This window comes from Halichoeres trimaculatus, unplaced genomic scaffold (genome assembly GCF_033239565.1).
Source record: "Halichoeres trimaculatus isolate MK-OKI-2021-1 unplaced genomic scaffold, fHalTri1.1 fHalTri1_scaffold_20, whole genome shotgun sequence".
NCBI lineage: Eukaryota > Metazoa > Chordata > Actinopteri > Labriformes > Labridae > Halichoeres > Halichoeres trimaculatus.
Genome location: NW_027437198.1, coordinates 2,134,716 through 2,278,894, shown reverse-complemented (window position 1 = coordinate 2,278,894; position 144,179 = coordinate 2,134,716). Strand labels below are relative to the sequence as shown.

The window sequence follows — 144,179 nt, the reverse complement described above, 5'->3', positions numbered from 1 at the left end:
TGATTGTACAGTTCCCATGAACCTGCAACCTAGAGTCGTGATAAAAGCACAAACTTGCTTTGCTTTTGCGAGAAAAACCTTTTAATGGCATATTATTCAAATCATACTTTCAGCTCTTAAGCCACTCGTTCATGATTGTTTTGCTTCGATTTGAAGGTTTCTAACGTTTTGCGGGTTAAATATTACAGCTTCTGCAGTAAACATTTTAGAGAGGACCGGGAATGCAGAAAGGTGCAATGATCATATAAAGCACAACAAAGATAAAAAATTACGCTGGGTGCCACAGCAGCTCAGAAAAAGCTCAGGACACGTAATGACATGGATTTGTACCTTGAATTGCTCATTTCAGTTAAAGGTGTCACAAAAGCATGGTGATTCCACAGTCTTACTTGTACCTGCATCAGAGCGTCATGGTAATGAACCAAAACGCTATGCAGAGCGAGAAACACCAAAAAGACACAACAACATGCTGTATGACAAACCAACACCGAAAAGGCTCAGTACACGAGATATCTAACCCTAAACTTCTGATTTCAGTGAGTGTGTCACAAAAGAATTGTTGATTGCACAGTTCCCATTAACCTGCATCATAGAGTCGTGGTAAAGCACAAACTCGCATTGCTTTTGCGAGAAAAACCTTTCAATGGCATATTTTGCAAAATCATACCTTTCAGCTCTCAAGCCCCTCACTCGTGATTGTTTGCTTTGATTTTGAAAGTTTCTAATGTTTTGCGGGTTAAATATTACAGCTTTTGCAGGAAACAGCTAAAGAGGACTGTGAATGCAGAAAGGTGCAATGATCATGTAAAGCACAACAAAACCACGCTGGGTGCCAAAACAGCTCAGAAAAAGCACAGGACACGGAGTTACATGGATCTTTACTCTGAATTGCTCATTTCAGTAATAGTGTCACAAAAGCATAGTGAATCCACAGTCTTCCCCATGTGGCTTCCACTCCGGTAAAAAAAAACATTTGCCCAGCCAGGTGCATGCTGGTCCCGACCGTAAGTCTACCGTAAGACAGACATTCTGTCTCTCTTGCATCATTGGTAGGTATTCAGAAGTCCATCTTTTCCAAAAGAGCTCTGACATGTATTGTACTTGCCTCCACCTTTTTCTGATGTGCAGGTCGCTGGGATGAAACAGTCCTCGCGGCATGACTGGCTTGCCTTTTAACGTCAAAATGTGACTGGGGGCGAGTGACTTCAGGTCATCTGGGTCTTCAGAGACCTTTCTGATTGGTCTGTTATTCAATATTGCCTCCGCCTCACAGAAAAGAGTGTGGAGCATCATCGTCCAGAAGTTGCCGTTCGGGAACTGACGTGAGAACGCTCTTCACTGAACGAATCAAGCGCTCCCACACACCACCGTAATGAGAAGCTGCAGCTGTGTTAAAGTTCCACTTGATTCCATCCTGAACCAAAGCTCTCTGAATGTTAACATGATTTAAACCAGCCAGACTTTCTTTCTTTCTTTCTTTCTTTCTTTCTTTCTTTCTTTCTTTCTTTCTTTCTTTCTTTCTTTCTTTCTTTGGCTCCAACAAAGTTTGTGCCGTTGTCAGACCTGATGGCGGAGACTGGGTCTCGTCTGCGGACAGCATTTATACACGAATCCGTATCCAGTGTATGTGCCACCTCCAAATACCAAATCCATACCTTTTAAGAACACTCCTGCCTCTTTTAACGTCAATAGGCCCAAAGTAGTCAACTCCAACATCTGTCAAGGGGGCTCTATCAGGCAACACTCTTTCCTCAGGCAGGTCTGCCATCTTCTGTTCAATCAGCTTCCCTCTGTTGCGCCTGCAACCCACACAGTCAGATATCACTTTCCTTGCAGCAGAACTTTCATTGATGATCCAGTACTTCTGCCGCAGTCTGGACATCACTAGTTTCTTCCTGCATGGCCCAGCTGATTATGAATATGGCGCAAAATCAGTACAGACACATGCAGATCTTTGGACAGAATTACTGGATGTTTAGACTGAGCTGGCATTGCTGGTCGACCCAGCCGACCTCCTACTCTGAGGATTCCATTGTCCATCACAGGATCCAGTCTGAACAGTGGACTCCCCTTAGAAACACTTTTACAGCCACTCTTCAGTGATGCAATTTCAGCTTTAAACTTGTGTTTTTGTATATATGAATGATTGACTGTTCTGCTTTCTCAAGATCCTCAGGGCTCAGACTCTGTCCTTTGAGCGTGGTTTTAAAGCTCTGAATTTTCTTTTCCACTGCTGATCCTTGAGTCTCCAGCTCATCCTTATTGAATTCTGCAGAGGCACACAACTCCTTTCTTTTCGCCTGGTTTCATTATGGATGTATTTGAGTACAGTTGTGCTGTCACTCCAGAAAACTGACTTCTCCAGCTTCAGGTGCAACTCCTTCTGAAGCATTTTATCAACTCTGACGGCAAGAACTGCTGCTGTGAGTTCCAGTCTAGGAATCGTCATCTGCTTCAGTGGAGCAACTCTGGCCTTTCCCAACAGAACAGCAACTTGAACTCTGTCATCCTTTTCCAGTCTCAAATACGACACTATTCCATATTCAACTTGGCTGGCGTCAGAGAAGTGGTGAAGCTGAGCTGTGTCAGGGTCTCCAAAATCTCTGGATTTAATGCATCGATCCACACTTGAACTCAGCCACCTTCTGAAGATCATCCAACCATTCAAACCACTTCTTGGAGAGGGAATGAGGTATGGCTTCATCCCACCCCAAACCTCCCCTGCAAACCTCCTGTAGCAACAGTTTGGCTGGAATAGTGAATGGGGACAAAAATCCTAAGGGGTCATACAGTGAGCTAACCACTGATAAAATGCCTCTTCTGGTGTGTGGCTGTTCCTGTAGTGAGGTCTTAAACTTAAATTTGTCTGTTTGAATGCACCACTTTAGCCCCAATGCTCGCTCCATTGGCAGTTGGTCCACATCCAAATCCAGTTCCTTCACTTACTTTGCTCTGCAGTCTTCAGCAATTGACATCAGCACTGTTCGGCTGTTGCTGATCCATTTGGAAAGATTAAAGCCTCCTTTCTGACAAAGCTCAGTCACATCCTTAACCAAATGGACTGCCTTCTCTTCAGAGGCCACTGATTTCAAGCAGTCATCAACATAAAAAATACGTTTGACTGTGTTTACCACTTCTTCAGGAAAATGTTGGACATTGTCATCTGCAGTTCTCTTCAGTGAATAATTTGCACAGCTTGGTGAAGAGACCGCTCCAAACAGATGTACTTTCATGAGGTACTCCACTGGAGACTGTGAAATGTCTCCACCAGGCCACCAGAGAAAGCGGAGGAAGTTGACGTGTTTTTCAGAAACATGAACTTGATGGTACATTGCTTGTATATCAGCCACCACAAGCAACAGGCTCTTGTCTGAATCGAACGAGGACCCCAATTAAAGAGTTGGTCAAATCAGGGCCCTGCAACAGCTGACAGTTAAGTGACGTCCCTTTGTATGCTGCTCCGCAATCAAAATCAACTCGTAGCTTGCCTTTTCTTGGATGATAAACCCCATGATGAGGAATGTACCACACACTGTCATCACTCTGCTTCAGCTGATCAGAAGGCACAAGCTCAGCATACCCTTAAGTCACCATGTCATTTAAACATGTTATGTATTGTTCTTTGAATTGACTGTTCTTGACAAACTTTCTTTTCAGGCTCTGGAGGCGCTGTTCTGCAACATGGCCACTGTTTGGCAAGAGGGGGTTTTCCTCCCGGAAAGGTAAGTCAATGCAGTCGTGTCCTCCAATCAACTTTGTTGTGTTGTTCATAACATCCATAAACTTCATATCCTCTCTGGACATTTCAAGCTGCTCATCTGATGACCTCTCATTAAAGTCGTGGTTGAATTGTTGTCTAACCAACATTTCCTGCAGATGTTCAACGGAGATCCGGTTGGAAGTTATAGCAGAGCAGTCACTTTTGTTCTTGTTGCTTTCACCACGAAGTGGACCATTGATGACCCAGCCAACTCTAGTTCTGACAGCACAAGGTCCCTCATCCTGGCTGTTGATTATCTCCCAGGGCTCCATCACCTTTGCTGCATCAGTTCCAATAAGCAAATCAACCCCTTCATCGATGTTGTGAAGTTGAACATCCTTGAGATACGACCCAGATCAACATCCTCTTGTCGTGGAATATTGAGTGTGGACACAGGCATATCCTTTTGAGTTAAGGCATCGGGTTGCTCAATGATGTCATTCATATTTATACCAGACACTTCAAGGCCAGACAGCACATGAGCATTTACAATCTTCTTTTGACCCATTGTTCTCAACGAAATGCTTGTCTTTTTGTCCTTTAAGTTCAATTTTCTTGCCAAGCTCTCTGTACAAAATGTTCCTGAACTCCCAGGGTCCAAAAAAGCATATGTCTGGACAGTTTTGTTGTTCTTCTGACTTTTGACTTTGACAGCAACAATAGAAAAAATTGAGGAATCTTCATGACCGGCCCCAATATGACCACAAGTCTGAGACACTGAAGGCGAAGCATTTGAAAGACTCACAGACTGATTGGAGGATGTTCCTTTATCCTGTTGCTCTATGTGAAGGACACTTGGGTGCTTTTGATGGCACACATCACAATCCAACCGACTCCTGCAGTCTTTGCTGACGTGAGCCACTTTCAAACAACCAAAGCAGATTCCTTTTTCTTTAATGAAGTTGATCTTGTCCCTGTGTACTTTCACTTTGAACTGTGAGCATTGATCCAGACAATGATTACCTTGAGAAGAGAACAGGCAATTGAGAGTGGAGGGCTTGGCCTTATTTCCTGTATGTTGACCTATGACTCCTTCCTTGACTGCAGTGACATTGGTGGCAAAACTGCTCCCCTTTTCCATTTGTGTATTCCTTTCATAATAAGAATTCATGCTGTTTGAACGTTTTGAGCCACACTGTGAACTATTTTCCAAGACCTGAAGTTTTGCTTTTGTTTTGCAGTTCCGTTTCAAGCTCAAGGTGCTCCTTTTCCCTCCTTAGTTTTTCCTGTTGCTCTTCTATCTGATGTTTCCTTTTATGCGCAGCAATGCGCTCCTCAAGTGCTGCTTTATCGGCCTCAGCCTTAATGCGCGCGGATGATGTGTGGGAAATCCATGATAGACGAGAGGATGCTTTCTCAGAGTTTTCCTTTACACTTGGAACATTTGAGACACTGTCTTCATCAGCATTGCATTGATCATCAGGCATGTCTTTATTCGGCTCAACAAGATGGATGACTTGCGTCAAAAAGGCAGCCTTTAACCTTCTCCGTGAAATCACAATATTCTGTCATTTTGTCCGTGAAGTATTTGCTTTGTTTTTCAGCTTCATCTTTGGGCAAAGATGCCATAGAAAAGACTTGTGGATTTCAAGTGCGTCTTCATAACACTTTTTGAACACAGAGAACTCATTCTTTACTGAATCGACATTTTCCTTTGATGCCATCAGCGCATTTATGTTTTCCATACATCCTTAGGCTTGTTTGCATTTTGCTCTTCGTTTTTCTTGGAGTGTTATCAGACTATATCCAATACCTTTGACAGACATTTTAACAGCTCCTTTTTGGCCTTTCAGCGTCCTCTGCATCGACATCAGACATTTCCGTTTATTTTATTTATTTCCTTTTTGTCTGCAAACCAATCACAGTTCATGAACACATGAGAGAGCAGGTTGCACCCGTCGGTGCGTCGATTATTGACCAACAGATCCTCTTCATCAAACATACACATAGCGATCAGACCTTTATGAATGAGTGAAGGCGCGTGGCCGTGCGTAAAAGCAGACGTGGGGCAGTTCAACCATTATTCCTTGAATTCCATGCATTGTGAAACACTGTCAAACTCCACTCGTTTGGCCGTTTTCCATTACAGCTCTGAATAGTTAAATCACTAGTTTCCTCAAAAAAGGTTGAACATCTTGTCGATCTGGGCCAGGTTAAAGCTTAATGCGCGCCGCCGCCGCCTAATAAATCCAAAAGGTGATTAAACGCTGTATTCAGTCCATTCATCCACATCCAAGCAATCCAAACAAATCCAGTCAGAAGTTATTCCTTTGAGTCGAAGGGCAGGTTTTTTTTACTTGTATGTGGTGGCCGTTTGTCCACCAAAAAAAAAAAAGACAACAAAAAGTTTCCAATAAACTTTCACAAAAAGACTCAAAAGGACACTCTTGCACCGTGGGTTATGGTGTACAGGGATGGGAAAATAAAAGTAAGGTCCAAAAAGATGTCCAACTTTCACAAAAAACATGGTTTTTTAATCCAAAAGTCAAGCAAATGAAGAACTAAGAAAAACTCTCCATGTGGCTCCCGCTCCGTTAAAAAACCATTTGCCCACCCAGGTGCATGCTGGTCCCTACCGTAAGCCTACCTATGTAGCCTAAAGTGCCACCGTGCCCAACTTAAGCAAGTAATAAACAAAACACCCAAACTAAAGGAATGATAAACTACTGAAATACTAACAAAAATGTAATCATAATTGAATCAAAATTAATTGATTTAAAAAATACTAAAAATCTAAACACTAAACTAAATTCTAAACAAAACAAAACAAAAAACCACTACATAGCTCCTACAACATGCTGTATGACAAAACAACACCGAAGAGGCTCAGTACAAGAGAAATTCACCCTAAACTTCTGATTTCAGTGAGTGGGTCACAAAAGAATTGTTGATTGCACAGTTCCCATGAAACTGCATCATAGAGTCGTGGTAAAGCACAAACTCGCTTTGCTTTTGACAGAAAAAACCTCTGAATGGCACATTGTTCAAACCATACTTTTAGTTCTTAAGCCACTTATTCGCGATTGTTTTCCTTGAATTTAAAAAGTTTCTAACGTTTTGAGGGTTAAATATGAAAGCTTTGGCAGGAAAACGCTTAAGAGGACTGGGAATGCAGTAAGGTGCAAGGAGCACAACAAAATCACGCTGGGTGCCAAAGCAGCTCAGAAAAGGCTCAGGACACGTAAATACATGGATTTGTACTCTGAATTGCTGATTTCAGTAATAGTGTCGCAAAAGCATTGTGATTGCACAGTCTTACTTGTACCTGCATCAGAGGGTCATGGTAATGAACCTAAACAATTTGCAGACCGAGAATCACAAAAAAGACACAACGACAACATGCTGCATGACAAAACAACACCCGAAAAGGCTCAGGACATGAGAAATTCATCCTGAACTACTGATTTCATTGAGTGTGTTTACAAAAGAATTGGGTAGCACTTTAGATTACAGCCCGCGTCTTACAGTGTAGTTTCCCGTCTCTTACAGTGTAGTTTCCTCAACTGTAGGGGTAACTCTCACACATGTACCTTGACATTTTGCGGTACCTAACGAGTAGTTACGCTCTCGTCTTACAGTGTAAGTCCTGGAGTCTTACAGTGTAGTTTCCTCAACTGTAGGGGTAACTCTCACACATGTACCTTGACATTTTGCGGTACCTATCGGGTAGTTACGCTCTCGTCTTACAGTGTAGTTTCCCGTGTCTTACCATGAACTTATCAAAACAGTGTAATTTTCCTGGGCGTATGCTTTTGCTGTTAATGTGCCACTTCCTCTTAACAATCAGTATGGTGAATAAAGTAGACCAATGATGAACTTAAACACTGTAATGTATTGATGAGTATGTGTTTCACACAATAATAAGACTTGCAGATGTAAAAAAAAAAAAAAACAACTTTATTTTTCTAAACACACAGAGACCCCACATAGTAATTCACCTTTTAAGTAACCCGGCCATTAAGTTAACACTTGCATCTGCTCACTGTCTAACTGCCCAGTACTTCCACTGCGACAACCTACTACTTTACCTGTAACTACTGGTCAACAACTGGAACCGGGCTGGATAATAAGGTGCACACTTGTTGGCTTTACTTACTGTGTAACTACCCACTACTTTACCTGTAACTACTGGTCAACAACTGGAACCGGGCTGGATTATAAAGTGCACACTTGTTGGCTTTACTTACTGTGTAACTACCAGCTACTTTACTGTAACTACTGGTCAACAACTGGAACCGGGCTGGATTTTAAAGTGCACACTTGTTGGCTTTACTTACTGTGTAACTACCCACTACTTTACTGTAACTACTGGTCAACAACTGGAACCGGGCTGGATTTTAAAGTGCACACTTGTTGGCTTTACTTACTGTGTAACTACCCACTACTTTACTGTAACTACTGGTCAACAACTGGAACCGGGCTGGATTTTAAAGTGCACACTTGTTGGCTTTACTTACTGTGTAACTACCCTCTACTAGTGTGCATTTTATACTCTAGTCCAGTTCCAGGTGTTGACCAGCAGTTACAGGCAAAGTGCTGGGTTGTTGCAGTGGAACTGTTGAAGCTACTGACATCTATGTTTCTATGATGAATAATGCTTGGACACTTTATTCACACAGATACTCCGGTCAGAGAGTAAAGGCAGATACACAGTTCACAGTTCGGTCTTTTATGTATCCTTTCAGAAACAGCATTACAGCAACGGCTGGATGCATGGAGATTGATTGAACGAAGAGGATGAATAATGTGTGTGACATCAACGTCCAACAGCCACTTATCAGTAGTGCATCTCAACAGGGTTGACAGTGTATGGTATCTGAAACAATAAATAACAGATGGTGAATCAAAGACAGTGTCTACCAGACGTAAATGATGCGCCCACTAGCTATTTAGCATTAGCAGTGCAACGTAAGGGAAATAAGAGCCAAAATTCCTGCCACATAAACAAACTAAATGTTCATTCCTCACTCAACACTCCTTGAAGATAACTTGTAAGCTATTAAAGTACTTACTTCCTCAAGAATGCATCACTGATAACTTATAAGATGTTTTGAAGATGCTTTTAAACAATCGCGGAATCTCCGTTCGGGCTATACAACTTTTAGGACCCCAAGCTGCCCGCATTAAGGCATGAACGCAAATACGCAAAATCCTAAGGACCCCGGTCTGCCCTCTAAGTTGCCTGAATAAAATTATATACAAGATGCTTACAACACATCAACGAAGAACAGAGGCAATTTATAACAGAAAATACTGGATAGTTAGCCAGTAAGCAAAGACAAGTGTGATCTTAATGGATCAGTAACTTAAAAGGAGAATTACAATGTGGGGTCTCTGTGTGTATAAAAAAATAAAGATATTTTATACGTCTGCATACCATTATTATTTATGTGAAACCCATACTCATCAATACATTACAGCTTTTAACTTTATCATTGTTCTACATAACCTTTATCCATGCTGATGAGGAAGTGATACATCAAGGTTTGCATAGTTAGAGCATATGTCCAGGAAAATTACACTGTTTTGATAAGTTCATGGTAAGACACGGGAAACTACACTGTAAGACTCCAGGACTTACACTGTAAGACGCGAGCATAACTACCCGATAGGTACCGCAAAATGTCAAGGTACATGTGTGAGAGTTACCCCTACAGTTGAGGAAACTACACTGTAAGACTCCAGGACTTACACTGTAAGACGAGAGCGTAACTACCCGATAGGTACCGCAAAATGTCAAGGTACATGTGTGAGAGTTACCCCTACAGTTGAGGAAACTACACTGTAAGAGACGGGAAACTACACTGTAAGACGCGGGCTGTAATCTAAAGTGCTACCAAGAATTGTTGATTGCACAGTTCCCATGAACCTGCATCATAGAGTCGTGGTAAAGCACAAACTCGCTTTGCTTTTGTGAGAAAAACATATCAATGACATATCATTCAAAGTCAAACTTTCAGCTCTTAAGCCACTTATTCGCGATTGTTTTCCTTGAATTTGAAAGTTTCTAACGTTTTGAGGGTTAAATATGAAAGCTTTGGCAGGAAAACGCTAGAGAGGACTGGGAATGCAGTAAGGTGCAATGATCATGTAAATCACAACAAAACCACGCTGGGTGCCAAAACAGCTCAGAAAAGGCTCAGGACACGTAATTACATGGATTTGGACTCTGAATTGCTGATTTCAGTAAAAGTGTCGCAAAAGCATAGTGATTGCACAGTCTTTCTTGTACCTGCATCAGAGGGTCATGGTAATGAACCAAAACGTTTTGCAGCGTCAGATCACACCAAAAAGACACAACAGTATCGTAAGTGTTTTTTCTGTAAAACCCCTTTTTTTATCTTTTTTCCAACAGTAGCTATCAGCATTTCTTATTAACATATTAACATCTTACTTCATTTAACAACATGCACACATACCTGCAAATATGGGATACAGACAGTCAGTCATCATTCTTAAATGGCAGCTGGATTGGAGGTTCGCTCCAAAGGAAACAATCACAGGAGGATAAAGCTAACGGTACACACCTCCACGGCGCGTAAGCAGCTAATGCTAATGATGACGATTTTTCATTAAAAACATATAAACAAACGAAGCGGAGGACTCGAACTTTGAATATTAATCATATGACTGCACTGTACTATTAATCATTTAGTTTCAGCACTTTTAACTGTTCCTAACAACTTTTTATGCTAACCATGTGTTGTAGCAACCTCAAACCCAACTTACCCAGACGGAGACATACACAGACTGCACAGGAGCGATGCGCAGCATCGTAGTTGTTAACTTCCGCCCAAGCTTTTCAAAATAAAACAAAACTGAAACTAAAAGCGTCTGCTTCCCAAATTTAACAGGAATTTAAACATGAAATATTTACACTGTTACATACACCCCTTCTAAATTCTGTTTAACTTTGGGTGAATACTGAGCAACATTGTGATGCCCCCTGTAGTGCCACTAGGTTTGGTGATGTCATCCTTGAGGTGTGTCTGACCTGCACTTTCCTTCTGGAGCACACCTGAGCTGAGGTTATTTAAACACTTGCGGTCACTCACTTTCTCTCTCTCTTTTGGCTTCCCACTTCACAGGTACTTTGTGTTCTGTTAGTTCTGGTTGGTTATGATTTCCTAACGTTTTTCCTTTGTTTGCAATTAACAGCATTTACACACACACTTTCCACTCATGCACACCACACGCCACTGATTCTGTTGACCTTTCACATCTCATTCAGTCAATACTTCATTTTGAATTCTAATTTGGTCCTATTTGGTTTAATCTGGTTCAATAAAATATCATTTCAAACAAAGTACATGGTGTTTGTCTCCCTTTTTGTCATAATCTTAGAGCCGGACATCAACCCTTCAAGACAGCGAAGAAAAATCGTGGGCTCATCAAAAGTGAAACCAGAGCTCTGATGCATACACAAGTCAATACTAAAATTCTCCGATAAGGAGTGTGAAAAGAACAGGGTGGTACCAGGCCCCATACTAAACACAGACTCAAAGAAGGTGCCATTTACACCTCTAGGACATCAAAAGTAGCTCCCAATACACAGCTGAAGTGCATTCAAAGCACAAAACAACAAAAATACAGGGTTCACCCAAGCAAGTTTAACCCAGAAAAGGGAAATGCAAAAAGAGACAGAGAGAAAAAAAAATCGTGCTATCTAAACCCCAAGAATCCCTTTAAGGAATGTAATGACAGAACCTGAAGTGGGCAAAGCGTCTTGAACTGTCTGTGTTGACATCTCTGCGATCAACCTACTGGGTGGTCTGGTAAGTCTACCAAATCTAGAAGTGACTGCATCAGTGTGCCCTGTCTGCAAACTCTGGGGTTGTGTGCAAACTACAGTGTCTGTGTCAACATCTTCTCTTGGAGGTAAGTGGGGTGCACTAACTGAGTCTGGGTCAAGCAAATGAGGTGAGAGATCAGGGTCTGAAGCAGGAGTAGAGGCTGTGCCAAAGGCTGTTAGATGATGGGCTTCAACTGAGGTCTTCTGATCCAAGTCAAGGGCAGGAACTGACTTAGATGGCTCTGGATCAGGAGCTGGGTCTAGGGCAACTGGTCCAGAATCAGGGGTAAGTTCCCTACTTTCAGGGACGTGAACAGGGGCAGTGGTGACAGGGTCAACGAGCATTATCCCGACATCCAAGACAGGATCGCTGGTGACATTGTCAGGGAAAGAATGACTTCCAGAATCATCTGATGAACTCTGGTTCTCCCCATCCTCACTGGCAGGGGTCCCACCTTCGGGGGTGTGCATGAGCCAGTCCCTGGTCCGAGAAATGCGATCATCAGTCTCCGCCAAAACTGAGTCCTGTCGACTTCCACAAGCTCCACTGTTCGAGTCTGATCCAGCTAGGGAGACACCATCCACATCCAAGTTTAGGAAGTCGACGGGGAGAAGGAGGTTCCTGTGCACGACTCTCTTTCTGCCAGTTAGAACATCCTTGATCCTGTACACATTTATCCCTGGCCGTATTGACACAACATCATAAGGGGTTGAGTCCCATTTATCAGCGAGCTTCCTCTTGCCTCTTTCACCACGATTGGCCAGGAGCACTCGATCACCCTTAGCTAACAGAGAGCCCTTGACCTTCTGGTTATAGAATCTGGCATGACGAGCTTGTTCTTGGAGGCTGTGCAGTCTAGCAATACGTGAGGCTTCCTGCAGGTCTTGTTTCAGGCAATCAACAAACTCGTTATGGCTGACTACTTTCTCATTCTGGGGGCCATGTTGGAACATGATGTCAATGGGGAGACAATGGGACTCGTCCGAACATCAGGAAGAATGGAGCAAAGCCAGTGGTCTCATGTACTGTGCAGTTGTAGCCGAAGGTAAGAGTCTGCAGCATCTGTGGCCACCTGGCTTTTGCAGTGGGTGGGAGCGCTCTCAACATGTTCCCGAGGGTCCTGTTAAAGCGTTCTCCAATACCATTACCCATTGGGTGGTATGGGGTCGTGTGCGACTTCTCCACTCCGACCATGTCCAGAAGTCTACTTTCAAAATTGGCCCCTTGGTCGGGATGGATCCTCTTTGGAAAACCATACACACAAAAGAAGTTGTCCCACAGCCGACCTAGCAACATGCTTTGCAGACTGACTGCGACAGGGGAAAGCGTGTGCCATTTTGGAAAAATGGTCAGTGACGACCAAGACATCAACTGTTCTGTTGCCACTCAGTTCAGCAGTCCAGAAATCTATGCACACCAATTCCATTGGTTCAGAGGTCTGAATATTTTCAATGGGTGCACGGGCCTCAGGCTCAGGTGTTTTACTAACAACACATCTTTCGCAGCAGCGAACATGGTTCACAACATCTCTTTCCATTCCGGCCCAGAAGAATCTTTCTCTGGCCAGAGAGAGGGTTCGTGCCTGACCTTGGTGGCCAGCGTTGTCGTGGAGGCTGATCAGAATCTGGTGTTTGAGGCTATCTGGCACGATGAATTGGAAGACCCTTTTGTTGCCTCTGTTGTCTTTCATCACTCTGTACAGAACACTGTTATGCACCTTTAGCTTCTTCCAGTGTCTGAGGAGCTTTTTGGTACAGTCTGGCTCAGAGGCTGCTTCCCGTCTGGTGAGTCTCTTCCGTCGTCGGACATAGAACAAGGCCCTGCTGACAATTTGGTCTTGCTCCTGGAGACTCAAAAGGCGGCTCTGAGGGATGACAGTAGAGGGATCTTCTGCAGGCAGCTGTGGCAGTGGTGGACTAGCACTTGGCAGACTAACCAGAACACCATCACCACAGGCACCCAGCGCGGCTGACACCTCTTCAGCACTGGTGGAGCCTTCAGCAGGAGGAGAACCAGCCCCAGACGTGGGATCTGATGGGTCAATCCCTGCCTCATGACCAGTCTGACAGTTGTTTGTGAGTCGAAAGGCATCCTGCACCGTACCTCTGACGATTCCATTCACTTCATCCAACAATGCGACATAGGGCTCTTTCATCACACAGGACTTCACAAACGGCTCGCGGCTCAAAGCATCAGCCACTGTGTTCTTAACCCCTGGGACATATTTGAGATCGAAGTCATATGCTGCAAGCTTGGCCACCCACCGCTGTTCACAGGCATCTAGGCGAGGCTTTGTGAGGATGTAGGACAAGGGGTTGTTGTCCGTCCAGGCAGTGAAGTGTCTCCCTTTAAGCCAGTGACTGAACTTGTCACAGATAGCCCATTTCAGTGCCAGAAATTCTAATCTGTGTGCAGGGTAGTTCATCTGAGACCGGGACAATGTCTTACTGGCGAAGGCGACGGGGCGTGCCACAGTCTCGCCAGGTGGTACTTGGAACAAGACGGCTCCAATCCCATCGAAGGTAACGTCGACTGCCAGAACAAAGGGCTCGTTGAAATCTGGGTAAGCCAGAATGACACCACTAGCCAGGTTAGCCTTCAGAATCTGGAAGGAGGCTTGACACACGGCTGTCCAGTCAGATGGTGCAAGAACTGGGTTCGCTGCAGACTTTTTCTTGAGCTTTCTGCCTCTCACAGCTTTACACTGCACTTTCTGACCTGAGAGGAGCCTGAACAGAGGTTTGGCTATGGCAGAGCAGTCGGCAATGAAATGTTGGTAATAAAATACCATCCCAAGGAAGGACTTAATCTTCCTCCAAGAGGGAGTGGCACCATCACTCTCCATCAGATCAGCTTCAGTGACCTCCGTTATGGTTCGCACTTTGTCAGGATCCCTCCTCACTCCATCTTCAGCGATGATGTGACCAAGAAACTTTACTGTTCTCCTCAACAGGTAACACTTCTTGGGGGCGAGCTTGAGTTTGTGCTGCTGCAGACGAGAGAACACCATCTCAAGACGTTGGAGTGCCAGCAGTTCGCTGGGGGCGAAAACCATCAGGTCATCCAGATAACACAGTATACTGCTGAAGTTTTCGTCCCCAAAGATTGACAACATCATTCTCATAAAAAGTCGCAGGACTGTTGGACAACCCCTGAGGCATCCTGTTGTATTCGTGGAGCCCAAAAGGTGAGGAAAAAGCTGTGTACTTTTTGTGCTCCTCAAAGAGTGGCACATTGTAGAAGCCAGAGGTTAGGTCCATGGTGGAAAAGAAGACATTTCCTCCAAGTGCAGCAAGGGCGTCCGCCTGATGGGGAAGTGGGTGTGCATTAGTGCTGCATGATTTGGGGAAAAGGTGCGATTAGGTGGACAATATTGCGATTGCGATCGTGCTTGCGATTTAATTAAAAAAGTTGTGTCATGATGAGTCGACAGACTTGCTTGGTTATCATGGAGAAAAATCTGAATTGCATGTGCTGACATTGCGATTGCGATAACCTCTTTTGCGATTACATAATTGCATGTGCTGACATTGCGATTGCGATTGCGATTGCGTTTGCGATTGCGATTGCGTGCAGCCCTAGTGTGCATCCTTCACGGTCTTTGCGTTGAGCCATCTGAAGTCAGTACAGATGCACAGGCTGCCATCCTTCTTCCACACCAAGACCAAAGGCGACGCATACTCACTGTGCGACTTCCGTATGATGCCTTTTTCCTCCATCTCATTTAGAGCAGTCTTCAGCTTCTCATACTGACTTGGTGGAACTCTGTGGTATGGAAGGCGAAACGGTTTGTCGTCCAACAGGTGTATCTTATGGACGAAATCCGCAGCCTCACCGCAGTCCATTCTGTCCCTTGAGAAAAACGCTTCGTACTTCTCCACAAGTTGCAGGAGTTTGTCTTTCTACTGGTTGGAGACCTCACAGGCTCCAAGATCCAAATCTTGCAACCCAAGCTGTCTCATAGTGTCTGCCATTTTGGAGATCTTGTGCCAGTGTGTGATCTTGTGGCCTTGTGTGACATTTTGTGTGTTGACATGAACCTTGTCAGGCAGAGATCACTCCTCAACTGCAACACACGGGAAGACATCTGCAATCTTGCAGTTTCTCTTAAGGGTCACTGCCACACTGCTGGGGTTAATCAATTTCAGGGGCACCCATCTGTCTCCCCACAAAGGTGTAACAACGCGACCCACCAAGACAATTCTGGGTCTCGATCTTGACTGTGTTGGCTCAACAATGACCGTGCTCCCAGCTGACATGGGTGCAGAAGCAGGGCTGTGACTTGATGACCACCAGCACCGACTACAACAATGTCATCAGCTGGACTAGCTCGAATGTTGGGGCTGTTTTTTAGAACTCTGCTGGCAGCACCCTCGCTCCGAGAACAGGACATGGAGCCACTGTCAATCACAGCCTTCAACTCAACTCCATCAGCAGCAAGAACATCAGTGTAAAACAAACTGTCAACCTTCTCAACTTTGTGTATTGACTGGAACACAACCTTCTTTCCAGAGGAAAGCAAAGGAATGGAGAGAGTCATACAAAGACTCCAGGTCATCAGTATCGAGGCTGGGAGTTTCACTTTCAGGATCCACACTTTCCCCCCCAAAGAGTGGATCCGCTAGTTTTTCGTCTGCTGTTGAGGTCCAGGCCTTGAGCAGACAGGACAAGCACGTCTTGAATGACCAGGGGAATGGCACTGAAAGCATAGCTTATGGTCACGACAGTGAGTGAAAGCAGAATGAGCAGGGTCGCTGCAGACTGAACAGGGAGTTTCATGCAGACCACTGAGGCTCAGTACACGAGAAATTCATTCTGATCTACTGATTTCATTGAGTGTGTCCAAAAAGAATTGTTGATTCCACAGTTCCCATTAACCTGCATCATAGAGTCGTGATAAAGCACAAACTCACTTTGCTTTTGCGAGAAAAACCTTTTAATGGCATATTATTAAAAATCATACGTTCAGCTCTTAAGCCACTCATTCGCGATTGTTTTCCCTTGAATTTGAAAGTTTCTAACTGTACGGGGGGGTTTAAAAACTGAAAGGTTAACACTATACCTCAAATCTCAGATTTGACCTAGCAAGGGATGTTAAGTGAAAAGGTAAACACAAACATTTATTTTCAACACAGCAAATAGAATGAGTCCACATTTAAATTCAGTTTCCCTGAAAACAAAAATAAAATAAACTTAAATTGTCCCCTCACAGCTGATCGCTGTTTGATATCAAAGTTTGTCCATTCGTTACGTTGTGTGTTTGTGTGTGTGTGTGCTCCCCGGGTAGTGTATTTAAGTGTGTGAATCGCCTGAACGTTCTCTGCGTAGTTCTAGATCTTATCTCGCTCCAGGGGTGAGACACCAGGAACAACTCCAGGAAGATGATAAAGATGAAGAATTTAGAACCTCCCTCGTCCTCGCTCGCATCCGGCAGAGCCCTGGTTGGAATTTGACGCTATCTCCGGACAGAAGATACGTCAAATAAAAAAACCAATCTGCCGTAGCAGAAAATAACATTAACAATCATCACTCCTCAAATACTGTACAGTATAGTGGTTTCTCTTTTCTCTATCTTTCTCTTTGACTCAAGTGTAACTTCCCATACTGAATAAAAAGAATTATGAGTAGTCTCCTGAGACTTAAAACCTCAGACAGCATAAGTGTCTTGTAAACAGTATTAAGAATGATGTTACCAAAATTATAACTCATCTTCTTTTAATTATTATTTCCCTATCATTCACACATCATATATAGCATGAATATACTTCTTTTTAACCAACATACATGAATTTAAACATCTCATTTATGAAATAAAGACATCAGAACGAATATTTATAACGACTCATGAGCTCACGCAAAGCCCATTCTCAACACTGTGAAGTTGAACATGGCGTCCAGAAATGATGCAGCAAAAATTAACATATGTCATAAATGGAATAAAAATGAATTGTAGGACTCATACTGAGTATATTCACTCATCACAACAACTTCGTGAATTCAACACTTGACTCCGATTGGTTTTTGATGCTAAATCAATAGTCTCATATCGTTTCATCACTACTTGACAAAATAAAAACTCCGTCTCATGTCCTATTAGCAACCTAGCATGCTAACTGGCACACTCACCGGAGTCCTCAAAGGTAATTAAACAGGTCAGAAAGCAAATCCTCCGGTCACAACGGTGGTCTGGAACTCTCAGGCAACAATTTCTTCAACATGAAAACTTAAAAACATAACAAAACGTCTTTCTCTAACAAAACGTCTTTTTCTCTGGCACTCGTTCCCGTCAACTTCACTCGTGGCTGTATTGTCGTCTTCACTAACATCAGAGTTCGCATCAGTACCATAATCCCAGCATGCAATGACGCGGTCTACTGAATTTCACTGCATCGTCCATCAAAAAAGAGCCATCTAGTGACGACTTTAAACCACTACGATAAAAAAAAGAAAATATAGCTCTTCTCATCTTAGATGGAGACATTCATGAAATATGGTTTGCCTGAGGTTTTAAACAACAACTAAACTGTTTTCCATAAGGCTAAAAAAAGACGAAATTTTTAACCCAAAGCTGTTCTTTTATGGGGGTTACAAAACGTTTTGAGGGTTAAATGTTACAGCTTTGGCAGGAAAACGCTGAAGAGGACTGGGAGTAGTGCAAGGTGCAAGGTGCAATGATCATATAAAGCACAAAAAATGACGCTGATTGCCAAAACAGCTCAAAAAAAGCTCAGGACACGGAATTGCATGGATTTTGACTCTGACTTGCTCATTTCGGTGATAGTGTCACAATAGCAAAGTGATTCCAAAGTCTTTTTTGTACCTGCATCAGAAGGTCATGGTTATGAACCAAAACGATTTGCAGAGCGAGAAATTCAAAGAAGACACAACGACAACATGCTGCATGACAAAACAACACCGAAAAAGGCTCAGTACACATGAAATTCATTCTAAACTAATCATTCCAGTGAGTGTGTCACAAAAGAATTGTTGATTGCACAGTTCCCATGAACCTGCATCATAGAGTCGTATTAAAGCACAAACTCGCTTGATTTTGAAAGAAACACCTTATAAAATATTCAACATTATACTTTCAGCTCTTTAGCCACTCATTCGTGATTGTTCTCCCTTGAATTTGAAAGTTTCTAAGGTTTTGGGGTCTAAATATCACGTTTGCAGGAAAAAATCAGAATTGGACTGGAAATGCAGAAAGGTGCAATGATCATATAAAGCACAAAAAATGACGCTGAGTGCCAAAAGCAGCTCAGAAAAAGTTCAGGACACGGAATTGCATGGATTTTGACTCTGACTTGCTCATTTCAGTAATAGTGTCACAATAGCATAGTGATTTCACAGTCTTTTTTGTACCTGCATCAGAAGGTCATGGTTATGAACCAAAACGCTTTGCAGAGAAAGAAACTCAAAAAAGACCAAAAAAGACACAACGACAACATGCTGCATGACAAAACACAACGAAAAAGGCCCCGTACACATGAAATTCATTCTAAACTACTCATTCCAGTGAGTGTGTCACAAAAGAATTGTTGATTTTTAACCTAAATCATAGAGTTGTGATAAAGCACAAACTCACTTTGCCTTTGAAAGAAACACCTTTTAATGTTTTAATATTCAACATCATACTTTCAGCTCTTTAGCCACTCATTCGTGATTGTTCTCTCTTGAATTTGAAAGTTTCTAAGGTTTTGGGGTCTAAATATCACGTTTGCAGGAAAAAATCAGAATTGGACTGGAAATGCAGAAAGGTGCAATGATCATATAAAGCACAAAAAATGACGCTGAGTGCCAAAAGCAGCTCAGAAAAAGTTCAGGACACGGAATTGCATGGATTTTGACTCTGACTTGCTCATTTCGGTGATAGTGTCACAATAGCAAAGTGATTCCAAAGTCTTTTTTGTACCTGCATCAGAAGGTCATGGTTATGAACCAAAACGATTTGCAGAGCGAGAAATTCAAAGAAGACACAACGACAACATGCTGCATGACAAAACAACACCGAAAAAGGCTCAGTACACATGAAATTCATTCTAAACTAATCATTCCAGTGAGTGTGTCACAAAAGAATTGTTGATTGCACAGTTCCCATGAACCTGCATCATAGAGTCGTATTAAAGCACAAACTCGCTTGATTTTGAAAGAAACACCTTTTAAAATATTCAACATTATACTTTCAGCTCTTTAGCCACTCATTCGTGATTGTTCTCCCTTGAATTTGAAAGTTTCTAAGGTTTTGGGGTCTAAATATCACGTTTGCAGGAAAAAATCAGAATTGGACTGGAAATGCAGAAAGGTGCAATGATCATATAAAGCACAAAAAATGACGCTGAGTGCCAAAAGCAGCTCAGAAAAAGTTCAGGACACGGAATTGCATGGATTTTGACTCTGACTTGCTCATTTCAGTAATAGTGTCACAATAGCATAGTGATTTCACAGTCTTTTTTGTACCTGCATCAGAAGGTCATGGTTATGAACCAAAACGCTTTGCAGAGAAAGAAACTCAAAAAAGACCAAAAAAGACACAACGACAACATGCTGCATGACAAAACACAACGAAAAAGGCCCCGTACACATGAAATTCATTCTAAACTACTCATTCCAGTGAGTGTGTCACAAAAGAATTGTTGATTTTTAACCTAAATCATAGAGTTGTGATAAAGCACAAACTCACTTTGCCTTTGAAAGAAACACCTTTTAATGTTTTAATATTCAACATCATACTTTCAGCTCTTTAGCCACTCATTCGTGATTGTTCTCTCTTGAATTTGAAAGTTTCTAAGGTTTTGGGGTCTAAATATCACGTTTGCAGGAAAAAATCAGAATTGGACTGGAAATGCAGAAAGGTGCAATGATCATATAAAGCACAAAAAATGACGCTGAGTGCCAAAAGCAGCTCAGAAAAAGTTCAGGACACGGAATTGCATGGATTTTGACTCTGACTTGCTCATTTCAGTAATAGTGTCACAATAGCATAGTGATTTCACAGTCTTTTTTGTACCTGCATCAGAAGGTCATGGTTATGAACCAAAACGCTTTGCAGAGAAAGAAACTCAAAAAAGACCAAAAAAGACACAACGACAACATGCTGCATGACAAAACACAACGAAAAAGGCCCCGTACACATGAAATTCATTCTAAACTACTCATTCCAGTGAGTGTGTCACAAAAGAATTGTTGATTTTTAACCTAAATCATAGAGTTGTGATAAGGCACAAACTCACTTTGCCTTTGAAAGAAACACCTTTTAATGTTTTAATATTCAACATCATACTTTCAGCTCTTTAGCCACTCATTCGTGATTGTTCTCTCTTGAATTTGAAAGTTTCTAAGGTTTTGGGGTCTAAATATCACGTTTGCAGGAAAAAATCAGAATTGGACTGGAAATGCAGAAAGGTGCAATGATCATATAAAGCACAAAAAATGACGCTGAGTGCCAAAAGCAGCTCAGAAAAAGTTCAGGACACGGAATTGCATGGATTTTGACTCTGACTTGCTCATTTCGGTGATAGTGTCACAATAGCAAAGTGATTCCAAAGTCTTTTTTGTACCTGCATCAGAAGGTCATGGTTATGAACCAAAACGCTTTGCAGAGCGAGAAATTCAAAGAAGACACAACGACAACATGCTGCATGACAAAACAACACCGAAAAAGGCTCAGTACACATGAAATTCATTCTAAACTAATCATTCCAGTGAGTGTGTCACAAAAGAATTGTTGATTGCACAGTTCCCATGAACCTGCATCATAGAGTCGTATTAAAGCACAAACTCGCTTGATTTTGAAAGAAACACCTTTTAAAATATTCAACATTATACTTTCAGCTCTTTAGCCACTCATTCGTGATTGTTCTCCCTTGAATTTGAAAGTTTCTAAGGTTTTGGGGTCTAAATATCACGTTTGCAGGAAAAAATCAGAATTGGACTGGAAATGCAGAAAGGTGCAATGATCATATAAAGCACAAAAAATGACGCTGAGTGCCAAAAGCAGCTCAGAAAAAGTTCAGGACACGGAATTGCATGGATTTTGACTCTGACTTGCTCATTTCAGTAATAGTGTCACAATAGCATAGTGATTCCACAGTCTTTTTTGTACCTGCATCAGAAGGTCATGGTTATGAACCAAAACGCTTTGCAGAGCGAGAAATTCAAAAAAGACCAAAAAAGACACAACGACAACATGCTGCATGACAAAACACAACGAAAAAGGCCCCGTACACATGAAATTCATTCTAAACTACTCATTCCAGTGAGTGTGTCACAAAAGAATTGTTGATTTTTAACCTAAATCATAGAGTTGTGATAAAGCACAAACTCACTTTGCCTTTGAAAGAAACACCTTTTAATGTTTTAATATTCAACATCATACTTTCAGCTCTTTAGCCACTCATTCGTGATTGTTCTCTCTTGAATTTGAAAGTTTCTAAGGTTTTGGGGTCTAAATATCACGTTTGCAGGAAAAAATCAGAATTGGACTGGAAATGCAGAAAGGTGCAATGATCATATAAAGCACAAAAAATGACGCTGAGTGCCAAAAGCAGCTCAGAAAAAGTTCAGGACACGGAATTGCATGGATTTTGACTCTGACTTGCTCATTTCGGTGATAGTGTCACAATAGCAAAGTGATTCCAAAGTCTTTTTTGTACCTGCATCAGAAGGTCATGGTTATGAACCAAAACGCTTTGCAGAGCGAGAAATTCAAAGAAGACACAACGACAACATGCTGCATGACAAAACAACACCGAAAAAGGCTCAGTACACATGAAATTCATTCTAAACTAATCATTCCAGTGAGTGTGTCACAAAAGAATTGTTGATTGCACAGTTCCCATGAACCTGCATCATAGAGTCGTATTAAAGCACAAACTCGCTTGATTTTGAAAGAAACACCTTTTAAAATATTCAACATTATACTTTCAGCTCTTTAGCCACTCATTCGTGATTGTTCTCCCTTGAATTTGAAAGTTTCTAAGGTTTTGGGGTCTAAATATCACGTTTGCAGGAAAAAATCAGAATTGGACTGGAAATGCAGAAAGGTGCAATGATCATATAAAGCACAAAAAATGACGCTGAGTGCCAAAAGCAGCTCAGAAAAAGTTCAGGACACGGAATTGCATGGATTTTGACTCTGACTTGCTCATTTCAGTAATAGTGTCACAATAGCATAGTGATTTCACAGTCTTTTTTGTACCTGCATCAGAAGGTCATGGTTATGAACCAAAACGCTTTGCAGAGAAAGAAACTCAAAAAAGACCAAAAAAGACACAACGACAACATGCTGCATGACAAAACACAACGAAAAAGGCCCCGTACACATGAAATTCATTCTAAACTACTCATTCCAGTGAGTGTGTCACAAAAGAATTGTTGATTTTTAACCTAAATCATAGAGTTGTGATAAAGCACAAACTCACTTTGCCTTTGAAAGAAACACCTTTTAATGTTTTAATATTCAACATCATACTTTCAGCTCTTTAGCCACTCATTCGTGATTGTTCTCTCTTGAATTTGAAAGTTTCTAAGGTTTTGGGGTCTAAATATCACGTTTGCAGGAAAAAATCAGAATTGGACTGGAAATGCAGAAAGGTGCAATGATCATATAAAGCACAAAAAATGACGCTGAGTGCCAAAAGCAGCTCAGAAAAAGTTCAGGACACGGAATTGCATGGATTTTGACTCTGACTTGCTCATTTCGGTGATAGTGTCACAATAGCAAAGTGATTCCAAAGTCTTTTTTGTACCTGCATCAGAAGGTCATGGTTATGAACCAAAACGCTTTGCAGAGCGAGAAATTCAAAGAAGACACAACGACAACATGCTGCATGACAAAACAACACCGAAAAAGGCTCAGTACACATGAAATTCATTCTAAACTACTCATTCCAGTGAGTGTGTCACAAAAGAATTGTTGATTGCACAGTTCCCATGAACCTGCATCATCGAGTTGTGATAAAGCACAAACTCGCTTTGCCTTTGAAAGAAACACCTTTTAATGTTTTAATATTCAACATTATACTTTCAGCTCTTTAGCCACTCATTCGTGATTGTTCTCCCTTGAATTTGAAAGTTTCTAAGGTTTTGGGGTCTAAATATCACGTTTGCAGGAAAAAATCAGAATTGGACTGGAAATGCAGAAAGGTGCAATGATCGTATAAAGCACAAAAAATGACGCTGAGTGCCAGAACAGCTCAGAAAAAGTTCAGGACACGGAATTGCATGGATTTTGACTCTGACTTGCTCATTTCAGTAATAGAGTCACAATAGCATAGTGATTCCACAGTCTTTTTTGTACCTGCATCAGAAGGTCATGGTTATGAACCAAAACGCTTTGCAGAGCGAGAAACTCAAAAAAGACCAAAAAAAGACACAACGACAACATACTGTATGACAAAACACAACGAAAAAGGCCCCGTACACATGAAATTCATTCTAAACTACTCATTCTCAGTGAGTGTGTCACAAAAGAATTGTTGATTGCACAGTTCCCATGAACCTAAATCATAGAGTCGTGATAAAGCACAAACTCGCTTTGCGTTTGAAAGAAACACCTTTTAATGTTTTAATATTCAACATCATACTATCAGCACTTTAGCCACTCATTCGTGATTGTTCTCCCTTGAATTTGAAAGTTTCTAAGGTTTTGGGGTCTAAATATCACATTTGCAGGAATGAGCTTAAAAGGACTGGAAATGCAGAAAGGTGCAATAATCATATAAAGCACAAAATATGACGCTGAGTGCCAAAACAGCTCAGAAAAAATTCAGGACAAGGAATTGCATGGATTTTGACTCTGACTTGCTCATTTCAGTGATAGTGTCACAATATCATAGTGATTCCACAGTCTTTTTTGTACCTGCATCAGAAGGTCATGGTTATGAACCAAAACGCTTTGCAGAGCGAGAAACTCAAAAAAGACACAACGACAACATGCTGCATGACAAAACACAACGAAAGAGGCTCCGTCCACATGAAATTCATTCTAAACTACTCATTCCAGTGAGTGTGTCACAAAAGAATTGTTGATTGCACAGTTCCTATTAACCTAAATCATAGAGTTGTGATAAAGCACAAACTCGCTTTGCCTTTGAAAGAAACACCTTTTAATGTTTTAATATTCAACATCATACTTTCAGCGCTTTAGCCACTCATTCGTGATTGTTCTCCCTTGAATTTGAAAGTTTCTAAGGTTTTGGGGTCTAAATATCACGTTTGCAGGAATGAGCTAAATAGGACAGGAAATGCAGAAAGGTGCAATGATCATATAAAGCACAAAAAATGACGCTGAGTGCAAAAACAGCTCAGAAAAAGTTCAGGACACGGAATTGCATGGATTTTGACTCTGACTTGCTCATTTCAGTAAGAGTGTCACTATAGCATAGTGATTCCAAAGTCTTTTTTGTACCTGCATCAGAAGGTCATGGTTATGAACCAAAACGCTTTGCAGAGCGAGAAACTCAAAAAAGACAAAAAAGACACAACGACAACATGCTGCATGACAAAACACAACGAAAAAGGCTCAGTACACATGAAATTCATTCTAAACTACTCATTCCAGTGAGTGTGTCACAAAAGAATTGTTGATTGCACAGTTCCCATGAACCTGCATCATCGAGTCGTGATAAAGCACAAACTCGCTTTGCCTTTGAAAGAAACACCTTTTAATGTTATAATTATTAACATCATACTTTCAGCTCTTAAGCCACTCAATCGTGATTATTTTCCCCTTAAATTGAAAGTTTCAAACTTTTGGGTCGAAGTTTTATAGCTTTTGCAGGAAAAAATCAGAATGAACAGGACTGGAAATGCAGAAAGGTGCAATGATCAAATAAAGCACAAAAAATGACGCTGAGTGCCAGAACAGCTCAGAAAAAGTTCAGGACACGGAATTGCATGGATTTTGACTCTGACTTGCTCATTTCAGTAATAGTGTCACAATAGCATAGTGATTCCACAGTCTTTTTTGTACCTGCATCAGAAGGTTATTGTTATGAACCAAAACGCTTTGCAGAGCGAGAAATTCAAAAGAGACAAAAAAGACACAACGACAACATGCTGCATGACAAAACACAACGAAAAAGGCTCCGTACACATGAAATTCATTCTAAACTACTCATTCCAGTGAGTGTGTCACAAAAGAATTGTTGATTGCACAGTTCCCATGAACCTGCATCATCGAGTTGTGATAAAGCACAAACTCGCTTTGCCTTTGAAAGAAACACCTTTTAATGTTTTAATATTCAACATTATACTTTCAGCTCTTTAGCCACTCATTCGTGATTGTTCTCCCTTGAATTTGAAAGTTTCTAAGGTTTTGGGGTCTAAATATCACGTTTGCAGGAAAAAATCAGAATTGGACTGGAAATGCAGAAAGGTGCAATGATCGTATAAAGCACAAAAAATGACGCTGAGTGCCAGAACAGCTCAGAAAAAGTTCAGGACACGGAATTGCATGGATTTTGACTCTGACTTGCTCATTTCAGTAATAGAGTCACAATAGCATAGTGATTCCACAGTCTTTTTTGTACCTGCATCAGAAGGTCATGGTTATGAACCAAAACGCTTTGCAGAGCGAGAAACTCAAAAAAGACCAAAAAAAGACACAACGACAACATACTGTATGACAAAACACAACGAAAAAGGCCCCGTACACATGAAATTCATTCTAAACTACTCATTCTCAGTGAGTGTGTCACAAAAGAATTGTTGATTGCACAGTTCCCATGAACCTAAATCATAGAGTCGTGATAAAGCACAAACTCGCTTTGCGTTTGAAAGAAACACCTTTTAATGTTTTAATATTCAACATCATACTATCAGCACTTTAGCCACTCATTCGTGATTGTTCTCCCTTGAATTTGAAAGTTTCTAAGGTTTTGGGGTCTAAATATCACATTTGCAGGAATGAGCTTAAAAGGACTGGAAATGCAGAAAGGTGCAATAATCATATAAAGCACAAAATATGACGCTGAGTGCCAAAACAGCTCAGAAAAAATTCAGGACAAGGAATTGCATGGATTTTGACTCTGACTTGCTCATTTCAGTGATAGTGTCACAATATCATAGTGATTCCACAGTCTTTTTTGTACCTGCATCAGAAGGTCATGGTTATGAACCAAAACGCTTTGCAGAGCGAGAAACTCAAAAAAGACACAACGACAACATGCTGCATGACAAAACACAACGAAAGAGGCTCCGTCCACATGAAATTCATTCTAAACTACTCATTCCAGTGAGTGTGTCACAAAAGAATTGTTGATTGCACAGTTCCTATTAACCTAAATCATAGAGTTGTGATAAAGCACAAACTCGCTTTGCCTTTGAAAGAAACACCTTTTAATGTTTTAATATTCAACATCATACTTTCAGCGCTTTAGCCACTCATTCGTGATTGTTCTCCCTTGAATTTGAAAGTTTCTAAGGTTTTGGGGTCTAAATATCACGTTTGCAGGAATGAGCTAAATAGGACAGGAAATGCAGAAAGGTGCAATGATCATATAAAGCACAAAAAATGACGCTGAGTGCAAAAACAGCTCAGAAAAAGTTCAGGACACGGAATTGCATGGATTTTGACTCTGACTTGCTCATTTCAGTAAGAGTGTCACTATAGCATAGTGATTCCAAAGTCTTTTTTGTACCTGCATCAGAAGGTCATGGTTATGAACCAAAACGCTTTGCAGAGCGAGAAACTCAAAAAAGACAAAAAAGACACAACGACAACATGCTGCATGACAAAACACAACGAAAAAGGCTCAGTACACATGAAATTCATTCTAAACTACTCATTCCAGTGAGTGTGTCACAAAAGAATTGTTGATTGCACAGTTCCCATGAACCTGCATCATCGAGTCGTGATAAAGCACAAACTCGCTTTGCCTTTGAAAGAAACACCTTTTAATGTTATAATTATTAACATCATACTTTCAGCTCTTAAGCCACTCAATCGTGATTATTTTCCCCTTAAATTGAAAGTTTCAAACTTTTGGGTCGAAGTTTTATAGCTTTTGCAGGAAAAAATCAGAATGAACAGGACTGGAAATGCAGAAAGGTGCAATGATCAAATAAAGCACAAAAAATGACGCTGAGTGCCAGAACAGCTCAGAAAAAGTTCAGGACACAGAATTGCATGGATTTTGACTCTGACTTGCTCATTTCAGTAATAGTGTCACAATAGCATAGTGATTCCACAGTCTTTTTTGTACCTGCATCAGAAGGTTATTGTTATGAACCAAAACGCTTTGCAGAGCGAGAAATTCAAAAGAGACAAAAAAGACACAACGACAACATGCTGCATGACAAAACACAACGAAAAAGGCTCCGTACACATGAAATTCATTCTAAACTACTCATTCCAGTGAGTGTGTCACAAAAGAATTGTTGATTGCACAGTTCCCATGTACCTGCATCATAGAGTCGTGATAAAGCACAAACTTGCTTGATTTTGAAAGAAACACCTTTTAAATATTCAACATCATACTATCAGCGCTTAAGCCACTCATTCGTGATTGTTCTCCCTTGAATTTGAAAGTTTCTAAGGTTTTGGGGTCTAAATATCACGTTTACAGGAATGAGCTTAATAGGACTGGAAATGCAGAAAGGTGCAATGATCATATAAAGCACAAAAAATGACGCTGAGTGCCAAAACAGCTCAGAAAAAGTTCAGGACACGGAATTGCATGGATTTTGACTCTGACTTGCTCATTTCAGTAATAGAGTCACAATAGCATAGTGATTCCACAGTCTTTTTTGTACCTGCATCAGAAGGTCATGGTTATGAACCAAAACGCTTTGCAGAGCGAGAAACTCAAAAAAGACACAACGACAACATGCTGCATGACAAAACACAACGAAAAAGGCCCCGTACACATGAAATTCATTCTAAACTACTCATTCCAGTGAGTGTGTCACAAAAGAATTGTTGATTGCACAGTTCCCATGTACCTGCATCATCGAGTCGTGATAAAGCACAAACTCGCTTTGCCTTTGAAAGAAACAACTTTTAATGTTATAATTATCAACATCATACTTTCAGCTCTTTAGCCATTGAATCGTGATTATTTTCCCCTTAAATTGAAAGTTTCAAACGTTTGGGTCGAAGTTTTATAGGTTTTGCAGGAAAAAATCAGAATGAACAGGACTGGAAATGCAGAAAGGTGCAATAATCATATAAAGCACAAAAAATGACGCTGAGTGCCAGAACAGCTCAGAAAAAGTTCAGGACACGGAATTGCATGGATTTTGACTCTGACTTGCTCATTTCAGTGATAGTGTCACAATAGCATAGTGATTCCACAGTCTTTTTTGTACCTGCATCAAGAAGGTCATGGTTATGAACCAAAACGCTTTGCAGAGCGAGAAACTCAAAAAAGACACAACAACATGCTGCATGACAAAAATCAACGAAAAAGGCTCAGTACACATGAAATTCATTCTAAACTACTCATTCCAGTGAGTGTGTCACAAAAGAATTGTTGATTGCACAGTTCCCATGAACCTAAAACATAGAGTTGTGATGAAGCACAAACTCGCTTTGCCTTTGAAAGAAACACCTTTTAATGTTTTAATATTCAACATCATACTTTCAGCTCTTTAGCCACTCATTCGTGATTGTTCTCCCTTGAATTTGAAAGTTTCTAAGGTTTTGGGGTCTAAATATCACGTTTGCAGTAATGAGCTAAATAGGACTGGAAATGCAGAAAGGTGCAATGATCATATAAAGCACAAAATATGACGCTGAGTGCCAAAACAGCTCAGAAAAAGTTCAGGACACGGAATTGCCTAGATTTTAACTCTGACTTGCTCATCTCAGTAATAGTGTCACAATAGCATAGTGATTCTACCGTATTTTTTGTACCTGCATCAGAAGGTTATTGTTATGAACCAAAACGCTTTGCAGAGCGAGAAACTCAAAAGAGACAAAAAAGACACAACGACAACATGCTGCATGACAAAACACAACGAAAAAGGCCCCGTACACATGAAATTCATTCTAAACTACTCATTCCAGTGAGTGTGTCACAAAAGAATTGTTGATTGCACAGTTCCCATGTACCTGCATCATCGAGTCGTGATAAAGCACAAACTCGCTTTGCCTTTGAAAGAAACACCTATTAAATATTCAACATCATACTATCAGCGCTTAAGCCACTCATTCGTGATTGTTCTCCCTTGAATTTGAACGTTTCTAAGGTTTTGGGGTCTAAATATCACGTTTGCAGGAATGAGCTTAATAGGACTGGAAATGCAGAAAGGTGCAATGATCATATAAAGCACAAAATATGACGCTGAGTGCCAAAACAGCTCAGAAAAAGTTCAGGACACGGAATTGCATGGATTTTGACTCTGACTTGCTCATTTCAGTAATAGAGTCACAATAGCATAGTGATTCCACAGTCTTTTTTGTACCTGCATCAGAAGGTCATGGTTATGAACCAAAACGCTTTGCAGAGCGAGAAACTCAAAAAAGACACAACGACAACATGCTGCATGACAAAACACAACGAAAAAGGCTCCGTACACATGAAATTCATTCTAAACTACTCATTCCAGTGAGTGTGTCACAAAAGAATTGTTGATTGCACAGTTCCCATGAACCTAAATCATAGAGTCGTGATAAAGCACAAACTCGCTTTGCCTTTGAAAGAAACACCTTTTAATGTTTTAATATTCAACATCATACTTTCAGCTCTTTGGCCACTCAATCGTGATTATTTTCCCATTAAATTGAAAGTTTCAAACGTTTGGGTCGAAGTTTTATAGCTTTTGCAGGAAAAAATCAGAATGAATAGGACTGGAAATGCAGAAAGGTGCAATGATCATATAAAGCACAAAATATGACGCTGAGTGCCAAAACAGCTCAGAAAACGTTCAGGACACGGAATTGCATGGATTTTGACTCTGACTTGCTCATTTCAGTAATAGTGTCACAATAGCATAGTGATTCCACAGTCTTTTTTGTACCTGCATCAGAAGGTCATGGTTATGAACCATACGCTTTGCAGAGCGAGAAACTCAAAAAAGACAAAAAAGACACAACGACAACATGCTGCATGACAAAACACAACGAAAAAGGCCCCGTACACATGAAATTCATTCTAAACTACTCATTCCAGTGAGTGTGTCACAAAAGAATTGTTGATTGCACAGTTCCCATGAACCTGCATCATCGAGTCGTGATAAAGCACAAACTCGCTTTGCCTTTGAAAGAAACACCTTTTAATGTTATAATTATCAACATCATACTTTCAGCTCTTTAGCCACTCAATCGTGATTATTTTCCCCTTAAATTGAAAGTTTCAAACGTTTGGGTCGAAGTTTTATAGCTTTTGCAGGAAAAAATCAGAATGAATAGGACTGGAAATGCAGAAAGGTGCAATGATCATATAAAGCACAAAATATGACGCTGAGTGCCAAAACAGCTCAGAAAAAGTTCAGGACACGGAATTCCATGGATTTTGACTCTGACTTGCTCATTTCAGTAATAGTGTCACAATAGCATAGTGATTCCACAGTCTTTTTTGTACCTGCATCAGAAGGTCATGGTTATGAACCATACGCTTTGCAGAGCGAGAAACTCAAAAAAGACAAAAAAGACACAACGACAACATGCTGCATGACAAAACACAACGAAAAAGGCCCCGTACACATGAAATTCATTCTAAACTACTCATTCCAGTGAGTGTGTCACAAAAGAATTGTTGATTGCACAGTTCCCATGAACCTGCATCATCGAGTCGTGATAAAGCACAAACTCGCTTTGCCTTTGAAAGAAACACCTTTTAATGTTATAATTATCAACATCATACTTTCAGCTCTTTAGCCACTCAATCGTGATTATTTTCCCCTTAAATTGAAAGTTTCAAACGTTTGGGTCGAAGTTTTATAGCTTTTGCAGGAAAAAATCAGAATGAATAGGACTGGAAATGCAGAAAGGTGCAATGATCATATAAAGCACAAAATATCACGCTGAGTGCCAAAACAGCTCAGAAAAAGTTCAGGACACGGAATTCCATGGATTTTGACTCTGACTTGCTCATTTCAGTAATAGTGTCACAATAGCATAGTGATTCCACAGTCTTTTTTGTACCTGCATCAGAAGGTCATGGTTATGAACCATACGCTTTGCAGAGCGAGAAACTCAAAAAAGACAAAAAAGACACAACGACAACATGCTGCATGACAAAACACAACGAAAAAGGCCCCGTACACATGAAATTCATTCTAAACTACTCATTCCAGTGAGTGTGTCACAAAAGAATTGTTGATTGCACAGTTCCCATGAACCTGCATCATCGAGTCGTGATAAAGCACAAACTCGCTTTGCCTTTGAAAGAAACACCTTTTAATGTTATAATTATCAACATCATACTTTCAGCTCTTTAGCCACTCAATCGTGATTATTTTCCCCTTAAATTGAAAGTTTCAAACGTTTGGGTCGAAGTTTTATAGCTTTTGCAGGAAAAAATCAGAATGAATAGGACTGGAAATGCAGAAAGGTGCAATGATCATATAAAGCACAAAATATCACGCTGAGTGCCAAAACAGCTCAGAAAAAGTTCAGGACACGGAATTCCATGGATTTTGACTCTGACTTGCTCATTTCAGTAATAGTGTCACAATAGCATAGTGATTCCACAGTCTTTTTTGTACCTGCATCAGAAGGTCATGGTTATGAACCATACGCTTTGCAGAGCGAGAAACTCAAAAAAGACAAAAAAGACACAACGACAACATGCTGCATGACAAAACACAACGAAAAAGGCCCCGTACACATGAAATTCATTCTAAACTACTCATTCCAGTGAGTGTGTCACAAAAGAATTGTTGATTGCACAGTTCCCATGAACCTGCATCATCGAGTCGTGATAAAGCACAAACTCGCTTTGCCTTTGAAAGAAACACCTTTTAATGTTATAATTATCAACATCATACTTTCAGCTCTTTAGCCACTCAATCGTGATTATTTTCCCCTTAAATTGAAAGTTTCAAACGTTTGGGTCGAAGTTTTATAGCTTTTGCAGGAAAAAATCAGAATGAATAGGACTGGAAATGCAGAAAGGTGCAATGATCATATAAAGCACAAAATATCACGCTGAGTGCCAAAACAGCTCAGAAAAAGTTCAGGACACGGAATTCCATGGATTTTGACTCTGACTTGCTCATTTCAGTAATAGTGTCACAATAGCATAGTGATTCCACAGTCTTTTTTGTACCTGCATCAGAAGGTCATGGTTATGAACCAAAACGCTTTGCAGAGCGAGAAACTCAAGAACACAACGACAACATGCTGCATGACAAAACACAACGAAAAAGGCCCCGTACACATGAAATTCATTCTAAACTACTCATTCCAGTGAGTGTGTCACAAAAGAATTGTTGATTGCACAGTTCCCATGTACCTGCATCATCGAGTCGTGATAAAGCACAAACTCGCTTTGCCTTTGAAAGAAACACCTTTTAATGTTATAATTATCAACATCATACTTTCAGCTCTTTAGCCATTGAATCGTGATTATTTTCCCCTTAAATTGAAAGTTTCAAACGTTTGGGTCGAAGTTTTATAGGTTTTGCAGGAAAAAATCAGAATGAACAGGACTGGAAATGCAGAAAGGTGCAATGATCATATAAAGCACAAAATATGACGCTGAGTGCCAAAACAGCTCAGAAAAAATTCAGGACAAGGAATTGCATGGATTTTGACTCTGACTTGCTCATTTCAGTGATAGTGTCACAATAGCATAGTGATTCCACAGTCTTTTTTGTACCTGCATCAAGAAGGTCATGGTTATGAACCAAAACGCTTTGCAGAGCGAGAAACTCAAAAGAGACAAAAAAGACACAACGACAACATGCTGCATGACAAAACACAACGAAAAAGGCCCCGTACACATGAAATTCATTCTAAACTACTCATTCCAGTGAGTGTGTCACAAAAGAATTGTTGATTGCACAGTTCCCATGAACCTAAATCATAGAGTCGTGATAAAGCACAAACTCGCTTTGCCTTTGAAAGAAACACCTATTAATGTTTTAATATTCAACATCATACTTTCAGCGCTTTAGCCACTCATTCGTGATTGTTCTCCCTTGAATTTGAAAGTTTCTAAGGTTTTGGGGTCTAAATATCACGTTTGCAGGAAAAAATCAGAATTGGACTGGAAATGCAGAAAGGTGCAATGATCATATAAAGCACAAAAAATGACGCTGAGTGCCAGAACAGCTCAGAAAAAGTTCAGGACACGGAATTGCATGGATTTTGACTCTGACTTGCTCATTTCAGTAATAGTGTCACAATAGCATAGTGATTCCACAGTCTTTTTTGTACCTGCATCAGAAGGTCATGGTTATGAACCAAAACGCTTTGCAGAGCGAGAAATTCAAGAACACAACGACAACATGCTGCATGACAAAACACAACGAAAAAGGCTCCGTACACATGAAATTCATTCTAAACTACTCATTCCAGTGAGTGTGTCACAAAAGAATTGTTGATTGCACAGTTCCCATGAACCTAAATCATAGAGTCGTATTAAAGCACAAACTCGCTTGATTTTGAAAGAAACACCTTTTAAATATTCAACATCATACTATCAGCGCTTTAGCCACTCATTCGTGATTGTTCTCCCTTGAATTTGAAATTTTCTAAGGTTTTGGGGTCTAAATATCACGTTTGCAGGAATGAGCTAAATAGGACTGGAAATGCAGAAAGGTGCAATGATCATATAAAGCACAAAAAATGACGCTGAGTGCAAAAACAGCTCAGAAAAAGTTCAGGACACGGAATTGCATGGATTTTGACTCTGACTTGCTCATTTCAGTAATAGAGTCACAATAGCATAGTGATTCCACAGTCTTTTTTGTACCTGCATCAGAAGGTCATGGTTATGAACCAAAACGCTTTGCAGAGCGAGAAACTCAAAAAAGACAAAAAAGACACAACGACAACATGCTGCATGACAAAACACAACGAAAAAGGCTCCGTACACATGAAATTCATTCTAAACTACTCATTCCAGTGAGTGTGTCACAAAAGAATTGTTGATTGCACAGTTCCCATGAACCTGCATCATCGAGTCGTGATAAAGCACAAACTCGCTTTGCCTTTGAAAGAAACACCTTTAAATGTTATAATTAACATCATCATACTTTCAGCTCTTTAGCCACTCAATCGTGATTATTTTCCCATTAAATTGAAAGTTTCAAACGTTTGGGTCGAAGTTTTTTAGCTTTTGCAGGAAAAAATCAGAATGAATAGGACTGGAAATGCAGAAAGGTGCAATAATCATATAAAGCACAAAAAATGACGCTGAGTGCCAAAACAGCTCAGAAAAAGTTCAGGACACGGAATTGCATGGATTTTGACTCTGACTTGCTCATTTCAGTAATAGAGTCACAATAGCATAGTGATTCCACAGTCTTTTTTGTACCTGCATCAGAAGGTCATGATTATGAACCAAAACGCTTTGCAGAGCGAGAAACTCAAAAAAGACACAACGACAACATGCTGCATGACAAAACACAACGAAAAAGGCCCCGTACACATGAAATTCATTCTAAACTACTCATTCCAGTGAGTGTGTCACAAAAGAATTGTTGATTGCACAGTTCCCATGAACCTAAATCATAGAGTCGTGATAAAGCACAAACTCGCTTTGCCTTTGAAAGAAACAACTTTTAATGTTATAATTATCAACATCATACTTTCAGCTCTTTAGCCATTGAATCGTGATTATTTTCCCCTTAAATTGAAAGTTTCAAACGTTTGGGTCGAAGTTTTATAGGTTTTGCAGGAAAAAATCAGAATGAACAGGACTGGAAATGCAGAAAGGTGCAATAATCATATAAAGCACAAAAAATGACGCTGAGTGCCAGAACAGCTCAGAAAAAGTTCAGGACACGGAATTGCATGGATTTTGACTCTGACTTGCTCATTTCAGTGATAGTGTCACAATAGCATAGTGATTCCACAGTCTTTTTTGTACCTGCATCAAGAAGGTCATGGTTATGAACCAAAACGCTTTGCAGAGCGAGAAACTCAAAAAAGACACAACAACATGCTGCATGACAAAAATCAACGAAAAAGGCTCAGTACACATGAAATTCATTCTAAACTACTCATTCCAGTGAGTGTGTCACAAAAGAATTGTTGATTGCACAGTTCCCATGAACCTAAAACATAGAGTTGTGATAAAGCACAAACTCGCTTTGCCTTTGAAAGAAACACCTTTTAATGTTTTAATATTCAACATCATACTTTCAGCTCTTTAGCCACTCATTCGTGATTGTTCTCCCTTGAATTTGAAAGTTTCTAAGGTTTTGGGGTCTAAATATCACGTTTGCAGTAATGAGCTAAATAGGACTGGAAATGCAGAAAGGTGCAATGATCATATAAAGCACAAAATATGACGCTGAGTGCCAAAACAGCTCAGAAAAAGTTCAGGACACGGAATTGCCTAGATTTTGACTCTGACTTGCTCATCTCAGTAATAGTGTCACAATAGCATAGTGATTCTACCGTATTTTTTGTACCTGCATCAGAAGGTTATTGTTATGAACCAAAACGCTTTGCAGAGCGAGAAACTCAAAAGAGACAAAAAAGACACAACGACAACATGCTGCATGACAAAACACAACGAAAAAGGCCCCGTACACATGAAATTCATTCTAAACTACTCATTCCAGTGAGTGTGTCACAAATGAATTGTTGATTGCACAGTTCCCATGTACCTGCATCATCGAGTCGTGATAAAGCACAAACTCGCTTTGCCTTTGAAAGAAACACCTATTAAATATTCAACATCATACTATCAGCGCTTAAGCCACTCATTCGTGATTGTTCTCCCTTGAATTTGAAAGTTTCTAAGGTTTTGGGGTCTAAATATCACGTTTGCAGGAATGAGCTTAATAGGACTGGAAATGCAGAAAGGTGCAATGATCATATAAAGCACAAAATATGACGCTGAGTGCCAAAACAGCTCAGAAAAAGTTCAGGACACGGAATTGCATGGATTTTGACTCTGACTTGCTCATTTCAGTAATAGAGTCACAATAGCATAGTGATTCCACAGTCTTTTTTGTACCTGCATCAGAAGGTCATGGTTATGAACCAAAACGCTTTGCAGAGCGAGAAACTCAAAAAAGACCAAAAAAGACACAACGACAACATGCTGCATGACAAAACACAACGAAAAAGGCCCCGTACACATGAAATTCATTCTAAACTACTCATTCCAGTGAGTGTGTCACAAAAGAATTGTTGATTGCACAGTTCCCATGAACCTAAATCATAGAGTCGTGATAAAGCACAAACTCGCTTTGCCTTTGAAAGAAACACCTTTTAATGTTATAATTATCAACAACATACTTTCAGCTCTTTAGCCACTCATTCGTCATTTTTTTCACCTTGAATTTGAAAGTTTCAGACTTTTGGGTCGAAGTTTTATAGGTTTTGCAGGAAAAAAACAGAATGAATAGGACTGGAAATGCAGAAAGGTGCAATGATCATATAAAGCACAAAAAATGACGCTGAGTGCCAAAACAGCTCAGAAAAAGTTCAGGACACGGAATTGCCTAGATTTTGACTCTGACTTGCTCATTTCAGTAAAAGTGTCGCAAAAGCACAGTGATTCCACAGTCTTTTTTGTACCTGCATCAGAAGGTTATTGTTATGAACCAAAACGCTTTGCAGAGCGAGAAACTCAAAAAAGACACAACGACAACATGCTGCATGACAAAACACAACGAAAAAGGCTCCGTACACATGAAATTCATTCTAAACTAATCATTCCAGTGAGTGTGTCACAAAAGAATTGTTGATTGCACAGTTCCCATGTACCTGCATCATAGAGTCGTGATAAAGCACAAACTTGCTTGATTTTGAAAGAAACACCTTTTAAATATTCAACATCATACTATCAGCGCTTAAGCCACTCATTCGTGATTGTTCTCCCTTGAATTTGAAAGTTTCTAAGGTTTTGGGGTCTAAATATCACGTTTGCAGGAAAAAATCAGAATTGGACTGGAAATGCAGAAAGGTGCAATGATCATATAAAGCACAAAAAATGACGCTGAGTGCCAGAACAGCTCAGAAAAAGTTCAGGACACGGAATTGCATGGATTTTGACTCTGACTTGCTCATTTCAGTAATAGTGTCACAATAGCATAGTGATTCCACAGTCTTTTTTGTACCTGCATCAGAAGGTCATGGTTATGAACCAAAACGCTTTGCAGAGCGAGAAATTCAAGAACACAACGACAACATGCTGCATGACAAAACACAACGAAAAAGGCTCCGTACACATGAAATTCATTCTAAACTACTCATTCCAGTGAGTGTGTCACAAAAGAATTGTTGATTGCACAGTTCCCATGAACCTAAATCATAGAGTCGTATTAAAGCACAAACTCGCTTTATTTTGAAAGAAACACCTTTTAATGTTATAATTATCAACATCATACTTTCAGCTCTTTAGCCACTCAATCGTGATTATTTTCCCATTAAATTGAAAGTTTCAGACTTTTGGGTCGAAGTTTTTTAGCTTTTGCAGGAAAAAATCAGAATGAATAGGACTGGAAATGCAGAAAGGTGCAATGATCATATAAAGCACAAAAAATGACGCTGAGTGCCAAAACAGCTCAGAAAAAGTTCAGGACACGGAATTGCATGGATTTTGACTCTGACTTGCTCATTTCAGTAATAGAGTCACAATAGCATAGTGATTCCACAGTCTTTTTTGTACCTGCATCAGAAGGTCATGGTTATGAACCAAAACGCTTTGCAGAGCGAGAAACTCAAAAAAGACACAACGACAACATGCTGCATGACAAAACACAACGAAAAAGGCCCCGTACACATGAAATTCATTCTAAACTACTCATTCCAGTGAGTGTGTCACAAAAGAATTGTTGATTGCACAGTTCCCATGTACCTGCATCATCGAGTCGTGATAAAGCACAAACTCGCTTTGCCTTTGAAAGAAACAACTTTTAATGTTATAATTATCAACATCATACTTTCAGCTCTTTAGCCATTGAATCGTGATTATTTTCCCCTTAAATTGAAAGTTTCAAACGTTTGGGTCGAAGTTTTATAGGTTTTGCAGGAAAAAATCAGAATGAACAGGACTGGAAATGCAGAAAGGTGCAATAATCATATAAAGCACAAAAAATGACGCTGAGTGCCAGAACAGCTCAGAAAAAGTTCAGGACACGGAATTGCATGGATTTTGACTCTGACTTGCTCATTTCAGTGATAGTGTCACAATAGCATAGTGATTCCACAGTCTTTTTTGTACCTGCATCAAGAAGGTCATGGTTATGAACCAAAACGCTTTGCAGAGCGAGAAACTCAAAAAAGACACAACAACATGCTGCATGACAAAAATCAACGAAAAAGGCTCAGTACACATGAAATTCATTCTAAACTACTCATTCCAGTGAGTGTGTCACAAAAGAATTGTTGATTGCACAGTTCCCATGAACCTAAAACATAGAGTTGTGATGAAGCACAAACTCGCTTTGCCTTTGAAAGAAACACCTTTTAATGTTTTAATATTCAACATCATACTTTCAGCTCTTTAGCCACTCATTCGTGATTGTTCTCCCTTGAATTTGAAAGTTTCTAAGGTTTTGGGGTCTAAATATCACGTTTGCAGTAATGAGCTAAATAGGACTGGAAATGCAGAAAGGTGCAATGATCATATAAAGCACAAAATATGACGCTGAGTGCCAAAACAGCTCAGAAAAAGTTCAGGACACGGAATTGCCTAGATTTTGACTCTGACTTGCTCATCTCAGTAATAGTGTCACAATAGCATAGTGATTCTACCGTATTTTTTGTACCTGCATCAGAAGGTTATTGTTATGAACCAAAACGCTTTGCAGAGCGAGAAACTCAAAAGAGACAAAAAAGACACAACGACAACATGCTGCATGACAAAACACAACGAAAAAGGCCCCGTACACATGAAATTCATTCTAAACTACTCATTCCAGTGAGTGTGTCACAAAAGAATTGTTGATTGCACAGTTCCCATGTACCTGCATCATCGAGTCGTGATAAAGCACAAACTCGCTTTGCCTTTGAAAGAAACACCTATTAAATATTCAACATCATACTATCAGCGCTTAAGCCACTCATTCGTGATTGTTCTCCCTTGAATTTGAACGTTTCTAAGGTTTTGGGGTCTAAATATCACGTTTGCAGGAATGAGCTTAATAGGACTGGAAATGCAGAAAGGTGCAATGATCATATAAAGCACAAAATATGACGCTGAGTGCCAAAACAGCTCAGAAAAAGTTCAGGACACGGAATTGCATGGATTTTGACTCTGACTTGCTCATTTCAGTAATAGAGTCACAATAGCATAGTGATTCCACAGTCTTTTTTGTACCTGCATCAGAAGGTCATGGTTATGAACCAAAACGCTTTGCAGAGCGAGAAACTCAAAAAAGACACAACGACAACATGCTGCATGACAAAACACAACGAAAAAGGCTCCGTACACATGAAATTCATTCTAAACTACTCATTCCAGTGAGTGTGTCACAAAAGAATTGTTGATTGCACAGTTCCCATGAACCTAAATCATAGAGTCGTGATAAAGCACAAACTCGCTTTGCCTTTGAAAGAAACACCTTTTAATGTTTTAATATTCAACATCATACTTTCAGCTCTTTAGCCACTCAATCGTGATTATTTTCCCATTAAATTGAAAGTTTCAAACGTTTGGGTCGAAGTTTTATAGCTTTTGCAGGAAAAAATCAGAATGAATAGGACTGGAAATGCAGAAAGGTGCAATGATCATATAAAGCACAAAATATGACGCTGAGTGCCAAAACAGCTCAGAAAACGTTCAGGACACGGAATTGCATGGATTTTGACTCTGACTTGCTCATTTCAGTAATAGTGTCACAATAGCATAGTGATTCCACAGTCTTTTTTGTACCTGCATCAGAAGGTCATGGTTATGAACCATACGCTTTGCAGAGCGAGAAACTCAAAAAAGACAAAAAAGACACAACGACAACATGCTGCATGACAAAACACAACGAAAAAGGCCCCGTACACATGAAATTCATTCTAAACTACTCATTCCAGTGAGTGTGTCACAAAAGAATTGTTGATTGCACAGTTCCCATGAACCTGCATCATCGAGTCGTGATAAAGCACAAACTCGCTTTGCCTTTGAAAGAAACACCTTTTAATGTTATAATTATCAACATCATACTTTCAGCTCTTTAGCCACTCAATCGTGATTATTTTCCCCTTAAATTGAAAGTTTCAAACGTTTGGGTCGAAGTTTTATAGCTTTTGCAGGAAAAAATCAGAATGAATAGGACTGGAAATGCAGAAAGGTGCAATGATCATATAAAGCACAAAATATCACGCTGAGTGCCAAAACAGCTCAGAAAAAGTTCAGGACACGGAATTCCATGGATTTTGACTCTGACTTGCTCATTTCAGTAATAGTGTCACAATAGCATAGTGATTCCACAGTCTTTTTTGTACCTGCATCAGAAGGTCATGGTTATGAACCAAAACGCTTTGCAGAGCGAGAAACTCAAGAACACAACGACAACATGCTGCATGACAAAACACAACGAAAAAGGCTCCGTACACATGAAATTCATTCTAAACTACTCATTCCAGTGAGTGTGTCACAAAAGAATTGTTGATTGCACAGTTCCCATGTACCTGCATCATCGAGTCGTGATAAAGCACAAACTCGCTTTGCCTTTGAAAGAAACACCTTTTAATGTTATAATTATCAACATCATACTTTCAGCTCTTTAGCCATTGAATCGTGATTATTTTCCCCTTAAATTGAAAGTTTCAAACGTTTGGGTCGAAGTTTTATAGGTTTTGCAGGAAAAAATCAGAATGAACAGGACTGGAAATGCAGAAAGGTGCAATGATCATATAAAGCACAAAAAATGACGCTGAGTGCCAAAACAGCTCAGAAAAAATTCAGGACAAGGAATTGCATGGATTTTGACTCTGACTTGCTCATTTCAGTGATAGTGTCACAATAGCATAGTGATTCCACAGTCTTTTTTGTACCTGCATCAAGAAGGTCATGGTTATGAACCAAAACGCTTTGCAGAGCGAGAAACTCAAAAAAGACAAAAAAGACACAACGACAACATGCTGCATGACAAAACACAACGAAAAAGGCCCCGTACACATGAAATTCATTCTAAACTACTCATTCCAGTGAGTGTGTCACAAAAGAATTGTTGATTGCACAGTTCCCATGAACCTAAATCATAGAGTCGTGATAAAGCACAAACTCGCTTTGCCTTTGAAAGAAACACCTTTTAATGTTTTAATATTCAACATCATACTTTCAGCGCTTTAGCCACTCATTCGTGATTGTTCTCCCTTGAATTTGAAAGTTTCTAAGGTTTTGGGGTCTAAATATCACGTTTGCAGGAAAAAATCAGAATTGGACTGGAAATGCAGAAAGGTGCAATGATCATATAAAGCACAAAAAATGACGCTGAGTGCCAGAACAGCTCAGAAAAAGTTCAGGACACGGAATTGCATGGATTTTGACTCTGACTTGCTCATTTCAGTAATAGTGTCACAATAGCATAGTGATTCCACAGTCTTTTTTGTACCTGCATCAGAAGGTCATGGTTATGAACCAAAACGCTTTGCAGAGCGAGAAATTCAAGAACACAACGACAACATGCTGCATGACAAAACACAACGAAAAAGGCTCCGTACACATGAAATTCATTCTAAACTACTCATTCCAGTGAGTGTGTCACAAAAGAATTGTTGATTGCACAGTTCCCATGAACCTAAATCATAGAGTCGTATTAAAGCACAAACTCGCTTGATTTTGAAAGAAACACCTTTTAAATATTCAACATCATACTATCAGCGCTTTAGCCACTCATTCGTGATTGTTCTCCCTTGAATTTGAAATTTTCTAAGGTTTTGGGGTCTAAATATCACGTTTGCATGAATGAGCTAAATAGGACTGGAAATGCAGAAAGGTGCAATGATCATATAAAGCACAAAAAATGACGCTGAGTGCAAAAACAGCTCAGAAAAAGTTCAGGACACGGAATTGCATGGATTTTGACTCTGACTTGCTCATTTCAGTAATAGAGTCACAATAGCATAGTGATTCCACAGTCTTTTTTGTACCTGCATCAGAAGGTCATGGTTATGAACCAAAACGCTTTGCAGAGCGAGAAACTCAAAAAAGACAAAAAAGACACAACGACAACATGCTGCATGACAAAACACAACGAAAAAGGCTCCGTACACATGAAATTCATTCTAAACTACTCATTCCAGTGAGTGTGTCACAAAAGAATTGTTGATTGCACAGTTCCCATGAACCTGCATCATCGAGTCGTGATAAAGCACAAACTCGCTTTGCCTTTGAAAGAAACACCTTTTAATGTTATAATTATCATCATCATACTTTCAGCTCTTTAGCCACTCAATCGTGATTATTTTCCCATTAAATTGAAAGTTTCAAACGTTTGGGTCGAAGTTTTTTAGCTTTTGCAGGAAAAAATCAGAATGAATAGGACTGGAAATGCAGAAAGGTGCAATGATCATATAAAGCACAAAAAATGACGCTGAGTGCCAAAACAGCTCAGAAAAAGTTCAGGACACGGAATTGCATGGATTTTGACTCTGACTTGCTCATTTCAGTAATAGATTCACAATAGCATAGTGATTCCACAGTCTTTTTTGTACCTGCATCAGAAGGTCATGGTTATGAACCAAAACGCTTTGCAGAGCGAGAAACTCAAAAAAGACACAACGACAACATGCTGCATGACAAAACACAACGAAAAAGGCCCCGTACACATGAAATTCATTCTAAACTACTCATTCCAGTGAGTGTGTCACAAAAGAATTGTTGATTGCACAGTTCCCATGTACCTGCATCATCGAGTCGTGATAAAGCACAAACTCGCTTTGCCTTTGAAAGAAACAACTTTTAATGTTATAATTATCAACATCATACTTTCAGCTCTTTAGCCATTGAATCGTGATTATTTTCCCCTTAAATTGAAAGTTTCAAACGTTTGGGTCGAAGTTTTATAGGTTTTGCAGGAAAAAATCAGAATGAACAGGACTGGAAATGCAGAAAGGTGCAATAATCATATAAAGCACAAAAAATGACGCTGAGTGCCAGAACAGCTCAGAAAAAGTTCAGGACACGGAATTGCATGGATTTTGACTCTGACTTGCTCATTTCAGTGATAGTGTCACAATAGCATAGTGATTCCACAGTCTTTTTTGTACCTGCATCAAGAAGGTCATGGTTATGAACCAAAACGCTTTGCAGAGCGAGAAACTCAAAAAAGACACAACAACATGCTGCATGACAAAAATCAACGAAAAAGGCTCAGTACACATGAAATTCATTCTAAACTACTCATTCCAGTGAGTGTGTCACAAAAGAATTGTTGATTGCACAGTTCCCATGAACCTAAAACATAGAGTTGTGATAAAGCACAAACTCGCTTTGCCTTTGAAAGAAACACCTTTTAATGTTTTAATATTCAACATCATACTTTCAGCTCTTTAGCCACTCATTCGTGATTGTTCTCCCTTGAATTTGAAAGTTTCTAAGGTTTTGGGGTCTAAATATCACGTTTGCAGTAATGAGCTAAATAGGACTGGAAATGCAGAAAGGTGCAATGATCATATAAAGCACAAAATATGACGCTGAGTGCCAAAACAGCTCAGAAAAAGTTGAGGACACGGAATTGCCTAGATTTTGACTCTGACTTGCTCATCTCAGTAATAGTGTCACAATAGCATAGTGATTCTACCGTATTTTTTGTACCTGCATCAGAAGGTTATTGTTATGAACCAAAACGCTTTGCAGAGCGAGAAACTCAAAAGAGACAAAAAAGACACAACGACAACATGCTGCATGACAAAACACAACGAAAAAGGCCCCGTACACATGAAATTCATTCTAAACTACTCATTCCAGTGAGTGTGTCACAAAAGAATTGTTGATTGCACAGTTCCCATGAACCTAAATCATAGAGTCGTGATAAAGCACAAACTCGCTTTGCCTTTGAAAGAAACACCTATTAAATATTCAACATCATACTATCAGCGCTTAAGCCACTCATTCGTGATTGTTCTCCCTTGAATTTGAAAGTTTCTAAGGTTTTGGGGTCTAAATATCACGTTTGCAGGAATGAGCTTAATAGGACTGGAAATGCAGAAAGGTGCAATGATCATATAAAGCACAAAATATGACGCTGAGTGCCAAAACAGCTCAGAAAAAGTTCAGGACACGGAATTGCATGGATTTTGACTCTGACTTGCTCATTTCAGTAATAGAGTCACAATAGCATAGTGATTCCACAGTCTTTTTTGTACCTGCATCAGAAGGTCATGGTTATGAACCAAAACGCTTTGCAGAGCGAGAAACTCAAGAACACAACGACAACATGCTGCATGACAAAACACAACGAAAAAGGCTCCGTACACATGAAATTCATTCTAAACTACTCATTCCAGTGAGTGTGTCACAAAAGAATTGTTGATTGCACAGTTCCCATGTACCTGCATCATCGAGTCGTGATAAAGCACAAACTCGCTTTGCCTTTGAAAGAAACACCTTTTAATGTTATAATTATCAACATCATACTTTCAGCTCTTTAGCCATTGAATCGTGATTATTTTCCCCTTAAATTGAAAGTTTCAAACGTTTGGGTCGAAGTTTTATAGGTTTTGCAGGAAAAAATCAGAATGAACAGGACTGGAAATGCAGAAAGGTGCAATGATCATATAAAGCACAAAAAATGACGCTGAGTGCCAAAACAGCTCAGAAAAAATTCAGGACAAGGAATTGCATGGATTTTGACTCTGACTTGCTCATTTCAGTGATAGTGTCACAATAGCATAGTGATTCCACAGTCTTTTTTGTACCTGCATCAAGAAGGTCATGGTTATGAACCAAAACGCTTTGCAGAGCGAGAAACTCAAAAAAGACAAAAAAGACACAACGACAACATGCTGCATGACAAAACACAACGAAAAAGGCCCCGTACACATGAAATTCATTCTAAACTACTCATTCCAGTGAGTGTGTCACAAAAGAATTGTTGATTGCACAGTTCCCATGAACCTAAATCATAGAGTCGTGATAAAGCACAAACTCGCTTTGCCTTTGAAAGAAACACCTTTTAATGTTTTAATATTCAACATCATACTTTCAGCGCTTTAGCCACTCATTCGTGATTGTTCTCCCTTGAATTTGAAAGTTTCTAAGGTTTTGGGGTCTAAATATCACGTTTGCAGGAAAAAATCAGAATTGGACTGGAAATGCAGAAAGGTGCAATGATCATATAAAGCACAAAAAATGACGCTGAGTGCCAGAACAGCTCAGAAAAAGTTCAGGACACGGAATTGCATGGATTTTGACTCTGACTTGCTCATTTCAGTAATAGTGTCACAATAGCATAGTGATTCCACAGTCTTTTTTGTACCTGCATCAGAAGGTCATGGTTATGAACCAAAACGCTTTGCAGAGCGAGAAATTCAAGAACACAACGACAACATGCTGCATGACAAAACACAACGAAAAAGGCTCCGTACACATGAAATTCATTCTAAACTACTCATTCCAGTGAGTGTGTCACAAAAGAATTGTTGATTGCACAGTTCCCATGAACCTAAATCATAGAGTCGTATTAAAGCACAAACTCGCTTGATTTTGAAAGAAACACCTTTTAAATATTCAACATCATACTATCAGCGCTTTAGCCACTCATTCGTGATTGTTCTCCCTTGAATTTGAAATTTTCTAAGGTTTTGGGGTCTAAATATCACGTTTGCAGGAATGAGCTAAATAGGACTGGAAATGCAGAAAGGTGCAATGATCATATAAAGCACAAAAAATGACGCTGAGTGCAAAAACAGCTCAGAAAAAGTTCAGGACACGGAATTGCATGGATTTTGACTCTGACTTGCTCATTTCAGTAATAGAGTCACAATAGCATAGTGATTCCACAGTCTTTTTTGTACCTGCATCAGAAGGTCATGGTTATGAACCAAAACGCTTTGCAGAGCGAGAAACTCAAAAAAGACAAAAAAGACACAACGACAACATGCTGCATGACAAAACACAACGAAAAAGGCTCCGTACACATGAAATTCATTCTAAACTACTCATTCCAGTGAGTGTGTCACAAAAGAATTGTTGATTGCACAGTTCCCATGAACCTGCATCATCGAGTCGTGATAAAGCACAAACTCGCTTTGCCTTTGAAAGAAACACCTTTTAATGTTATAATTATCATCATCATACTTTCAGCTCTTTAGCCACTCAATCGTGATTATTTTCCCATTAAATTGAAAGTTTCAAACGTTTGGGTCGAAGTTTTTTAGCTTTTGCAGGAAAAAATCAGAATGAATAGGACTGGAAATGCAGAAAGGTGCAATAATCATATAAAGCACAAAAAATGACGCTGAGTGCCAAAACAGCTCAGAAAAAGTTCAGGACACGGAATTGCATGGATTTTGACTCTGACTTGCTCATTTCAGTAATAGAGTCACAATAGCATAGTGATTCCACAGTCTTTTTTGTACCTGCATCAAGAAGGTCATGGTTATGAACCAAAACGCTTTGCAGAGCGAGAAACTCAAAAAAGACAAAAAAGACACAACGACAACATGCTGCATGACAAAAATCAACGAAAAAGGCTCAGTACACATGAAATTCATTCTAAACTACTCATTCCAGTGAGTGTGTCACAAAAGAATTGTTGATTGCACAGTTCCCATGAACCTAAAACATAGAGTTGTGATAAAGCACAAACTCGCTTTGCCTTTGAAAGAAACACCTTTTAATGTTTTAATATTCAACATCATACTTTCAGCTCTTTAGCCACTCATTCGTGATTGTTCTCCCTTGAATTTGAAAGTTTCTAAGGTTTTGGGGTCTAAATATCACGTTTGCAGTAATGAGCTAAATAGGACTGGAAATGCAGAAAGGTGCAATGATCATATAAAGCACAAAATATGACGCTGAGTGCCAAAACAGCTCAGAAAAAGTTCAGGACACGGAATTGCCTAGATTTTGACTCTGACTTGCTCATCTCAGTAATAGTGTCACAATAGCATAGTGATTCTACCGTATTTTTTGTACCTGCATCAGAAGGTTATTGTTATGAACCAAAACGCTTTGCAGAGCGAGAAACTCAAAAGAGACAAAAAAGACACAACGACAACATGCTGCATGACAAAACACAACGAAAAAGGCCCCGTACACATGAAATTCATTCTAAACTACTCATTCCAGTGAGTGTGTCACAAAAGAATTGTTGATTGCACAGTTCCCATGTACCTGCATCATCGAGTCGTGATAAAGCACAAACTCGCTTTGCCTTTGAAAGAAACACCTATTAAATATTCAACATCATACTATCAGCGCTTAAGCCACTCATTCGTGATTGTTCTCCCTTGAATTTGAAAGTTTCTAAGGTTTTGGGGTCTAAATATCACGTTTGCAGGAATGAGCTTAATAGGACTGGAAATGCAGAAAGGTGCAATGATCATATAAAGCACAAAATATGACGCTGAGTGCCAAAACAGCTCAGAAAAAGTTCAGGACACGGAATTGCATGGATTTTGACTCTGACTTGCTCATTTCAGTAATAGAGTCACAATAGCATAGTGATTCCACAGTCTTTTTTGTACCTGCATCAGAAGGTCATGGTTATGAACCAAAACGCTTTGCAGAGCGAGAAACTCAAAAAAGACCAAAAAAGACACAACGACAACATGCTGCATGACAAAACACAACGAAAAAGGCCCCGTACACATGAAATTCATTCTAAACTACTCATTCCAGTGAGTGTGTCACAAAAGAATTGTTGATTGCACAGTTCCCATGAACCTAAATCATAGAGTCGTGATAAAGCACAAACTCGCTTTGCCTTTGAAAGAAACACCTTTTAATGTTATAATTATCAACAACATACTTTCAGCTCTTTAGCCACTCATTCGTCATTTTTTTCACCTTGAATTTGAAAGTTTCAGACTTTTGGGTCGAAGTTTTATAGCTTTTGCAGGAAAAAAACAGAATTGGACTGGAAATGCAGAAAGGTGCAATGATCATATAAAGCACAAAAAATGACGCTGAGTGCCAAAACAGCTCAGAAAAAGTTCAGGACACGGAATTGCCTAGATTTTGACTCTGACTTGCTCATTTCAGTAAAAGTGTCGCAAAAGCACAGTGATTCCACAGTCTTTTTTGTACCTGCATCAGAAGGTTATTGTTATGAACCAAAACGCTTTGCAGAGCGAGAAACTCAAAAAAGACACAACGACAACATGCTGCATGACAAAACACAACGAAAAAGGCTCCGTACACATGAAATTCATTCTAAACTAATCATTCCAGTGAGTGTGTCACAAAAGAATTGTTGATTGCACAGTTCCCATGTACCTGCATCATAGAGTCGTGATAAAGCACAAACTTGCTTGATTTTGAAAGAAACACCTTTTAAATATTCAACATCATACTATCAGCGCTTAAGCCACTCATTCGTGATTGTTCTCCCTTGAATTTGAAAGTTTCTAAGGTTTTGGGGTCTAAATATCACGTTTGCAGGAAAAAATCAGAATTGGACTGGAAATGCAGAAAGGTGCAATGATCATATAAAGCACAAAAAATGACGCTGAGTGCCAGAACAGCTCAGAAAAAGTTCAGGACACGGAATTGCATGGATTTTGACTCTGACTTGCTCATTTCAGTAATAGTGTCACAATAGCATAGTGATTCCACAGTCTTTTTTGTACCTGCATCAGAAGGTCATGGTTATGAACCAAAACGCTTTGCAGAGCGAGAAATTCAAGAACACAACGACAACATGCTGCATGACAAAACACAACGAAAAAGGCTCCGTACACATGAAATTCATTCTAAACTACTCATTCCAGTGAGTGTGTCACAAAAGAATTGTTGATTGCACAGTTCCCATGAACCTAAATCATAGAGTCGTATTAAAGCACAAACTCGCTTGATTTTGAAAGAAACACCTTTTAAATATTCAACATCATACTATCAGCGCTTTAGCCACTCATTCGTGATTGTTCTCCCTTGAATTTGAAATTTTCTAAGGTTTTGGGGTCTAAATATCACGTTTGCAGGAATGAGCTAAATAGGACTGGAAATGCAGAAAGGTGCAATGATCATATAAAGCACAAAAAATGACGCTGAGTGCAAAAACAGCTCAGAAAAAGTTCAGGACACGGAATTGCATGGATTTTGACTCTGACTTGCTCATTTCAGTAATAGAGTCACAATAGCATAGTGATTCCACAGTCTTTTTTGTACCTGCATCAGAAGGTCATGGTTATGAACCAAAACGCTTTGCAGAGCGAGAAACTCAAAAAAGACAAAAAAGACACAACGACAACATGCTGCATGACAAAACACAACGAAAAAGGCTCCGTACACATGAAATTCATTCTAAACTACTCATTCCAGTGAGTGTGTCACAAAAGAATTGTTGATTGCACAGTTCCCATGAACCTGCATCATCGAGTCGTGATAAAGCACAAACTCGCTTTGCCTTTGAAAGAAACACCTTTTAATGTTATAATTATCATCATCATACTTTCAGCTCTTTAGCCACTCAATCGTGATTATTTTCCCATTAAATTGAAAGTTTCAAACGTTTGGGTCGAAGTTTTTTAGCTTTTGCAGGAAAAAATCAGAATGAATAGGACTGGAAATGCAGAAAGGTGCAATGATCATATAAAGCACAAAAAATGACGCTGAGTGCCAAAACAGCTCAGAAAAAGTTCAGGACACGGAATTGCATGGATTTTGACTCTGACTTGCTCATTTCAGTAATAGATTCACAATAGCATAGTGATTCCACAGTCTTTTTTGTACCTGCATCAGAAGGTCATGGTTATGAACCAAAACGCTTTGCAGAGCGAGAAACTCAAAAAAGACACAACGACAACATGCTGCATGACAAAACACAACGAAAAAGGCCCCGTACACATGAAATTCATTCTAAACTACTCATTCCAGTGAGTGTGTCACAAAAGAATTGTTGATTGCACAGTTCCCATGTACCTGCATCATCGAGTCGTGATAAAGCACAAACTCGCTTTGCCTTTGAAAGAAACAACTTTTAATGTTATAATTATCAACATCATACTTTCAGCTCTTTAGCCATTGAATCGTGATTATTTTCCCCTTAAATTGAAAGTTTCAAACGTTTGGGTCGAAGTTTTATAGGTTTTGCAGGAAAAAATCAGAATGAACAGGACTGGAAATGCAGAAAGGTGCAATAATCATATAAAGCACAAAAAATGACGCTGAGTGCCAGAACAGCTCAGAAAAAGTTCAGGACACGGAATTGCATGGATTTTGACTCTGACTTGCTCATTTCAGTGATAGTGTCACAATAGCATAGTGATTCCACAGTCTTTTTTGTACCTGCATCAAGAAGGTCATGGTTATGAACCAAAACGCTTTGCAGAGCGAGAAACTCAAAAAAGACACAACAACATGCTGCATGACAAAAATCAACGAAAAAGGCTCAGTACACATGAAATTCATTCTAAACTACTCATTCCAGTGAGTGTGTCACAAAAGAATTGTTGATTGCACAGTTCCCATGAACCTAAAACATAGAGTTGTGATAAAGCACAAACTCGCTTTGCCTTTGAAAGAAACACCTTTTAATGTTTTAATATTCAACATCATACTTTCAGCTCTTTAGCCACTCATTCGTGATTGTTCTCCCTTGAATTTGAAAGTTTCTAAGGTTTTGGGGTCTAAATATCACGTTTGCAGTAATGAGCTAAATAGGACTGGAAATGCAGAAAGGTGCAATGATCATATAAAGCACAAAATATGACGCTGAGTGCCAAAACAGCTCAGAAAAAGTTCAGGACACGGAATTGCCTAGATTTTGACTCTGACTTGCTCATCTCAGTAATAGTGTCACAATAGCATAGTGATTCTACCGTATTTTTTGTACCTGCATCAGAAGGTCATGGTTATGAACCAAAACGCTTTGCAGAGCGAGAAACTCAAAAGAGACAAAAAAGACACAACGACAACATGCTGCATGACAAAACACAACGAAAAAGGCCCCGTACACATGAAATTCATTCTAAACTACTCATTCCAGTGAGTGTGTCACAAAAGAATTGTTGATTGCACAGTTCCCATGTACCTGCATCATCGAGTCGTGATAAAGCACAAACTCGCTTTGCCTTTGAAAGAAACACCTATTAAATATTCAACATCATACTATCAGCGCTTAAGCCACTCATTCGTGATTGTTCTCCCTTGAATTTGAAAGTTTCTAAGGTTTTGGGGTCTAAATATCACGTTTGCAGGAATGAGCTTAATAGGACTGGAAATGCAGAAAGGTGCAATGATCATATAAAGCACAAAATATGACGCTGAGTGCCAAAACAGCTCAGAAAAAGTTCAGGACACGGAATTGCATGGATTTTGACTCTGACTTGCTCATTTCAGTAATAGAGTCACAATAGCATAGTGATTCCACAGTCTTTTTTGTACCTGCATCAGAAGGTCATGGTTATGAACCAAAACGCTTTGCAGAGCGAGAAACTCAAAAAAGACCAAAAAAGACACAACGACAACATGCTGCATGACAAAACACAACGAAAAAGGCCCCGTACACATGAAATTCATTCTAAACTACTCATTCCAGTGAGTGTGTCACAAAAGAATTGTTGATTGCACAGTTCCCATGAACCTAAATCATAGAGTCGTGATAAAGCACAAACTCGCTTTGCCTTTGAAAGAAACACCTTTTAATGTTATAATTATCAACAACATACTTTCAGCTCTTTAGCCACTCATTCGTCATTTTTTTCACCTTGAATTTGAAAGTTTCAGACTTTTGGGTCGAAGTTTTATAGCTTTTGCAGGAAAAAAACAGAATTGGACTGGAAATGCAGAAAGGTGCAATGATCATATAAAGCACAAAAAATGACGCTGAGTGCCAAAACAGCTCAGAAAAAGTTCAGGACACGGAATTGCCTAGATTTTGACTCTGACTTGCTCATTTCAGTAAAAGTGTCGCAAAAGCACAGTGATTCCACAGTCTTTTTTGTACCTGCATCAGAAGGTTATTGTTATGAACCAAAACGCTTTGCAGAGCGAGAAACTCAAAAAAGACACAACGACAACATGCTGCATGACAAAACACAACGAAAAAGGCTCCGTACACATGAAATTCATTCTAAACTAATCATTCCAGTGAGTGTGTCACAAAAGAATTGTTGATTGCACAGTTCCCATGTACCTGCATCATAGAGTCGTGATAAAGCACAAACTTGCTTGATTTTGAAAGAAACACCTTTTAAATATTCAACATCATACTATCAGCGCTTAAGCCACTCATTCGTGATTGTTCTCCCTTGAATTTGAAAGTTTCTAAGGTTTTGGGGTCTAAATATCACGTTTGCAGGAAAAAATCAGAATTGGACTGGAAATGCAGAAAGGTGCAATGATCATATAAAGCACAAAAAATGACGCTGAGTGCCAGAACAGCTCAGAAAAAGTTCAGGACACGGAATTGCATGGATTTTGACTCTGACTTGCTCATTTCAGTAATAGTGTCACAATAGCATAGTGATTCCACAGTCTTTTTTGTACCTGCATCAGAAGGTCATGGTTATGAACCAAAACGCTTTGCAGAGCGAGAAATTCAAGAACACAACGACAACATGCTGCATGACAAAACACAACGAAAAAGGCTCCGTACACATGAAATTCATTCTAAACTACTCATTCCAGTGAGTGTGTCACAAAAGAATTGTTGATTGCACAGTTCCCATGAACCTAAATCATAGAGTCGTATTAAAGCACAAACTCGCTTGATTTTGAAAGAAACACCTTTTAAATATTCAACATCATACTATCAGCGCTTTAGCCACTCATTCGTGATTGTTCTCCCTTGAATTTGAAATTTTCTAAGGTTTTGGGGTCTAAATATCACGTTTGCAGGAATGAGCTAAATAGGACTGGAAATGCAGAAAGGTGCAATGATCATATAAAGCACAAAAAATGACGCTGAGTGCAAAAACAGCTCAGAAAAAGTTCAGGACACGGAATTGCATGGATTTTGACTCTGACTTGCTCATTTCAGTAATAGAGTCACAATAGCATAGTGATTCCACAGTCTTTTTTGTACCTGCATCAGAAGGTCATGGTTATGAACCAAAACGCTTTGCAGAGCGAGAAACTCAAAAAAGACAAAAAAGACACAACGACAACATGCTGCATGACAAAACACAACGAAAAAGGCTCCGTACACATGAAATTCATTCTAAACTACTCATTCCAGTGAGTGTGTCACAAAAGAATTGTTGATTGCACAGTTCCCATGAACCTGCATCATCGAGTCGTGATAAAGCACAAACTCGCTTTGCCTTTGAAAGAAACACCTTTTAATGTTATAATTATCATCATCATACTTTCAGCTCTTTAGCCACTCAATCGTGATTATTTTCCCATTAAATTGAAAGTTTCAAACGTTTGGGTCGAAGTTTTTTAGCTTTTGCAGGAAAAAATCAGAATGAATAGGACTGGAAATGCAGAAAGGTGCAATGATCATATAAAGCACAAAAAATGACGCTGAGTGCCAAAACAGCTCAGAAAAAGTTCAGGACACGGAATTGCATGGATTTTGACTCTGACTTGCTCATTTCAGTAATAGATTCACAATAGCATAGTGATTCCACAGTCTTTTTTGTACCTGCATCAGAAGGTCATGGTTATGAACCAAAACGCTTTGCAGAGCGAGAAACTCAAAAAAGACACAACGACAACATGCTGCATGACAAAACACAACGAAAAAGGCCCCGTACACATGAAATTCATTCTAAACTACTCATTCCAGTGAGTGTGTCACAAAAGAATTGTTGATTGCACAGTTCCCATGTACCTGCATCATCGAGTCGTGATAAAGCACAAACTCGCTTTGCCTTTGAAAGAAACAACTTTTAATGTTATAATTATCAACATCATACTTTCAGCTCTTTAGCCATTGAATCGTGATTATTTTCCCCTTAAATTGAAAGTTTCAAACGTTTGGGTCGAAGTTTTATAGGTTTTGCAGGAAAAAATCAGAATGAACAGGACTGGAAATGCAGAAAGGTGCAATAATCATATAAAGCACAAAAAATGACGCTGAGTGCCAGAACAGCTCAGAAAAAGTTCAGGACACGGAATTGCATGGATTTTGACTCTGACTTGCTCATTTCAGTGATAGTGTCACAATAGCATAGTGATTCCACAGTCTTTTTTGTACCTGCATCAAGAAGGTCATGGTTATGAACCAAAACGCTTTGCAGAGCGAGAAACTCAAAAAAGACACAACAACATGCTGCATGACAAAAATCAACGAAAAAGGCTCAGTACACATGAAATTCATTCTAAACTACTCATTCCAGTGAGTGTGTCACAAAAGAATTGTTGATTGCACAGTTCCCATGAACCTAAAACATAGAGTTGTGATAAAGCACAAACTCGCTTTGCCTTTGAAAGAAACACCTTTTAATGTTTTAATATTCAACATCATACTTTCAGCTCTTTAGCCACTCATTCGTGATTGTTCTCCCTTGAATTTGAAAGTTTCTAAGGTTTTGGGGTCTAAATATCACGTTTGCAGTAATGAGCTAAATAGGACTGGAAATGCAGAAAGGTGCAATGATCATATAAAGCACAAAATATGACGCTGAGTGCCAAAACAGCTCAGAAAAAGTTCAGGACACGGAATTGCCTAGATTTTGACTCTGACTTGCTCATCTCAGTAATAGTGTCACAATAGCATAGTGATTCTACCGTATTTTTTGTACCTGCATCAGAAGGTTATTGTTATGAACCAAAACGCTTTGCAGAGCGAGAAACTCAAAAGAGACAAAAAAGACACAACGACAACATGCTGCATGACAAAACACAACGAAAAAGGCCCCGTACACATGAAATTCATTCTAAACTACTCATTCCAGTGAGTGTGTCACAAAAGAATTGTTGATTGCACAGTTCCCATGTACCTGCATCATCGAGTCGTGATAAAGCACAAACTCGCTTTGCCTTTGAAAGAAACACCTATTAAATATTCAACATCATACTATCAGCGCTTAAGCCACTCATTCGTGATTGTTCTCCCTTGAATTTGAAAGTTTCTAAGGTTTTGGGGTCTAAATATCACGTTTGCAGGAATGAGCTTAATAGGACTGGAAATGCAGAAAGGTGCAATGATCATATAAAGCACAAAATATGACGCTGAGTGCCAAAACAGCTCAGAAAAAGTTCAGGACACGGAATTGCATGGATTTTGACTCTGACTTGCTCATTTCAGTAATAGAGTCACAATAGCATAGTGATTCCACAGTCTTTTTTGTACCTGCATCAGAAGGTCATGGTTATGAACCAAAACGCTTTGCAGAGCGAGAAACTCAAAAAAGACACAACGACAACATGCTGCATGACAAAACACAACGAAAAAGGCTCCGTACACATGAAATTCATTCTAAACTACTCATTCCAGTGAGTGTGTCACAAAAGAATTGTTGATTGCACAGTTCCCATGAACCTAAATCATAGAGTCGTGATAAAGCACAAACTCGCTTTGCCTTTGAAAGAAACACCTTTTAATGTTTTAATATTCAACATCATACTTTCAGCTCTTTAGCCACTCATTCGTGATTGTTCTCCCTTGAATTTGAAAGTTTCTAAGGTTTTGGGGTCTAAATATCACGTTTGCAGGAAAAAATCAGAATTGGACTGGAAATGCAGAAAGGTGCAATGATCATATAAAGCACAAAAAATGACGCTGAGTGCCAAAACAGCTCAGAAAAAGCTCAGGACACGGAATTGCATGGATTTTGACTCTGACTTGCTCATTTCAGTGATAGTGTCGCAATAGCATAGTGATTCCACAGTCTTTTTTGTACCTGCATCAGAAGGTCATGGTTATGAACCAAAACGCTTTGCAGAGCGAGAAACTCAAAAAAGACACAACGACAACATGCTGCATGACAAAACAACACCGAAAAAGGCTCAGTACACATGTATGTGCTCTGAACAACTCATTCCAGTGAGTGTGTCACAAAAGAATTGTTGATTGCACAGTTCCCATGAACCTGCAATCATAGAATAGAATAGAATAGAAAATACTTTATTCATCCCCGAGGGGAAATTCAGGAGTCACAGCAGCATTTAAGAAAACAAAAGTAAGAAAGAGTATAGAAAGTGCAAAAAGGCCCATAAGAAATTAGATGACGACATTCCGTCCACCACTCGTCCACCACTCTCCAGCCCAGCCAGTCTCCACCTCCACAGGGTCCAGGACTGAGCCTCCCCAGCAGTCTGTTCAGTCTCTGTCTCCTGGATCCTGTCTGCTCACAGCAGGCGAAGCTCCTCCGATGTGTCGCCGGCGTCCGATGTCAGCTCCATCAGCCACATCCGTGAACAGCACGATGCCGCTGGGTTAGCACGGCTAGCTCGTCCATCCCCCGGAGCTAGATCCCACGTTCCCAACAATGATGGATGGAAGGACAGGTCCACGTTGTCATCTCCCAGCTCACACCCGAGAACCGGCACGTCGTCCTCACCTCCTCCTCCTCAGCTCGAGGGAAATCATCAAGCCCTACACTAGTTAGCATTGGCATGCTACAGGCTGCTAACAGCTGAGTTCGCATGTAAACAATGCAGCCATGGTTACATGTGGGATCTCCAGACAAACACAGGAGAAAAGTAGTCAAAAATATCGCCGAAGCCACAAAAAGTTTGGTGTCCGTGACCGACAATGAACCATACAAAGTGATGATCCACTCCAAATACAAAGATGACGAAAAAGAGATGAAAAAAAATTACAAGAAACGGACAAAGACGAGAGAGAGCTGCTGCAACAGGCAGCTACTTGGGTAGCGCCTAGCAACGAGAAAAAAAAAAAAAAAAAAAAAAAAAATTGCAATCATAGAGTCGTGATAAAGCACAAACTCGCTCTGCTTTTGCGAGAAAAAACCTTTTAATGGCATATTATTCAAATTCATTTCTTCAGCTCTTTAGCCACTCATTCGTGATTGTTCTCCCTTGAATTTGAAAGTTTCTAAGGTTTTGGGGTCTAAATATCACGTTTGCAGGAAGGAGCTAAATAGGACTGGAAATGCAGAAAGGTGCAATGATCATATACAGCACAAAAAAATGACGCTGAGTGCCAAAGCAGCTCAGAAAAGGTTCAGGACACGGAATTACATGGACTTAGACTCTGACTTGCTCATTTCAGTGATAGTGTCACAAAAGCATAGTGATTCCACAGTCTTTACTTTTCCTGCATCAGAGCGTCATGGTAATGAACCAAAACGCTTTGCAGAGCCATATACACCAAAAAGACACAACAACAGGATCCAAGAGACAGAGATGGAGCATGACTGAAGAAGCTCAGTCCTGGACCCTGTGGAGATGGAGGCTGGCTTAACTGGAGAATGATGTACAAGCTATCATCAGCTTTTTTCTTATGGACCTTTTTGCATTTTCTCACTTTTGTTTTCTTGATTGCTGCTGTGACTTCAATTTCGTTGTACTCGTTCCAATGACAATAAGTTCTATTCTATGGTGAGAAGTCATAGTGGCAGTGAAAACATACAGACCAAGAATTGTGAGAACTTATGTGTTACAAAAAAAAAAAAAAAAAACTTAAAAGCCACAAAACATCAGAGATATCACTCCATTTTAAAATGTAAGACTTTAAACTTTGAAAATCTCTGTTTTCTAAAATAAAATTTCTTGAATTTTTTCTGTAAGAAGTCAGACTCGTACCGAAAACGTACAGAACAAAATTTTTGGGAACTTATGGATAAAAAAAATATTGAAAGCCACCACAACATCAGAGATATTATTTTTTTATTTGAGGATCCAAGACTTTAACATTAAAAATCTCTGTTTTCCACACTAATTGCTTTATTTCTTGTGTGTGAGAAGTCAAAGTGGTACAGAAAACATACAGAACAAAATTTGTGGGAACTTATGGATAAAAATAAAAATTGAAAGCCACCACAACATCAGTTACAATTTTTTTATTTGAGGATCCTAGACTTTAACGGTAAAAATCTCTGTTTTCCACACTCATTGCTTGACCCTAACCCTTACCCTAAACCCTAAACCCTAACCCTAACCCTAACCTTACCCTAACCTTACCCCAACTTTGAAAATCTCTGTTTTCTAAAATAAATTTTTTGAATTGTTTTCTTTAAGTAGTTAGACTGGTACTAAAAACATATAGAACAAAATTTGTGGGAACTTATGGATAACACAAAAATTGAAAGCCACTACATCATCAGAGATATCAATTTTTTATATGAGGATCCCAGACTTTAACATTAAAAATCTCTGTTTTCCACACTAATTGCTTGATTTCTTGTGTGTTAGAAGTCAGGGTGGTACTGAAAACATACAGATCAATATTTTTTTCAGTAAAATTGCTTGACATTTTGTCTGTGAGTAGTCTGAGTGGTAGTGAAAAGATACAGACTAAGAATTATAAGAAGTTACCCATAACAAAAAAAAAAAAAAAAAAAAATTAAAGCCACCAAAACATCACAGCTATTTTGGGATCTAAGATTTAACTTCAATCAACTTCTTTATTCAACAGAAAGTTGCTTGCTTTTTAGTGTGAGAAGTCAGAGTGGTACTGAGAGGGACAGACCAATAATTGTCAGAACTTGTATCCAAAAAAAAATTGAAAGCCACCAAAACATCAGTGATAATACTTCTTGATTTCAAAATGTTAGTCCTTGATTAAAAAGTAAAATTGCCATTTTTCAGAAAAAATGCTTGACATTTTGTCTGTGAGTAGTCAGAATGGTAGTGAAAAGATACAGACCAAGAATTTTCAGAACTTATTGATAACAAACAAAAATTAAAAGCCACCAAAACATCAGAGATATTAGTTTTTTATTTGAGGATCCCAGACTTTAACATTAAAAATCTCTGTTTTTCCACACTGATTGATTTATATCTTGTGTGTGAGAAGTCAGAGCGGTAGTGAAAACAAACAGACCAAGAATTGTAGAAACTTATTGATAACAAAAAAAATTAAAAGCCACCAAAACATCAGAGCTGTTACTTTTTTATTTTAGGATCTAAGATTTTTACTTTAAAAAACTCTTTTATTCTACAGAAAATTGCTTCCTTTTTTCTGTGAGAAGTCAGAGTGGTGCTGAAAACATACAGACCAAGAGTTGTTAGAACTTATGGATAACATGAAAACTGACAGCCACCAAAACATCAGAGATTTTTCTCCTTCATTTTATTGTGTACGACTTTAAACTTTGAAAACATTTTGTCTGTGAGTAGTCAGAGTGGTAGTGAGAACATAGCCTACAGACCAAGAATAGTCAGAACTATGGATAACAAAAAAATTAAAAGCCACCAAAACATTACAGCTATTACTCCTTTATTTTACGATCTAAGATTTTTACTTTGAAAATCTCCGTTATTCTACAATAAAATTCGACAGTAAAATTGACTGCTGGTCAGTCAAGGAGGGGAAGCTCATTTTTTCCAGCCCACATCATAAATTTGTTTATTTATTTCAACGTAAATTCTACCCTCCATTCCTACCCAAGAAAATGATCTGTGACCCTGTCGTATCAACCAGGTGTTTTTTCCAGGGATTTTACCAGTGTTCCCTCAATGCCCAGCAGAGCTAGACTGCTAAAAGGGCCTTGGCCCATCGTGTTGTGGGTGTTAGACTTGAGCAGCTTTAAACAGAAGCTCCTCTCTACACCTGCAGGCTGTAAGTGTGAGTGACAGGGGGAGAAGCTCCGCAGCTGTAGCTGTATTGGTGAAAAGAGAGAGAATCTTTAAACACAACGCCCGTCGTTTTTGAGAAAGGTAAACTCGCTTGGGATCGATAAAGCCACCGGATCAGTCCGGAACAACTGAATATAAAACTGAGAAGACGCTCCGGTGGAGGGTTATACTTCAAGATTGCTGACTGGCTCATTTCACGGTCAATCAAAAAGGGATTCGGCCTCTGACAGATCATCCAATCATCATGCAGAAGCCCAGCGTCCAGGCCAGCCCACTGTCTCATAGACCCCCAGAGACACTTAGCGTCCGAGGGCGAGACAAAGCCCAGCGTTTATCCAATGACCGTCCAGTTTTTACAGTGGAACAACCCACTCTATGCTTCCCCGCTGAAGTCAGAAGACGCCCAGCGTCCGACTGTGTTTAAGCACCGAGACGCTGCGGGGATGAACTAGGAGGAGGTTGAGCCAGTTACCTGTGATAGGTAGCTAATTCTGAACAAAAGATGAAGGAATTCTAGCGTATATTTTATCAATGAAATGTGCACACAGCAGTACATAGCACCACTTTTTTGGGGGCCATTTTAGGGGAAGCTGAGCTTCCCTTGCAGTCTTAGAGCAATTTATATATATATATATATATATATATATATATATATATATATATATATATATATATATATATACACATACACTACTCAATTAAATTCGGAAATAGAATTACAGTTTTTTTCATTTGCTTTGGTACATTTCTCAAATCTTCATTGCCAATTGCAAAAAAGTATGCATTTTTCAGAACAGTTTGTACAAATAGCAAAACACCATTGATTACCTGCAAAAGCCAGTCTCGTTCCAAAAATCCTTATTTCATCCCTCAAAAGTAAATTTCTGCGTCAATGAACATGCCAGTGCATCAGACTGATGATTCCTTGTGTCTGTGTATTGATAAAGCAATTAAAGTACTTAGTCATGTTGTCAGTATAACAGAGTACTCTGGAAGGAAGTTCTGATGTTAAACTATGCCTCAAGCTTTGTTGACAGTCAATGGAAATTGTAAGTTACATCTAAGTGTGTGTGGGAGATTGATGACAAGAGACAGATAAATATTCATATTTTTATTTTCACTGTTTGTGCTGCACTCTGTTGACCTTCCCCATCATTGTGATGAACATATAAGGACAGTCTCTTTAGGGAAAACTGTTCATGCAGTGCTGTGGGAATTACAGAGCAGTGCAGTCTTCCTACACCTCCTTATGTTTCTGTATGTAGGGCCAGAAATTCTCATCCACATCACAACAAAGATCTTCTCTTTCCACAAAAAGTCTGAATGATTGAGGACACAGTTGTTCTCCCAGCTTTTGGCTGCATCCCTTAACCAATCTTAGCCGTTGCAAGCTTATGGTTGAGAGCATGGTCCACAGGTGTGATAGACCTTTATTGTCCTTTACAAGAAATTTGTTGCCACTGTCTGTACAGAGGAAAGTACACATACATATCTGCCAGTTGATGGTTTATGCACCTTTAAACTATTTTGGTAAACTGGTTGACCATTGGTTAATCTGATGCTTTACACATTCCATTCATTAGAGAAAGTCAAGATTGACCAGGGAGCAATTTACCAATCCTGACTTAGAAAAAAACAGATTCAGAAAAAAGTTCAATGGAATTGTGTGGAAAGATGTTTGACACATTATGATAAGTTGTTCAACCATTTTGCATGTAAACTCTTATGTGATGAACTAATGACTACATGTCATGGGGAGTAAGACAATTCAACAGAGACCCATGATAATTAATTTTGATCAACATGTTACCCAGACAAATATGTCAATAAATAAATAAAATAGTCACAATGTCATAAGAGATGTTACAATTCAAAAGATTAAAAGGAATCAATAAGTTAAAAGTTGTATAAATACGGTTAATATTGTATTTCATGTATGTGTTAAAAAGGTTTAAAAGCTGTTCAAAGTACCTGAGTATCAGTTAAAAACGAGTGTAATACAAAATGTTTTCATGTATTTTACTTTGTTTTTATTGTGAAAGAGCTAAAAGGAAGTGCTGTGTACACAACCCTTGCCGTTCAGTTTTGTATTGGCTTTACTAAGAAACCGGAAGTTGGATGCGCTAGCTTGACCTGGAGAGACGCAAGCTGAATCTGCCATGTGGCTGCTATTTTTGAGTAATTTGAAGACTTTTCCGGACTTTTAGCTCAACGGTCGTCAATGAACACTCGTCTAATGCGTTTGGATTACCAATGGATAATTTCTGCCCGACGTTTGCCCTGCAGTAGGTTGTTTAGAGAACTTTGAAAGCAGTTTAGCACCGTAGCATGTCTGGAGGATGTAGCGCCGCCAACAGACTAGTTTTGCTCACTCAGCTTTCTGTGAAGACTTCTCTCTCATCATTCCGGACTGGATATGAAGATTGGTCGTTGTCAAAGTGCCAATAGACTGCTGGAAGAGTGCAAAGTGTGGATTCTAACTTTTCTTTCCTAGACATCGCTTGCTAAAGTCTATTCCCGCATTCGCTAAAGTGGGAGGATCGAGCCGCCATCTTAGGACACGATTTGGTTTCTCTTCACGTGAACTTGGACTGGAGGCTGTGAGTACTGACTGAACTACAAGCTCAGAATTATTTAATTTTGGTTTGCTCCTAGAGTGAAGCGGCCATTAAGTTTTGGGCCTCACCGCAGGCCTGCAACTATATGGTTTTCTAAACTTAGTAACCCTGCTGGTGTGAGTGTGTGTGTGTGGGCCCATTACATGGGTTATTATTTTAAGTTAAGAAACACATTATTTTAAGTTAAGAAACACATTATTTTAAGTTAAGAAACTGAGAAAAGACAGATTTCAGGAGAAATGATGATTTATGGTTTACATGTTATAATGTTTATTTTAAAAATGTCCAGTAAACTGGAAGTTTGCGTTTAACTGTAAAGTTTGATCATTTCATCTGATCTTAAGAGTGTGTGACAGTGATTTGGTTTTTCTGCATGTTAGATTGTAATAAGAGTGGGTTTTGAATATTAAAGGGACACTTTGGATTTTTTACACAGTAACATAGATGAAGCAGTATCTCTTCATTGGTTCTCAATATAATATTTGAGAACCTAGAGGCCCTTTCCTAATATAGTGGGTAAAGGTGGGCTACAAATATGACTAAAGCACCTAATAATGTAGTAAACAAAAGAGAGTTGTACATAATCATTTGCATGCATGTCCAAAAACATTTGCAACTTGTTCAAAAAATGAGAAACTGATTTGCTGCACAAGTGACACAATGATGTGAAGATTGTAGAAGTAGTTTTGAGAATTTCAATTCTGATCTGAGAAATGAACCAAAGCAACTGAGAAAAACTGCAAATATCAATAGTTGCATACGAAAAGGGTCCCAAAAAGTGGGAAGGCTCGCCTCGGTTATTTGGGGATCTTTCCCGGGATAAGTCAGTGGAAACACCACAAAATGCATGCCTTACCCAGACGAACCGAACTGGTCTGCTTGGTGGAAATGCGGCTTTAGGACCACCCTCTCATACAAATATTATTTTCTGCTGTATTTCATGCTGGTAGTGTCTGCTACACAAGATAAGACATAAGATAGATAACTGTGAGAGTAGAGGGCTTTTATTTACTTATTTATTGATATTTAATTCTATTTCCACATTTATTTTTGTATTTATTTTAACTCTATTTATTTACTTATGTATATATATTTTTTATTTTTGTTTTTATTTTCACTTTATTTTTTTATTTTTTTATATTTTGGCGGCTTTGGTCCTCCATAGTTTTCTGTCACTAACAGACACACCATACTTGACAATAATCACATCATGATAACAACATGTGCCTTGTTGTCTGTCAACAGCAATGTTAGCTCTTTGTCTTACTGTCCAGACAGGTTGGCTCAGGACGATTTTACCAGCTTCTGGCACAGACAAATGGTAGTGCAATATGAGCCCCTGACAAACAGAGCCCCTGGGGAGAGACGTTGTGGGAGGACAGGATGGAGTGAATCTGAGTGAGACCTTGTTATGAAGAGGCCAGAGTAAAAACTTACCGACATCAGATGCAAGCATATAAAAAGGTTGGCACAAAGTTACTGTTATACATGCAACATGGACAATACAAAGTTCTTTTCCTGTCCACTACATTGTATCATGCTGCCTAGGGGTGGGCCATATAGCCTCAAAAATGATATCACAATATTTTAAGGAAATTTGTGATAATGATATTCATGACGATATGGGAAAAAAACAAACAACTCATTATTAGTGGTTGCTACTTCTGAACAACAGCATTTTTATTGCACACACAGTATGGATGCCAGTTTTCCAATCATTTACTACCACTACATAAGCTTGAAATGTAAGCAAAGTAAGTAGGTCAGATCCAGAGGAAATCTTACGTTTTGGAGGAGGAAAAGTTAATCTAGCAGGCAAACGTTCATAATTCTAACAACACATTCTTTCTATAAGGACACCAATACAAAGGAGAAGGCATGGACTAAAAGTTAAGAGAGGGCAAGATGAGCTTAACATAATAACTAATCACCATGAAAGTATGTTGTCATGGGTGGGATTCCTGCTGAAACATGTGGTTCTCCTGTGATCTTGTAATCTCGGGTATCTAGCTGCTATGGGCGCTGCGCTGCGCTGCGCTGAAAGGGAGTAAGTGACCCAAATAAATTGTTAACATAACTATATATTTATATATAAATGTAGTGTTGTTCTTGGTGTTGTAAATGATATAGAGTGTAAGTATAAAGTTAGGCTTTCTCCAAGAAATTTTAGGTGTTTGATCAGTAAGTGAGAAAAGGTGCAAATGTTCACAAGCTGGTCCATGCTGGTCCGATGCTACCCTCACAGCTCAGTCAGCTTCGTCAGCTAAAGACTATGCAAATATACCGCTATGGCACAAATTCACCCTTCAAGCTGTGAGGACAACCACACCACAAAGACCATCTCTGTGTAGACCAGCTTGTGAACACTTGCATAATTTCAAACTTACAGATGTAACACCTAATACACATTTCTGGAAAGCCTGACATGATGTTTACACTTTACACCATTCATGGCCACCCACTACAACACCATGGTTATATTTTATCAATAGTTGGGTTTATAATCAACTGGAGTCACCCCTTTTTAGGCTCCCTACAGTTAACTTATCCCGTTTATGAGCAACACCGGCATTTTACCTGTGGAAATATAAATGTTTGGGTATGACAATGTTGAAGGCGACATTCCAAACCCAATGCAGCCGCCTGGAGGCTAAGAAAAAGAGGCTTTGCGTGACTAGATTAATATTTATATCCTTGAATTAGATATGACACCAAGAATGCTTTTAACTGTTCACTGTTATTCTGCCAATCTATAAAATACTTCACTATGAAAGAGTAGCAGGAGCTGTCAGCTGATTTCTACGTTTAAAAAATGTTTCCTCGAACGGTTTACCTAAAAAAATGTGTAAATAGAGAGGCTGTTACAAGTTTTTAATGCACTCCCATGTTCACGATAAAGTCTCCGCAGACAACATTCAGACAACGCTGGATCAAACTTTTAGAACGGATTTTTATTTTAAGGAAGCGGTATTGATTACAGGATTTACCGTGAAGATAATTTATATGATAATATTGTAAGGATCAATATATTGATCCTTACATTGTTATCATATAAACGTGAACTGTGTGCTGAAGTTCAGTTTCAATTTCATAACAAAGGACGTTCATTTACATGACATCACAACCTATATGTTCGTCTTTTGGTACGAATTATCATAAAGCTCCGGTCTACCCGTGCAACCCGTGTAATACTGAAAAAAGGGAAAAGTTTTACGTCACATCCGTCTCACATTGGAGCTGGCTTCCCATTCACGTTGGAGCAGCCGTTGGTCGGCTGAGAGTGGAGGTCTGCAGCTGGACCCCTCTCAATTCATTCGTAAGATCCGTCACCTACATTCTGGTCCCTAATTATCACAATTAATCATCTGTAATAATTACAATACATGCCAAACAATGGACCACAAGAATACATATACACCAGAAATATAAAAGTCCAAGGAAATGAAGAGTTTCTCAGGTTTTTTTCTTTTTTCAGGCCAGAGATCACTAGCACTTAGCCTAGCGTTGAGAGTGATCTTTAACACCACTCTTTTGTCCAGAGGCTTTGCCTGACGGGCTCGATGACAAAAAAGACGATAATCAAAGTCTGGTGTCTTTGGTTTATTTTAGTATAAATCCAGAACGTATGATTGAAAAGGCGAACTAAAAGTGCAAAAATCCAACTCCAAAAGCGATCTCAACGGATGCAGAAAGGGCAAAAAAAAATGCATATAACAGAACTCAAATATGAAAAGGGAAATCCAAAATACTTAGTAAGTTCCAATAAGAGCTCTGAAACGATACGCAGGGCTTGAAGACCTCCGGCATAGTGCAGGAAATCTGGCGCAGACAAACCTGCCTGATTGTGAAAATTCTGCAGGTCGGTCTGGCCGCCCTTCGTTGACCAACAATTTCACTCTATGGAGTTCCGAATGAACCTGTCAGGAAAGAGAGGCGGGAGCTGCAGGGGAGCAGCCAATTGGTCCGTCTTGCGGACCAATCAGGATTTCACAAACAAGCAGCAGCGGCCCAAATCTGCCACGTCATACAGTGGCTTGATGCGTATCGATCTATGATGAGTGTGACTGGCAGAACGATCGTCCAATATGCAACTGTCCATCCGATTTGTCAGATTAATGTGCTTCGTGAAGAGAGTAATTAATGACGGAGAGCAGAGGCGGAGTAGCACCCACCTGTAATGAAGGCAGTGATATTGAGAGATGTTTGTGGACAACGAAGAAGCTTTTACAATCCAATCCAATCCAACTTTATTTGTTAAGCACTTTAAAAAACAACCATAGTTAAAACAAAGTGCTGTACAAGAGAGTGAATAACATACAAGATAAAGGAATAGACATAAAACATAAGTAAAATGAATATGTCAAGGACAAGGAGCAATATAAAAGACATAAAACAAATTAGAATGAATAGAAACACCGAAGAAGATAAATAAAATTGATAAAAATAAATAAAACAATCGCTGGCTACTGTGCTTCAAAGGCCAGGGAGAAGAAGTGGGTCTTAAGAAGGGATTTAAAAACAGGCTGAGACGGGGCCTGTTTAATGCTATGAGGCAGCCCGTTCCAGAGTTTTGGGGCTGCGACAGCAAAGGCACGGTCCCCTCTGAGCTTCCGCTTGGTCTAAGGGACCTTCAGGAGAAGCTGATCGGCTGACCTGAGACAACGGGAAGGTGAGCTTTTGAAGGCTTCAGAGAGCAAGCTTACCACAGAATCCGGATACCCGCTCGAAAACTGCGCTGACGGCGAGTCTGTCATCACGTAATCGGGCGCGCATGGATGTATTTTTCATCCTTGTGAATTTCAGCTGTAGCGGGTAAAACCGTAACTCCTACTAGTGACTTCGGCGGGTTGAATTATTTAATTGTAGTTTTCTGAAACGGCATCTGAAATACTAAACCCATTGCAGTATGAGACTATGACACTACAACTCCCACGAGCACTGTCTGCACAAAGTGTTTGCTCAATGGTCCATTCGCAAAGTCTTCTACTGACAGGCGCCCAGATGTGCTCGTCTCCAGTCTCCGTCTTAGACACCGTGACAGCTCCCGGTGTGTAGCTCCTGGTAACGTGATTTAAAACTTCACTCGCGTCTTATTTGCTCTCTATGGTAAATGGATTCCTGGATTTAAGTCACGATCTAGCGCCAAAAATTCCGTGACTTTTTAAAAGTGAGGACATTTATCAGATGAAGCTCGTTTAAGCTCACACTGCACCGATCTCACCAGCAACACTCACCTAGAGCAGAGGAGGGGAGGAGGAGAGGAGAGGAACACACATAGAGAAGAGATAAAGCCTAAAGTGATACTTCGGGATGGAAGTTGGGTCCTATCGCAAGGTTTAGGGCAGAAATTACCCCCACAGCAGTGTTTTTTGTGCAGCAGAAGCCCAGAGCGCTCGCACCAAACACCCCCTCCCTGCTCGTCTGATGGTTTCCTCTGCACTCAGACAGACCAAAAACACAAATAAAGGGACTCCCACTGAAAAAATCTGATATCGGTCTGCATTCACGCTTTATTCAGAGAATTTTCAGTGCATTACTTTCACACAAAAACACCGCTAAATAAGGCTCTAGTTCTCATCGTGTTGTAAAACGGCGCTACCTCCACTGCAGAGCCACAGCTGGCTACGAGGCACTCACCGCTTCGTGTATCTGTCCACGCGCAGCATGCCAGATATTAACAAACCCAGGTAGTTTGCCAGGACGAATTATGCAATAACAACGTAAAGATGAGTGATTATGAGAGCGAGGATGACCTGCCGTTCACTTTGCATTCCATTCCCATATTGGTTATATCTATATCTTGCATGTCTTTTTGAAAAAAAATCTGAAATTATAAGCTCAGGTTCTTTCACTCTCCTTGTTTCAAGGAAGATGTCTTCTAATGTTTACCTTTGATTTCTATTTTAATACTGGTCTTTCAACCAACATTAAAAGGAGATATGCCTTTTTATGTTGCTGTTGCACTTTAAGTTGATTTTTGGTTCATTGTTAAATTTTAAAGGAAGGAGATATGCCTATATATTGCACTTTAAATTGTTTTACATTAATAACTATGTTTTAAAAAAGATATGCCTTGTGCACTACTTTCATATATATTTAATTTAATAATTTAAGTGTTTAATAAACGGACAAAACTTGTTTATTTTATTTTATTTTTTTTGCTTTTTGCTGATCCGAAAATTGATCCTATCCATGACTGTTGATCCGAGGAACGATCCGTTGCACCACTAGTTCAGTTATATTCTGCTTTTAAATGATTTCCCTCCCCGCAGTCTACTTTCACAAATCATGATCCGTCCATGTCACCATAAGAGGGGATTTTCTTCAATAGAGTGGGGATGTTCTGAGAAAAACTTATGTGTATTTATTTACTATCTAAATTTCAAAATGATCAGAGTATTAACTTCGAAGAGCAGGTTTTCCGCGCGTCAGTCACATCATTAATAATCTGCAGGTGAACAGAAAAGGGTCCTGGCTTTGGAAATGTTTGAGTCAAAGATCTTAATCAAACTCCTGAAAGGTGACTGATAGAAAACAGAGGATTGGAGGAAAGGGATTTGAACGTTTACTGACGAGAGGTCTAGTTTATATCAACCTGTTTGGGCTGTTGATACAGACCATAAGGAACACGTGTCCAACAAAGTGCTGGGTGTCAAAGACACACAAGAACGTTTTATGACATTTAGGTTTACGTTGTCTCGTTAGTGAACTGTTAAAGCACGCTGCACACACGCGGAGTCTGCGCTTGCTGCTGTATAAATGTAACAGACGGTATAGCGGGGGAGAAAAATTCAAATTTTTCAGTTTTTAAATGGTCCACAAGAAAAAAATTGAATTAATCGATATAATCAATATATTGCCCAGGCCTATCATGCAAACTGTTTTGAACACTTTAAGATCTATTGTTTTTGCTTTGATTCATACCTTGTGGGAAAGGCAAAGCCAACGCAGTGTTCTAATAAAGTTTTGATCTTTCAGGTGGCTTGATATATTGCAGAGGTCAAATTATTTACTGAGTAACATCATAGAAAATGCCCCATCTCAGATCTGACAGTAGTTCAATCAGGAGAGACTTATACAACAGAAAAAGTAATGAACAAATGAATGATTGACCATGAATGAATAAATGCATGCAAATGAAGTTTGGCGGTTAGAACCCATCAAGCGTTGAGCAAAATAATCAATGTAGGGGGTACAATGGCGTTATGAATTATGATATCACCCGTAAGAATACTTACCTTAGGGGGAGTCTGATATTCTAGATAAAAGCAAAGAGAAGGCATAGAAATAATGTTAAATAATACAAATAATTGGGGTAAGTGAAGATAGACAGGAAATATGATGATTAGAACTCAACCTCTAATGTAAGTAATGACAGAGGTGAGAGGTCTGACATCCTTGGATGTGAGCAATGACAGTGGAGAGAGGGGCGACGACCTTTGATGTGAGCAATGACAGAGGTGAGATGCCCCACGACCTTTGATGTGAGCAGTGACAGAGATGAGAGGTCCGAAGACCTTTGATGTGGGCGATGACTGAGGTGGGACGCTAGATGACCTTTGATTTGAGCAATGACACTAAGCCAAAGTCCGACGACTGCTATGTCAGCAATGGCCTAAGCCTAGGTCCAATAACTGCTATGTCAGCAATGACACTAAACTAAGGTCCAACGACCATTTGTCAGCAGTGACGGTGTGCAGAAGTCCGACGACCATTTGTGACAGAAGTGACAGTGTGCAGAGGTCCGACTACCTTTGTGTCAGCAACGACAGTGTGCAGAAGCCCCACAACCATATGAAAGGCAGTAATGACAGTATGCCAGGGTCCGACGACCTTTTGAGTCAGCACTGACAGTGTGCAGGAGCCCCAGAATCATATGAAAAGTTAGCAATGTCCTGAATTTTGCAGCTGTGAATTAATAGTGATAAATGAGATAACTTAGTGACCCAATGTGAATCCGCCCACCACCAGTTGTATGTTTTGAATGTTTTAACATTTAATACTCACATACCGGAAACTTTAGTGCTTTAGGTGCTGTTCTTTTTTGCATAATCTCTTGAGCAGTTGCCATTCCTTGTTCTAGGGGTCAATTCTCTTCATGTATGTTTTGTAATGGGAGCAGGAGTAAGATGGAGTAGTAGGAATAGAAAGTCTTGTATCTTGTATGATACAGAAGTTTAGTTTTCCAAAAGGATTCATTTGTTTTGTTTTGTTTTGAGTGCATGAGAAGTATGTGTGTAAGTTTTGTCTCTCCTTGTATCTTGTTATCCCTCCTCCTTGTTTTTCTTTTTTCTTCTCTCTTTCTCTGTTTCATTTTCTCTCTCTGCTCTTTTCACAGCTCAGTCAGCCAGTTCTGTGAATAATCCATCTTGATGTATGGTAGAAATCTTCGTTTCGTCTCATGGAATGTCAAAGGAATGAATAATGTCGTCAAAGTCAACAAGGTAATATCACACCTGCAACACCTAAAGGGAGATCTGTGCTTCTTACAAGAAACTCACCTTCGCAGTTCTGAAATATCTTGTGTAAAAAGGGCTTGGATGGGTCACTTATTCCACTCTGGGTTTACTGAGAGAGTAAGGGGTGCTTGCAATTGTTATACAACTCCTTCGAAACCTCTGTTACTATATCTGATCCTAACGGACATGTTGTTATAGTCTCTGACAAACCACCCTGTAGTCCTGGCTTCAGTGTATGCTCCCACTTGGGATGATGAAAAATTTATATCTTTTTTTTTTCTTCTTTACTTAATCTTTAAGACCACCTTATCATTATTGGGGGGGGGGATTTTAATCTGGTACAGGACACTACACTTGATAGATCATCTGCTAAACATATCGCTCAAACTAAATGAGCTACCACCTTAAAATTTCATACAGACCATTTGGGATTGTCTGACCCTTGGAGAACTAGGTTTCCTTACAATAAAGAATTTTCCTTCTTTTCTCATGTGCACCATAGCTTCTCACGAATAGATTTCTTCCTACTGGATAATAAACTGTTGCACAGTACTGTTGCCTGTGAATATCATAGTATAGTCATCTCTGATCATGCCCGTGCATCATTAGACATTACTTTCTCCCTCTGCAGACCTCACAAATTCTGGAAATTTAAGTCACAGTTGCTCTCTGAAGCTAAATTTAAAGAATTTCTCATTGAGGAAATCAATTTCTTCTTTAACAATTACAATAAGTGACATGCCTGATATCAGCAGTGATATACTGTGGGATTGTTTGAGATTGAAGTTGACAGTGTGAGAATTGAACACATGTTAAAACCTGACTAGTGTATTATTCCCCCATGTGAAAGTCTGACTGAGTGTATGACCAAGGGATTTATATTGGGGGCAATAAGGCCGACGGGGAATAGCTTTAACCGTAGGGGGTCAGTTTGAGAAAGGGTAAACCCCCACAGGAGTTTGGACATGTGTTTTTTTGAATCTTAACAAATGTTCATTGACATGGGTGCAGTGCAGCTGTCCTGTGGAATATTTATCACCTCAGCTCAAACTGTATAAAAGCCAAGACTCTCTGTTGGGAGAGAACACCTAGCAGAGGTCTTCTCTCCATGCTGCATGTGAATTAAAGGAAATGATTCATCACACTGTTATTTTGTAATCTTTAACATTATTTTGAGTGCAACAGGAAAAATTTCCCCAGCAACAGAACTATCCGATGAAATCCGTATTTTAGACGCTCAATACGCCTCTAATCCCTCAGCTGCATTATACAAAAAGAGATTACAGCTACAGTCTCAATGTGAATTGTTATCAACCAGCAAAGTTGAGATTCAGCTTTTACAAACAAAGCAACGCTTCTTTGAACAAGTTGATAAACTTGGCAAACTATTAGCATATCAAGCCCGCTCTGCAACTGCCTCTAAACTCATACCTAACATAGCATCCCCAGCTGGGTTGGTTACAACAGATCCTAGGGTAATTTGTAATACTTTCTCTAAATATTATTCAACACTCTGCTCGTCTGAAATCTCCTTCCACAACTGGTCAGAGCCAAACCCCCTAGACTACTTTACATTCCCTCAAGTAGACAACAATGTATTTAGTAATCTGGGAGCCCCCATAACAGTTGCCGAGGTCCAAGAAGCTATTGGGTCTTTACAAAGCTCCAAATCCCCTGGACTAGGGATGGGTATCGTTAAGATTTTTATGAATCCGATTCCGATTCCAATTCTGCTGATCAATTCTGGTGCCAAACGATTCCTTATCACGATTCCAAAATAGTAAAAAAAAATAGAAGGTCAATAGTTTATTTAACTAATGTAGCTTTATTCCTTTACCTTTTGGAAAATTGTAAACAAAAATACAGTGTGCTGGAATACTATACTGCAGTGCATGCACTGTAAAAAAATAAATGTTGAGAAATAAAGTGCATTCAGTAAATAATAGCTGCTTACTATTAGTAGATACCCCTGAGAAATAAACTGAAATAAAAATAAAGTGCATACCGTGGTGCACTGTACATTTTGCACACAAGTCATGTCTTAGCAGCAATGAGGTTAACATGAGAAATAAAAATTAAGTGCATCTGTGGTGCACATTCATGCACATCATGTCCAAGCAGAACTGAGGGTAAAATGCATCTTCAAGTCTATTTAGTGCATTTTAGCTGTCTACAATCAAAAACCAAAACCATAAAAAAAACTACAAAAGTTTATGTCAAAGTGTCCACCTCAACAATTCTTGTTAAGAAAAATCAGCTTATCAGCTTTTTCTGGTAGTATGCGTGATCTCTCTGGGCAAATGGTGTCTCCAGCTGTGGAGAAAACCCTCTCACTAGGGGCTGAGGATGCCTGTACACACAAATACGGAAAAGCCACATTGATAGAGAAGGGTACATGACTCTGTTGTTCCACCACCAGTCAGTAGGGTCATCAGACATCAGTAATGGTGGTACCTCTTGGTACATCTTCAGCTCTGTCTCAATTTGGTGCTGGATGGATGTGGTTCTGTTTGTCAGGATCTGGGTTTTCAGGTTGTCGTCATGAGCAAAAAGCTCCTCCAGTGGAGACTTTCTTGCCCTCTTGCAGGGAGGTGGCATATTCTCCTCTCCTTCTCCTCTCTCACTCTGCTCTCCTTCTTTTTCCCTTATCTCTTGTTCATCCTCTCCCTCTGACACAATCACATCACCTTCTCCACCGTGCTGCTCTGTTGCCTTCTCAGACTCTGTTGACTTTCCTGCGATCATCTTCTCCTTGACCCGCTCCCATACAGTGCTGTCCTCTACAGTGTGTTTGAAACGTGGGTCAACTGCAGTCGCCTCTTCAAGAAAACTTCTAATGACATCATATTGGTACCGCTTTGACATGTTTCCCCAGACAGCCTGCTTAAGGGTGGATGCAAAAACAGTGTCCTCTTCTTTCACAGTAAAATGCATCTCGAGTTTCTTCAGAATTGGCAGGATCTGACTGCATGTAGGACTTGTTTCGGATGAAACACAGAGTGTGGATGTGTATAACACTTTCATCAGATTTATGAACTCTTCTGCCTTTCTGAAGTCTTCATCTGTCAGTCGAACAAGCCGGTCCCTCTCCAATGGCTTCTTCAGACGCTGATCATGGTAGGCTGCCTGAATTGCAGGAAATTGCTCGAGGAATCGTTCCATCATCATGTAGAGGGAGTTCCAACGCGTCCTAACATCAAGGATCAGGGCGTGCTGAGGCAGATCTACAGTATAACACAAACAGAAAATCAAAGGAAAAGGATCTATTATTGTTCTGCAATAATTTATTAGCCGTTCTGCAAGACAAACTCTGAGGGATACTTACTGAGGATTTTTTGTTTCTCTTGGAGCACAATCTTTGCCATGAATGACCTCTTCATCCAGACCACAACATCTCTGATCTTGGCTGTCAAATTGGCCCCTGATGGGACAGAGTACACACTTTGTGCTCCCAGATTTAGTATATGTGCAAAAAAGGCTAGCTTTATGAGCTGTAGCCTTTGTATTGCCACATTCATGTTTGTTGCATTGTCAACAGTGAGAGCTGTGATTTTGTTGATTATTCCAAATTCCTGCAAAATGTCACTAATCTCTTGAGCCACTGCTGGTCCTGTTTGTGATTTATAGACTGCTTTTGTTCTGAGGACTTTTTGTGTCATCTTTCCCTCAACAACATAGTGTGCTGTCTCTGTAAGGTAATGATCTTTGGTCAAGCGTGTCCAGCCATCACTGGTTATGGCAACTTTGCTGACATCATTGGGCTCAGATATAATGTTTGACTTTTCCACCTTGTACCAGGCAGGAATTAAATGATTTGCCAAAATATCTCTGGAGGGAGGTGTGTAGTTTGCATTCAGGGCACTGATCATCTCCTTGCAAAGAAAAATCCAACATAACAGTAGCTGTCATTATACAATACATCAGTACCAATTTTTTTTATTTAATTCTACAAACTTAGGCCTTGTCCATTTCCAACCCAAATCACACTGTTGTGCTGTTAGGAAATCAGTAATACAGCGTTGCAGTGGCAGAAATACACAAATGCACAAGCTGAAAATATTTATAATGAATACAGAATGTCTGCATTGTGTTAATTTTATTGTATAGATTCATCTTAATTTAATTCTATACAAATTCAACCGTTTTATGGTTTGCGTGTCATTGACGTTTGCAGGGAAATATAAGTCTACACAAGACGAAATACAGTATTTTTGCCACAGGATTTAGGATGGAAATATGTGACGTTACATTGTTTAACTTACCTGAATGATGGAGACTCGACGACCGAGAAAGGATGTAGTCCTTTCACTACAAACTTGGTTACCACACGGTGACACTCCTCAGTTTTCTCTTTTGTCAGCCTTTTTTTCGCCAATGTGAACGGTGTCTCTTTAGGGGCTGCTGGCAAGGTGCTAACGCTTGTAGCAACATTAGCACTGGCTGTGTCGGTCCGCATAAGATTGAACACTGTACAGTCTTTCAGCTCAATGCCATGTAGTCGTAAATGTTTCGTCAGATTTGACGTGCAGCCTGTCTTGCAGCTAATAAGCTTGTGGCATATGTTGCACTTTCCCTTTTCATCTCTTTGTCTTTCAAAATGAAGCCACACTTTAGAGCGTTTACCATGGTCCATGGTTAGCAAAGTTTCTCTGGTGTTTTTTTTCCTTTATGTGACTACGTCACACACTCACGCTGAACGTGTGACCTAGTCACGTAACAGACAGGTCTCCCAGTGCCTGCTCGCTGAGGTTTCCTGGCAGACACGCAGCCTTTGTAAAATAAGGTATGTCCATCCAAGAACCGAAAAGCAGAACCGAAAGTAAATATTTTTTATGGGTACCAGGTACCCACCTTTTTTTATTCGGTTCCTACTCAGAACCGAATTTCGGTATCCAACCCTACCCTGGACCAGACGTATACTCCACAGAATTTTTCAAAACCTTTTCCAGAAAACTAGCTACCATCCTAGTAAGGGTATTTAATGATGCATTTGCAAGAGGGAAACTTCCTTCTACATTCTCAGAAGCGTCAATAATAGAGGTAGACCCATATATCGGCCGGCCGATATATCGGGCCGATATTTGGACATTTGTCTCTATCGGCCATCGGCCGTATATTCTTTTAAAAAGCCGATTTTTGATCCGTTGTATAAAATGACGCAATTTTTGATCAGGCACAAAAAAGATGAGCACCTCAAACTTGTGGAACCACTTGGATACATTACATACTTTTGTTCAAATTATATTAATAAGTTTAAATTTCTTTTTTGACATTTTAAGAAGAGTGTGAATGTTTACTACTGCTTGTTACATTGTGTGTTTACTCAGACAAAATATTTCATTGTTTTTTAAGCTGAATACATGTTCAGAGGACTGGACACGACTTGTTGTAATAGATTTCTTTTAGTTGCTCAGAAATTGCTGCGTTTCACAAAAATGTGATAAATATATATTTATTTAACAATCGGCCTGAATATCAAATTGGAAAAATCGGCTGCCCAAATTTGGAAAGCATCGGCATCGGCATCGGCCCCCAAAAAACCCATATCGGTCGACCTCTAGTCAATAACCTTGTTACTTAAGAAGGATAAAAATCCTCTCCACTGCAGCAGCTATAGGCCCATCTCCCTCCTAAATGTTGACTCTCAAATTTTGTCCAAAGTGCTCGCCACTCGTCTCCTGAAGGTCACCCCAACACTAACAAACCCGCACCAGACCAGTTTCGTCTCTGGTCGACAATCTTTTTCAGTAATACTAGAAGGTTATTCAACATCATCTGCTCTTCTTTAAACTCCATCCCGGCTGAAATCATCCTATCTCTAGATGCCAAAAAGGCTTTTGATCGGGTCGAGTGGAGCTACTTGTTCCATATTCTAAGTAAATTCAGTTTTGACTCCAACTTCATACCATGGATTAAGCTTCTTTACACTTCCCCTGTGGCTAGGATTTATATTAACGGCATGAAAATAGAATTCATTTTCTTTATCCCGGGGCACTCGTCAGAGATGCCTGCTTTCCCCATCTCTGTTTGCTCTAGCTGTCAAGCCCTTAGCCGTATGGCTTCGTTATGAAGATAAATTTGAAGGGATTTTCTCAATTTGGCTTATCTCTTTATGCAGATGACCTTCTGCTTTACATCACCAATCCAACTTCATCACTTCTAGAACAATTTATGAAATTATCTGGCTATAAAATTAATCTACATAAAAGCGAGTACCTTCCAATTAACTCCACTGCAGAGAGCCTCCCTCTCGCCCGCTTTCTTTTTAGGAAAGTGACCCAAGGATTAAAATATCTTGGTGTTCTTGTAACAAAACCATTCCCCGAATTTTTAGCAAAAAACTTTCAATCTTTACTTGAGCGCTGCAGATCAGATCAGATCCGACTAGGTGGTCCACTATCCCTTTATCTTTACCAGGTCGTATCAACCTGATCAAAATGATAGTACTTCCCTGCTTTCTTTATATCTTTCAACATGTTCCAGTGCTCAGCCGCATATCTTTTTTTTCTTCACTTGGCCAGCTGATTAATTCCTTTTTTTACGGTGCAATAAATAAGCTAGAATAAAGATCAACTCTCCAACTTCCTAAATCTCTCTGGGGTCTGGCCTCACCTGATTTTTGCCGATACTACTGGGCTAGTAATACCAGCAAATCCTTTATTGGAATGTTAAGATCGCTCCTAATAATCACCCTCTATGGGCCTGCATGGAACTAGCCTCCTCACCTGTTGCGTTATGGTCAGTGATTTGTTCACAGTTACCTTCACCAATCAAGCGAATAGCACAGATCGTCATTGTTTCTGAGACCTTGAAAATTTGGAGTCAATTAAGGAAATAATTTGGCCTACATTCCTCATCGAAACTTGCTCCAGTTTATCGAATTCTTTTTTTTCTTCCATCCCGCTCCGACTTAGCTTTTGAATCTTGGTCAAATAAAGGTCTGCAAATTCTTGATGACTTTTATATCCTGGGTGTTTTCCCTTCATTTGCAGAACTATCAAAAAAAAATCTCTACTTTAATCTCACTTATCCCGTTTTTTCAGATCCGTCATTTGTGAAAAATCAATTCCTTCCCTTTCCCAATCCCCCCAGAGACCTTTGATGGATTCCCTTCTTTTGACCAAAATAAATCATAAATCCCTGACCTCAGTCTTGTAAAACTCAATATTCAGAATAAACCCCACCTCCCTCCACTCCCTCAGGGCTATTTGGGACCAGGACCTCAGTATCACAATCTCCGACGAACAATGGAACCGCATACTTAACCTTGCTCATACTTCTTCTATATGCGTCAGACACCGACTTCTACAATGTAAGATTTTACGTAGGAGACACTTCACTAATGTGAGACTAGCTATAATCTATCCAGATAGAGACGACTCCTGTAACAGGTGTAAACTGTCTCCAGCTGACCACATGCATATGTTTCGGTCATGCACTAAACTGACTGATTTTTGGGGCGCCATTTTTGATACATTAGGGAAAGTCCTTGGCTGCACTGTGAACCCCGACCCTCTTATTGCTCTTTTTGGACTGCTTCCATCCTCTGGCTGGTCAAAATCTTCATATCGTATTTTTGCCTTTTCTACCTTGCTAGCAAGTAGGCTCATTCTTCTTAAATGGACTCATTTATCCCCACCTACACATAACAGAGTATTCAAGAAATTTTACATTGCATGAGACTTGAGAAAATCAGATTCTTCCTGAAAGGTTCCCTTAAGACCTCCCATGAAACCTGAATTTGACTCCCATGACTCCTTAATTTCCCCTTGGGGATAAATAAAGTATTTTCTTTTCTATTCTATTCTATTCTTAAGACCTCCCATGAAATCTGGCAACCATTTTTACTTCATATAGATACCCTGTCAATGAGGCTGAAAACATATGAACTACTGACTTGCTGATTTTGTTTTTTATTTATTTATTTTCATATTTATTAATTTATTTTCATTATTTGAATATTATTACATACTTAAATGCATATTTCTCCTTTCCTCTTTTTCTTTCTTTTTCTCTTGTCTTTCCCTTCCCCTTCATTTCTGCGATACCACTTGTCCACTTGTAGATACCCTATGTCGATTGAGCGTGTTGTCTTGTCTATTAGTTCTTGTAGTGTGAATAAGTGTGAATGAATATAATGTTTTTGTCCCAAAATTTTTCTGCTTTGTGTACCTAAAATGCCTTTTTCTTTCCTGTACACACATCAATAACAGAAAATTTAATGAAAATATTTGACAAAAAAACAAACACACACACACACACTATGACTCTGTGATAGGTTGCAGGTCTAGAAAGAAGTGTCTGAGTAAAATCCTAAAAACGAACCAGCATAAAAAAATTTGCTCCCTAAAGGATCTTAAAACACTTAAAACCCACAGAGAGAATAGAATAAAACTTGTGTTTAGTGTTTAAAAAGTTCCTTGACCCAATTAAAACCGAGGTTCAATACAAAAAGGTCCTGTGAGGGTAGGGCTGGGCGATATGGCCTAAAAATAAAATCTCAGATTTTTTCACAAAAAAATCGATTTTCGATCTTTTGACGATTTTTTTTCCTCTTGAAGAAAACAGTAAGTACAAATGAAAGGGATAACTCAAAACCAGTTTTGTTTTAATTTTGTCAAAAAATTAACAAAAGTAACCTCTATTTGACTCTTGGAATTGAAATTTCAGCTTTTCTTCTGTTTCAGTAACTTCACTTTGTAGTTTTAAAGGAGGCAGACTTATTTACATTCACATTGAAAGCTGCACCATTTTGTACATTTTGACTTTAAAAATACCGCTAGAAAAAGCGTGTACTGTACTGTTTCAGTGCACTACAGCACTATTCAGTTATATTCTACTTTTAAATGATTTAAATAAAAAAAACTTTGTTTCTGTCTACTTTTATTTTTCTAAGGCTATAGCCTGTTTATCCTTCAATTTTAATACAAACAAATAAGTAAAAATAAATGGTATTTAATCAAGTGTGGACTCATAAAATTCATGCCTCCCTGCATGAGTCAGTGCCCTGGTCGGGGCAACCCAAGCTAAAAAGTCTGGTCCGCCCCTGCTTGACAGAGCGCACCTCAATGCTGGTGCGTTATGTTGCTCTGCTCGTCAGCTTATGGAGGATTTATGCTGAATGGAGGATTTAGTTGGTGGAACAGAGAGAGTTGCAGGGAAAGACAGGACTCAGCTTTCCTCAGGTAAAAGTTTAACCACTTCTCAGTCATGTCTGTCCGAGCGGCGCGCCGCTCTGTTCGATCGCCCATCGTCGTCCCGTCTCCCTCCCCTCAATCTACTTTCACAAATCATGATGCATCCATATCACCATTAGGGCTGCACGATTATCGCAATGTCAGCACATGCAATTACGTAATCGCAAAAGAGGTTATCGCAATCACAATCGCAATGTCAGCACATGCAATTCCGATTTTTCTCCATGATAACCAAGCAAGTCTGTTGACTCATCATTACACAACTTTTTTTATTAAATCGCAAGCACAATCGCAATCGCAATATTGTCCACCTAATCGCAAATCGCACCTTTTCCCCAAATCGTGCAGCACTAATCACCATAAGAGGGGATTTTCTCCAGTAGAGTGGGGATGTTCTGAGAAAAATGAACGTATATTTCTTTACTGTCTCAATCTCAAAGTGATCGGAGTATTAACTTCGAAGAGCACCAGGTTTTACGCGCGTCAATCACATTATTAATAATCTGCAGGTGAACCTAAAAGGGTCCAGGCTTTGTAAATATTTCAGTCAAAGATCTTAATCAAACTCCTGAAAAGTGACAAATAGAAAACAAAGGATTTGAGGAAAGAGATATCCTATCAACCTGTTTGGGCTGTTGATACAGACCATAAAGAACACGTGTCTATCAAGGTGCTGGGTAGGGCTGAACAATTTATTGTTTTCAGATCGAGATCGCAATTTTAGACAATGCAATTTTGAGATTGCCAAAGCAGCAATTTTTTGCAGCGCTCCTGACTGACTCAGGATCTGTTGTGTCAAGTATGATACACATTCTGTTTTACAAATCTGTAGACAATCTATATGTTAAAAGTGCTGTTAAGCAGGTCAACAACACAAAGCCTCTGTTTAGGAGTAGAAATTGATGAAAACAAATTATTTATCATCACTATTGATGATTAAAAAATCGTTGCAATATCTGCCAGAAAAATTAGATCTTTTCCTAAAATCGTTCAGCCCTACATGTGAAGCTTGATTTGAAGAAAATCGTGAATTGAATTGAAATCACTATATCTGCCAGAAAAATCGCAATTCAATCTTTTCTTAAAATCGTTCAGCCCTAGTGCTGGGTCTCAGAGACGCACAACAACATTTTATGACATTTAGGTTTCTGTTGTTTTGATAGTGAACTGTTAAAGCACGCTGCTCACACGCGGAGTCAGCGCTTGCTGCGGTATAAAAGGTGCACAATACCGGGGAGGAAAAAAATCGATTTTTTTATTTTTTAAATCATCCACAAGGAAAAATTCGAATTAATCGATATAATTGATATATCGCCCAGGCCTATGTGAGGGTACTTAACTCAGAGAGGGGTGCATCCAACGTTGCTTCCCCTCAAAGCCAATGCCAGTGCCTCACAGCAATGGTCAGCCTCAACATCAGCCTACTTCGCTTCACAGGAAACCGTAAAGGCCCACAACTCGCTGCTGCTTCTTCTTCCTGAGCAATTGGCTCTTTTCAGGGTTGCTTCTCGTGCTTTGCTGCGGTCCTACTGTCGTCCCTCTCTGCTATCTGCTGCTCTTTTTAGGTGTCTGTCCTGAAGTCGTGCCCACCAGTCTCCAATGAGCTGGTTTTAGGGGGGGATACTTCAGGGCCAGTCAGAAAAGTCATTACTTACCCACTCACTTCATATAACACCGCATGCAATAAAAATGTACTGCCGGTAAACATCAGACCAGGTTATTTTGACTTTTTTTCTCGTCCTTTCGACTTTGATCTCAAATTATTTTTTGACTGTATTCTTGACATTCCAACTTTACCCCGCCATTTCGACTTTGATCTTGAATTTGTTTTTCAACTTTATTCCCGTCATTTCCACTTTGATCTTGACATTTCAATTTTATTCTCATCATTTCGACTTTATGCTGCATTCCATTTGTATTCGGAAGTCAGAATTTGCGAGTTCCAGGTGGGGATGCCCAACAGGAACAGCTCCATAGGTCAGAATTTCCAACTCGTAAGTTGGAGCACCCACACCAACCCCGAGTTCCCAGTAGGAAATCCTGAGTTCAGTTGTACAATGTAAATAAGCTTCCATTATATTCTTTTTATTTAAGAATTTCTGACTAGTGTTTGTTGCAATTAAGCAGCTTTGTATACATAGTTATAGGGATGCACGATAACTTTTTTCTAGAACCGATACCGATAACCGATAAGTTTCAACTTCTACAGGCCAATACCGATAACCGATAACCGATAACCGATAACACACACTCTCAAACATTTACATATTAACCTAAGATCATGACGTGAATTCTATAAACAAAACCAAAGTACTATTATAATTGCAGCTACTGTGTACAGTATAGTGCTTGTATATAACTTGAGTTTGTATCCTATATATATTTTTTCCACTTGTGTGCTGGTTCTATTCTTTGGTGCAACTGCTGCTACAATCTGAATTTCCTGGGGTAACCTTCCTGAGGGATTAATTAAGTTTCTATCTGTCTGTCTGTCTGTCTGACTGTCTGACTGACTGACTGACTGACTGACTGACTGGTCTATCTATCTATATCATCTATCTATCTATATCATCTATCTATCTATATCATCTATCTATCTATATCATCTATCTATATCATCTATCTATCTACCTACCTTAAAGCACTCTGGCTTCTGGTTTGATTCCAATGAATATCTTTTCACTACAGTAAATGAGGTTCACTTAATTTTTTCTGCAACTTAAATGTCGTAATAAATTAATAATAGAGACACCAAAATGTTGCAAAACCTCTCAAATTAGAATAAAAAGTTTTTATGCTCTGAGGTGATTTTTCAGAGAAGTTTATCACAATATATGCAATGGAAACACCTTTATACCATATACAATCAGGGGTGTACCATCTAGGGCACCTCACGATTCGATTCGATTACGATTCAGGGTGCTACGATTCGATTATTCAACGATTATCATGATATTAATGATAAAAACCATTATCATGATTTTTTGTAAATCTTTTTTTCCCCTCACTTAGTGCCCACTTCATACTTTTAAACAATGTACAGCTATTTCTCAGTACACATAAATCAAAGTACGGTAATCAAACAAAGTCAAATCCAAAAAAAGGATTTTTTATTGATGTCAAGTGGTCCATCAGCAACCATGGCATAAACTTTGTGCCTGTAACTGTGGCCTAAAGAGCCAATACAACAAAAGACTGCCACTATTGACAACAGATCAACAGTTACCTCCTTTAAGTGCAAAATACAGCAGTACATTTAAAAAAATAATAATAATTATTTACTGGGTAAATGTTAACACTTTAAAAGTTGGATTCATACTCTGATCAGAGAAGCCAAGCCCCAGCAGATTATCTAGTAGAGAAGATGATGAAACCCTTCTTTTGGCAGCAGGACTTTGGTGTGGGTCCTCCTCACTGGTTGCTGAGCTGGCTGAGTTGTGGTCTGGGTGGGCCTCCATTTTTATCTCTATCTCTTGCTGTATGAATGCACAATGTAAAAACAAGTAAAGTTAAAGTTCTATTCAAATCACAACTCCAAAATCATAAAACCCCATTTGACAAAAAACACTTTCTATTTATTATTTAGGATTTTTTTAATAGGACATCATAAATCTTTTATGATGGAATACCAGTATTAGTTATTTTTTTCTTGGTTAGCCCAGTGGGACAATTACACATTTGATTTTTTAAAGAAAATTAAAGATTTTTACCTCTAATGCTGCAGCCTCAGCAATCACTCTCCCATATGTATCCTCTCTCTCCTTCTCAGAAAGGAAAGCTAAGGCCTTGAACCGTGGGTCAAGGGCAGAGGCTGTGTGAAGAGTGTTTCTCTCTTGTTCAATGCTGTATCGCTTGCTGAGATCTTCACTGATGGCCTGTTTTATCTCTCGGACCAGTGGTGAATCTTCAGCACAGGGCCTTGTGTTCTGGATGAGCTTGGCATGTACAGGAGCAATCAAACACACAGTTGGGGTTTTCTCCTGAGAGATGAGAGTAGTGGCATTCTTCATCGGCTTGAGGGCAGCGATGAGATCTTCTGCATTTGAGATGTCAGCTTCAGAGAGAGTGGCAATGTCTGAGTCTTTTTTTCTCACCTGAGGAGACAGCAGGGTGGCACAGATTGCAGGCTGTTGCCCGAGAAACCTCTGAACCATTTCATATGCACTGTTCCACCTTGTACACACATCAGTCTTAAGCTTGTGATTTTTAAGACTAAGCATGTTCTGATTCTCCTTCAGCAGTTGGTTGGCAGTAGTGCTGCGGTGAAAAAAGGTGGTGATCCGTCTGATCCTGCCCAGGAGTCTTGTCACAGTGGGTAACTTGAGTGCTTTCTGAGACGCAAGGTTGAGGGTATGTGCGTAACATTTAACATGGAGGAAGTTTCCCAACTGGGCAGCTACAGTCATATTGGATGCGTTATCGGTGACCAAACCAAATCTTTGTCCGTTATCTGCCACTCCTCTGCCACTTTCTGTAGCAGTTCAGCAACATTGGCACCGGTGTGGCTGTCAGTCATCACTCTGGTTTGGAGAACATAACTCGCCAGCTCCCAGCCGTTTTGTCCCTCACTCACAAAGTGTGCCGTTACCGTGACATATGACTGTGTAGCAACTGAAGTCCATGCATCACATGTCAGAGCTACCCTGCATGCTTTCTTCAGTGATTCCAGCACTTCGGTTTTCGTCATATCGTAGAGTTCGGGAACTGCTTTCTGTGCAAAATACTTTGTTTGTAGTTTGTATCTTGGCTCCAATGTTCGCATCAGAGCACGAAAGCCCTCGTTGTTGACAACAGCATATGGACGCAGGTCCTTGGCGATAAAGGTTGCAATGGATGATGAGATTCGTTTTGCCCTTTCAGAGCTGCGGGGAAGTTTTGATAGTCCTTCTTCTATTGTTCGCTGGTTAGCAGCAACAACCGGCGGATTCCTCTCCCTCACTAATCCAGGGTGGAAGCGTGTGAGGTGCTGGCTTATGTTCGTTGTGTTTCCACTTTACTTAATTTTGGCCTTGCACGCCTTACAGATGGAGTAGGTTTTGTCAATGCCCTTTCCATTTTCCTGGTCATAAAATCCGAAATGTTTCCAAACACTAGCTTTTAAACCAGAAGAACGAATCTCACGCTCTGTGACGGTGACTAAAGAGCTAGCTGTCGCCATCGCCATATTAACTGGTCCGTCACTACAGATGTCCGGGTCGTGCATAGGAACAATACTTTGGTTCCGCAAGTGGAGTCCGTGCTCCTGGCGTTTAGTTATTATGAAAAATCATTGATTTTGAGTATTTATGAATCGTCATCAAACCAGTACGTGTCGCATCGCGATTAATCTAATCTATGTATCAGCACACCTCTATATACTATACTATACTATACTATACTATACTATACTACCTTTAAAAAACATGTCACTTTATCATAACAACGCACCTCCCTCACCTTCATGTGCGGACTCTGGCGTTCATACTGTAACAGCTCTGCTGTTAGTTCTGTGTTCAGTGCAGGTGTTTGTGATTTTGACCGTCAGTATGAAGGCATCATGACGGCTGTGAGCGGGTCAGAGTCAGAGAGCAGCAGGAGGGAGGGGCGGAGGTCTGTGTGAGGAAGACCTCACTCAGTGTGAGAGTATGTGAGCTGGAGATGATGATTTTCATTCTGTGTTTTGTTCGTGCCTATAAAGATGGCACATGTTCTGACCTGACACTGTATTCAAAACAAATTAAAAATTAAATTACCTTAGCCCGTGGGTTTTTCAAAAGTGTGTAAGTCCCAGTGGATTCGTTGTGGTCGGCTTTACTTTACTAGCGTCTTTAGCATCCCGGGTGTCCTCATGCTTTCAAAACTCTGTCGAAGTGACGGTTACGTTTCAGCTGACTGATTATGTTTAAAGTATTGAAGCTGCTCCCTTTTCCTCCTCATGGAACTTTCCTGGAATAACTGTCTTCTTCAGAAACTTTAAAGAAGTCCAACACAGTCCACTCCATGTTTTCTGTTTTGAAGCGTCAACATGCTGTGCTGTGTTGTGATGCATTTAGGGTGTGACATAAAATCACGGTTCCCACGTTTGTTAGTCCTTCTTTCGACCTTTTTAAATTTATATTTGCATTTTTATGAGTAGTATTTGAAAGAATACTATGGATGACAATTCAAGTCTGTAACTACAACAATATGACCAAGTTAATGAGTCTTATCTGACATGAGGGGGAACTCTTAAACGTCTCAGTCACAAAGTGTTGTAATTTTTTTTTTTTTGTTAACGCCTCTTGAAAGCATCACTCACTGCAGGCCATTCATGTCTTACAGTGAGAGCGGGGCACCGCTGCGCTGACAAAGATACACATGTTATCGGGGCTAGCCGCCGTAATATCGGACCGATAGAAATGACATGATAATTTCCCGTTATCGGCTCTAACTATCGGTCCGATAATTATCGTGCACCCCTAATATATATATATATATATATATATATATATATATATATATATATATATATATATACCGTAAAATACCAAATAGTAGCCGGGGCGTTTATTTGTTTCAATCACTGCGCAGACCAGGCGTTTATTTGGGACCGGGCGTTTATTTGGAACAGGTGTTTATTTCTTTCCCAGGAAATAACATTCAGTGGAAGTGGTAACGTCTTCTTTGACTCTTCAAAGCCTCCTCATCTTTACGTTGTTATTGCATAATTCATCCTGGCAGACTACCTGCGTTTGTTTATATCTGGCACGCCGCGCGTGGACTGATACACTAAGCGGCGAGCGCCCTGTACCCAGCTGTGGCTCTGCAGCGGAGGTAGCGCCGTTTTACGACAAGATGAGAACTAGAGCCTTATTTAGCGGTGTTTTTGTGTGAAAGCAACACGCTGCAAATTCTCTAAATAAAGCGTGAATGCAGACCAATGTCAGATTTTTTCGGTGGGAGTCCGTTTATTTGTGTTTTGGGTCAAGTAAAATATGGGCTTATCTGAGTCTGCACTCAGACGGGCATACGAGCAGACGGCAGACGAGCAGAGAGGGGGTGTTTGGTGCGAGCACTCTGGGCTTCTGCTGCACAAAAAACACTGCTGTAGGGTCATGTGTGTGCCGAACCGGCTACGTCAATCCTAACGGATCACAGATCAATCATGAACTGTTGCACCACTACTAATAAGGTGCAGTCTGATTATGTTTCTTTCACAAAAATCAGTTTTCAAGAGCCAACTGTCAGGTGTGAGCTCAGCGTTTGCATGTGTGTTCTGTAACTACGACCTGCGGCTCGTAGGCTGCGCCGAATAACTTACCATACCCCCGGCGTTTATTTGGAACAGGCGTCTATTTTGCTAAACGTGCTGCTACACCCGGCGTTTATTTGGAACCCAGCGTTTATTTGGTATTTTACGGTATATATATATATATATATATATATATATATATATATATATATATATATATATATATATATATATATATATATATATATATATATATATACATATATACACACACACACACACACACATATATGTGTGTGTGTGTGTAAGAGAGAGAGAGAGTATAATTCCGTGATACCAAGGCCACCCTAGACTAACTTTAGGTCCCATCCTGGCCACCACGGTAAAAATGTCCTGGATACGCCACTGTACATAATATAATTCAATGTTTATATACAGAAATACTGCTGTTATACCAAGTTTTTCCGACTTAGCAACTGGAATGCTGAACCTCGGAGATGACACCCCACTCCTGACTTCCAGCTCTGAGTACAAATAGAATGCAGCAATAATCTTGACCTGCCCAAAATATTTTCTCCTTCCCAAATGGCCCTAATCCACTTCTGTAGTTTTCACAGACTGCACAACAGATTTGCTTTGCATGAAGTAGAGATGATAACCAAATGTATGGAGCTCAGTCAAGGCCAAAAGTTTTGTTTAAAAAAAAAAAAAAATCATAAAAAAAAATTGAAACAATTTTTTTTTTTATTTTTAACCTGATTTAAAGGGATGTTTCAGTTTTTTTGAAGTGGGGTTGTATGAGCTCTATGTGACCACTAAGGACATTAGATACAGTAGAAAGTTGTCTCCTCTCCCTCAGTAAGACACAAACTTTAATCGAAGGTGACGAGGAAATAGACGCTAACAGGGACAGATGGTACCAAATTCAAAGGCTATTTTCTCTGCCTACAAGAACTTAAATCAAAAAGTAATACCACAGTTTAAGAGTGCGCTACATAAAATATTTTTTAAGTGCATTAAGTCTTCGGAAATATAAACATTTATCTGGACCTAACTAACTGGTCATGTGTCCTTACGCGCAGCGCTAGTGCGCTCCGTTCCCCCTCCTTCTTTCAGCTGTAGGGAAAGTAAACGAGCTATGCTTCGAGCCTTGTGTAAGTTTGATCAAGTATGGGGAAGCAGGAAAGGCAGTAATGCGAGGAAAAATAATTTCATTCTCATCACACAAGATAAAGGAAGAGAAGCAGCGAACAACTGAATTGGAGCTGAGAATCAAATCACTAGAAGAAGGTTACAGAGCATCCGCCGACGAGCAAATACTGAACAGTATTAGGAAGGCGAAACTTCAGTTGAATGAAATAATTGAAAAGAAAACTCAGTTTATGCTCCAAAGACTACGCTTGGAGAACTTAGTAACAAATCTGGTAGATACCTAGCTAATCAGCTGAAGACAAACAAAGAAAAAACAATGATCAACTCTGTTAAAGATTCAGCTGGAAATATCATCCATGACCCTGACAGAATAAATCACATCTTTAGGGACTTTTATGAGACACTTTATTCATCACAAATTGACCCACCCGACAGCAGTATTGAAGAATTTCTGAGCAATATTAACCTCCCAAAACTGCAACTGCAACAAGGAATGGCTCTGGACTCTCCCCTCACAATGGAGGAACTTTATAAAGCACTACAAGACATGCCCAGTAATAAAGCCCCAGGTCCAGATGGTTTTCCAGCAGAATTTTATAAGGCATTCTGGACCATGCTGGGACCTACATTTTATAAAATGGTCTTAGAGATCAAGGGAAAAGGTAAAATACTTAAAAACATGAATTCTGCTAACATTGCCCTACTTCTAAAACCAGGGAAAGACCCCACACACCCATCCAGTTACCGGCCAATATCGTTAATAAACACCGACCTCAAAATACTCTGCAAAGCCCTCGCCAGAAGATTAGAAACAGTTACTCCTCTTATCATACATCCTGACCAAACAGGCTTTATAAAGGGCAGACATTCTTCCACTAATACGCGCAGACTAATAAATCTGATAGATTATGCCACATCACACAAGCTGGAATCCACAATCATCTCTTTAGATGCAGAAAAAGCATTTGACAGAGTCAACTGGAAGTTCTTATTTGCAACATTGAACAAATTTGGATTCGGCCCATCCTTTACTGATTGGTTGAAGATTTTATATAATGAGCCAAATGCATGCGTCAGGACAAACGATCAAACTCCCCCAAGCTTCAATCTGCAAAGGGGTACTAGACAGGGCTGCCCACTCTCTCCCTCACTTTTTGCTATCTTTATTGAACCTTTAGCAGCTAGTATCAGACAAAACAAAGACATTAAAGGTATTCGCGGTAAAAGAATAGAACACAAGACAAGTCTTTATGCCGATGATGTATTACTTTTTCTCCAGAACTCACAAACATCTCTCGCTCATACAAGCACACTCATTAATAAATTTTCATCAATTTCTGATTACTCCATAAATTGGTCAAAAACTACTGTTCTCCCCATCAACTGTACTTTCCAGAATAATCAGGATATTAATCTAAATTTAGGGAATATTAAATACTTAGGAATAAACATTTCCCCCTATCTTTCTGAACTAATAAAACAAAATCATGTCCAGCTTCTTAAAACAATAGAGGATGACCTCATACGGTGGACATCCTTACCCATATCACTCATGGGGAGAGTTGCTACCATAAAAATGATGGTTCTACCTAGAGTCAACTATCTGTTCTCAATGATCCCCACCAAACCCCTTTCCGCCTGGTTTAAATCATTAGACTCAGTCATCAATAAGTTCCTCCACGTATCAACTTAAGAACTCTACAAAAGACTAAAAACAATGGTGGTTTGGATTTGCCCGATTTTCATCTCTATTTCCTAGCAAACAGATTGCAATATATCTCAAAATGGCTGAGTCCCAGCCAACTAGATGAACCACGGCTTGATGTAGAGCAAGCACTATGTGATGATCTAATAATTTCTAATCCGCCATTTATCAGCTCAACCGTAAGACACCATAAATGTTTCAAAAAAATCAACATTAATTCCACTCTTACAGCCTGGTGGGAGTTTCTTAAACTAACCAAATCTTCACTCTGGAACAACCCTGACATCCTACAAAATAAGAAAATGATTAACTTCACTCAGTGGAGTATTAAAGATTATTAAACATTTTGAACATATCATTCAAAACAGAAACTTCATATCATTTGAGATACTCACTAAACAATATGAAATCAGTAGCGCCAAATTCCTAGAGTACCAACAAATGAAATGCATAATTAGCAAGAAATATAATTCTGACCAGCTGGATTTAAAACTTCCTGTTGGGGTTGCTGAATTTATTAACCTTAGTGCCCCACAACTGTTATCAAAAATATACAGACAACTAGTCAAGATAGAGGATTCCATCTCACTCCCAACAATAAAGTGGGAAACAGACCTATCTGCTAGTTTCAGTAATGACAGCTGGTTGCAAATATGTTCAAACACATTTAAAATGACTAAAAACTCAAGTTTACAACTTATACAATACAAAATTATCCACAGAATCCATTACACAGGACACAGGGTGTTCAAGATGGGTCTAACACAATCTAACATTTGTTCACACTGCACCAGTAACGCACCAGATGATTATTTACATGCTGTATAGTCCTGTACACCTGTTTGGAACTTTTGGCTCCGGGTGTGTGAAGACCTTTCCACATGGTTTAAGTGTAATATCCCTGTATGCCCCAGACTATGCCTTCTTGGGGACCTGGATGACACGTTTTTGAACTATAACTCTGCATGTTTGGTCCTCACTGCCCTATGCATCGCAAGGAAAACAATCCTCTTGAATTGGAAAAGCAATGCAAATCTGTCTACCAATCAGTTTAAGAACCTTCTATTAGACTACATCAGCAATGAAATGATGTCTGCCTCCTCTAAGAACAAATCAGAAGATGTTTACACTCTCTGGTCCCCTGTGATTAGCTCCATCACTTAGGCAGGTGAAAGGCAGGGATTCCGTGTCTACTGGTGATTGGACAGGTGCTGGGAGGGCTGGGATTCCCCGGGCTTCTGGTGGTCCCATGAGGCGTAGGGCTGGGCTGTCTGTCGTGGAGGCAGCGGTGGGTCTGGCTGGGTGGGGGTGGTAGGTGGGGGTGACCGGGGGGGTTGAGAGGGTTGGAGCTGTCCCGGCAGCGGTGAGTGGGGGCTGCTGGTGGGCCTTGGGTGCGGGCTGCCGGCACCAGGGTGACGTGTGTGGGGAGGTGGGCTGTGGGCCCTGGTGCCTGAGGGCTGCTCTCTGTCCTGGGGAGACGCTTGTGGGCCGATGGGGGTGCGTTCAAATGTGTGTGTGCAGGTCTGTGTATATGTATGTGTGTGTATGTGTGAATTTATATAAATAATGTATTTTTATTATTGTTATTATTATTTATTATTATTATTATTACTATAATTATTTCTTTTATTATTATTTCTATTATTATTTCTGTTATTATGTATTATTATTATTATTATTATTATTATTATTATTATTATATTGCTATATATTATTATATGTCTCTCTATTATACAGTGGGCCAGGGTGGTCCGGGGTGTCCTTGACCCTCTGGCTGCCACGGCCCTGTGCTCTGAGTCTGGCGGATCCCGGGCCCCCCCTGCCCCGGGGGGCCCCGGGGAACAGGGGTGCCTATTGCTGCCAATAGGGCGGCTCACCCTCCAGAGGGGAGCTTTCTCCTCTCTGGTCTTACTTTGCCCCACAGCCCTCACTCCCCCGCTCATCTAGGTCCACGGCGGAGGGCTGGTGAGCTGGGGTACAGATGAGAGGGGGATAGGGGTGGGTTGGGAAAGGGGAGAGGACTTCTGTGGTCTCCGGTGTCTGGCTGGGCGCGCTGGGGGCTGGCACCGACTTGTGATGGGTGGTGGCCTGGGCTGGGTCCATCCTCCCGGGTACCTGGCCGAACCCTCCCTCCTCGGGGGTGAGTGGCCCTTGGGCACAGGTGACCCCGGGTCCTACCCCCTGCGCTCGATCGGGGGCCCTGCGTCTAGCGGGGCCTGTAGGCCTCAGTCCCTGGCCCCCTGGGGTCCTCCCTCCGCAGTGTTGGGGGCCTGCCTCTGGCCTTTCCGGGACGCCCCCTCCTTGCCCCCCTCCTGGGTTGGCGTGCTGCTGTCTCCGTGGTGGTCTGTCTGGGCTCTGTGCTCGGTTGTGGCTGCAGGATGCCCGGGGATGAGGGCTATCTCAGTGCGTGTTTGGCCTCTGGGAGCAGCGGGCCACATCTGCATGACCACACCTTGGCATGATCACCTGACCTAAATCAAACTCAATATTCTGTACTGCCACCTGTACCCCTATATGTGTAGGTAAGTATATGCTTCTGTCTATATTCCTATATACGTATATGTACCTTTTTACAATGATCGTTGATGTGCTCACTGCTACTCATGATTTCTCCAGTTCATCTCTCCACAGGTGCTTCTTGTGATTATGATGTCAAAGACCTCAGGATACTGTCTCTTTTCAGGCTCAGTAGCTGGTTGTTTGTTTCTCCTGTCTGTAGTCATTTGTTCAGTTGTTGTGGTTGCTCTCTACTGTTGTTTTGTTGTCTCTCTCCCCCTCTGTCTAGTCTCTTCTCTACAATCTTTCCCTTTATCACTGTTTCTTTCCTGATATCACCCTGTTCTGGTTAAGCAGTTATCTTCAAACTTGGCAATATACAGGAAGGAAACTGTATGGATACATGTATGCGTATGTATATATATGTGCATATATACGTATGTGTGTGTGTATGTATATATATGTATGTGTATTTATGTATAAAATATATGTCAAAAACATTAATACAGACTATAATTTTAACACTCAAGGGGAGCCTTATACACTAACGGCTCCCCTTAGAAAAGCAAATGTGTTCTGCACAATACGGCAGCCAGACCATAATTCTGTTGTCGTGATGCTGAACAGGACAAGGGGAAAAAAAAAAAAAAAAAAAAAAGTTTGATCAAGTATTGTAATTCTTTCATTTGTACTGTTAGGATTGTGAGGCAGCATAGGAAATTCAAAATGAGTGACTATGACAGGGACAATGAAGTTTCATTCACTTTGGAACCAAAAGGATACCTGCATGAGCCGGAGTAAGATAAGATAAGATAAGATAAGACATACTTTATTAATCCCCGGAGGGAAATTCAAGTTGTTTGGGCACTCTTCCAAGCAAAGAATTGTACACTCTGATGGCTGCAGGGAGGAATGATCTTCGGTACCTCTCGGTCCTGCAGCGCACAGAGGTAAGACGTCCCCTGCTGCTAATCCTCTGGACTATGAAGTTGTAAAGTGGGTGATCAGAATGACGGATGATGGCCTCCACTTTTTCTGTGTATACCTTTCCACCACAGCCTCCAGTGAGTCCAAACTGGATCCAACCACGGAGCTAGCTCTCTTCACCAGTTTTTCCAGTCGCCTCTTGTCCTTCTGCTTTAAACTATTTCCCCAGCAGACTGCACCATAAAACAAAGCACTGGCTACCACGGACTGATAAAACATCTGCAGCAGCTTTCCACAGACATCAACTGATCTGAGCTTCCTTAAGAAAAAGAGACGGCTCTGCCCCTTCTTAAAGAGTGCATCTGTATTAAGGGACCAGTCCAACTTGTTGTCCAGATGTACACCAAGATATTTGTAGGTTGACACCACCTCCACGTCCACCCCATGGATGTTAACTGGCTGATGGCAGAGCCCAGACTTTCGGAAATCCACAATCATTTCCTTTGTTTTTGAGGTGTTCAGTAGGAGACAATTTCTATGACTCCAGTCACAGAAAGCTTTTATCAGATCCCTGTATTCAGATTCCTGTCCATTTTGGATACACGCCACAATAGCAGTGTCATCGGAGTATTTTTGGATGTGGCAGGACTCAGAGTTGTATTTGAAGTCTGCAGTATAAAGTGTGAATAGGAATGGAGCCAGAACAGTTCCTTGTGGAGCCCCCGTGCTGCTCATGACCGTCCCAGAGACGCAGTTTCCCAACCTGACAAACTGTGGCCTCTCTGTGAAATAGTCTGTGATCCAGGAGACAAAGGATGGGTTCACTCCTATGTCTTTGAGCTTATCTCTCAATATCATGGGCTGGATGGTGTTAAATGCACTTGAAAAATCAAAGAACATAATTCTTACATAGGTGCCAGGTTCTTCTAGATAGCACAGGGCACGGTGGAGCCTGTATGTAACTGCATCATCCACTCCAATATGATTTCTATATGCAAACTGCAGAGGTTCTAATGTGTCTTTGACCTCAAGTCTCAACAGACGTAAAAGCAGCCTCTCAAAGGTTTTCATAACATGTGAGGTGAGGGCAACTGGTCTGTAGTCGTTAAGTTCAGCTGGGCATTTGAGTTTTGGTACCGGCACAATACAAGATGTTTTCCACAGAGCCGGGACCTGACCCAACTGTGTAGACTCAGGTTGAAGATCCTCTAAAGGGGTTCACACAATTGGGCAGCACAGTCCTTAAGCAGTCTTGGACACACACCATCTGGACCAGCAGCCTTTCCTGAGCACAGTCTTCCTAACTCTAACCTCACTCCTAAAGCTGTGACAGACGGTGACGGTGGAAGAGGCACAGGTGTAAGAGGGGATGTAGCAGGAGTGGTGGAGAGACACAGATGTGTAGAAGGAGCAGCAGTAGAAGAGGAAGTGGTCGCTGTGTCAAACTTGTTGAAGAACTGGTTGAATTCATTAGCACGTTCAACATCACCCACAATTGGCTGCCTTGTCTTTGTGTTATAACTAGAGATGTTGTTGATTCCTCTCCACACCTCACGCATGTTATTATTTTGTAGTTTTCGCTCAATGTTCTTTTTATATTTCACCTTAGCCTCCCTTAATCTCCTCTTCAGCACTTTTTGCACCAGTTTGAGCCGTTCTTTGTCGCCATCTCTAAAGGCTTCCTTTTTCTGATTGAGGATATCCTTGATGTCACTTGTGATCCAGGGTTTGTTATTGGGGAAACGGAGTACAGTCTTTGATGGTATGATATTGTCTTTACAGAAGTTGATGTATTCAGTAAAACAGTCAACCTGTTTATCAATATCTATACTATTTTCATCTGTTTCTAACAATACATTCCAGTCTGTGCACTCAAAGCAGTCTCTCAGAGCCTCACTGGCCTCAGGTGTCCATTTTCTAACTGTTACAGTAGTTGCGTGCTGCCTCAATACGCAGGGTCTGTAACAAGACTGAAGTAAAACCAGATTGTGATCCGACCTGCCCAGTGGTGGTAATGCAGTGGCACTGTATGCATCTTTGACGTTGGCATATAGAAGATCAAGTGTTCTGTTCACTCTGGTTTAGGGCTGCAACGATTAGTCGACATAATCGACTACGTCGACGAAAAAAATTCATCGACGCAAATTTTAATAGTCGACGCGTCGTATTATTGTTTTTATTGTGGTTGTCACATGGTGAAATCAAATACCAGGGGGTAATACTCATTTGTAACTTCAGTTCACACCATGAGGTGCTGTGTTATTGGATACCTTTATAGGAAAAGATCACTAAGTTCATACGTGAGGAATATTGATGAGGAAAAATCTCCGCTTCCAGAGAGCGCTGTGCGCTGACAGAGGCTCTGACGGAGCCTGTCAGCTCCCGGAGTTTAGCGTCTGATAACGTGATCTAGAGAGTCTCCTTCACTCTCTGTTACCAACAGTTTTTCAGGATCTAAGCGACAAACTAGTGTAAAAAATTCCCCTAACTTTTCAAAAGAGAGGAAATTTATCACTCTCAAGCTCACACTGCAGCGGTAACACTCAGCGGGGAGGAGGAGGGGCGGAGTGTGCATGAGCGAAGTGGAAGTAGCGCATGTAGAGAAACGAAACTTAATGCGTTGTCATGGAGAGTTGGGGGAGAGTCAGACGGGATCATACAGAGAGCAAAGCCCCAATGAGCAAATAAACATTAGAAAACAAGGCCAAAGTCACTAATAAGCGGTGTGTCCAACACTGCGTACAACAACTTAATTTCCCTGTTACCTGCTTCATTCAGTTTGAGATTTAGCCTATTTATTTTTTGTATAGCCTAGTACTTATATTTTTTCACGTCATCATGAATGAAATAAAGACAAACAAACAAACGTGACACAGGGCTGACCAATCAGAGGTGAGAACCTAACTCTGGGTAAATGCAGTAAAAATGCAAAACACAGGTTGAATTATAAAGGTCTGCACCTTTTAAAGGCCAAATTAGGTTGAAACTCAAAATAATCGTGATTAATCGACTAATCGAAAAAATAATTGATATATTAGTCGACACTAAAAATAATCGTTAGTTGCAGCCCTACTCTGGTTGGGCAATTAACAAACTGTTTAAATCCAGTGAGATAAGAGGAGAGGCTAACATGGTTAAAGTCTCCAGATATTATTATGAGAGCCTCAGGATGTTGAGTCTGTAGCCTGGCAACAGTTTCTTGGATAACATCACATGGAACTTCAGTAGTTGCTTTGGGTGGAATGTACACAAGGATTGTTATTATATGACTGAATTCTCTGGGAAGGCAATATGGCCTCATCCCAACTGCCAACAGTTCAATGTCCGGACAACACATCTTCACCTTGACTGTAGTATGATCAGGATTACACCATCTCTGATTGATGTATAAAACCAGTCCTCCACCTTTTGACTTGCCACTAGCTTTGGTGTCTCTGTCCAGACGTATCAGCGTGAAGCCAGGGATATCCACACAGGAATCAGAGATGTTTTGATTCAACCAGGTCTCAGTAAAGTACATGAGGCTGCACTCACGGTATACATTTTGTGTCTTCACCAGTATCTCTAGTTCATCCTTTTTGTTGGGCAGAGAGTTGACATTCCCCATGATGACTGAAGGAAGAAAGGGCTTGTATCTCCATCTCCTGGCCTTTAACTTTGCACCAGCACGACTAGCTACACAGAAGAGGAGCTGCTACAGATGGCGACTGAAATGGATACAGAGGAGACATTCATGGACACTGGACATCAAGATGCTGAGTGTTACTGCTGCCATGACTGTTGTTGTTGTTGTTGTTGCTGTTACAGGACACTCCAGAATTCAGAAGAGCAGGGAAATCTGTGAGAAGAGTTACACAGACAGCTCGAGAGCCAGCGGTGTCCTCTAACTTAGAGAAATCCTGAAGAGTGTCTGTAACCAAGTTCTACTCGTGACAGCAGTAACACTCAGCATCCATGGGCATAGAGTCACAGCTCAGAAATTTACACCACTGAGTATTTCCAACTCTATCTTGATGTCCAGAGTCCGTGGATGTCTCCTCTGTATTCCTTTCAGTCGCCTTCTGTAGCAGCTCCTCTTCTGTGTAGCTAGTCGTGCTGGTGCAAAGTTAAAGGCCAGGAGATGGAGATACAAGCCCTTTCTTCCTTCAGTCATCATGGGGAATGTCAACTCTCTGCCCAACAAAAAGGATGAACTAGAGATACTGGTGAAGACACAAAATGTATACCGTGAGTGCAGCCTCATGTACTTTACTGAGACCTGGTTGAATCAAAACATCTCTGATTCCTGTGTGGATATCCCTGGCTTCACGCTGATACGTCTGGACAGAGACACCAAAGCTAGTGGCAAGTCAAAAGGTGGAGGACTGGTTTTATACATCAATCAGAGATGGTGTAATCCTGATCATACTACAGTCAAGGTGAAGATGTGTTGTCCGGACATTGAACTGTTGGCAGTTGGGATGAGGCCATATTACCTTCCCAGAGAATTCAGTCATATAATAACAATCCTTGTGTACATTCCACCCAAAGCAACTACTGAAGTTCCATGTGATGTTATCCAAGAAACTGTTGCCAGGCTACAGACTCAACATCCTGAGGCTCTCATAATAATATCTGGAGACTTTAACCATGTTAGCCTCTCCTCTTATCTCACTGGATTTAAACAGTTTGTTAATTGCCCAACCAGAGTAGGGCTGCAACTAACGATTATTTTTAGTGTCGACTAATATATCAATTATTTTTTCGATTAGTCGATTAATCACGATTATTTTGAGTTTCAACCTAATTTGGCCTTTAAAAGGTGCAGACCTTTATAATTCAACCTGTGTTTTGCATTTTTACTGCATTTACCCAGAGTTAGGTTCTCACCTCTGATTGGTCAGCCCTGTGTCACGTTTGTTTGTTTGTCTTTATTTCATTCATGATGACGTGAAAAAATATAAGTACTAGGCTATACAAAAAATAAATAGGCTAAATCTCAAACTGAATGAAGCAGGTAACAGGGAAATTAAGTTGTTGTACGCAGTGTTGGACACACCGCTTATTAGTGACTTTGGCCTTGTTTTCTAATGTTTATTTGCTCATTGGGGCTTTGCTCTCTGTATGATCCCGTCTGACTCTCCCCCAACTCTCCATGACAACGCATTAAGTTTCGTTTCTCTACATGCGCTACTTCCACTTCGCTCATGCACACTCCGCCCCTCCTCCTCCCCGCTGAGTGTTACCGCTGCAGTGTGAGCTTGAGAGTGATAAATTTCCTCTCTTTTGAAAAGTTAGGGGAATTTTTTACACTAGTTTGTCGCTTAGATCCTGAAAAACTGTTGGTAACAGAGAGTGAAGGAGACTCTCTAGATCACGTTATCAGACGCTAAACTCCGGGAGCTGACAGGCTCCGTCAGAGCCTCTGTCAGCGCACAGCGCTCTCTGGAAGCGGAGATTTTTCCTCATCAATATTCCTCACGTATGAACTTAGTGATCTTTTCCTATAAAGGTATCCAATAACACAGCACCTCATGGTGTGAACTGAAGTTACAAATGAGTATTACCCCCTGGTATTTGATTTCACCATGTGACAACCACAATAAAAACAATAATACGACGCGTCGACTATTAAAATTTGCGTCGATGAATTTTTTTCGTCGACGTAGTCGATTATGTCGACTAATCGTTGCAGCCCTAAACCAGAGTGAACAGAACACTTGATCTTCTATATGCCAACGTCAAAGATGCATACAGTGCCACTGCATTACCACCACTGGGCAGGTCGGATCACAATCTGGTTTTACTTCAGTCTTGTTACAGACCCTGCGTATTGAGGCAGCACGCAACTACTGTAACAGTTAGAAAATGGACACCTGAGGCCAGTGAGGCTCTGAGAGACTGCTTTGAGTGCACAGACTGGAATGTATTGTTAGAAACAGATGAAAATAGTATAGATATTGATAAACAGGTTGACTGTTTTACTGAATACATCAACTTCTGTAAAGACAATATCATACCATCAAAGACTGTACTCCGTTTCCCCAATAACAAACCCTGGATCACAAGTGACATCAAGGATATCCTCAATCAGAAAAAGGAAGCCTTTAGAGATGGCGACAAAGAACGGCTCAAACTGGTGCAAAAAGTGCTGAAGAGGAGATTAAGGGAGGCTAAGGTGAAATATAAAAAGAACATTGAGCGAAAACTACAAAATAATAACATGCGTGAGGTGTGGAGAGGAATCAACAACATCTCTAGTTATAACACAAAGACAAGGCAGCCAATTGTGGGTGATGTTGAACGTGCAAATGAATTCAACCAGTTCTTCAACAAGTTTGACACAGCGACCACTTCCTCTTCTACTGCTGCTCCTTCTTCACATCTGTGTCTCTCCACCACTCCTGCTACATCCCCTCTTACACCTGTGCCTCCTCCACCATCACCGTCTGTCACAGCTTTAGGAGTGAGGTTAGAGTAAGGAAGACTGTGCTCAGGGAAGGCTGCTGGTCCAGATGGTGTGTGTCCAAGACTGCTTAAGGACTGTGCTGCCCAATTGTGTGAACCCCTTCAGAGGATCTTCAACCTGAGTCTACAGTTGGGTCAGGTCCCGGCTCTGTGGAAAACATCTTGTATTGTGCCGGTACCAAAACTCAAATGCCCAGCTGAACTTAACGACTACAGACCAGTTGCCCTCACCTCACATGTTATGAAAACCTTTGAGAGGCTGCTTTTACGTCTGTTGAGACTTGAGGTCAAAGACACACTAGAACCTCTGCAGTTTGCATATAGAAATCATATTGGAGTGGATGATGCAGTTACATACATGCTCCACCGTGCCCTGTGCTATCTAGAAGAACCTGGCACCTATGTAAGAATTATGTTCTTTGATTTTTCAAGTGCATTTAACACCATCCAGCCCATGATATTGAGAGATAAGCTCAAAGACATAGGAGTGAACCCATCCTTTGTCTCCTGGATCACAGACTATTTCACAGAGAGGCCACAGTTTGTCAGGTTGGGAAACTGCGTCTCTGGGACGGTCATGAGCAGCACGGGGGCTCCACAAGGAACTGTTCTGGCTCCATTCCTATTCACACTTTATACTGCAGACTTCAAATACAACTCTGAGTCCTGCCACATCCAAAAATACTCCGATGACACTGCTATTGTGGCGTGTATCCAAAAAGGACAGGAATCTGAATACAGGGATCTGATAAAAGCTTTCTGTGACTGGAGTCATAGAAATTGTCTCCTACTGAACACCTCAAAAACAAAGGAAATGATTGTGGATTTCCGAAAGTCTGGGCTCTGCCATCAGCCAGTTAACATCCATGGGGTGGACGTGGAGGTGGTGTCAACCTACAAATATCTTGGTGTACATCTGGACAACAAGTTGGACTGGTCCCTTAATACAGATGCACTCTTTAAGAAGGGGCAGAGCCGTCTCTTTTTCTTAAGGAAGCTCAGATCAATTGATGTCTGTGGAAAGCTGCTGCAGATGTTTTATCAGTCCGTGGTAGCCAGTGCTTTGTTTTATGGTGCAGTCTGCTGGGGAAATAGTTTAAAGCAGAAGGACAAGAGGCGACTGGAAAAACTGGTGAAGAGAGCTAGCTCCGTGGTTGGATCCAGTTTGGACTCACTGGAGGCTGTGGTGGAAAGGTATACACAGAAGAAAGTGGAGGCCATCATCCGTCCCTCTGATCACCCACTTCACAACATCATAGTCCAGAGGATCAGCAGCAGGGGACGCCTTACCTCTGTGCGCTGCAGGACCGAGAGGTACCGAAGATCATTCCTCCCTGCAGCCATCAGAGTGTACAATTCTTTGCTTGGAAGAGTGCCCAAACAACTTGAATTTCCCTCCGGGGATTAATAAAGTATGTCTTATCTTATCTTATCTTATCTTATTTATAACTTCATCACTGGCTGTTTTTGCATCATCAGCCCGTGGAGGTCTGTTTGCACTACCATATATTCTGGTACTGCGAGTTTGAACCTTCTGGACCAATACATCAGTTTCCTCCTGGGAGAAGTTTGGTCGCCCAGAGCTGCTGCTGCTGCTGCTGCTGTTGTCGTCCATGATAAAATGAAATTGTCACTGCGCCTCGCGCGCAACATATTTAGAGGCAAGGAGAGGTGCTCATTTGATTGGAGAAGACAGAGGCTGTGTTAAACCCACTCACGGCTTTTCTTCTCCCTCTCTGCCATTTTCACCGAGGGAGGCATGGACGCGCTCCTCTGCGCCTCTCTGCGCCTTGAGTGCGCCTCTCTTGGCACAGCAGGAAACTTGCAAAGTGCGACAGTCACACCCTGTCCGCGCGGCGAAGGCCGGTGCAGGGCAGGTGCGCCTGCGCTTGCGCCTGGTCTACGAAATTAAAGCCCTTAGTCCCTCCCACCAGAGATGCATGAGAGAGACGTGAGGAAATGAAGAGAGGATGGAGGAGATTCGTTTTTAGAACAATGGGACATCCTCTCCTCCGGAGCATCACATGAAGCGGCGTGTTTTAGTGATGACGGCATCAGCTGATCACCTCTGGATCATCTGTCAGTCAGCTCTAACAGCTGTTTGTGTGTCTACACATGTGCTCTGTAATAACTCTGATACAATATAAACAGTAACAGAGATTTGTCTGTTCCTTTAATCAGTTAAACACACACGTTACCATGAAGAAAACCTGCTCTCTGTTTATTCTGTGTGCTGTTTAGAAGCACACTGATCACTTTACCGGTAAAATGTGTAATTGTGAGATTATTTATGAATAATTTATCCTTTATCTAGAGTGCATCTGATCGTGAACTCTGAAGCGTCTTAATATAATCTTTTCTCTCATTAAACTCTGTGTTTGTGAAGTTTCATGTAGAGAAGTCTGAGCCGCTGCAGCATCCAATCAGAGAGTGATATTCAACATGGGGGCATCTCTGTCAGTGAAAAGACTTCTGCAAAGCCAGCTCTCGGGTTTCCTTGATCATCGCTCCACCAGTCAGTCTCCTCCATCCTCTCTCCTCTCTCTTCTGAGCGCAATTATCGCTTTGGGACAGTCTTCAAAATGGCGACTGGGAAGTACCTCCAGTGCCGCAGAGGAGGCACGAAGTTAATGCATTGAGAAGCACCAGTAGTGAGTAGTGAATGATTTTGGACACAACCAGAGAAAGCAGAAATGTGCCATTGATCACATCATCACAGTAACCACAGCAATACAATGATGGATGCCAAATAGCACTGAAAACGCGAAGGACTTTGAATCTTCGATTTTTACACAGTGAGACGCCAAACAGTAATAAGTTACCAAAAATATAGATTTTTAGAAATTGCTCATACACCTGCGTCACAATGTAATGCAGAAAATTGAGAAATTTGCCTCGGTTGCAGAAGCCAAACAATTTATCTCTTCTATGAGCTCTGGGTCCCCCTAGTTCCACTCGAGACATTTTTCTGTGCCATTCCTAACAACATTTAACCACCAGCGACCCGATGCTAACATGGGCTAACTAGCCTACAGACTTTGCCACTATGCTGCTCTCCAGCACTTAAACTGAGAGATCACTGCCAACTAGGTCTGCACTTTTGTTGACTTTTCATCCCGGATCGAGGCCACGGACTCATTAATGGCACCTCACGGAGATGCAACTTTTGTTTACATTCATTTATTTATTCAATTTTATTTTTTCTCTTTTATCTTTTTGATAACTGGTAGCTATTTTGGTTTAACATGTTTTTGGCTAAATTGAGTCATGTTCATTGAATGTAATATCCTGCTTTTATCTCTTATAAATCTGTTTATCTTAGACGTCTCTTAACAAACGTCGTTCACATCTGTTCACCTTGAAGCATTGTTTAATTTGTTGCATTACTGTCCCCTTACTTAATGCACAACTAATCAGGGTTCTTTACCCTGCGAGACCTTAGATGATAGGTATCTAGGATGTCTGAGACTTGGCGCTCAAGAACAATTTGAATTAAGGTTCGAATTAAGTTTGGTCACTATGTGTTTTTTGTTGTATTTTTCTTTTTTTTTCCTCTTTCTTTCTCTTTCCTATATGTTTGTTTGCCTTTTCCTCCTCTATTTTCTCTACCCTCTTTCTCTTCCAATTTCAGGAACAGGACTTCCACGTTGCTCTACCACACTACTGTTGCTTTAGGAGTCCAGCTCTATGACTCAGTCTGCTAGGGATTTACGCCTGATCTCCTGGAATACAAAAGGCATGAACAAATCCATCAAAATCTGTAAGGTAATGGCACGTCTACAACATCTTAAGGGGGACGTTATATTCTTACAAGAAACTCACCTCAGATCATCTGAAATCACCCGCATTAAAAAAGCTTGGATGAGTCATTTGTTCCATTCAAAATTTTCAGACATGTCAAGAGGGGCTGCAATTGTCATTTCCAAAAAAGGCATGTTTAAACATTTACACACCATTGATACAAATGGCCGTTATGTTATTGTCACAGGTACTCTTCAAAATACTCCTGTTGTTCTGGCCTCTATGTATGCTCCAAACTGGGATGACAAATTTTTTTTTTGATGATCACCATTTACTCTTAGGTGGGGATTTTAACCTCTTTCAAGACACTATCCTGGACAATTTCATTCATCTCGCAGATGGGGAGGGCGAGAGGGCAAGGCTACAAACAATTGAAGATGAACTACTAAACCTTGATGAATTATATGCGTCCACCCCCTCTCCCAACATATACAAAAAACGGCTCCTACTGCACTCAGAGTATGATCTCATGACTAGGCACACTGCAAAAGACAGTTGAAACAAACTAAACAACTATTTTGTTGTTTAGTTTGCTTTGTCTCCCCAAACAACAGGGAGACAAAGCAGGCAGGCTCCTGGCACAGTACAAGCTTCTAAGACTAATAACTCAAATTACTTCATCCTCAGGCAGAATTGTTTCAGACCCAACTGACATAAACCTCGCTTTTTATGAGTACTACTCTGACCTCTATACTTCAGAATACTCACCTAATGAACTGCTCTCTTGCCCACTCTCCTCTTTGATGTACCCTAAAATTGATGAATCTGTATCGGAGGGAATGGGTTCCCCTATCACAGCTTCAGAGATACAGGATGCCATCAGGTAAATGCAAAATGGGAAGTCTCCAGGACATTCTCTGTTCAACTCATCCCAATACTAGTTAAAATGTTCAATGACTCTTTTATGGTAGGCAGGCTCCTGGACACCCTCTAAATAGCCTGAATCTCCTTACTTCTCAAATAAAACAAAAACCTATCTCTTTGCAGTAGCTACAGATCTACAGATCTTTATTGAATGTTGAATTTAAAATTCTTTCCAAAATCCTCTCCTCTTGCCTTCAGTAAGTTATACCATCTATAATCTCCCCTGACCAGACAGGGTTCACTTTAGGTAGATACTCATTTTTTAATACTAGGAGATTACTTGACATTATATACAGTCCCCAGTCCAGTTCCCCTGAGGTTGTGGTATCTCTTGACGCAGAGAAGGCTTTTGATAGGGTGGAATGGGGTTATCTTTTTTTTGTTTTAGAAAAATTTGGTTTCCACCTAAAATTTACATCCTGGATTCAGCTTTTATATACATCCCCAGCCACAACGATAGGCACTAATGGTAACTTTTCTAAACCTTTTTTCCTCCAGCGCGGCACACAGCAGGGGTGCCCCCTTTCTCCCCTATTGTTTAATTTAGCTATTGAGCCTCTGACCATTTGGCTCCGCAATAGCAACAACTTTGAGGGCATTTTGAGACATGGCCAAGCTCATTAACGCTCTCTCTATGTGGACAATCTTTTATTATACATTTCTAATCCTCTTTCTTCCCTCCCCACAATACTAGATATACTCAATGGATTCAGCCAACTATCCGGTTGCAAACTAAATCTCCAAAAGAGTGAATTATTGCCATTGAACCGCTTGGCAAATTCTGTCCCTTTGTCTACTTTCCCCTTTAAAATAACCTTTGATGGTTTTAGATATTTAGGCATATTCGTCACAAACAATTTTAAGCATTTATTTGGCAAAAACTTTCAACCACTGCTGGACAAGTGCAAACTTGACTTTTCCCGCTGGGCCTCCCTCCCCTTATCAGTTGCTGGCCGTACTAACCTGATAAAAATGATTGTTTTACCTAAGTTAGGACGCGGTCACACTGGCCAACCGTGCCGCGCCTAAGCACGCTTTAGCCCCAAAGTACGTTTGGAATGGCCAGTGTGACCGCAACTGTGTTGTTACAGTAGCTCTAAAATAATCAAATGCAACTTGGTTATGTTTGAAAATGCATTGTACATTTAAAGTTCATGTGATCTAAAGAAATTATTTTTCTGTATTTCAATACTGAATGTCTTGAGTTTGAAAAAATATTCCTTATAAAATTTCTTATTTATGGTAAGATCAAATGTTTTTTGTCTTGTTTTATGTGTGTTTCTCAAACAAATAAGACAGTCACAATAAGAATAACATATAAATGCCAGTACAGGATAGACTTAGCTTTCTTTACAGTGAAAAAAACAAACAAACTTGTGATTATTGGTATTGGTATCGGCCAAAAGGGGTTTTGATATATCGGCATATCGGATATCGGCAAAAATCCAATATCGTGCATCCCTACCTTAAACTGGGGGAGATAAGATATTCTCTTAAAGCTATAGTGCGGAACTTTTGTCGCCCTCTAGCGGAATTCTGCGTTCTTACAACAATAAAGCCGGCGCTTCCATATGACGTACGCCCAGGTGTCGCCTGTGTCCTCCTGCCCTCTGCTCGTCCCCCTCCCCCCATCGCTATTCCCCCAACCGCTGCCACGATGATTCACGTTTCTTCGTTTTTATTCTGTGTGAATAAGGACAGCTGGTGAAAAAAGATGGACTCTTCTGAAGAGGTAATTATTATCTTTTTTTTTTCACCACAGAAATGCAAATAGCTTATTAGAAATGGGAGCCAAGGTGCCTGCTAATATGTAACTGACAGGTTAGTGGATGAAAAGACCCAGTGGTGTCAGCAGAAGCCATTTGTTGTCCGTTGGTCTCCAGTAGCTGCTTATTGATGAAAAACGAAGTGTTACACACAAAGTAGGAAAAAAACCATGCCAGTCCCACTAATTATAGAAAGTTTGTCAGTGCTTGTGCTGCACCATTTACCGTGATATGGTGTAGAAAAAAAATGTAATTTTTCTTCAACGGCAGGACTGGTAAACACACACACACACAAGCTATTGGAAAAATCACCAGGACATACACGCACATGAAATCCCTCTCTCTTTTTTTAGAATGCAAAACATAGCCACAACTGTGTTTTACCTTTGGATAATCTGATGAGCACTACATTTCTTGAGTAAAAATATGTGGCTGAAAGAGACTTTAGACTTAATTTCGGGAAAATGGTGTCCAAGTAGTAATATTTCTAAGCAGTATTATTTTTATTGTTATTACTGCACTGATACTGGATCCATAGTTTGTGTTGCTGTTATATTAGGCATTGTATTATACGGTATGAAATCTAAAATTGTACCACTTCAGCAAGTGTCCGGCTAGGGGCATAGGAATAAAAAAAATCATGAAATGAGGTGAAGTTCTCCACTGATGATAGCACTTGTACATGGAGTGTAAGAATAGGCTTACAACAGATTTGAATTCTTATCAAAAATTTGTGTAAAGTGTTGTAGAGTTATTTTTGTAATTTTTTAGATATATTATTTACCCGTTCATAAAAAAACAGACATGCTCTGACACATATTTCATAAATTAGGAGCTTTCCAGCTTTGATGTCCCCTCCAGTCCAGCCAGCTCTGACTATCAACCACGCAGTAGAGGACGTGGAAGAGCCAGAGGTCGAGGAGGAAGCCAGCCTTTCAGAAGCCGTGGAAGAGGAAGAGGGAGAGGAAGGGGCAGAGGTGCAGACCAGCTGCAACAGGAGGACAGAGACAGAGTTGACCAGCTCCGTCAACGTAACCTGGATGAAATGAGGGTTTGTTCCTTTTTATTCAACACATTCATTTCTTTACATAAAAACTTATACTGTGCCATCTTTGTTCCCAATTTTACATTTCCCTATTGTGAGCCAACCTTATTGAATCTTATCTCCTACAGGCTGCATTAGCTGACATGTCTGATGAGGTCAGAGATGACCTCATTGAGAGGCTAGCCACACGCTTCCCAGGTGTCTTGTTTGACGTCCTCTCCTCCAGAAATCCACCTGTGCCTCCTGCTGCTAGAACAAGTGCACAACCATGGTGGTGCACATGTCAGAAATGTCAGGAAATGCCAACTGAAGTGGAGAAGAAGTGCTGCCAGCAACGCCCAGAGCACTGCATTAGTAGGACAGCACATCTGGAACTCTTCTGCTTGGAACCTGGCATTCTGCGACTGGCAAGGGGGCTCAGACATTAATATCTCAGACTGGATGACCTGCAAGACCCTGGGCAAGACAACAAAGAATTCAGGCATGCAGCTTACAGACAATTTGTTTTGTGGCAGCATGGACGACTACTGGCTGGTCATCGAGTTGTCATCCCAAGCTGCTGCGTGTGGCATATAAGGGACACTTTTCCAGACCCCACTGGCTACACAGGCTTCATTCCTGGACTGCTGTGAAACAGACTATTTTGTTTTATTGTTGTCTGCACCTTCGGCTTTTTGTGTATAGTTGTTTACTTGTTAGCTGTTTATATTTTTTTATTTTAGCCTTACTTTCTTTACTTTTTGTGAGATTTTCATAGCTGTATTTACAATGACTTTGTTTACATATGTTTTTTTTTTACAATTTGACAAGTGCAATATCTCAAAATATATAAATAACTGTCAACACTCATTTCAGTAAAGTATGTCACCTAGTGTTTATTAGCTTTTTATTACAATCTGTCAAGTATTTAAAAGCTTGTTACTGAATGTAAAGTGATGGAGTGTTCTGCAGAAATCGATCCTCAACCCTTTCATCAGAGGAGAATCTAGAAAAGACATGGCAGCAATTAGCAGCAGTTATGGATATAATTGACCCATTCTGAAACCCAGTAATGCTGTTTTTTGTACCTCTTCTCTGGAGACCTGGCTCTGAAGCAGTTCCTCTGTTGTTGGTGGCTCCAAAGGTGGGAGGAGGCCAAATCTTCTAGGGTCTTCCTCCCTGATGGTCCCCCGTCTTGGCACTCCCTTCTGACATCAAACGTCTGCGTGTGATTGCCCTTTGTAGGTCAGGGATGTATCTGTAGGATTTGTGGCTCTTGACGGTGTAAAGGCTGTATCTCCTTGACTTTTTATTGTAAATTTTCTGGTATCTGGGGGGAAAACAGTGGCAAAAAAAACATCACATATCATATAAGTAGTATTTAAAAAGAAAAGAACCAAATAATATAGTATGACTTACGCTCTGTTGCCTTCTTTGGTCAACATTGGTGGTCTGCTGTTGTGGTGGTTGTAGTCTAATGCAGCAAGCAAAGTTCTAGCTTCAAACACAGGTGGAGAGAAGGCAAAGCGTTTGCCTGCATACATTAAAATATGATTGTGAAAGGTCTCAAGGTCAGATGTTGTCCTGTGAAAAAACAGACCAAAACAAAAAAGGTTTTGTATCATAACATGTTGCAGCCTTATTTTTGTGTGTACATACGATCTTTCTGGACAAGTACATCTCCTTTACCTGAGGTTCAAAAATGTGGGGACATCTTTTAGCCACTTTTTGTTCAGAACAACTCCTACGAGTGCCATGTAGGCAGGTGAATCTTTTTGAATCCACTCCTTTTCATCATTGAGTGGCTCATGAAGGCACTTCCCAAAAGTCCACTCATGACGACCGGTCACGTGGTAAAGAACACCTCGCCATAGGCCCTGCAACCAGGAAAACAGCTCCTTTTAGCTACTTTCCACTTGGTGATGTTGTGGCCAATGGGTGCATCAGGTAGATACTACTGTATCACATTTCAGTTTTGTTCTTATGTGTGGTTAAAAAAAATAGAGTGATAGTTATAGTCAATCACTTGCAGTTATGTGTGGGACCAATCATTAGCTTTATGTATATTGATAGAAACAATTTCAATGTACACACCATGAACCGCTCCATGTTCTGTGCCTCTTTACAACAGAACCAGAAGTAACTGACTATGTCTTTCAACCACTGAAGGATTTCTGTTTGGCCTTTAACCTGTCCTGCCTAAAAAGGTAAAAAATTAAAATGCCATTAGTCTATGTATTATCATGCGTCAATCCAGCCAGTCAGTGCACAGTGTACTGGAGATAACAATCTTACTGCGTGTAGTTTCTTGGCCAAGCTTTTTGCTCCATGCCACATGTCCAAGGTGTGGATTACTCCCCTGTCACCATACTTCCCACGCTTGGGATCTGTAACATACAAAAAACAAACACTGGTGTAAGTGTAATTCCTCCTAAATGCAGCTGGTTTACCGGTATAAGTAACTACATGTCAGTACAAGCTCACCCATTATAGGGCCTTGATTTGAACATGTGCATCAGTGCACATCTCTTTCAGTGGTATTCCAGAAAGAAGTTGGTCCATTGTCCTTATAAAGCCTTCTTTCTCCATTGCAACAGAGTTCCTGTTTGTCTCTCTCTTGTCGACTGTCGTGATGTTGATGATGTCCTGGGACTCATAGTCCATAGTGGTGTATGTGCAGTACTGTGTGCAGTGCCCTGCATAGTGACATTATAAGATTACAATTTCATAATATGTGAGAGTACATGAAATACAGCAGGTGGGAACCATGTAGTGCTAAATAATCTGCTGAAAAGTCTCAAAGGTTTGTGCTCAATCCCAAATAATGCTTGAAAGGAATATGATACCAGAAACATGCTAGCTGGTGCAAGTAGGAGCACAAACCTCCCAAATACTGCTTCAACAAGCAGTTTTTGTCATGTTTTGCTTTCAAGTATTATTTGGGATTGCAGACTGATGATAATTGCAATACCTACCTGGAGAGTCCATCCTTCCATCCGCTGTAAAAAATAAGAGAAAGTTTGTCAAACAAAAAGCAAACACTTTAGAACAGTTTCAAAAGATCTAAACTCAATTAATTTCTCTCTTATGTATCTCTGTGCACTCACCAATAGCTACAACGTGATCCTTGGCATGCAGGCGGTCGATGATTCCTGATCTGTTCTCTTGCCAGAACTCCTTGATAGGGTCAAGACAATAGGAGTCTCATACTGCAAAGAAAGTGGACTTGGCAACAATGCCCAAGTTCATGAACCTGAACAGAAGTGCAATTTTATGGTAGTTGTTTCCGGACAGCAGGATATTGGTGGCCAGCATGAAGTCCCCTGCCCGAAGTCCAAACTTGAAAATGGGCTGAGAGTTCCATCTCCAAAGGCTGTGACCTAGCAAACACACCTGTGCATAAAAGTAACAAAACAGAACAAAAAAATAATAATTAAAACATCATATAACGTTACAGTACATTCTATATAAAATCAAGCAGGCAGAGTGTGCCAGATAGACACAACTTTGGAAAAGACAAAACTATAGTGCTATAATAGCTTCCTCACCCATTCAATAGTTGTTGCTGTTCCCCGTGACTTGATGATCACCTCAAAGGGTTGTACAGCATCACATTCAACTCCCAGGAGAGGGTCACTGTACTTGCATTTCTCCAGTGGTAATCTGAGAAAGCCTGTAAGTTGTTTCAGGTTTTTCTCATATGCTATTGTAGCTTTCTCATCAACAATGTCATCTCCACACAAAACCTTCTGGTAATCAGGAAAAGATGTCATCTCAGGTGGAGCTTCTTCCTTCTCTCTCAAGTCGTGCACCATCTCGTCGATACCTACAGTTGGGAGTGTTTCAACGGGGAAGGGCAACTTTAGGGCACCACTGGTTCTATGTTGAGAAAAAACACATTTTAAGATGGTAAGAATTAGATGAGTCATACACACAGTTTGCACAGAAATATAAAATCCATACACTCTTCAATAACTACTGTTCTATTTTAGAGCCATTGAGGCCACACTGCAGACCAAACATACCGCAAACAGAGAGGGGGAACATAGTCTTCATCAGAGCTTCCATCTTCTTCTGGGTTTGAAAGCTCTGTGTCAGAGGTGCCTCCTTCTTTTTCATTCTCCCACTCAATACTAAAAAGAAAACATACATTTTTGTAAGTATTCCATATTGATTGAAGATAATTGGGAAAAGAAAATATTGTGAAAAATATTCTGATTCACATGTACAGTCAACACAACAACAGTGCTGCCATAAATTCTTCCTTGACAATGATGGCCAAATTTGATTTGCATTTGCATAAGTCTAGAAGTAAAACAAATACAGCATTCAAAGGTAACTGTACATTATAAGCAGAACTTACACACTGTTCCTGAGGTTGTTGGCTTCATCCTCATCAATAATCTGAGTGTCGTCCATACTCAGGGAGTGCATGCTGCATATAAAATGTGATATCAATGTATGAGTAACTCAGACATTTTTTCTAATGAATAGACCAAAATAAATAATGCCTCTTTTACCTTATACCTTTTATCTGATATTATGGATTGATTTACCCTTCCTGTAAGACATCTACCACATCCTCCTGATCAGTAAGAGCACCAACCCCAGGCATGTTGAAGATATCATCCCTGTGCAAATACAATTGTGGATCTAAAGTGATTAGCAAGCAAAACCACTTGGTCTGCAGAAGACCATGTAGAAATGTCACGTGTGGATATTTACAAAACGAGAGCTTTGCAGCTACTAATGCAAGCTGCATGTTGGTCTTAGGACACCCACTCGCACAGACACAAACTAATGTACCTTTGAGATTCAGCGCCATAGCTGGACAGTGATGGGGGAAGGGGTGGTCGGATGTTTCAGCCAGTCTTTATGGGGGTTGATGAAAGTGTCCCCTTAGAGTATTTTTCGTAACTGTAATGAAAATGATTACTTATCCAACAGCTGCAAGGCCACATCTGTGTCTGCCCTCAGCCCAATCTCTGCCTTCAAGGCTCTCCACCAAGGAAAAGCCACGCCAATACAAATCAGTGTTTGCCTTCTCCGTCGGTCACTTTCCTTCTTCCCCAGCAATCCTTCTGCCAAACGTCCAGGCTTTTTTTTTGGTGGTAGGATCCACTTCAGAACTCTTTCTCGGCCGTTTCTTTGGATTCTCTGCCATGTTGCTTCCTCGTTCCGCTTGAGCTCTGCTTGTTACTATGAGGTACTCTGCGCGTCCTCCCCCTCCCTTCTTGTTGTGACGTAAAATGCGTAATTTCCTCCGCGCCAGTGCGGGAATGTGGCCCGTTGACAAGCAAATCAAGAATTATATATATTGAAGAATCCCGTGAGGTGTTAGAGGAGCCGATCAGCTTAATCTGCATTTTGTTATCTCCACTAGTAGTGGCATGGCTAAAATGGACAATCATAGACATTTAAAGTTCTGCACTATAGCTTTAAAGGGTCCCTCGCAACTTTTTTTTTTTAAACTTGGAAGCCTTTTTTAAGGTTTGTGGATAACCTTGATCTAGCACCTTAAAGGGACAGTGCTAGTCCCTGAGATACTGCCTGTATTCTTTCACTTTTTTTACCAACTTTTCGACTGTTTTTTTCCCTTGTCCTTTGTCATGTTTGCTTCCGATATGTCTAACTCTTCAATATTGGTTTGCTTTTTATTTTTCTATTTCTGATTTTTCTGTGTTTGTAAGATTGTGAGTGACCATTGTGTGGTGAGGGCAAGGGAGGGGAGGGCAAGGGTGGGCAGGGATGTGTGTGTATGTGTTTGACAGTTGTGGGCATTTGTGGGGTGGGTGGGATATGTGGTGGGGGTTTTGCTATTGGCTCTTTATCAATTCTTACGATGTATTCGCTTATTTATTTTTACTCCTATACTACCTCTTAAGAAGTTGTACATCTACCGATCTTTTGTGATATACTTTGTTGGCCAAGGAAAATCAATAAAAAGATTTAAAAAGAAAGAAAATAGCCCAGGACTGTCATGACTAATGTGAGGGTGCTCAATCAGCACACCATCAAAACTATTTATAAATGTAGCCATGGCACTGTTTATGAATTTTCTGCTCTTTTCATTCTTTGCTGGAATTTTAACTTTCCACTGGCATCTCTGGGTGATACCAGACAAAAGTATTTTCATGTCCGGTTGCTGGACACGGAGCCACTTAAAATAGTAATGTAGTTATTTTCCAAGCTAGGACTACAGCGTGTGGTTGGGATAACATCTAATAATTGTCATCATTTATTTTTTTTTTACTATACTTGTATATTAAGAAATAACCTGCTGGTTTAATTAAAATTGTATGTTGACATAGATGATGAAAGTTTCTTACAACTTTTTCTAAATTTTTGGGTCAACTACTCTAAAAAAAAACGATCGAAGAGTGCAGAGGACCGGAGATGAAAGGGATTGCCAGTCAGTTGCCAGTTAGCTTACGTTAGCCCCGCTAAGTAGCATTTAGCTTACCTTAGCAGTAGAGTTGAGTTTAATGCGTGCAGATTCATTGCCCAATCACAACTCAGCCTGCTCGCACTCCACCTGAACTCCGCCTCTGAACCGGAGCCTGGCTCAACCCAGAACACCGCATTTCCACGATGGCCGCAGCCATGCATTGGCTTCAAAATAGTGTCTCAGAACAGACGTCAGTGACGCTTTGTCCAAGTTTATACAATCCATGGTCTCTTGTCACTCGAGTAAAACAAATTTTATTTAACCTGCCTAACCAGCCGATCAACACAGTAATAATATTTTTATAAAATATAATATATAACATTGGACGCAAGAATGACTGGAAACCATGTAATGAAAATGATTTAATAAAAAATTGAGCAATGAAGACTGTTAAAATCCCCCCTTTGTCTATTTGTGTCTATAAGTCTGTGTGACCTCAAATGTGTAACTGTGTGTCCTGTGTGTCAGGATTGTTGTGACTCTATGCATATGAGTCTGTCTGTCTGTCAGGATTTGTGTGACTGAGTCTGTGAGTCTGTGCATCTGTCAGTTTGAGCCTGTGAGTCTGTGTGTTTGCCAGTATTGGTTAGACTGTCAGTCTACGAGTCTGTGTGTCTTCCAGAACCGCTGTGACTCTGTGGCTAGGAGTCTGTATGTCTGTCCATTATGGTTTAGCTGTAGACCGAGGCGTCTTTGTGCCTGTCTTTTATGGTTTGACTGTGAGTCTGTCTGTCAGCATTGCTGTGACTGTGTTTTTATGGGTCTCTGTATGTCTGTTAATTTTTTTGTGACTGTCGGTCTATAAGTCTGTGTGTGTATGTAAGGATTCGTGTGTATGTATACCTATACATACACACGAATCCTTACTTACGGTGTGTGTATGTATGGATATGTGTGATTGTGGGATTGTCGGTCCGTCAGGATTTGTGTGTCTGTCAGGATTTTTGTTATTGTTAGACTATGGATCTGTGTGTCTTTCAGTGTTGGTGTGACTGTGGGTGTATGAGGCTGTTAGTCAGTGTGCGCCTGTCAGGATTTTTGTTATTGTGAAGTCTATGAGTCTAGTTTGTGTCTGAGTCCGTTTGTCTGTCAGTATTGTTGTGACGTTCTTCTTTGAGTCTGTATGTCTGTCAGTATTAGTGTGACTGTCTTTGTGTTTGTGTTTATTTCTGCATGTTTCTGCTTGTCTGTCTGGACATGTGTTACTGTGAGTCTATGGGGCTGTGTGTCTTTTAGTATCTATGTGATAGTCATGAGTTGTAGTTTCTGACAGGATTAGTGTGAGTGTTGGTCTATGAGTCCATGTGTCAGTCAAAATTGGTGTGATTGTCAGTCATGAAGCTATGTGTCTTTCAGTATTGGTGTGACTGTGTATTTGTCTGTCAGTATTGTGTGATTGTCAGTCTATAAGTCTGTGTGTTTTAGTGTGGTCATGACTGTCGGTCTATGTGTCTGTGTGTGTTTCTGAATTTGTGTGACTGTGTGTGCATGAATCCGGTGTTCCGTCTGTATATGTAACTGTGTGGCCTGTATATAATTATTCTGGGTTTTCTTTTTATATGTATATACTGTTACACATAGACTGTTGCTGTATTTTTTTACCTGTGTCTGCTTGTTTGTTTTTTAGTGTGACTGTGTTTGTGGGTTGTTGAGTATGTGTTACTGTCTTTATGCGTCTTGCAACGTGTCTAACATATCGTTCTTTCTTCGTCTGAGCTTATTTTTGCAAACCCAATCATATCTTGTTAAGCATGTCGGACTGTGTAGGCGGCATCTTGCAGTCAACAATAAGCAAAACACTATTCGTTCTTTGACCTTTAGCCTGTGCTGTATTTATTCAGTGCAACTTCAAGATTAATCTTTACGACTAGACATTAAGACTTCAATCAGCAGGTGTACTGCCGCCCTGCTCTCACAGCACAACAGGGTGTGTACAAGCGTATAGCACAGCAGGCACAGTTCAACCTTTTCTCAGAACAGTACTCCATTTGTTAGTTGAACAAGGGTGCCATCTAGTGACCCTATTTAACATATGTCTAACAGCAAACACATGAGTTCATATCTTGTTTCGAAGGAAAAAGTACAAATAAGTGTCATCAAACAATGCTTTTGATATTTTGTCTTATATTAGTTCGTTTCTCTCTTAAAATTAGTTTTGGTGCAAACGCAACACTGAGATTCTTGTTCATTTGCAAAATCTAAGCATCTTTAATTTCTTTTTTTCAATTATCACTGTTAAGAGGATAACTTTGCACAAATCCATGTCGATCAGCGTCCTGCCAATTTTCAGTGCTGTTTTGGCATCAAGCACAGTAGTGTTGTGTTAATACTGTGATCAATGGCACAGTTTTGCTTCTCTGCCATACCAAGCTTTTTCCTACAAAAGCCATCATAATTGACACCAAACACATGAATTACATTCAAATTAAGTAGAAAGGAATAGCAAACGTGTGTAATCAGAGCTTCAAAGCATGATTTTAAATGACTTTTAAGTTGTTTCTTGCTCTGTTAAAGCGTTTTGGTGCATTAAACACGAAATTGTGATGCAGTTTCAATGGCGACCCTACCATTTTGTGACTTTAACACTGCAATGTGTCTAACAGAGAACAAAATTAATATAGGCCAATTGAGTGTCCTGAGCGTTTTCAGTGCTGTTGTGTGCAGCATGATCATTGCACATTTCTGTCTTCCTAGGCTGTTTCCTGCAAAAGCTGTCATATTTGACACCCAACACCAGTAATATTCAAATTTCGCAAAAAAAAAAAAAAGTTAAATGTATCAGAACTTGAACTATGATTTTGAATGATATGTCACTTTAGGTGTAATGAGTGTGCCATAGTACAAATCTGTGTAACCCTGTGTCCTGGGCGTTTTTAGTGCCGTTTGGCATCCAGCATGGTAGCCCTATTGTCGTGGTTAATTTCATCACTTTACATTTCTGCTTTTTATGTGCTCCTTAAGCTTTTTTTCCTGTCATATTTAAAACCCAGCACATGAGTTACATTAAGGTCCCATTTACACGACAACATTTTATCTGAAAACGCTTAAACGATGTGAAAAATATCTGCGTTTACACGTAAACACTGATGGCCTGAACAAGCTGTAGTAAGCATGCCAGGCCTGTACATGGTGCTATAACTGTCTTGTCCAGAAGCCACTTTTGGTAGATCTCCACTGAAGTAGAGTTGAGCTGATCACCTGGTGTATACATACTGAATATTCAGACTTAGACTGTTTGGTCCACTTTAAACGGACCAGGGTTTGTTTCCAACGCTGGTGCGGACTTTTCATGCAGGTGTATTCACACCTGCATGAACACACAAACGAACCCTGGTGCGGACCCAACAACCGGACTGAGACCCACTCTTTGAGGAGGTCTCGGTCCGCTTCCAAACGAACTCTGGTGGGGTTCGCGGTTCTCCTGTGCAGGTCTGAATACAAACCAAGGTCCATCCGAACTAACTACAGGATACATGCGCCTTTTGGGCCTATAAAGCCACGGTAACCTAACCGTCTTTGGTTCATACCTGATCCTTCGTCTTCTCTTTAGCCACGCTGTAGCTAGCATGTTGTGGGTCAGGACACACAGAGCATAGTGTCTCCTTGCTGCGCGCATTCGTCTTCACTGTTCAAAAATTTGAAACGGTGTTGTTAAGCCTGCTTTGAAGAAGCTGCTCTTGAAACTGAAAATGATTTTGTGGCTCTAATAAGAGCACAAACACACGTTTACCTCCATTTCCGGGTCTGTATTCTGTGTGCCGCCCTTTGTCAGTGCTGTCCAATGAAAGCACCGATCGTCACACACGTGGATGTGTTAACAGAATATACTCCACTTGCAAAAAGTACAATCTGAATACAAACCCACCAAACAAAAAAAATAAAGTCTGCTTTTGGTCTGGACCAAACAAGTGGGCCAAACTACTTTTCTGGTCTGAATACAGACTTAGGGCGTTTTCAAAGCTATGGTTTGATTACTTTGGTCCGCACCAGGCAAAATTTCTTTGAATTGTAACAAACAAATGGTACGGTTCGGTTTCAGACGCACATATTTATAAACAAATCAAAATAGACCAAAGCAGCAACGTCACTACGTCACTTCCGCTTAACTAGATGGAGCGTCAGGTATTAGTTGCCCTCTTTGGACTGATTTTTGCCCATTATTTATTGTGTGTCTGTAATTTTCTTAAAATTATTCAGTTTCAAAATCAGTCGCAGCTGCGACTTGAAAACAATGTCATGATGCATTTGATTCGCCGACGGCGTATTGTACGCCACTGTAGCAAGAAGAGATATGCCATCCTCCTGAATGACCAGCTCATCAGATGGCGATATTCTTGTAGATCCATCAGGTATGCCATTGGTGTCTATACTCAGCTTTGGCTATTTTTCTGTAAGCTACTCCACAGCCACCCCGCGGCCGCGGGCTAATTTGATAAACGCGGAGCAGTACATTAGTTCTGCCTAACTGCATTTCCGCATGGACGCATTTCACCGCAGAACACAACAAACTTTCCAGGGCTGGAAATATTTCTGCCTTCGCCACTCATTCTTATTTCAAATTACCGTATTAACATTATCTTTTCAAGTCACAATGAATGAACAAGAACTAGCCTATTTTGACAATGTTGTAGGAATTATAAATGGAGGGCAATGCATTTAACAGCCAATCAGATATATTTTACTGGAATGGACCGTCAGTCAATGAAGATCAAAAGAGAACATATCACCAATTTTATTTTTCTGTTCCGCAGGAGCATATGGATATATGCCCGTAGAGATGGTTGGTGGGATCACATCTACAACACCTGGGCAGACAAAGAATGGCTGTCCAACTTCAGAATGAAGAGAGCCAGTTTTGATAATCTCTGCAACACTCTCTGGCCATGGCTGAAACGTAAAAACACAAGTTACAGACAGGCTATACCTGTACAGAAGCGTGTTGCATTTGTATTTGGCGGTTGGCCACTAACCTGGACTACAGGTCCATCTCTCACCTCTTTGCTGTTGGGGTATCAACATGCTGCATCATCACCCAAGAAGTTGTGACTGCCATAAATTTTGTTTTAAAGCCTATGTTCCTCAAGCATCCCTCTGAAGCAGAATTACGCCTAATTGTACAGGGTTTTAGGGACAAGTGGAGATTTCCTCAAGTGGCAGGTGCTATTGATGGAACCGACATACAAATAAGAGCTCCATCAGAAAACTCATCCGATTATTTTAACAGAAAGGGGGTCTATTCAATCATTTTGCAGGGGGTGGTGGACCATCGGATGAGATTCTGGGACATTAATGTTGGGCGACCAGGAAAGGTACACGATGCTCGTGTTTTCTCCCTCTCTTCACCGTATGAGCTAGGCAGTGCAGGCAGACTTTTACCTCACTGGAGTGAAACCTTCGAGGGAGTCGATGTGTTTCTTCTTCTCTTGGGGGATTTCGCCTACCCGTTACTAACCTGGCTGATGAAACCATACCCAGAAGGTGGAGGGATAACACCACAGAAGTTATATTTCAATCGCAGACTCAGTTTAGCCCGTATGGCAGTTGAGCGGGCATTTGGTCACCTCGAAGGACGATGCCGCTGCCTTTTGAAAGTAAATGATACCCACATAAGTTTCATAAGTCGCATAATATCAGCTTGTTGTGTGCTACATAATTATTGTGAGGACCGCAGTGAGGAATTTCTGGAGGGAGATCATGGAGAATCCTCAGAAATCGAGGCATCGGAGGGTGTGGGACATCAGGAGCAAGTGCATGGGCAACAGCAGCCTCATGACATCAGAAATGCACTGTGTAGCTATTTTTCTAAAATGTATTTTTTTTTTAACCATTTGTCCCACCTGCCAGCTGTGAAAGGGATGCACTACTATTTTCATAGCACCAGTTCTGGCCTTTTTTGGAAGTAAGTGCTGCTATGACTATAAATAACTTCATTTTTACTTCACTGAAAGTTTGCATGTTTATGTAGATCTCATATTCTGTGGGCTGTAAATATTTTTTTAATTGAAAGTGGTTTATACTTTTACTGAAACCACTTTTACTACAAAGTGTTTAATTTTCCACATTCTTCATTCATGTGAAAGCCAAACATGCAATGTTTTTTGTGTTTGTAAATATACAAAATGTCAAAAGCATAAACAGAATTAAAGCAATTATTTTTATTTTCAAAAGTGTTGCTTTTGTAAATATAACAGCCAGTACCTCAATTAATAAAAAGTATATTACAAAAAGTGCTTCTTCTCACAGGGTATTTCAGCAAAGAAGTAAATAAGAATGAGGTAGCATGATGTCAAAACATGAAAACACAAAATATCTTCTTCCTTTGAAGACAACAATCATATTAAGCACAAATGCATTTGTTTGTACCCATGTGAATATAAGAAATGGACTAACAGACACAGACATTCAAAAAGACCATTGAAAACAGACAAACATTCACACCTGAAATGCCTCACTCCTCAGTGGCACTTTTCAAATGAAGACTCTCAACTTAAACCTGAAGCACCATTTTTAACTGCACCAAGAACACATCCTACATAAAGAGACTAGAAATTGTAAAACTCCTGCTGGTTATTCAGGTCATGTAGAGGTGATGAAGTGCTTGGATGCTCATTTTGGGAGGAGTAAGGGTGATGAGGAAGCACGGGGGGTGGGACAGCAGGATGTGGTTGATATGGTGGTGGCTGTGCTAGTGGCCAGGCCCTGGGGGAGGTGTTGACCAGGGTGACATTGATTGAGATTGACCAGGCAAAACATTTAACAGAGTGCTCACTAGCTGTACAAGCATCTGGTTACTGGCTTGTTGCTGTGCCTGTAAAGCCTGAGATCTCCTCTCATCTGTCTCCTGTTGAGCCTTCATCATGTTTAGTTTAGTTTATTTCGGTCACATCAACATGAATCTCACCCACAAACACCAAAGTGAGAAGTGACACAGCAAACAAGTGTTACGTTTGTGCTTAAATAAAGCAAAATAAAGCAAACTAACAAAACAAGACCGAAAAAGGTGTAGGCTGAAGCCTTTGCTTATTTTGCCTACCCTTTTCAAATTCACAATTTACTCAGCTTCCTTTTGGTTTATGCGAAACAATCAGAAATTCACATGTATCCCAAATCTGAGCACATTTTGTGCTCACATTATGGTTCTGTACTTTACAATCATTTTTTGTTTAAGCAACTTTTTAAACCTACCATGTGTTTGACATTCTTTCATTTCTCTGTCTAATCCATTCCACAGACTAACTCCATACACTGAAACACATCTTAGTTCAACATTTGTCCTGCTCTTTGTTTTTGTGAACATACAACTCCCCCTCAGTTCATACTCACACACTCTAATCTGGAACAATCTCTGGATACAGTCTGGCAACATTTTATGGTATGCCTTGTACATCAGTGAAGCTATCCTCAGATCCACAAGTTCACAGAATTTTAGAGCTTGCAGCTTTATAAATAATTTGTGTGTTGGTTCACGGTAATCAGCTCGGTTAATGAGCCTGATCACTTTCTTTTGAAGCAAAAAGATTGGATTTGTAATCGTTTTATATGTTTTTCCCCAAACTTACAGTGAGTAATGTATGGAAGTATGAAAGAACAATACAACATTTGCAATGAATCTGAGTTAAGAATATCTTTGGTTTTACACAATATTGCAGCTGACATTGATATTTTGGTTTTAATGTAATTAACATGAGGTTTCCAACACAGTTTGTCGTCTATAATCACTCCTAAGAACTTATTCTCATAACCACGCTCTATTTCCATACCATATATCATAACTTTTATCCTTGTATTATTTTTCTGATTTCCAAATATCATGTATTTAGTTTTACTTACATTTAAAGATAACTTATTGATACTAAACCATCTTGCCAAGGTATCCAATTCTTTTACCACTGTACCCAGAAGATGATCCAGGTTCTTACCAGAGTAAAACAGATTGGTGTCATCAGCAAACAGAATAAAATTAAACAATTTTGACACATTACAAATATCATTGATGTACAATATAAACAATTTAGGACCCAACACCGATCCCTGTGGAACCCCACATGTGACTTGTAGCATGTCAGACATATTATTGTTATTCTGCCCTCACTAGAAGATCAGTCCAGCTCGACAGATAGTTAAACAGTGTATCAACTATATCCAAAAAAAAAACCATCCAGAAGATGAGGTATGGTTTGGAGCATTTATCAATGTTCAGTTTTTGTTCCATTCCATTTCATTTCATTCCATTTCATTTCCATTTCAGTTCATTTGGATTCATTTGAGTTCATTTTTGTGAAACTACAAAACAGAAAAAGGAAAAACAACGGTCACAATTCATAATGCTTGATTCATATACTACACTTCTCTATAAATCAACCTGTTTGCTTGTAATACTCATTAACACAGTTTAGAAAACATTATGATTTACTCACAGACCGATATTGATGCAGGTTGTTTAAAGAAAAGGCAGTCAACAGCAAAAGGATGCAGCAAACTTTTCCTTAAGAACAATGAGCAATTCCCACCATGCCTTGCAGCTGGTGCTCTTAAAGGGACAGCGCACAACCAGTCCATGAGAGCACCACTGCGCATGCACAGCCCGGACTCCTTTGGAGGGCAGCGTGGAGCGCTTGCTGTTTAACTGTCCTGTCAGAGAGGCCAATCCCAGCAGCTGCACTGTTGAACTCCCTCACAGAGCAGCACAATTGTTTATATGTACATACTGATGTCTGTTTTTCAGGTAACTGCTGAGCCATTTATTTGCTGTTCCTCTGTTACCAGTTTAGACAATAATAATGAATGGTCTATGGTGTCAAATGCTTTTTTTAAGTCTATGAAGATACCGACTGTATATTCTTTATTGTCTATTGCTGTGGATATTTGTTCTATAAAATCTATGACTGCCATTGATGTGGCTCGTTTTGATCTGAAGCCATATTGATGTTCATTAAGTAAGTTCTGTTTCTCTATGAAGTTATCAAGTCTATTGACAAAGAGTTTCTTTAAGATTTTTGAGAACTGTGGAAGTAAAGAAATGGGTCTATAGTTGAAGAAGGAATGAATGTCTCCACTTTTATGAATGGGTATGACTGGCTATTTTCATTTGACTGGGAAATATGCCTGTTTGCAGTGACTGGTTGAAGATATGTGTTAATGGTTTGGCTATGCTATTAATAATTTTTTAAACTAATTTCATATCAAGATCAATACAATCAACAGACGTTTTCATTTTAAATTTTCTAACTACATCTATTACCTCTGTTTCGCTAATTCTGTTCAAAAAAATAGTATTGGGATTTATTTCTATGATGTTCTCATTGACATCTTCTTTTAACAGTGGATCAATGATGTCTTTAGCTAACTTATAGCCAACATTAACAAAATACTCATTGAATCTATTGACAGCCTCTGTGGTTTCAGTGTTAATTGACTGGTTGTTTATGTTCAAGTACTCTGGAAAACCAGACTTCTCTGGGCTGTTTTAAAGTATGTTATTCAGCACCTTCCATGTTCCCTGGGTGTCATTTCTATGTTGCTCTAATTGTTTATTAAAGTAATCCTTTTTACTTTGTCTCATTATACTGGTCAGCTTATTTTTGTATTTCTTATATTTACTCTCTGCCTCCTTTGTGCAGGATGTGAGGCATTGCTTATAGAGTATGTTTTTCTTTTTACAAGCCTTTTCTAATCCTTTAGTTATCCAAGGCTTGTCTTTGTACCTATTTATCTTTCGAGCTGTTAAGGGACAGTGTTTATCATACAACATACAAAAGATTGATAGAAATTCATTGTAAGCTTTATCAGGATCATTCCTTAAGTAAACCTCACTCCAGCTTTGCTTCCATAGATCTTGCTCTAGAGCCTCTGTGGCTTCAGGTGTTTTATGTCAAGTGGGTTTATAGATGTTGAATTTCCTCTGCATATCAGTCTCAAAAACATTTGGTACAGTAACAAAAACAGGCAGATGGTCAGTGATATCATTGATCAGCAGTCCACTTCCAACTCTGTTACCTATTTCATTAATAAAGATATTATCTATAAGTGTTGCACTGTCAGATGTTATTCTGGTTGGTCTTAAGATCGTGGGGAAAAGGCAAATACTATACATGGTGTCTAAAAAATGTCTATTCATTTTATGATCCTTCAACAAATCTTAATTGAAATCACCACACACAACAATCATTTTTCTTGTCATTTCTCTGGTCAAACAGTTCAACCATCTTGTCATTGAACATGTCAAGACAGGATCCAGGAGGTCTATATGTATATGTAGCGACTCCAAACCTGTCGCTTGAGAGGAAGTAAAGGGTCCTGTCTTTGTCTGACGCGCTGCCGCCTAGCCCACAGAGACATCGTGGCTTTAATGAAGCGGTGATTTGCTCTCCCGCACACACACTGAATGAATCCAGGCACATCAATGTATCAAACCATCCAAAACAAGGCAAAACGTAGCGGTCAACAAAAATTACGGCTACCCGCTCCCCTCTCTCCATCCGACTGCAGGTAAGCACACCTCTAAATATACCCGGCATTCACCACTTGTGTCCTGTGACCCAAACTTCCGCTAGTTACCATAGAAACCACAAACACCACGTGACATATAAACTGCAATATGGCTCCTACACTATAGATACAAGAGATTATTATATTTTTAGTTTTCTCTACATCTATTTCAATTATTACACATTCCATTATATTTTCTATTTTTATTGACATCTCCTCCAAAATTTTACACTTTAATTCATTATTCACAAATAAGGCAACACCTCCCCCTTTTCTGTTGTCTCTGTTAGTAGAAAAAAGCCTATAACCCTCAAGCTCAACATTTAATTCTTTCTCTGTACTGAGCCATGTCTCTGAGACAGCAATAACACTAAATCTCTTGAACTGTTTTAAATAATCCTTTATTTTGTTTAAGTTACTATAGAGGCTTCTGCTGTTGAAATGTATGATTGACAGAGTATTGCCCATTTATTATATTACTTTTGAATTGATCATCAGTGTAATACTCACAGTTGCAGTTGGAATTTTTATAGAAGTTATTCTCAGGATCAATATCGTTGTCTATTTCATACATTTTGTGTTCTGACAAATCAGCAGTTTGAAGGTCCAGGATATAGGAATCATTCACATAGTCCGGTGATCCAGCCTCTCTGAGGTCGTCATAGTTCACGTCTTGAAATGGGAAGGAATAATCCTCCGCCCCTCTTGTTAAATTCTGTCTCTTTCTCAGTCCAATAACTACAGAATTAATAAGTTTAACCCAACTGGGTACTTGTTTATTAACAGTTTCACATGCGTGCGTATACCGTTGCAGCTCAGCCCATTCATTCTCGGGTCTCACACACAAATCGGTCCGTAATGCAACCGCTTGTACAGAACATTTTGGTTCCTAAGGAATACACACATTAACAATAACTCCTATTGTTACATCCTTTCTCTTTTCTGAGAGTTTTCTCTTTTCATACCAATGTAGATTAATCATATTCAACTTAAGCATCTGAAGTAACAAACAGAACATAAATGAGAATAATCATCCTGTAAACAAAGTGTTGTAGATTCTTTTCAAGCTATTCTGACTTCACATAACTCTACGGGAAGTTTCACAAACATTAGCTATGAAAATATTCTTGAAAATTGTACGTAACCATTTGAGTTTAAACATAGATCAACATTTCAGAACACTTAATCAATCAGGACATTTCAATCCAAACAAAACAATTCCCTTTTTTTTTCTCTCTTCTTTTTTTTTTTTTTTTTTTTTTTTTTTTTTAGCAGAGAAGACTTAGCTAGTACTGTAGTACTGCACAGTCATTTAAAGGTCACAAAGTCTTTGAAACGTTGTGGTTTCACTTCTGTGCGACCAGCTCTGGTGGTTTTCAGGATGTCACTGTCACACGTAACAGTGGCTGCATTTCTCTCAGGGTCAGCACAGGAAGGAGCAGGCACCGGGTGCTCCTGGCTCTCAGTCTTGATGTTCATGGGCTCACTGGGAGCAAATCCTTGAGCATGCCTGAGATGTCTCCGATTCCTCCTGAGAACTCCACCTGAGTGTACCTGGATGTCATAGGATCTTGTATCCACCTGCTTCAGCACTTTACCTTTCCTCCAAACAGCGTGAGGTGCGAGTGGCTGTATCCTCACACAGTCACCTGCCTTCAGGGTGTCCAGGTCTCTAGCTGATCTGTTGTAGTAGGTAGACTGACGTTGTTGGTTGAGTCTCAGTCCCAGCTGTGCCTGTTCAACCTTAGGCTGGAGAAGACTTGATTTTGTGGGCAGTAGTGTTCTAGTACGACGGCTGAGAAGTCTCTGTGCCGGACTGGTGTCTAAGCCCTGTGACGGTGTGTTGCGGTGATCCAAAAGTGCGAAATACGGGTCTTGCCCAGCAGCTTTTGCCTTAAGCAGGAGTTTCTTTGCAGTCTTAACAGCAGATTCTGCTTTGCCGTTGCTCTGGGGGTAGCCTGGTGATGATGTCTTGTGCTGGAATTCCCAAAGTTGGCTGAATCTCTGGAACTCTTGGGATGAATATTGCGGGCCGTTGTCTGAAATGACGATGTCCGGGATGCCCTGGCGAGCGAAGTGGGCTTTCAGTTTCCTTATCACTGTAGTGGATTTAGTGTCAGGCAGATGGTCTATTTCCCAGAAATTAGAATAGTAGTCAACTGTGATAAGGTAATCCTTGTTGTCAAACGAAAACAAATCTGTACCCACTTTTGCCCAGGGTCTGGTTGGCATGTCATGAGGGAGCAATGTTTCTTTCTGTTGTTTATTGTCCACTGATCTGCAGATGTCACACTTAGCTATATATGTTTTAATTTGATCGGTCATTCCGAGCCAGAAAACACACTCCCTAGCTCTCCGCAGGCATCCTTCTACACCCAAATGTGAGGAATGTAAGCGGTGTGTGATTTCCCTGCGCAGTGCATCAGGTATGACAGCACGCTCCCCTCTGAACACTATCCCATCTTGGTAGCTCAGCTCCTCTTGGAATGAGAAGTAAGGCCAGATTCCACTTGGTGTTTGTTTCTTGTCATTTGGCCATCCTTGGTTCATAGTTTTTATGAAGGTTTGCAGTGTTTCATCCTCTTTTGTCACAGAGCGGATTGCAATGAGACTGTCCCCTGAAATAGGTAAGTGTTGTACCATATTAACAGTCTCTATTTCAGCTTCCACTGAGCCATATAATGAATACTCAGGAAGGTATGCTCTGCTTAGAGTGTCTGCAAGATGCATGTCTTTCCCTGGTACATGAATTACATCCAGATCGTATTTCTGAATGCGCATCAGCATCCTCTGAAGTCTTTTCGGTGCACTCAACAGGGGTTTTCTCACTATTGTCTCTAATGGCTTATGATCACTCTGCACCGTCACTTTGTGTCCATATGTGTACTGGTGGAACTTTTCCATGCTAAACACCACAGCTAGAAGCTCTTTTTCGATCTGAGCATAGCCCTGTTCTGTCTGTGTGAGTGCTCTGCTAGCAAATGCGACAGGCTTACCTTTCTGCATGAGTGCTGCACCCAAACCTGTGTCCGAGGCGTCACACTGCACAGTCAGTTCTTCGTCAGGGTTATAATATTTTAGTACTGGAGCATTTGCGATGGTCTCCTTCAGTTTGAGGAATGCTTCATCATGTTGTGTTGTCCATTTCCACTCACAGTCCTTGTGTGTCAGTTGTCTCAACACTTGACATTGGTCAGACAGATGTGGGCAGAACTTGGCCAGATAGTTGACCATACCCAGTAGTCTCTGGACTGCTTTTACATCAGCTGGTTTTGGCATCTGTGTGATGGCACGAACCTTTTCAGGGTCTATTTTCAGTCCATCTGCTGTTAGGAGGTGTCCTATGTATGTAGCCTCCTTTTGCCTCAGTTTAAACTTTTCTGCGTTTAGTTTTATGCCTTTGTGTCTGCATCGGTCCAGGAAAAGTCTCAGCTTTTCATCATGGTCGCGTTCAGCTTCCTCTTGTGTCTCTCCTTGACCTGTGATCAGCACATCATCTGCAATAATGTACAGACCAGGTAGATCCTCCAACGCCTGTGTCAGCTTTCGCTGAAAGATCTCAGGTGCCGGACTTATCCCCATCGGCATCCTCAGCCATCTGTAGCGTCCAAATGGAGTTGCAAAAGTTGTGAGGTAGCTAGACTTGTCTTCCAGCTTAACGTGCCAGAAACCACTCTTGACGTCACACACAGTAAACACTTTGGCTGCGGACAGGTCTGGAAGTATGTCCTCAATGGTTGGAAGTGGGAAGTGGCTGCTTTTTAATGCCTTGTTCAAAGGTTTCGGATCAATGCATACTCTCGGCTTCCCATTCTGCTTTTGTACCACAACCATTCCGCTAATCCAGTCTGTGCTGCATTCTACTGGTGCAATTATTCCTCTGCGCTGTAGGTCCTGCAGTTCATCTTTCAAAGGCTTCATCATGGCAACCGGAACACGTCTCTTTGACAGCTGCACTGGTTTTACTGTCTCATCAATCTCTATTTTATATTCTCCTTCAAGACAGCCATCTCCTGTGAACACATCAGCATACTCTGCTTGTATATGTCCCATAGTCCACTGTCCATGTGTGGGCTTCTCTGAGGTAACAATGCTGTCTATCGCCAGAATGTTTTCATAATGCACTTTTATTAACTTCATGGCCTTGCTGGCTCTTTTGCCCAGTATCGGCACAGTGCCATCTTTATCCACCACCTGGAACTCTAACTGGTACTGTTTTTGGTTTCTTGGGTTTCTTAGTTTCACTTTACATTTTCCCAGTGGTCTCAGTTGGCTTTTGTCATACATCACTAACACAGTCCGTGTGTCTTCAAGTTTGGTGTCAGGGTTAAGCATGTTAAGTGGGATAACATTACATGTAGCACCACAGTCTATTTGGAATTTCACTACATCTTTGCCCAACAGCATTCCAGCAAAGAGCTGCGTGTCATTCTCTTTGACGGTGTCCTCTGCATTCACATCCTTTGCCCCTGCTTCAGTAACACATAAAATTTCTTCATACTCATCACTATCATATTGTGTTATGCTGTGCACCTGCTTCTTTTTCTTTTGGTTGGGGCTTGCTCTGCATTTCACTGCAAAATGGTTTTCTTTGCCACACTTTTTGCATGTCTTACCATATGCAGGGCATTTGTTCTTGCTCTTTTCATACTTTCTCCCACAAAACTTGCATTCCACTGTGTTGTCAGTTCGTCTTTGGCGCGATGCTTCTTGCACTGCATGCACCTCCTCCACCATCGGTCCCGAGATGGCTTTGATGTTTTCCCGCGACAGCTCCACGGCTCTGCACAGTTGTATGCACATGTCCAGTGTCATGTTCTTTTCACAGAGCAGTCTCTCTCTCATGGCTGCGTTGTTATGTCCACAAACAATCCGATCTCGAATGAGAGAGTCTCTTAAAGTCTCAAAATTGCATGTTTTTGCCAACAACTTCAGTTCGGTGACGTAGCTGTCGATATTTTCACTGGTGCCTTGGTTTCTCGTAAAGAAACGGTAACGCTCTACAGTCTCGTTAATGCAGGGGTTGCAATGTTCATCAAACTTTTTAATGACGTCGTCTAACTTCCAACTGTCTTTGGGGGTCTCACCCATCAGTGTATCCAGAAGCTCTCTGCCACTCTCACCGACGAGATAGCAGAAAAGTTTCACTTTCTTCGTTTCATCCTCTGCCCCACATGACAGGTCCACATAGAGCACATGTCTTCCACGACTTTGAAAGACTGCTGGCGTCCAAGCATAGTGTCTGCGGTGGTTTTAATCCATCCATACCGCTCGGCTGGCTTGCCTCGTAGTGTTAGCTCCTCCGCTAATCACTGCTGCAACTTCACTCACGCTGGACTCAAAAAGTCTCGTCCACTGCCGCTGCCACCATGTTAAATTCTGTCTCTTTCTCAGTCCAATAACTACAGAATTTATAAGTTTAACCCAACTGGGTACTTGTTTATTAACAGTTTCACATGCGTGCGTATACCGTTGCAGCTCAGCCCATTCATTCTCGGGTCTCACACACAAATCGGTCCGTAATGCAACCGCTTGTACAGAACATTTTGGTTCCTAAGGAATACACACATTAACAATAACTCCTATTGTTACACTTCTCACAGTAACATCCATACAGTCAGATGATGCACTCCCATACAGATATCCATAACAGAGCAATGATGTTTAATGTACACCTATTAACACGCTGCTTAGACGTCCTTGATGACATTTTCCCTGCAAGTTGTACGTGCGTGTGTGTATTATTGTCTGTATGGATCCAGGTCTCCCATTTCTCTCACCATGATTACCTTTGCGCTTTCCGGTCCATTCAACCGGATCATAACTTTGCAGTTCCTAGTCCAAGTGGCTTGTATTATGTTTTGCTTCTTAAGGATACGAGCTTGTCGTGCAATATCAGAATTCTTTTTGGTTAAGTGTTCATTCACGTAGACTCCAATGCCAGACAGCTTCCTCGTTTGCCTTAACAGTTCGATTTTACTTTTCCTGTTTGCAAAACGCACAATGATCGGCTTTGCTTTGGCATCCTTTTGATAAAGCGTGTGGCACGCCGAGATGTTTTTTCTGTCATTGGTCATGTTGTGATTTTCAAAGAACTGAACAAGTTGTTTCTCTAATGTTTGTAGTTCGCGCGGAGGGGCAGACAGCGCTCGTGCGTAAGTTTGATGCTTGATATCCAGTCCAGTAATAACCACATCATCCATACGTGTGTGGCAAGTGGGAGATGAAAACACTAATTTTAACTGGGAACCAACAACGCCACCTGGGGAATTTCACCCCAGGTGGCGTTGTTGGTTCCCAGTTAAAATTAGTGTTTTCATCTCCCACTTGCCACATATTTGGCGTTGTTGGCAGGATACCACAGTTAAAAGGGCAGAGACGTGGTTGTTTTTTTCTTTTTCTTTTCTTTCTATTAGTGTGGTTTGTCTCTTGTTTTTTTTTTCTTTTTCATTGGTGATTATTTGTGCAGTCATAGAGCCAGAACAGCAGCGTTATTCCCCAGCTCAATTTTAATTATCCTGTGCATCTGTATTTCGGGTCATGATGGAGGAGGAAATGCAACAGCTCAAGGAGCTGGTTTTGCAGCTTAAGGCAGACAACGAGCGACTCCGTCGGGAGTGTGCGGCCTCTCCGGGGGCTTCTGGTGGGGCTTCTTCGGGCTCTTCTGTTCCGGCAGCGGGTGCTGTTTCAGAGAGGTTGGTCGTGATTCCGAGAGACCGTAAGTGTCCCATTTTCAATGGTAAGACAGGCATAGGGATTATTGAGTGGGTGGAGGAAGTTCAAGCATGTGCACGCGCTCGCCACCTTTCTGCTGCTGATCAAGCATTGTTTCTTTTTGATCATTTGGAGGGAGAGGCAAAAGAGGAGATCAAGTTTCGCTCCGGTGAAGAGCGCAGAGATCCAGCTCGGGTCCTGGCCATCTTAAAGGAGCTGTATGGGTGCAGTCAGTCTTATGTCACCCTGCAGCAGGCTTTCTTTTCTCGGCATCAACAGGAAGGTGAGACATTGCAAGAGTTCTCTTTAGCCCTCATGGCTCTAATGGCACAGGTTGAGCAACATGCGCCTGATAGAATGCCTAACGCAGGCGTTCTTCTTAGAGATCAGTTTACAGAGCATGTTCTTGATAGCTCCCTTCGTCGGGAACTGAAGCAGTTGGTACGTTGCAGGCCCACCATCACCTTGTTGGAGCTGCGGAGTGAGGCAATTCGATGGGAGAGGGAGGGCCTTCCAGGTGGCGCTAGAGGTCGTAGCTCTTCACTCCCAGTGGCTTATGGCCTCCAATATGGAGTGCAGGGTCATTGTCAGCCAGCTTCTCAGGCTGCTCCTCAAGGACCAGGCTTAAGTGAGGTAATGGACCTCTTAAAGCGTCAGCAGGAACAGTTAAATCACTTGGCCCAGACAGTAGCTTCTTTGCGGGCACCTCCCCTGCCAGGTCCTGTGTCTCAATCTGTAGTTTGCAGGAGGTGTTTGCAGCCCGGTCATTTTGCTCGAGAGTGTGACCGCGAGCGGGCTCACCCTCGTAGGCGTGCTAACTCAGCTGCAGATTTCAACCGAAATGCTGCACTGCCTTCTCATTCTTCTCAGCAGTCGGGAAACTGAAGCCCGCTGAGCTGTCGAGCCAAAGCTCAGTTGGGGAACCTACAGGCTCACAGCCGGATTTGGCAGCTGACCTGATTGCTCCTTGTCCACACATTACTGTTTCCATTGGAGGAGCTAGTGTGAAGTGTTTGGTGGACACTGGTTCCATGGTGTCCACCATTACAGAAAGTTTCTTCTTGGCACAGTTTGAACCCTGGGGCCACGACCGTCTTCGCTCTTGCAATTGGTTGCAGCTACGTGCGGCTAATGGTTTAGCCATCCCGTACACTGGCTATTTAGAGTTGGACGTGGAATTGTGTGGTAAAGTGATGCCCGGCTGTGGGATTCTTGTCGTGTCGCTGAATCTTCTGCTCCTGGAATCCTGGGGATGAACATCATCCGACGATGCTACAGAGAACTCTTTGGTGTGTTTGGACCTTCCTTGTTTGAGTCTCCCTCTGTGTCAGGGGCACCTGGTGTTGTTGTGGCAGCTTTACAGAAGTGCCATCAGTCTGAGACCCAGGCTGCAGCGGGACTCACTGGCACAGTGAGAGCGCGAGGCAGGAGGGTGGTGCGTATACCTGGTGGCGTCATGAAACTAGTTGCCGCAACATGCCCAGAACAGTTTGCTGGTCAGAGTGCTCTGTTCGAGCCTCCTGAGTCTGGTTTGCCAGCAGGCCTGATGGCTTCTCCATGCCTGTTAAAGGTAGTTCGGGGCACAGTGTATGTCCCAGTTGTTAATGTGGGAACAACTGAGGTGCTGCTGTACCCCAGAACTAGCCTTGGTGCTTTGAGTGTTGCCCAGGTTGTCAGCCTACCTGCAGGAGTGACCGAGGTGGGATCCTCCAATGCATCAGTGTCTTCCCAGACTGTTACTCCAGTCATTGATGGGGTAGGGTCGCTGGACCTGTCTGCATTAACTGAGCGGGAACAGACCAATGTAAGGTCATTGTTGTATAAGTACAGCTCAGTTTTTGCAGCTCAAGAGGGGGATTTGGGGTGCACAAACCTCCTCTCACATGAAATACCTCTGCTTGATGATGTACCGGTGCGACAGAGATATCGGCGTATCCCTCCCTCAGAGTATGAGGCAGTGAGGGCGCATATTAACCAGCTGCTCGAGTCACAGGTAATTCGAGAGAGCAGTAGTCCATATGCATCGCCCATTGTGTTGGTGAGAAAGAAGGATGGAAGTTTGCGGTTGTGCGTGGACTACCGCCTCCTCAATAGCAAGACCAGAAAGGATGCTTTCCCGCTGCCTCGCATTGAGGAAAGTTTGGATGCCCTTTCTGGGGCCCGCTGGTTCTCTACCATCGATCTGGCCAGCGGGTACCATCAGGTACCAGTGGCTGAGCAAGACCGCCCCAAGACCGCCTTTTGCACACCCTTTGGCCTTTTTGAATTTAATCGCATGCCTTTCGGCCTCTGTAATGCTCCCAGCACCTTCCAACGTCTGATGCAGAGGATGTTTGGCGATCAGCAGGGTCAATCCCTGCTGCTGTATCTTGATGACATCATCGTTTTCTCATCCTCTGTTGATCAGCATCTACAGCGGCTGGAGATGGTGCTGAGTCGCCTTCAGAAGGAAGGCTTAAAGGCCAAAGTGGACAAGTGTGCCTTTTTCCAACAGCAGGTGGCTTACTTGGGACATGTCATTTCAAATCAGGGGGTTTCTACAGATCCCAAGAAGGTTGAGGCTGTGGCTAACTGGCAGCGGCCACGTCATATCTCCGAGCTTCGCTCCTTTTTGGGATTCGCCAGCTATTATCGGCGGTTCGTTGAGGGCTTTGCCAAGTTGGCCAAGCCCTTGCATCAGTTAGTGGCTGACCTTACAGGCACCAAGTCAAGGAAGGGGTCCAGTCGGGGTCTGGAAGCCGCATGGACACCTCAATGTGAGGAGGGATTTACGGCATTGAAGTCCAAGCTCGTCTCAGCCCCAGTGCTGGCTTATGCTGATTTTTCGCGCCCTTTCATCCTTGAGATCGACGCGAGCCATAGTGGGCTCGGTGCTGTGCTCTCCCAGCAGACAGATGATGGTGTGAGACCAGTGGCTTATGCCAGCAGGGGCCTTCGGCCCACTGAGCGCAACATGTCTAACTACAGCTCTATGAAGCTGGAATTCCTTGCGCTCAAATGGGCTGTGACAGAGAAGTTCCGGGAGTATTTGTTAGGACACAAGTTCATTGTGTACACTGACAATAATCCATTGAGCCATCTCAAGTCAGCCAAACTCGGAGCTACAGAGCATAGGTGGGCTGCTGAGCTCTCTGCTTTTGACTTTGAAATCAAGTATCGTTCAGGCCGCAGCAATAAGAATGCAGATGCACTGTCGAGGCAATATCTACCTGTTTGTGAACTTTCTGCCCCACCCCTGCCTGGCACATTGGTCCCCAGCAGCATTCATCAGAGCCCACATCATGGTCCTGTGATGGCCCATCAGGCTCTGGTCAGTGTTCTTCCATCCCACTCTGCATCCGACCTCTCTTTGATGCAGGAAGATGACCCCCTCTTAAAGGAGGTGTTGGTATTTTGGCGCAGGGGGTCCCTCCCCACCTCCCGTGAGAGACAGCGGCTTTCAAAACCTGCCATGGCCCTCCTACGCCAGTGGGACCGCCTGGTAGAAGAAGATGGGGTCCTTTTCCGTCGGATCTTTCGCCCAGATGGTGGAGAAGAGTTTCTCCAACTTCTCTTGCCTGCGGCGCTCCAGCAAGAGACTCTTCATCAGCTCCATCAGGAGCATGGCCATCAAGGCATAGAGAGGACTACAGAGTTGACCCGACAGCGGTGTTATTGGCCAGGGATGTCTTCAGACATTAAGAACTGGGTTCAGAAATGTGCACGTTGCCAAGTTGCTAAGGACTCAGGGCAGGTGCCACATAGTTATATGGGCCATTTACTTGCCTCGCAGCCTAATGAGATCTTGGCCATGGACTTCACGCTGCTCGCGCCATCTCGTAATGGGTTTGAAAATGTCCTGGTCTTAACCGATGTGTTCAGTAAGTTCACGGTGGCTGTTCCCACCCGTGACCAACGGGCTTCAACTGTGGCCCAGGTTTTGGTGTCTGAATGGTTTTATAAGTTTGGCGTTCCAAGTCGCATCCATTCAGACCAGGGTAGGAGTTTTGAGGGCTCATTGATTTCCCAGCTCTGTTCCTTGTATGGTGTCGCAAAGTCCCATACCACCCCTTACCACCCGGCAGGAAACGGTCAATGCGAGCGGTTTAATCGAACCCTCCACAACCTCCTGCGTACTCTTTCAACCTCCCGAAAACAGGACTGGGCCTTCTGTCTACCTCAGGTGCTCTTTTGTTATAACACCACTCCACACCAGGGCACTGGTGAGTCGCCGTTTTATTTGATGTTCGGACAAGAGCCTCGACTGCCAGTGGATTTTCTGCTGGGGCGGGTCCGGGAACCTGTGCCTGGCAAGGTACAGGACTGGGTTTCTGAACATCAGGCTAGACTCCAAGTGGCATTTGAGGGAGCTCGAGAGCGACTGATGGCTGCAGCTGACAGACGGAAGGTGAGGCATGACCAGCGAGTCAAAGTTGCACCTCTTCCTGTGGGTCAGCTGGTGTACGTAAGGGACCATGGCGCCAGAGGGCGACACAAGATTCGAGACTTCTGGAGCTCAGTAGTCCACCAGGTTGTGAGGGCCCCTGCAGGTGGTGGAGCAGTTTACACCGTGGCCCCAGTGGATGAGTTGCATAAGACTAAGAATGTGCATCGGGACATGCTTAAGGCTGTAGTCCCGTCTGAGGCTGTAGCCCTTGCTAGCCCAGCGTCACCCTCTCATCAGCCTTCCATGGCAGCCTCAGCAGATGACTCCTCTGACAGTGAGCTCTGGTTTTTGGTGTCAGAGACCCCTGCACCACCACATACTGTGGTTTCTGAGATCTTGCAGCCTTCACCTGTCCCAGTTACGTCACCTGCAAGGGCAGGACCCAGTGCAGTGATTCCTTCGGCGTATGGGGGTTCCTCATTTCCAGTTTCCTCGCTGCCCCACCACGACCAGCCGAGTACTAGTCAGCAGTCCTTGCGACGAACTGTTCGTTCAACTGCTGGCCGTCACCAAAATGTCCATCATCTTCCTCGGCCAGCTGGTCCTTTACACCATGTGCCTAACAGACCACAAGACCCTGTGTCTAGCTCCCAAATAGCAGTTTTTAGACCTTGGTGTTAGCTGCTGGTTTTCTGTTTATCGTCGGGTCGACGATACAAAGAGTGGGGGTAGATGTGGCAGAAGGGCTGTGAGCACCCTCCCACTGTGGGCACAGCACCTGTTTTTACCTGCACTGATTGATGGGCGGCACTGCGTGGCTATATAGTGGGGCTGGATCTCGGCCGCCCTCCCTCTTTCTCTCCCTCTGGATCCGCGGCTCCTCGTGGCGTGGCGTGGCGTGGCTTGGCGTGGCGTGGCGTGTGCTGAGGTGGATGAGCTGGTTGTGTGGTCGGGCGATAGTGCCATCGGCGTGTTTTACCAGCGAGGTGTGCGTCTTGGCAACAGGTAAAGTGCGCACTGTCTTTTTCCGTTCCTTTAGTGTGCAAAATGTATTGTCAATGACATAGTGGGCTTCTTTCCTTGTCCAGCGGGGGGACTGGTGGTGTGGGATCAGGCTTATCGCCTGGAATTTTGTGTGTGGCTGGCTGTCTGCTGGCGTGGCTGGCATTGAGGCATAAACTCCCTTCCCTGCAGCGCACAGGTAACATGCCGCGAGGCTCTCTCTCTTTACTCGTTAAGGTGCTAAAAATGACATAATGGTGACACGATCTCCCTCTCGATTCAGTGAGGGCTGTGGGTTCCGTGGGGTCAGGTTGCCCTGCTGGAGGCCTTCTGAGTGTGGTCGTGTTTCCCATAGGTAAGTCGGCGATGTCCGCCTTATTCTTCCTTGTTTCTTTTGCTCCTGGCTGACTTTGGTGCTTTCTGCTGCAGCCTTTCTCCATTGGCTCTGTGGTGCTGCGCTGGTGGTGGCCCAAGTCACATTATCTCCACGCAACAGCTCCTGAACTGCGCTGCTGTTTTGGCTCTGCCTTCTCCTGTAAATTGGGCTTCGTCTTAATTGTTTTCTGGTTCGAGCCCACCCATTGTTATTATTTTCTTTAGCTTTAGGTCTAATTAGCTCTGATTAACGTCTTTTTTTGTATTTTTTTGTTTTGTTTATTATTCCTTTGGTGCAATACGTTTCAATTGTGTTCTGTTAATACTGTTTATTCTGTTTATTTCCTTATAATTTAGTTGTGTGCGTGCGTGTGTGGGTGTTTCCTTTTTTAGACAGCTGTACGAAGCATTGTGGCCTGTTTTAAGTGTTTTTTTCTTCTGTGGACAGGTGCTGTGGGCCCAAGGTGGCGACCCAATCCTGGTGGTTGGTTTTTTTTGCTCACAGATCTGCGTGTGTGTGGTGTCACGGGTGTTTTAGTTTCTTCCTCCCTCCATGAGTTTGAGTTTGGGCCGCCACGGTAAGCCCCAGCTCTGTTGCCCTTTAGTGCCACCTTCAGGTGAAAGGAAAAGCATGATCTGCAGCTGATGTTTTTATTCATGATTGAAATAAAGATTTGTTATATTTTTCTATAACCTGTCTCTTGCCCTGTGGTAATTTCGAGCCTGTGTGTCCTGATTAAACTAAATTATTTCCTGGGGTGAAATTCCCCAGGTGGCGTTGTTGGTTCCCAGTTAAAATTAGTGTTTTCATCTCCCACTTGCCACACGTGTATATTGTTCCAAGTTGTCAATCCTTTTTTCCAGGTCTTCAATTTTTTTATCCTTTTCTATGAGGAGATTTTTAAGCTGTTTTACTTCAGTCATCAGCTCCGCCAGCTTGGTTTGTTTGGCGAGCTTGCTTATCTCCTCTGACATAAAATTCAGAGATTTTTTTATTGCCTCCATTTCTTCCATCTCAATACCACCCTGTCTCATCTTCGGTGGCATTCCGTCTTATTTTAATTTTGTTTCTTAATTTCTTTTCTCGCTTCTCTGCTGAGCAGCTCATCCTTTCAAATGCAGAAGCCTCTTCTTCCAGCCGCCTCTGCTCAGCTACGTGTATGTCCTGCATCATCTATTTACTGTAGGCCATGTATTCCCGTAATTCATCATCAAGTCTGCTAGACTTTGCCTTTCTTTTGCTCCTGGAATAAGCAATCTCACCATTTTAGGGCTCTCTTCCTTGTCCCCACTCTCATTGCTCTGTGACACATGTGACTCATCCAGGTTGCAAACTGAATCCTCCCCTGTTTGAAACATAAATAGATAATGTTTTTGTTAACTCATATACTAAATGGTTAATGGTTAACCCTTTAATTACCAGTTCAACTGTTTGGCAGGGGTCATCATTCAATTCATGAATCTTTGATGTTTTAAGAAACATATCAACTCAAATCATAGTTTGGTTCAATTAACTTTTTAGTGGACAGAGGACAAAAAAATATTTTCTGGGTGTTGGATTGAAAGATTTTAAAACCAACAGTTGATTGTGTGATGGCATAAAAATGCTACAATATTTGGGACAAAATCAATTAGAAAAGGCAGAGAAGTCTGTAAAAATGCTAAAAAACAAAACAAAACAAAAAAACAAGAAAATAAAACAGATTATCCCGAGTTTGACAAACACAAAAATGTTTTGATGAACACCAAACTTTTTATGGACACATATCAGATCAGTAAATGGTTAAGTAATTATAATACTGATGGTCAACATAACAGTAGCTCTCAGTTTTTTAAACCTTTAAATGCCACAGACAAGGTTTCATCTTGTTTAATCTTTTTCTTTTTTGCAGTTTTTTTTTTCTGTAACATAAAACATTGACAGTAACAAACAATGACATGTTGTGTTTTTTTTGTTTTTAAATGTGAAATATTCCTTAATTTAATGACCTCTGCCAAATGGTTGAGCTATGAGTTAGAGGGTTATTGTATTGCGTATCGATTTGTGTTTGTGTGTGTAAAACTGCACAATATAATAAGTCCAACTAAAAATAAATAGGCTGCTCACCATCAGCATCGATGTCAGACGTGTTCACCGGGTCGGACGCAGCGTCATTAGATTCTGCAGGCGAAGGTGTTGACGTTTCATTTTCCACCAAATCCACCGGATCAACGACAGGCTTTGTCCCGAGTATTCCAGTCAGAGCGTCATACTAGGGAAATTTCTCTTTCTCTTTGCCAGAAGTTCCCGTTTTGCTGAGTGCATCACGCACTTGAATATATTTTTGGCGAAATTTTTTGCCTTAACACGGCATTGTTCCACCGATCTCAGATAACCTTTTTCCCTTAGCTGCTTGCTGAATAATGCATATATGTCGATGTTTTTATGTGTTGTTGCAAGTTGTTCCTTGATGTGCTCGTCCGACCAAATGTCTATTAAACATTTTGGGCTCTAATTTCGTGGCGCAGCGCAGGGGGCGCAAGCCTGACGCAGGGGGCGCAAGCTTGGCGCAGCCTGCGCAGTGCTAATTTCGTGCGGCGCACCTCCGTGCGCTGCCAATTTGACAATTTGGTAGACCGTCTGCGCCGAGATGGGTGTGACGGCGCGCCAGGGGGAGTTGACAGCGCACCAGGGGGAGGTGTCAGCAGATTCACGTTGGCGCAGTGACAATTTCGTGCCAAAAAAGTGCGCTGAAAGCTCGCCAGCTCCAACCTGGTCTATCCTCGGCGCAAGCCCCCACGCAGCTGTAATTTGGTGACAGGCGCACATGTGCGCACATGTCATCAAAGCCTCAGAGGCAGGTTTCCAGAGTGTCAGGCACATTTTAATGCAGTAAACAATCCCAGCAATCACTATTTAATGTAACCGTCTGAACCAGCATATACATTTATATCTATATTAACTGTCCCGTCACATCTGATGTCAGATTAAAGCCGTTTGTCATAATGGAAAGTTAACCTGACGGCAGCTGGAAGTTTGATGCACATCTTACAATTAAACAATAAACAGCCTTAACAACTGATACTGAGTATATCTGGTTCTCTCATCTCATTTAATTCAAAGAAAAGAGGGAGAGAAAAGACGAAGAAAAAAAGAGACAAAATAAATGTATTTCACTCGGGATTTACCCGTGATTTCCCATATTTCTCTGTTTTAGTCTTTATTTTTAACGTGATCTAAAAAGATGGTGTACATTGTTGTGAGGAGGATGAGGTGGAGACACTGGGAGAGTATACAGTATATCACCAAAGGCTCTGCTTGGCGATGACAAACCAGGAGTGCAGGTGGATCAAAAGTATTCTGAATGGATAAGCCAGCTGTGTAACTGCCTCTTAATTTTTTACTCCGAATAAAGACAAAGGAACAGATTAAATCTGTCCCAGGAGCTGGCCCACATGGTGACGCGCGTCGTGTCCTCCAATGCGCCCCGCTGTCCATTGACTTGCTGCAGGCACAGCGGCTCTGACTGTCTCCGCTACCAACACTCTCTCCGTGGTGCTGAAGATCACTCAGACCAATCAGACGCTGCGCCTCGGCTACAGGGCATTTAAAGGCGAGGAGAGGCGCTCATTTGATTGGTGAAAACAGCGCTCGGCTGTGTTAAACCCACTCACGGCTTTTCTCCTCCCTCTCTGCCATTTGCGCGGAGGGAGGCGTGGACGCGCAGCTCTGCGCTGATGTGCGCCTGTACTGCGCCTCTCTTGGCATTGCAGGAAACTTGCAAAGTGCGCCGGTCGCGCCCTGTGCGCACGGCGAAGGCCTGCGCCTGCGCCTGGTCTACGAAATTAGAGCCCTATATCTCCTCCTGAGTCCACGTTTCTCCTTGGTTTGAGTTTCTTTTCATCCCGAAGCGCCATAAACAAAACAAATAACCAGAATAAACAAATCCACAAGTTGAGTAACCAAAAGTTCCGACCGCAGGATTAACAGGAAGTAAATTATGAAAAACTTTACCCATAAGTCAGTGCTTCCAATACCCACAATGCACCTAAATGGATCAGTTTAGAGCCCTTTGTTTCACACCAGTGAAACCGCACCAAATGTAGGGAGATGGAGTGGATCAAGACCACCCCTTCATGGAGGTCTTGGACCGGCTGATTTGGTGCGCACCAAAGTGCGGTGGTTGCATTCACATTGACACTAACGTACCAAACCCTGGGCCAAAACTTCTTTGGTGCGCACTAAGTACTGTTGGTGTGAAAATACCCTTGGGCTGTATTCAGACCAGAAAAGTCCTTTGGTATAACGGCCTCTAAAACTCAGGAGAATATTCCAAAATGTGTGTTTCAGACATTTGAATTGTGATTTTGAATAATATGTCACTTTTAGGTGTGACTCTCGCTCTGTTTACCGTTTTTGGTAAACAGGACGCTGTGGGATGCAGTTACAATGGCGTTATACCATCCTTGTTATTTTGTGACAAAATTACTGTTATGAGTCTATCAGAGTGCAAATCTATGTAATCCAGTGTTGTACGCATTTTCAGTGCTACTTTTTGCATACAGTCTTATAAAGACCCAATAAATATATTCCCGTGTCTCTCTGTCTTAGCTGTTTTCTACAAGCTCTACCATATATGACATCGAACACATGAGTTACATTTAAATTTCCATAAAAACAGTACAAAAAAGAGCTTAGCATGATTTTGAATGATTTTCAACTTTGAGGTGTTTCTCGCGCAGCAAAGCGTATTGATACATTACATTGTTGCACAATGGCTCAATAGTTGGGTCAATTTGGACCGCAACGTAACCGCGGTGAGCGAAGGTCCATTTCTCAATGGATTTGTCATCTAGGAGGGCTAAAAAACAAATTTGTTTTAAAATGGTGGGGAAATTGTTTTAGAGGCCAAAATCCAACATGGTTGTCGTGGAAATGATCTTTTTAAAGGCTCGACCTACAATGATGGACAATACATGTTTTCAGACCTTATTTTTGTTGAGAAATACATATTTCAGGGTTACATTATGATTTGACCTTATTTTAACCTTCAAATTCAAGATGGCTGCCACTTCTGGTGTTTTTTTAGGGTTTTTTAGGGGGAGTTTATGCCATTTTGGGGGATTTTTTATGTTATGTTACAGAGTCTCTTTAAGGTTAAAATGAAAACTCTGCTCATGATGAATTAATATACAGTTAAAGTTCACAGAAATAACATCTGTAATCAATGAAGTAGATGTTTATGTGTAAACAACACTCGTTGATTGCCCATTTCCCATTAAAAAGGACTATGAGGCTATGACTTTTCAGGTCTATATCACAATTTTTTAATGGCTATATTAAATTCTTTTGCAGTGATAGACCAATGGAAATGAATAGATTCCTTTATTTTGCTCCCATTTAAACGAATGTAGATTTATCATCACCATGGAAACCACTAGAGCAAAGACATATGTGTGTTGTCACAAGGAAAACACAGGCCGTTTTTGATTTCGCCAACTACATACTGTGTATGAAAGTATAGTAGGCACTGCATACTGCCCACTACACTTGAATGTAGTATGTAGTATGACTGTTCTGTTAGGTTTATTATGTAGCAAAGCGGAAATAGGATTTTTTTTCCAAACTTAATTTAATTGTACAAAACAAACCATGGCGCTGCCCAAGTAGCTGCCTGTTGCAGTAGCTCTCTCTTCTTTGTCCATTTATTGTAATTTTTTTCATCTCTTTTTCGTCATCTTTTTATTTGGAGTGGATCATTACTTTGTATGGTTCATTGTTGGTCATGGACACCAAACTTTTTGTGGCTTCAACGATATTTTTACTACTTTCTCCTGTGTTTATCTGGAGATACTACATGTAATCATGGCTGCATTGTTTACATGTGAAATTAGCTGTTAGCAGCCTGTAGCATGTCAATGCTAACTAGTGTAAAGCTTAATGATTTCCCTCGAGGTGAGGAGGAGGAGGTGAGGATGACGTGCTGGTTCTCGGGTGTGAGCTGGGAGGTGACGACGTGGGCCTGTCCTTCCATCCATCGTTATTGGGAACGTGGGATCTATCGCCGGTGGGATGGACAAGCTAGCTGTGCTAGCCCAGCAGCAGAGGGGCTGCCGGAGGGCAGAGTGGCATCGTGCTGTTCACAGACGTGGCTGACGGAGCTGACATCGGACGCCAGCGCCACATTGGAGGAGCTTCGCCTGCTGTGGGCAGACAGGATCCAGGAGACAGAGACTGAACAGACTGCTGGGGAGGCTCAGTCCTGGACCCTGTGGAGGTGGAGACTGGCTGGGCTGGATAGTGGTGGACGGGATGTGGTCATCTATTTTCTTGTGTACCTTTTTGCACTTTCTGTACACTTTCTTACTTTTGTTTTCTTGATTGCTGCTGTGACTCCTGAATTTCCCCTTGGGGATAAATAAAGTATTTTCTATTCTATTGTGTTCTATTCTATGAGTAGCCAAGATGTTGACATTTCAGTTATTCATCTGCAAAAATATTGCCACAAGCAGCATTTTATATGAAACAGTGATGGAGAATATTTATTGTTTTGGAGAGGAATTACTTATCATTTTGTGACGGTGTACAACGGCATATTAGGGCCACTTAAAAGAAAAAAACAAATCAAGGATAAACATCACACACACAATACAGTTTTAAGAATGAGGCGAAGCAGGGAAATTTAAGGTGGTGGAAATACAGAATATAACGGTAAAATGTCATACTATTCTTGGCAGTGGTTTACACTAAT

At 41.0% G+C, this 144,179-nt stretch overlaps 1 protein-coding gene and 1 long non-coding RNA gene across 2 annotated transcripts; one reads left to right on the top strand and one right to left on the bottom strand.

Moving 5' to 3' along the window:
• The first annotated feature begins 62,537 nt into the window (after positions 1 to 62,537).
• Positions 62,538 to 120,468, top strand: LOC141809755 (uncharacterized). Its single transcript, XR_012600011.1, has 5 exons — positions 62,538 to 62,989; positions 71,346 to 71,451; positions 102,987 to 103,251; positions 104,232 to 104,365; positions 119,255 to 120,468. It is a non-coding gene; the product is annotated as an uncharacterized LOC141809755 (long non-coding RNA).
• Positions 109,220 to 110,754, bottom strand: LOC141809314 (uncharacterized). Its single transcript, XM_074696294.1, has 6 exons — positions 110,540 to 110,754; positions 110,351 to 110,442; positions 110,150 to 110,254; positions 109,745 to 109,932; positions 109,475 to 109,639; positions 109,220 to 109,385 (listed from the first exon to the last, which is right to left on the bottom strand). The coding sequence occupies exons 1-6, from the start codon at positions 110,541 to 110,543 to the stop codon at positions 109,220 to 109,222; spliced, it is 720 nt and encodes a 239-aa protein (XP_074552395.1). The 5' UTR covers positions 110,544 to 110,754.
• Positions 120,469 to 144,179: the final 23,711 nt, after the last annotated feature.

Coding starts and splice junctions, on each gene's coding strand:
- LOC141809314 (XM_074696294.1), bottom strand. Junction 110,255..110,350: donor TGGCCAAGAAACTACACGCA/GTAAGATTGTTA, acceptor TTACCTTTTTAG/GCAGGACAGGTTAAAGGCCA. Junction 109,933..110,149: donor AGAACATGGAGCGGTTCATG/GTGTGTACATTG, acceptor TCCTGGTTGCAG/GGCCTATGGCGAGGTGTTCT.